At 44.4% G+C, this 144,179-nt stretch overlaps 3 protein-coding genes across 3 annotated transcripts in view; 1 reads left to right on the top strand and 2 right to left on the bottom strand.

Annotated features, from left to right (window-relative positions):
* CBLN4 (cerebellin 4 precursor) overlaps positions 1-4,171 on the bottom strand; it is a 7,335-nt gene extending 3,164 nt beyond the window's left edge. Inside the window, exons 1-2 of the mRNA XM_075571591.1 lie at positions 3,408-4,171; positions 1,422-1,538 (exon numbers count right to left, since the gene is read on the bottom strand). Of these exons, the coding sequence (XP_075427706.1) occupies positions 1,422-1,538; positions 3,408-3,707 (417 nt within the window). The 5' untranslated portion in view covers positions 3,708-4,171. The remainder of the gene's footprint in view (positions 1-1,421; positions 1,539-3,407) is intronic.
* An 11,447-nt stretch (positions 4,172-15,618) lies between these two features.
* LOC142466513 (uncharacterized) lies at positions 15,619-95,811 on the bottom strand. Its single transcript, XM_075571592.1, has 17 exons — positions 95,612-95,811; positions 77,265-77,408; positions 71,078-71,161; positions 66,786-66,959; positions 60,644-60,789; positions 54,292-54,456; positions 50,222-50,660; positions 49,724-49,892; positions 47,236-47,347; positions 42,534-42,624; positions 36,684-36,770; positions 35,247-35,399; positions 31,346-31,475; positions 31,223-31,255; positions 22,603-22,706; positions 22,423-22,506; positions 15,619-16,044 (listed from the first exon to the last, which is right to left on the bottom strand). Exons 1-17 carry the CDS (start codon positions 95,630-95,632, stop codon positions 15,937-15,939), a joined length of 2,244 nt encoding a protein of 747 aa, XP_075427707.1. The 5' UTR covers positions 95,633-95,811; the 3' UTR covers positions 15,619-15,936.
* Positions 95,812-131,802: 35,991 nt separating this feature from the next.
* LOC142466961 (uncharacterized) overlaps positions 131,803-144,179 on the top strand; it is a 23,853-nt gene continuing 11,476 nt past the window's right edge. The window contains exons 1-2 of the mRNA XM_075572615.1: positions 131,803-131,883; positions 132,247-133,035. Coding sequence (XP_075428730.1) covers positions 131,835-131,883; positions 132,247-133,035 — 838 coding nt within the window. The 5' untranslated portion in view covers positions 131,803-131,834. The remainder of the gene's footprint in view (positions 131,884-132,246; positions 133,036-144,179) is intronic.

Genomic DNA, 144,179 nt, shown 5'->3' on the forward strand with positions numbered 1-144,179 from the left:
AGACCTAAGCCTTCTGAGGCTTGGCAAAGCGTTTAGCAAGGAATCAAATCTTGGGGGGGAAATTACTGGATCTTTGCGAATGCATTTTGGACACTTTTTCAAATCTCTCATCACTAACTACAATATGGGGGCACAAAAATAGAATAATCTCTGATTAATGAAAGGTGTACAGTATATATAATTACCAATTGTAACTACCAATACTAGGATCCATTTTCAGACCAAAAATCAATGGGTTGTTTCCATTTAGGCTGCAGCTTCAGTATGACACAAAGAAGGCAGTTCATTTTTCTTTCTTAATGCCATTGGTCCTTTGAACTGAATGAGTTACATGAGGAGGAGCCTAGCATTTATTATATTAGGTATTCACTGCACTGCTGCAAGTACAAAGTATCTTTATAGAGGGCAGCAGGCATCTGCTGCATTTCTAGCAAAAACTCAATATATGTCACTTGCAAGACCTACAGTATCGTTACCAAATTTCTTAAATGGGCCAGCCAATAACTTCTCTCTCTCATATTCAGGTCTTAAGCCTTAAAAAAAATTTAAATTCTGTACTACTAACACTTTAAACCAAATATGTTACAATAAAGTGTTTCGCTTATAATATGCGAATACATCTCATTATGAAAATAGCCTCACATACTTTTACATATAATAATGAAAAATCTTCTATAGCATAAAACTTTTAAGTACTTGGAGGCTAACCTATTAATTATGTTGTATGGGTAAAGCATGACCAGGGAACAAAAATTCTGCAGTATGGGATTTCTGTCTACCAATAAGATAAAGATTAGGACAATTATACCTATAGTCCACTTGGAACATTTTGAAGAACATGAAATGTAGTTTGGGTGAAGTATAACGTATCCTATCTCAGACTACTCTTGAACTCAAAATAGAGGAGTGCAGCCAATATAATGCTATTATTGCAACATCTACTACAGGCAACTAGCATGACACACACACACACACACACATACACACACAATGTTTGTTTATTAGGGTTATTAGGGTTACAGGTACTATTATAAGAAATACAGCTTATGTGTTATAATTACACTATATTTTAACAAGAATGTATCCCAACCAAGAATAAGGTCTACTAAGGTATGGTTTGAGTAGAGTTACCCAAATAATGCCATAGTGTATTCTAAGATGAATAGCTGTTACCAAATTCTTAAGCCAAATTGAAATTAGTACCAATACAGTGCTACAATCAGTGGTTGAGAAATCATTTTTGTTATAGAATTTTTTATACCAAGGCTTTTAAACAGTGTGTGTGTGTGTGTGTGTGTGTGTGTGTGTGTGTGTGTGTGTGTGTGTGTGTGTGTGTGTGTGTGTGTGTGTGTGTGTGTGTGTGTGTGTGTGTGTGTGTGTGTGTGTGTGTGTGTGTGTGGAAAAATGACTATATACTGTACCTGTATAGTTTGACTTTGGTACACCTTAATGACGTGAAAGTTGAAGCTATAAATGCCTTTTCTTGGTGCTACGAAAACAGATTCCAATGTGAAAAAGTTGCCAACATTGACTAAGATCTAGAAAACAAAGAAAAACAGGGTTATAAAGTACTGAAAGGTACTTTGAAATATGTATAGTATATCCCCCCCCCCCCCACCCCTTAACCTACAGAGGGGCTTCCTATATGGGAACATTGGTATGACCTATATCTCTTATCCATAACTAACCTACAAAATAAACCTAGTGCATACAGTAGGGTCTGCAAAGTTCATGCACATACTGTGAATATTTTGTCTGTGTTGATCCAATAAAAGGCATCACATCTTAAAAAAACTATTTTGGTTTCTGACATACTAGAATTTGCTGAGATCTTTCTTCTTTGTATCAATGTAATTCACACTGCAAAATCTAGTAAACAAAGCTGAGAATATGAAACATAACTGTTACTTTATAGATGTTGATGTATAACATCTACTTTCAATGTGGTAACCAAAAGTAGCAAAATCATTGAAATTGTGAGTCATACTGTAGAAAACCCAATGAACTCGTATCAATGGAAGCAGTAACACATATACAATTGAATTTCAAGGTAATGTAAAAATTAGAAATTCAGTGCACATACATATATCGAACACATTTAAAATGTACAGTTATAAAATCCACACCCTATTACATAAAGTAAATGTTAAAGTCTTAAGTGAACTTTTAATTGATTAAATAGAATTTGTCAAAAAGGAAGAGAGACACAACTGCCAATTTGGAAACCCATATAGCAGCCGATAAATTCGATTTTAAAATGCATCTCAGTATGTATTTGCTTATCAATGAGTTAGTCTACATAATGAGGGCAGCATACTGTGTTTCCACTAATACATTCTTTGCCAGCTCTTTTTCACCTTTCAGAAAATTATATAGCACTCAGTGGGAAATTAATTAATTACTTAATTTGCTTAGTTTATCTTTGAGTGCTTTGCTCTTTTCAAACTGAAAAGTCACACATTCTTTGTGCTATCCGATGGCAAGAGTCATTGAAGTCTACCATTGCTATTGTTCCACTAACGATTCTCATGTTTATATATTATCATGTGTATTTATATTGGTTAATATTTTATTGTTATTTGTTTGTATCAATACTTAAAGGAGCATCTTGCAGAAGAACATCAGTAAGAAATAATGTACCTCTAATCATTTAAAATAGTAAATCTTTAATCCACTGGGTGGAGGGGGGGGAATCAGGGAATTGTTGTCCTTCTATATGAATAATTTTTGGTGTGTGCTACAAGTTAAGTTTTAGGCTATACTATGTATCTAAAAATAAAAACACCATAAAAATCACATATACTGTAACATTTAGAGTAAAGCACGATTTTAGGATTGTAGTGAGTAACTTTTCCAAAGTGCCTTATCAATGTAACAACATGTTTTGTAGCAGCTAATAAAGCTGCCCCATTAAATACTCTGCTTGTCATAGTCATAATCACGATCCATTTAATGAAAGCCAATAAGGATTATGCTACTGTAATATATTGACATGTTTACAGGATCTTAATTACAGCAGTCAAAAATAAAATGTATGAAATATTTATCAGCCTGCATTAAGTGCGATGCCAAGGGGTGTGTGGAGGAAAAGCTTTTGTGGAAACTAGTTTCTGCAGTGCAATATCCAGCCTTCTTTACCAGGACCCCTTAATATGCCCCATCTGCAGAGGGTTTTCAATGGTAAAGAACTGACAACTTGGCACCTGTTGATATCTCCCCCGCTTAATTTTCTGAAAGGCATCACTTTGCTTAAAAGTCAAATAATTGTGACGCGCAAAAACAACAACTATTTTCTATTTCAACACTTCCCTTCCACCTATGCCTGGAGTTGTGTGGTCATTGGGTTCTTGTGATATGCTGATGCATGGGTATATAGTGCTAGTCACACAAACCGCTGGTGTGGTTACCTGGTCAAAGTAGATAATCCTAGTTTTGTTGCTCATCTCTGACGGTTCATGGTTGGTGCTCCGGACAGCTGAAAAGGCAACCTTGGAGTTAGCAGCCCGGACCGAGATCCCAAGAGGAGACGAGGAAGATGCTTTGGAATCAGTGGTAGGGTTGGAATCACAAACAACCAGGCATTTACCCTCCAAAACTATTGGCTCGGTATCGTTTTGTGCCCGGGCAGGAAGAGTGTGGTGGAGCAGCGCCATCAGCATCAGGACCAAGGAGAGCTCCCTCTTAGAGACCGTCATCTTCAGCACCATGCTAGTGACTCACAGCAACTCCTCTCTCTAACCCACTGCCAACTGTGCAGTGAACACAGCTTCTCCGTTCCCCAAAATTCACCCCCTCTCTCCAAGTAAAAGTCTTCTTTACCCTTTGTCCTAGCCACTTCCAAAAGATTCAACACTTACCCTGATCCTCTCTTTCTTTTTGTTTCCCCCACAACTCTGCATCCAAAAGCCCTACAGTGAATTATTGATGAGGGAGATCATGAAGAAACAAAACATTTGACGTTGCCATGATTTCCTCTATCAGATCATCCTCTCTATCTGCTGGAGTCTGGGTGCAGTGTTGTATTGATTACAGAGGTAGCTTCTCAAGCCTGCCAAGAGCTGAGATCCTGTGTCTGATTTCATTGCCAGGGTGGCTGCAAATCCTACTTCTTGCCACAATTCCCCAAAGCGTTATATCATCATAAAATAGCACTGCCCCCAGCCATCTGAACTCTCTCAGACTATATAGTGCAGCATATTATTATTATTAGCATAAAACTATATTAGGGGGGGGGGAGGGGGGCGTGTGCTTTTCTATGTACTAATTCCAACAAGGTACCAATTACTATGCTAACTATTTCTTTTCCTGTAGCACATGCCAAACTAAATGTATCCAGGCTGCAATACAGGGAGAATTTAAAGCAACAACATGATATAAATAATAATATTTTAGGGTACTTCACAAGCACTGTATACCTCATTCGTAGGTTGAATAACATGCTAAGTAATGATATTCTGCTTGCAATTCTATTAAAATAATATGTACAATAAATATACATACATGCTATATTATGAATATAACTTGTCACATTCTTTGCATGCAGACGTGTTACATATAGCATTCTAACACACACACACACACACACACACACACACACACACACACACACACACACTATATACATATCAAATTCATAGCTACACACACACACTATATATATATAGTGTGTGTGTGTAGCTATGAATTTGATATATATAGCAATTCATTTGATATGTATAAATGTATACTGTGAGACGTCTGCATTAAAGATACAGTGCTGCAGTATATTGAGATAGCAATTCTGCTAAATCATTAAGACTGATTATCTTAATGAAATCTGAAATGACCCAGCACGGAGAGCTGAAATGTAAAACAATTATCAGTTGTCTCACTAAAACACTATTGACAAACTATCTATGAAGATTAATGCTTCTCTTCCTTATTTTGTGGCGCTGCCAAGTGGATGCTTCAGGTAATTTCGTTGCATCTTATCTAAGATCCCATATGTGCAATGTTGCAATCTTTTAGGTATTTTGCATTGATGCCAATGTCTTGGAATGCCTACAAACGCACATTTGGGATGTATTGTAGACAACAGTCTTCATCTCTACACCGTTTATAAACAATGCAACTACTTAGAGTAGACTGAACTATTGTATTTACCTAGCATAGTCAATATAACTCCAAGTCCTAAATGCAACATTGTGACTGTTTTAAGAGAAGTGGGAATATCCATGCATATTAATAGGGTTACAGTTCTGAAAATGTGTTATTCCATTTTTTTCTACTGCTAAGAACATGTAGCAAATTCCATGTTCTACAACAGCCTGTTTTACAGAGCAGCTAATCAGTATTTATACGATAGTGGGCACCTAATAAATAAAACATTTGAAGCCAGTGTTTTCCACTCTATGTCAGTGTAATGTCGTTAGGATACTTGCAAAGTAAGTCAACTAAAGCTAAATTAGCTGTTTGTGGTGGTCAATAAGTCATTTGTTCAGTTCTTCAATTAAATGGTTATAATTAATTTGATACATTATGTTGAAAGTAACTAATTGTGTACACCACAAAACAATTTGTTCTGTTTGATTGCAGTCAGGGTCTTACAGATTTTCGATGCAATTTCCAAATGAAGGTTTATGCGATTTAATTACAATTTCAGCATACTGTATCTATATGAATACACTTTGATACAATCATTATCATTAAACATACTGCATTCTCTGAATGTCAAGATACTAAGGCTGCGGCCATGGTCTGGCAGACGACGCGGAGGTGTCCGTGCGTGGCGTGATCACATTGCCTTAAGGAATTAATCGTGCCCATAGACCGTGCAGGCGACAGCAGGAGGGGGCGCGCGTTGCATGAGGAATCAGTTGATACTGATTTCTCGGCGCGATGGGCAGGTCACGTGAGGGGTTCACCTAATGAGGGCGAAACAGCTATGTGACGTCACAGACACGCCCCTTGACATGCCCCCTGATGGCACATCTAGCAAGTCCGAAAAACGCAACTGCTTCACGCGTGTGATGTCACGGACGTTCATGCCTCTGAGCGGATGAAGGCTGTATGAACGCAGTCTAAGACCAATGCTTGTTAAACCAGCAGTGCGGAAACTGGGGGGTGCAAGATTTGCTAGGGGGGGGGGGGGGCGCTGCGGTTATAGAGGCCCTTCCCCAAGGCATTTAAATTAAATGCAGGGGGAGGCGTGAGGTCTCTGTAACATCCCTTACCTGCTGTCAGCCAGGTCTTCAGTGACGACATAATTTGCCGCCGGCTTCTAACCGAGGGGAGGCATGAACGCTGGGGCTCCCAGGCAGGGGGGTGCACGCCAAAACCTTTGTGCACCCCTGTGTTAAACCATTTGTAATTTTGATTGTGAAGTAAATATAAAATGAATTGTGTGCAATATAAAATAATTGCTTTATTGCAGAATTGGCAATCCTGGGGCCAGAACATTAGGATTTGTTTACCAGATCAATCAATAAATCCTCTTTTTTTTGCATTACCCCCAGTGTTGTGCTGGTACTGTGAACACACACACACACACACACACACACACACACACACACACACACACACACACACACACACACACACACACACACACACACACACACACACACACACACACAATATATAAATATCTACAGTATGTGATCTAATAAATTACTATGGAAGTCCAGAAAATAGCTGCCTTGTAAAGTCCACTAATTATTCTCCAAAATCAGAAAAGTAAATGTCCCAAACATTGACTAAGTCGGCGCTATTAGTGATCAATATATAATAAATAATAATAAAAAAGAAAAAGTAGAAATGTGCAATAATAATAGAATGAAAGTGAAGAAGTATATAGGCTTAAACCGCTAAGTGATCATTGCAATCAGGGCCGCCGACAGGGGGAAGAGCTGAGGTCAGACCCAAATTCTGTGCCTGGCAGCTGAGCCTCTGTTTGCTGCCAGGCATCAGTTGGTGCTTCCCCTGCCGGTTCTCGGTGAGCCTACCTCCCCTGCCGGAAGTCTGGTCCAACTTCCGCATCCGTGCAGCACCGGTGTGTGGCAAGGAATTTCTTCCACCCTCCCCAAGGTAGATTTGTGTCTGTGTATATTGGGGAGGGGATTGTGGTGTGTATGTGTATTGTGGCTGGGCTTCATTATGTGGGCGGTGGGAATTATGTATGTGGTGGGTGCAATTGTGGTGAGGTGTGGAAATGTATATGTGGGGAGGGTGGAATTGTGTGTGTGTGTTGGGGGGGTGGAACTGTGTGTGTGTGGGGGTGGAATTGTGTGTGTGTGGGGGTGGAATTGTGTGAGTGGGGGGTGGAATTGTGTGTGTGTGGGGGGTGAAATTGTGTGTGGGGGGGTGGAATTGTATGTGTTGGGGTGAAATTGTTTGTGTGGGGTGGTGTAATTGTGTGAGTGGGGGTGTAATTGTGTGTGTGTGTGTGTGGGGGGTGAAATTGTGTGTGGGGGGGTGGAATTGTATGTGTTGGGGTGTAATTGTTTGTGTGGGGTGGTGTAATTGTGTGGGGTGGTGTAATTGTGTGTGGGGGGGAGCTGGAATTGTGTGTGTGGGGGGGAGTGAATTTGTGTGTGGGGGAGTGTAATTCTGTGTGTGGGGTGGAATTGTGTGTATGTGGAGGTAGTATTATTGTGTGTATGTGTCTGGGGGTGGAATTATGTGTGAGTGGTGGAATTATGTGTATGTATTTGTGGGTGGGAAATTGTGTGTGGGGAGTGGAGGGTGGAATAGTGTGTGGGGTCAGTGGGTGATTGAGCAAGAGGAGTGAGGGTGTGAAAGCAGGGTGAGAGAGAGGAAGAGTAAAAGATGGAGAGAGGTTAGAATGAGGGGGGGGGGGGCTTTGCAGAGCCATCAACAGTTGGGGGCCCCAATGTAAACTGTAGTCCTGGGCCCTGGTAAAGCCGTCTGCGGTCCTGGTTGCAATTCCATGTGGATGTTAATCTTCGGTTCTAGGTGATACACCGGAAGGATCACATGGAAGGTATAATATGAAAAAACAAATACATAGTGTAACACCTCAAAGTAAAATATGAAATGTCTATATAGGCCAACCACACTCTTCTGGGGTAATAGCTGGCAAGGGACGATATCCCTAGGTGTGTATCGCGGTAACTAGTATAATGGTTAAGCAGCCAGCCTAAACTGCTTAATGTAGGGTAAAAAAAATAAACATACAATTTATTGTCAAGATCTTCTGGACATCGCGGTTTAACATTGAAATCCCACTCGGAAGACACTTCTCAAAATTAAAAGCATGATTGTTTTATGGAGATCCGATATTCCAGCCAGTCTGCTCAGGGTGCGGCGGCTCTGCAGCTCAATGTCTCCGTGAGCCCTCACAGTCGCATCTTTGACTCTGCCCCCTCTTATGGTGTCACGGCGTGTGTAGTACGGAACCTCCAGACAAGTCTCTAAAGCTAACCCTACGCATTTCACAACCGGTGTCGCTTCCCCAGGGGTTTCAATTTAAATGGTTATAATTAATTTGATACATTATGTTGAAAGTTACTAATTGTGTACACCACAAATCAATTTGTTCTGTTTGATTGCAGAGTAAGGCTCTCAAACACACAAAATCCAAGCCAGCTCAAGAAACCGCAAAACCCACCACATAAAACTATATATATTTATATATTAGTGTATGCTCATTTACATGTCTTAGATAGGTCAGCCACCCTGCCTTTCACCATTATCACCCAGCACATAGTGCTTCCATTGCAGCAAGGGATTCTGGGAAATGACATGCAAATGAGCACACAGTGCCACCTTTTGCTTTAAAACCATATAACATGGTTATATATATATATATATATATACACATATATATATATATATAAATATATATATATATATATATATATAATAATCAAAAAATAAATAGATGATACCGTTCTGTGGCTAACGAAATGCTTTTATTTGTGCGAGCTTTCGAGATACACTGATCTCTTCTTCCGGCGATGTTACAATGAATGAAGCAAGGATAACTTAAAAACAGTGTCTCTTGGAATGTTATCTGTGCTTGTCCTTCCCCCGGTGTGGATGTGTTTTATGGCTGGAGGTGTCAAAGGGTAACTGAAAGCAAGTGAAGAAAGAGTGTGTATGTGTGTCAGTGTGAATAAAAATGAATGGAGAGCCCACAGTATAAACAGTGCTCTACACAAGGTGTGTGTGGAGTGAGAGGGATATAAATGGTGTGGGTGGGTGTGGAAATGTGAGAGTTTGTAGCACAACTAAAAGTTTGTGTGGATACTATGTGGTCCCTATTGGTGTATATGGATGGAAAAATAAGGAGTATTAGTATGTGTGAGAGACAGCTGTGTGTGCATACATATAGCACAGTATGTACAGACATGGCCTTTAGCGCTCATGGGAAGAGAGTTCGCTAGTGTCAGTAATGACTCATAAAATTTCGATCTCTGTTTAGGCCACTGCTAAGTGTCCCGAACAGTTGCATAAATTTGTATTCATGCAACCGTCTCTCTTTCGGGGTTTTAAGATTACCTTTGAGTATGGCAACCCTCAGATCGTTCATCTTATGGCCAGAGTCAGAGAAATGTTCGCCAACAGGACTGTCTCTTGTTCCGCGTGTGATGCTGTGGCGATGCAGGTTTATTCTCTTGTTTAGCCCCTGTCCTGTCTCACCTATGTAGTAGCAGCCCCCTGGGCATTTCATGCACATGATGAGGTACACGACATTGCTGGAGGAACAGGTGAACCCTCCTCTGATTTTGTATTCCCGATTCTTGAGTGGTATTTGTATTGTGTCCGCTGTGTAGAGCATTGCGCAGGTTTTGCATCTTGGGTCCTGGCATGGTTTTGTCCCGCATTCAGTTGTACTGCTGAATACTTTACTCCTCACCATAATATTCTTGAGAATATATATATAACCATGTTATATGGTTTTACTAATATATATATTAGTATTAAAAGGAGTTCTACTGAGCGTGACCAAATGTATACAACAAAAGACAGAAAAGCCCAATGCTACATCCAATGGGACAAAAATACACAGTGAAATACTGTACTTCCATATTCTCTTGAAAAAAAGAACCATTTAGTTAAACCCTTTGGCCAAAGCGTTTTAAGCCTGCAAGCCACATCAAGGCATGACCATGAGTAAGGCTCTTACAGATTTTCTTTGCAATTACCAAATAAAGGTTTATGCTATTTAATTACAATTTCAACATACGGTATCCATAGGAATGCATTTATTGATACAATCATTAAACATACTTCATTCCCTGAATGTCAAGCTACTAAGATCAATGGTCTGTTAAACCCTGTGTAATGTTGCTTGTGAAGTAAATATAACATTCATTTTATGCAATGTAAAATAATTATTTTACTTCAGAAGTCAGTCCCTAAATTAAAGAACGATACAAAAATATATAAGGTTGCATATATGTAGCCTCCTTAGTATTTTTGTACTTTTGGAACTTTGTATGGTGATAGGATTCAGGGCACTTTTTTCACCCATCATGACTTTATTGGGCTTTGGTAACAATCCTCCCAAAATGATGTGATTAAGATACACTAAGCCCTACAGTATGTTAGGAAAAGCACATACACTCACCGAATGATGACTGGCGTACTGGAACCCCATTTGCAAAGAATTTACCATGTTCAACATATAAAATTAGGCTGAGAATTAAATTGCAGTTAATACATGTGATATCAACTGGATTAGGTGAAGGTTGGTTAAACTTCCCATCAGATAAAGGAACATAAAGCAAAACAGCAAAATTGCTCAAAGAATATGCCACTTCCCGTTGCCCTACCCAATTCTCTGTAAGCAAAAAAACCCACTACTTACAGTAGCAGAATGATCCTCTTGTTTGTTACCACACACAGTTAGCATGGCAATCATGGTTTGGGTTACTCAGGAAACACTTCCTTTGAGAAGAGTGAGTTTTGGTATTCTGGAAATGGATACAGCTGCAGTACAGTACTAAGGGCTAATGTATGAGAGATGTGTGGCCAGAAGTAACCGAACCCATGACTGCCATGCTACAGTATAAACAGTAACATAATTAGTGTCAAAACAGATACATGGATCTACTCTTCTTTCAGTAAGCTTCATATACAACTTGGCTATGTACTGTACGTGAGTATCAATCAAGCAATTTCCAAATGGACACATATTTATATTACAAATATCACACCAAACATTCAAACATAGTTGCTATTGATGCAAACTATATTTATTGCTGCTGAAATAATAACTTTCCAGCTGGATTTGGTGGCCCATTCTTCACGAAAGAGTTTCCTGAACTCTGGTGCTAAAAGGGTGGTTGAACTGAATTGCAAGAAGATACAGACCACAAATCTTGTAAAAGTAGCAATAAAATGAGAAAGATCAAGAAGCAATGAGAATGTTTCAGAAGCCTTTTGCCTTCGTGGTTGTTTATGCTCTATTGGGAATGTAGCCCTTTCGAACTGTAATCTAAGAAATACTACATCTGCAAAGTAGTGATCTTCCCAAGGCACTACTAGACAGTACATAACACCACAGTCATTGGTTGAAGTGTATTAAAAAGTGATAATAGCTTGCCTAGTGCAGGGGAGCGGAATCCTTATAAATAAAGACACATTTCTTTATATCCATTTTTCAAAAGCTTTATGAAAAGGAAAGATATAGATAAAATACTGAAAGCCACTTTTTTCCCATGACAAGGTGATAAGGAAAGTAGTATGTGTGTGTGTGTGTGTGTGTGTGTGTGTGTGTGTGTGTGTGTGTGTGTGTGTGTGTGTGTGTGTGTGTGTGTGTGTGTTTATGTATATATATATATATATATATATATATATATAATCAAAAAATAAATAGATGATACCGTTCTGTGGCTAACGAAATGCTTTTATTTGTGCGAGCTTTCGAGATACACTGATCTCTTCTTCCGGCGATGTTACAATGAATGAAGCAAGCAAAAGCTAAACTATAAACAGTGTCTATTGGAATGTTATCTGTGCTGGTCCTTCCCCCGGTGTGGATGTGTTTCATGGCTGGAGGTGTCAAAAAGTTCCTGAAAGCAAGTGATGAAAGAGTGTGTATGTGTATCAGTGTGAATTAACATGAATGGAGAGCCCACAGTATATACAGTGCTTTACAAAAGGTGTGTGTGGAGTGGGAGCGGATATAAATGGTGTGGGTGGGTGTGGAAATGTGAGAGTTAGTAGCATAACTAAAAGTGTGTGTGGATACTATGTGGTCCCTATTGGTGTATAGGGATGGAAAAACAAGGAGTATAAGTATGTGTGAGAGACAGCTGTGTGTGCATACATATAGCACAGTATGTACAGACATGGCCTATAGCGCTCATGGGAAGAGAGTTCACTTGTGTCAGTAATGACTCATAAAATTTCGATCTCTGTTTAGGCCACTGCTAAGTGTCCCGAACAGTTGCATAAATTTGTATTCATGCAACCGTCTCTCTTTCGGTGTTTTAAGATTACCTTTGAGTATGGCAACCCTCAGATCGTTCACATATACACACACAATTATTAAGTTAAAAAGGAGTAGCAGCCAACATTTATTTAAAAAATTGCTGAGATTCTGTTCTTTAGAATTGGGTCACCGAGATAATCCCATGAGATATTCTTGTTCAATCCCTTAGTTCAGGGGTGCTCAACTCTAGTCCTCAAGATGCCACAACAGTCGAAGACTGAGCTACCGATTGAGCCACCTGTGCTACAGGTTGGATATTCTTAAACCCCAACCTGATGGGGGTTCTTGAGGACTGGAATTGAGCGCTCCTGCCTTAGCATCTGTTTGAAAACATATCTTCATGCCATCAGTATCACTGCTAGAGTGAGCCCAAATGTACATCAGAGCAAGCTACAAATGTAGTTCAATCAAATGGCTTGCTTCAAATTCATTTTCTTGTCAACAGAAAACCATGTCAAGATGTGACAATTATTGACTTGAACAAGACAGTGTGCATGGTATATTCATGAGTACAGGCACGCATGACAGGCCCAGCGTTATCTTGTATTGGTCTTTCAAAAAGAATACATAGCTCAAGCAGAGAAGGACGAAAGAAAGAAGTGTCCTCAAGAAACTGTTTCATTTTTGGATGTCATAGAACACCAATGCACAGTGTCTACATTTAAATTCCTACTTTGAGGTACATTTTATATACTCCGAAGCTGCTCTTCAGTCCACCATTTGTCTGAAAGTACCCATTTAAGGCTTGCGGATTTTCAGTTGAGAACAACGTCAACGGTTGCTTCGGAGTATATATAATTAACCCTTTGTTTCAATAGATCAAGGTATTTTGCATTCATTCCATCTGTTTATCTCTTAGGATGCTGGCCAGAAATGTCTTTGCCCAGGCAGTTTTTATATTGTCGCATGTTGGCAGAAGTTCGCGAACCAAGCACAATTTGGCAATAATTTTTTCACGAAAAACGTTGCGACTCAAATTTTAAAGGCGCCTTCACAACATTTGACGGTATTCTGGGCAAAGGGTTGCATGCCTAAGTAATATGAACTTTTACAACAATTTGATGACATCGCGAAATTAAGGCGAAAACTCTAGCGCCATTAGTTAAGCACATTTATAACCACTGTAGGTGAACCGTGCAATAAAATGACTGGCACATTTCTTAACTTTGATGCGTATTGAGTCATTTCAGCATCTCCTTTCTTTCAGCACACTTGATAATTTACTCCCAAATCATTTATATGTGTACATTTCCCGTAGTTAAACGATACTGTACTCTCTCTTTGTTCTGCTTCTCTTCAACATGATGCATTTGAAAATGCAAATGATACAGGCACCAACAACTTTACAACTCGGCGATACACGGAAGAGCAATTAACACCATGGTTAATTTAAACATCTTGTTGTTATTTTGTATCATGTTTAATAATATATTGAATGTGCAAATAGGCATCAACTGAGTATTTTTTGTTTTTTTAAAGAAACACAACATGATCTATGTCCGTGCAGAAGAACATGAGAACATTACTAAAAAAAATATAAGTGTACAATACAAAAAAAAACTTTGAGGTTTATCAGTATGGTATTCTGGATGTTGGATTTCAAAATGTTTCTTTTACAAAAATCATTTACACAAATGAAAGACTGATTGGTCCCATACATCGGTGAAGGATATATCAATATATACTGGTTGCAAAGCTGGAGCTAACCCAGTGCACGAAAAGCAGCATGAGATTTATCAATGGGAAAACCCCTGTTAGAATGTCTCCCATCCCACCTCTAGCATATTTCAATGGTAATCGTTATCTTTGGTAAATCTGGTTCTGGTTTTGGCCCACTTCTGACGCTGAAAGACCATGATAGACTACGTAATTAAACCGGACTGCACAGTGCTAGCGCTGTAAGCAGAAACTCTGTGTCCAGAGAAATCCAACAGATAGGTGCAGGTAATACTTGCTACAGTAAATCAAATGAATGCGTAGAAACATTCTGAGCTCTATGTATCAAAGGGCAAAGTCTTTATTATGTTGCAACCCCCGCAGAAATGTAACTGCGACAAACAGCGTCTGTGTATTAGTCTTGCTTGCGCCATTTTCGGCGACATCTGCGCCTGCCTGCGATGAGGGATTGATGGAGCATGTGGCAGTTAGGGCGGAGTTGCATTTGCGTAGCGGCGCAGGTCTGTGTATCAAATGCTAAAATAGCAGAAATACACTTCATAAATGCCGCGTTTCATTCCGGAAAAAAAAAACTATTTTTTTCACGCAACTGCATCCGCACACACGTTACGTCAATACATAGAGCGTCACAGCCCTATCGCAGGGGTGGGCAACTCCAGTCTTCAAGGGCCACCAACAGGTCAGGTTTTTAGGATATCCCTGCTTCAGCAAAAAAATTGGGAAAACGCCCCAACAGTGCATCTGGAAAAACTGCTTGCGAGTGGATATCACAATAAGCATCAGAAATGGCTGGGATTTCTGAAGCATAAGGATTCTCAATTGTTCTGGGTTTAAAGGGATATTCCTCCTGAGTAAGTACACTTGGTATTATTTGAGCCGTGCTGCACTGAATGCAATATGCCGTGTGAAGGGATAATGATCTGGTGAGGTGAGAATGCAACTCCACCTACCCCCCTCTAGCCCCCCCCCCCCCACGGCCCACTGTAATTCCACTGTATTGATTGCCCCAAACCTTTATAAGGTCTGTGCATGGCTCCCTCCTTCAATAATGTAGTGAGGTATAATGAAAAAATCACTTGACATATAGAAAAAAATGTAAGTGCTCACTCAGTCTCTGCTGTTTGGTGAATCTGTGGGCGTGCTCCAGCCGCATGTGTAGCAGCAAACGAAGAGATGAATGGCGGTGCACAGCGCAAAAAAAAAACTCCCGGACATCAGTGCAAGAACTGAGTACGAAAACGTCACTGGCACATAAAAACGAAGGTGAAAAAAACCAACGCGTTTCGCACCCACTGCAGTGCTCCAGCACCGGTGGCTCCGACAGTGGCTCAGTTGAAGACTGAAGCAGGGGATATTCTGAAAACCTGACCTCTTGGTGGCCCTTGGAGACTGGAGTGGCCCACCACTGCCCTACCTGATCTGAAGAAAGGACTTGAAAAGGCCATCAACACAACTCTCATCCTAACCCCCTGTAGCGTTTCTTTATACACATGCGTTGATTATTTTTTTCATTGTTTATTTCGCAAAGTGTTGCGCTACAAAGAAGTCCAAACAGTCATAACATACGTGTGGTATATACAATGGTTGTTATGTGACTTCTTACATATGCTGCATAGTTCGTTGTCTGCGTCTTGTTGCATACCCTATTGATACAATTTAAATTGAAACAGAATAATGTGTATTTAATCAATGTATAGCCATTATTACACTATAAACAATTATTATTAGCTTGATAAATACAGAAGATCCCAGTGTACTGTCGTTTGCTTGCACCAGCCCATCAAGTTGAATTGAGTAAATATTGGTCAATAGTCTCCCTATGCAGGTCTGATATCAGAGTAGGCACGTTGGAAACCTTTGATGAATACGGAAATCCATTCAAACAGCTCCTGTGAGTCTTGATCTTTAGATTCTCCAAACTTTTGCTAAGGGAAATAATAGCAGATATTAGTATAGCACAAATAAGGAAGCATTTTAATAGCCCAACAGTAATGCCAATGATTGGGCTACACTCCCTGATGCATGTCGTGCATTGGTTTGCCAAGTACCCCAATGCTTTTGTCTGCATGATAAATACATCGGTGAGAATCTTTACATAGATTTTGGAACAGATTACATTTAAGTGGGAAAGGACCAGGGAACTGGCAATAACTTCAAATTCTGCACTACACGTCAGAGGCTGGATATCTTGGGACTCGATGCTCTGCATTTGAAGATGGGTTTTGCCTTTCTGTCCCACAGATCTTTCCATTTCTCTTGTATTTTCATGCTTGAATGTCTAACCCTCTCTTTAACAAACTATTGTCCATCTCTTTTACACCATGTGCTTGAATTCTGGGGATCACTGTGGTGATTTGGGGATCATACTGTGATGTATCAGTTAAGTGTGTGTGTCCATCACTGCTTGCTATTGCCTACACATCAACAATCTCCTACAAACCTTAACTTAACTTGTTAGGCACTCCTCTGACTCATGATCTGTATCAACTATAAGACACATGATAAAGTGATTGATTGTTGTGCTTCTATATGCACTTTTCGGGAATGTAATACAATGACCCGGCTGTCCTTGTCTGACCTTAAATTCATATCTAGAGATCTTCTCTTTCATCTGAAACAGAATCCTCAAATATTGTGCGATTAGACTTTAGTTATACAGTGTATTTATGCATGTATGTATGTATGTATATATATATTTATATATATATGCAAATGCAAATACAACTGTATGCTCATCTGCATATCTTAGGCAGGTCTGCAACCCCGCCTTTCACCATTGTCACCCAGTACACAGCACTTCCACTGCAGCAAGGGATTCTGGGGAATGACATACAAATGAGCACACAGTGCCACTTTTTGCGGGGTTGCAGACCTGCCATAGACATGCAGATGAGCATACAGTTGTATTTGCACTTGCATATTTGCTTTGCTGTGGAGGGTTTTTGTCACTTTTTTTACTCACCATAACTTAACTCAGTTATATATATATATATATATATATATATATATATATATATATATATATATATATATATATATATATATATATATATATATATATATATATATATATATATATACAGTGTTCGACAAACCTATACATTTGCTCGCCCCGGGCGAGTGGATTTAACATTGTGGCGAGCTCCTATTGGCCCAAGCAGCACACGTTTGGTACTAGGTGGCGAGTAGATTTTTTTGTGTGGCGAGTAGATTTTTTGGTGATTTGTCGACCACTGTATATATATATATATATATATATATATATATATATATATATATATATATATATATATATATACAATTTATGTCACAGGACAAGCTTTCGAGAGTTATCCTCTCTTCTTCAGGTCAAGCAATACTGATATACAAAGGTTTCAATGGCTAAAACAGTGTAGAGAGAGGGGGGAAAAACAGCAGATATTTACTATAGATAAGGTAGGGTGTTAAATGTGTTTGAAGCCAGGGAACGGTGTCAAAGAAAGGTGGGGAGGGGTAGGGATACAGGGGTGGAGAGAGAAAGTGTGAATAAGAATAGAGGCAAGCAGGATAATTACAAGCAATTTTGATAGGGTATGAGAAAACCCATGTCCACATTAAGTCCTTTGGTTTTGGTGTCAAAGAGTCTTATCATTCTGAGTTCAAATGTTTTCCGTTCTTGGGTGCTTTTAAACATCCCATTGAGGATTCTGATTTTTAGATCATTTATGGAATGATCTGGTTGTGAGAAGTGATGTCCCACAGGTGAGCAGTATCTTCCTTCTTCGTGATGGAGTATGGAGTGTCTGTGCATATTCATTATTCCTTGTAGTTTTTGGCTGGTTTCCCCAATGTAGCAACCTTGGTCACATTTGTTGCACTGAATCATATACACTACATTCCTGGATGTGCAGCTGTATGATCCTTTAACATTGAATGTTCTATGGTTGTGACTGGCTGTGGGATCTTGGCAAATATGTTTGCAGAGTTTGCAGCGTGTGTTGCTGCACGGTTTTGTGCCATTATCCATGTCTTTAAAATCGTTGTGAAGTTTTCTGCTGACTAATTTCTGTTTGAGGTTTGGTGGTTGCCGGAACGCAAGAATGGGAGGTTTGGGAAAGATTTCTTTTAATGTCGCATCCTCTGTCAGCATGGGTTGCAGATCTTTGATTATTTTTCTTATGCCCTCTAGGGTAGGGTTGTATGTGGTCACTAGTGGTATGCGTGTGGTAGGTTCTTTCTGTCTGTATTGTAGCAGGTGTTCTCGTGGGGCTTTTATTGCAGATGTAATAGTTTTGGCAATGGTCTTTGGTTTGTATCCCTCTGTCTGAACGATTCGGTCAGGGTTGTGAGATGCCTGTTTCTGTCTTCAGTGTCAGAGCATATGCGGTGGTATCTTATAGCCTTGCTGTGTATGATACCTTGTTTTGTATGAGTGGGATGGAAGCTGGAGTTGTGGAGGTAACTGCATCTGTCAGTTGGTTTCTTGTATACAGATGTGTGTAGTTTGCCATCTTTCAGTGTTACTGTAGTATCTAGAAAGTTTACTAGGTTTGCCGAATAATCCATTTTGAGTTTAATAGATGGATGGAATGAGTTCAGGGACTTGTGGAATTAGATTTTCTTCACCCTCTGTCCATATTATAAACAGGTCATCAATGTATCTGTAGTATTTGTAGGGTTTGTGGAGGCATGTAGTTAGGAATCTTTGTTCAAGATTTGCCATGAAAAGATTGGCATATTGCGGTGCCATCTTGGTACCCATTGCAGTCCCCATCAGTTGTAGGTACATTTCCTTGTTGAAGCTGAAGTAGTTGTGTGTGAGGATGTATTCTATCAGTTTGGTAATTACATCAGCGCTGTATTTCTGATCCAGGGGAGATGTTGTAAGGAAATGCAGGCATGCCTCAATACCATCCTTGTGGAGGATGTTGCTGTAAAGGGATTCTACATCCATGGTAACTAGCAGTGTGTTGGATGGTAGTTGGTTGATGTTGTTAAGATTATTGAGAAAATCTGTGGTATCTTGTATGAAGCTGTTGGTGCTTCTGACTAAAGGTTTGAGGATATTCTCCACTAAGCTTGATATTTGTTCCGTGAGTGTATCCATACCTGTTATAATTGGTCTGCCAGGGTTTCCTGGTTTGTGGATTTTGGGAAGCATGTAGAAGATCCCAACTCCTGGGTTGTCAGGTATTAGTTGCTTCAATTGTGGTTGCAGGTGGTTAGGGAATGTTTGAATGAGATTCATGAGTTGCTTTGTATATTCCTGGGTTGGATCATGCGTTAGTTTCTTGTAGTAGGTGGTGTCTGTGAGTTGTCTATTGCCTTCTTCTATGTATTTGTTTGTGTTCATAAGCACCACTGCGTCTCATCCCTGGCTTCAAACACATTTAACACCCTACCTTATCTACAGTAAATATCTGCTGTTTTTTCCCCTCTCTCTATACTGTTTTAGCCATTGAAACCTTTGTATATCAGTATTGCTTGACCTGAAGAAGAGAGGATAACTCTCGAAAGCTTGTCCTGTGACATAAATTGTTAGTCCAATAAAAAAGGTATCACCTAATACTGAAGAACTCATTTATTCTGCACTATCGCAACTGGACTAACACGGCTATTTTCTGATATATATATATATATGTATATATATATATGTATATATATATATATGTATATATATACAGCTAAACCCCCTTATAACGCTGTGCTTGGGGTCCAAAGAATCACATCGCGCTATAAGCGGATCGCGTTAGAAATAATGTACAATTGTGTGCATTGCACAATAAAGTATTTAAGAAACCAATAATCGTGTTGTGAAGTATTCATAAATACAAAAAACGGTACTGCATTGGTCATAGCCATATAGCCGAGAGGCAAATTCTTGATCTTAACCAAAAGGCCGTTAAACTACCCACACTGTTTTGACCTTAATGGGTCTCCTCAGTGTGAGGGTGGTTATACTGGCTTTGCCATTTGAAGCTTTGGACAGGCATCCACCACACATATTATTTAAGTTATGGTGGGTAAAAAAAAAAATGACAAAAACCCCTCCACAGTAAAGCATATAGCAAATGGAAATATTACTGTATGCTCATTTGCATGTCCTAGACAGGTCTGCAACCTCGCCTTTCTCCATTATCACCCAGCACACAGCACTTCCACTGCAGCAAGGGATTCTGGGAAATGACATTCAAATGAGCACACAATGCCACCTTTTGCTTCAAAACCATATACATGGTCCTCTGCAAGCTTATGCTTGGTGCATTTCACAGCTTTGAGCACAGCCTGGGTTAAGATGCATAGCCAGTAAACCCACCCACAGACAGCCGTTTCGACCTTAATGGGTCTCATCAGTGTGGGGTTGGTTATACTGGCTTTGCAAAATGAAGCATGGGATAGGTTTCACCACACTTAGTTAAGTTATGGTGGGTAAAAAAAGTATATTATGTACAGTATATATATCTACTGGGTGGAATGCCAAGACACGTATTTTGGCTCTCTGGTCTGCACACATATGATTAACACATGAATTAACCAATGTAGGGCATTGGGGAGCAATGATTTGCTGGCCCTCGCTGGCCCTGAAGGGTTTCACCCCCCCCCCTACACTGCCCTGTAGAAGTAACAGTACTTTAACTCCAACGGCGCCACAATCAGCCCAAAGAAAAACCCCATTCAATGATTTCACCTGGCTGTGAAATGTCACTAATTACAATATACTGTGTATTCCAGGCAGAAGAATAGGGGTCCTTCATGTCAGACTCATGCATTCATTTGTATCATCGCTTCCATATCACAGGTGTATCATTAACCCCTTCTGTGTCGGAGGCCATGCTTTCATTTCTCTGCGATGCGCTGCTATTCCCTCTGGCACTAAAGAGTAGATATACGCGTCTATCCGCTCACCGGCGCTCACAAGGAAAGTTACATTACAGAGCCAAAAACCTAAAGACGGAGGAACCAGTCTTAGAAGCTGCAGGAATCTGCGGAATGTACATCCAGCGCAATCGGACAGTTGACCAAGTATCCGCCGGTGTTTGGTCGCCGAGGGACCCTTTTCCGCAGCTGCTCCTACGCTGAACACTCAACCACTGGCCATTTTGGCCAATAAGGTAAGTTCATTTAAGGGGCTTCAGCAGTTTGGGTAGGGGGTTAAGGATAGAAGTATTAGCATAAGGGGTTAGGTTTTTAGGGTCAGGGGTTAGGGTAAAAAGTAATGGATTTTAGGGCAAGGGGTTAGGTCAAGAGTTAGGGTAAAGGGTTTGGTTTTTAGGGTCAGGGTAAAGGTTTTGGTTCTTAGGGTCAGGGGTTAGGTTAAAGGGTTAGGTTTTAGGGCAAGGGGTTAGGGTCAGGGGTTAAGGTTTTTGTTAAAGGATTAGAGTAAGGGGTTAAGTTTGTAGGGTAAGGAGTTTAGGGTGAGGGGTTTAAGGTAAAGGGCTTAAGGTTTTTAGGGTAGGGGGCAGCACTATTATTAGGGGATTTTAGGGTAAGGGGTAAGGTTAGCGGCTTACCTTGATGGCGAAGTGGCTGGCGGTGAGAGCAAGCTAAACGCCGGCGGGGATTTGGTTGCGGCAAAACGGCCGCGACCAAATGTCCTACACCGACATCCAGCCCCCAAAATAGATCTTCTGCCAAAGAGGCGAGAAATGCGAGGCAGCGCAGAAGCGCGATATCTGGATCACTGATTGCGTCATTTGGTGAAAAGATAAAACGCTTGCAACATTTTCCGTGCAAAACCCAGAGTCCGTTTCGCACGTTGCGCACAGTGCTGCAAAAATGTTTCACTTCTCTTAATAAAAACCAGCCCCAAATCATAGAAAAAGAACCAGGGTGATATTCAGGGGAAACATCTATTGCCGCGACATTTAATAAGAAAAAAAGAAAAGCAAACTTCCATTTCTTGTCCCCCTTTGTGTATATTAAAAGTCCCAAATTTCATTATATTTACTGGGACATGCGGGGAAAAAAAACAAACACAGGCATACCCCGCATTAGCGTACGCAATAGGACCGGAGCATGTATGTAAAGCGAAAAATGTACTTAAAGTGAAGCACTCCCTTTTCCCCACTTATCGATGCATGTACTGTACTGCAATCGTCATATACGTGCATAACTGATGTAAATAACGCATGTGTAACAGGCTCTATAGTCTCCCCGCTTGCGCACAGCTTCGCTACAGATACGGAGCCGGTATTGCAGTTCAGGACGTGCTGACAGGCGCATGCGCGAGCTGCCGTTTGCCCAATGGGCGATATGTCCTTACTCGCGAGTGTACTTAAAGTGAGTGTCCTTATACCAGAGTATGCCTGTATTGAAATATTTACCAGCACTTCCGAGTACAGTTTCTTCATTTCATTGGCTCTTTTGGACAGCTCGGCTTGCTGGGCTCTGTAATGCTGCACAATATCCTGTGATGAGACGATGAGAAGCAAGGAGGACTATCAAAGACGGAGCTGTGCGTGAAGTATAAAATACGTTCTTACAGGATGCCGTTAGTAATATACCTTCAGATCTTTCACGAACTGGTTTTCGCGGCCTGTGGTCTTTTTATGCTGACTGGTGAAAGCCTGTGCGTACTGATCAATCTTTTGTAATTCCTTTCCTAAAACTGTAGGGAAAGAAAGGTGGTTATTATACAAAAATAAAATACCCCAAAACTAGTAACAGGTACTGGTATTACGTTTTCTCCTCTAAATAAAAATTGGTGGTTTTGCATCTAGTTTAGCACCCGGTGACATGGGGACACATGAAGGGCCCAGAGGAGGAACCTGTGACAAGGGGAGGCATAAAGGGCCCAGAGGAGGAACCTGTGACATGGGGACATGTGAAGGGCCCAGAGGAGGAACCTGTGACATGGGGACACGTGAAGGGCACAGAGGAGGAACCTGTGCCATGGGGAGGCGTGAAGGGCACCGAGGACGAACCTGTGACATGGGGACACGTGAAGGGCACAGAGGAGGAACCTGTGACATGGGGAGGCGTGAAGGGCCCACACGTGAAACTTGTGACATGGGGACACGTGAAGGGCCCAGAGGAGGAACCTGTGACAAGGGGAGGCATAAAGGGCCCAGAGGAGGAACCTGTGACATGGGGACATGTGAAGGGCCCAGAGGAGAAACCTGTGACCTGGGGACATGTGAAGGGCACAGAGGAGGAACCTGTGCCATGGGGAGGCGTGAAGGGCCCACACGTGAAACCTGTGACATGGGGACACGTGAAGGGCCCAGAGGAGGAACCTGTGACATGGGGACACGTGAAGGGCCCAGAGGAGGAACCTGTGACATGGGGAGGCATTAAGGTCTCAGAGGAGGAACCTGTGACATGCGGAGGCATGAAGGGCCCAGAGGAGAAATCTGTGACATGGTAAGGTGTGATGTGCCCAGACGCGGAACCGGTGACATAGGGACACGTGAAGGGCCCAGTGGAGGAACCTGTGACATGGGGAGGCTTGAAAGGCCCAGAGGAGGAACCTGTGATATAGGGGGGCGTGAAGGGCCCAGTGGAGGAACCTGTGACATGGGGAGGAGAGAATTATATAGTGGGGCACAGAGAGTCAAAATGGGAGAACCCTATGTCACTCTCTTCTCCCCCATGTTATATAACCCCCTCCATGTCACTCCCCTCCTCTCCACATCTCCCACTTTTACATTTACCTCCCACTCACTCCCCCTTCATGTCACTCTCTCCCCCATGTCACTTGTCCCCCTCCCCCTGAACCAAACCCCCGCTCCAACTCAAAATATATACAATAGTTCATTTGTTAACTTGATGAAAAGTTATTAATTAATATATTAATAATTCAATACATTGATATGCTTATCACCGAAGCCTTCAACAAACAAATGCTTCTTTATATAGGGACTGCTAAACTGCATTAATTGCAAAGAGCTGTGGGGACAAATAGATTAATGCCATAGTCTTACCCATAAATAAGAGAATAAATAAGATAAAATACGCCCTCCACCCCCAAACACACAAACATCCCCATAACAAACATTTCTAACTGTATAATAGAATAGAATTATATTGCAAGCAGAGCTCCCAGCACCCATGATATACCGAAAAATAAATGTTAGAAGCACGTAATTCTGTTTTTCATTTAAGTATCTGTGTTGCCTAATGTCACGATCAGGGTTGACGGAACTACTAGAGATCGCGCTTTCACTATAGAGCAGGGGTCACCAACTCCAGTCAGATAAAACCAATTCTAATTCACACGGACCCTGTTAACCCCTTCCTGGCATCGACTGGGTTAAACTGCCCATACGATGCCATAGAGCAGCGGTGACGGACTGCAGTCCTCAAGGGCCACCAACAGGTCAGGTTTTAAGGCTATACCTGCTTCAGCAGAGGCGACACAAATCGGTGGCTCGGCCAACGACTAAAACCTCTCAAGTTGGTGGCCCTTGAGGACTGGAGTTGTCCAGCCCTACTATAGAAGAAAGATAATCCACGTGAGCCCACCCCTGCTATAGAAGAAAGATAATCCACGTGAGCCCACCCCTGCTATAGAAGAAAGATAATCCACGTGAGCCCACCCCTGCTATAGAAGACAGATAATCCACGTGAGCCCACCCGTGCTACAGAAGAAAGATAATCCACGTGAGCCCACCCGTGCTACAGATTAAAGATAATCCACGTGAGCCCACCCGTGCTATAGAAGACAGATAATCCACGTGAGCCCACCCGTACTATAGAAGACAGATAATCCACGTGAGCCCACCCCTGCTACAGAAGAAAGATAATCCACGTGAGCCCACCCCTGCTACAGAAGAAAGATAATCCACGTGAGCCCACCCGTGCTACATCCACGTGAGCCCACCCGTGCTATAGAAGACAGATAATCCACGTGAGCCCACCCCTGCTACAGAAGAAAGATAATCCACATGAGCCCACCCCTGCTACAGAAGAAAGATAATCCACGTGAGCCCACCCGTGCTACAGAAGAAAGATAATCCACGTGAGCCCATCCCTTCTACAGAAGACAGATAATCCACGTGAGCCCAGCCGTCACACTTAATATTTCACATTTGTCACAGTCGTCACATTGCCGTCGGTGTGGCCGGCCACACATTGCCGTCTGTGTGGCCGGCCACACATTGCCTTTGGTTTTCTAATAGTTCTGCAAATCATTTGCAAAGACATTTACAAGATATATATTAACCTTATCCATGCTGATTAGTATTAGAATGCCACGCAGGTCCTGCCAGCAGAGAGGAGCTTTGTGCATTTATCGATTCGCCGCTAAACACAAAGCAATCAATAAGGGCATATTTTTCATGCCCGGAGTCAGCATATTATTCTCTGTCACGGTAATCGGCCGCGGAATATAAGCAAGAATGAAGATAAACAACCGCACTAACATCTCCTTGCATTACTCACACGGCACGATTTTCAGAGCTACATTTCTTACGCTCCTGTGGATTGGGTGTCAGTGTTTGGTTAATATGACTTTTTGCTGGTGCATCAGTCCACGTGACCTTTTTTATATTAAGGCCACCTACCTTGCTGAGACACGGATTCGTGAATGCGGACAATAATGTCATTGATTAAAGACCATCCAGCTGCCACTGAAATTAGCTCTAAATGAGTCACCGTGTTTCCTTCAGTTATTAAAGATGTTGGCTGAAAGATTTCAATCTGTGATATTTTATGGAGCAAATAAAATAATCACGTGTGAGCACAATCACACGTGTGACCCTGCTTTTCCACATTCCCTTAGCATACTGTGCTTGCACTGCAGCCGGGGAGTCTGGGTAATGACATGCAAATGAGCAAACAGGGTCACTTTTTCCTTCAATCCATATTAACTATAAATGTATGCCTGCCGCATTACACAGCTTTTCAGCACAGCCTGGGTTACAGAAGTGCAAAGCCCGTAAACCTATGCACAGACGATTGTTAACATTAGATTGAAGAACACATTTTTCTGAATAATGAATTTGAACAGCTCATGCTTCCCCCATGAGTACGTGCGAACTACAAGACTTCCAAGAAGAAATGTAGGTCTACTTCTCGAAGTCTCCCTGGTGTTAGGTAATCTCTTGTGGAATCGGACCCATTCCTCGCAGCCCTCCCTCGCTGGACACTCAGCCGCCGCCCATTTCACCAATAAAGTAAGTTAACTTAAAGGGCTTTAGCGGTTAGGGTTGGGGATTAAGCATAGGGGTTAGGTGTTTAGGGTAAGGGATTAGGATAAGGGGTTAGGTGTTTAGGGTAGGGGATTAGGATAAGGGGTTAGGTTTTTAGGGTAGGGGATTAGGGTAAAGGGTTAGGTGTTTAGGGTAGGGGATTAGGATAAGGGGTTAGGTGTTTAGGGTAGGGGATTAGGATAAGGGGTTAGGTTTTTAGGGTAGGGGATTAGGGTAAAGGGTTAGGTGTTTAGGGTAGGGGATTAGGGTAAGGGGTTAGGTGTTTAGGGTAGGGGATTAGGATAAGGGGTTAGGTGTTTAGGGTAGGGGATTAGGGTAAGGAGTTAGGTTTTTAGGGTAGGGGATTAGGATAAGGGGGTAGGTTTTTAGGGTAAAGGGATAGTTTTTAGGGTAGGGGATTAGGGTAAAGGGTTAGATTTTTAGGGTAGGGGATTAGGGTAAGGGTTAGGTTTTTAGGGTAGGGGATTAGGGTAAATGATAAAGGTTTTAGTAGCAAGGGGCTTTAGGGCAAGGAGTTTTAGGGCAAGGGGTTAAAGTTTTTAGAGTAGGGGGTAGCATTAGTATTACGGGTTAAGATTAGGGTTTTTTATGGTAAGGGGTAATGGTAGGGGTTTAGCTTCGCGGCGAGATGTGACTGCGACAAGGCGATTGGCGGCGGTGACTTGGTCGCGGCAAAACGTCCGCAGTCAAAGGTCCCAGACCGATCTCTAGAAGTCACATCGACCTGGCACTCAAGGGATTAGTTGGAGTGTCGGGCAAATATGGGCCAAGCAACCATCCTAGCACCAGAGTCTCAAAGGTAGTCACAAAGGATGGATAAATACCGCAGCAAGGGCAGGGAAGATGGATATGAACACGGCCAACAGATAAGCGGAAAGGCAATGCCACCCGTCAATCCAAAGGCAACACTAAAAATACCCCTTAGGTAATCAGGTCATCGGAACCTCATGGATAAGTAATGTGTTTGTATTCCCCACATGCAACGTGATCTCTTCCTTCTGCTCTACATCCCTGGGTTTACACAAAGTATTAAGATTACGACTATCCCAAGGGGATCTTAAATGGTTCCACTTTGGAAAGGGATTTGATTATTTACTGTACACTGTATACCTTGACTCCCTTGCTGCATTGCGAGGTGAAATCACGACCTACCATGCATTCCAAACCCGGTAAGATTTTCAGAACCAGAACCCCCAACATTATTTAGAACCAAAACCACAACGCCAGATTCATCTCTATAGTGGCTCATTGCTATATCTTTTTAAACTATTTTACGTTTTTCAGTTTTATTATTTTACTTTCTTACTGTAGTTCCTTTTTTTAATTTTAGCATTTGCCCGCGTCTTTTTTTCCCCACCATTTATTCAAAGTCCGAGGCCAAACAAATCAAAATTTGGCAAAACCAGAACCAAAACAAGATTATTTTTCTCCCCAAAACCAAAACACAAACAATTTTTAGAACCAAAAAAAAAACTAAAACCCAAAAGAAGATGCCCACCCTTAATATATAATATTCTTTTTCTCCCGTTCTAAATGATGTTATGTAAAGCTGCACAATTGTTCACTGTTTCCATTACTAAAGCACTTTAAAACCAATGGAAGTTTTTTTCTTTTCTTATTAAATCTGGTGCAGTATTTTTGACCCGGTTTGGTAACTAGGGGACTGATGACTAACTCCTGCTGTATGGTGAGATGATTCACAGTGGGTTGAGAAATTGGGCAGAGCAGGTAACCCATATGGTCCAGTTCTGACATCAAGTTCTATACCATGGGGAACATCTTTACTACCTGCAAATGATTGCACAGGATGTGACCTTATCTGATATTTACATGGTCAGAAAGGTAATAAATATTGAGGATTTCATTTTCTCAACAAAATAAAAGAAAGTGAGTGAGATAAAAAAAAAAAACCCCAGACATGAAATAATATTGGGTTAGGATTAAAATGAACGAATAATGCTTTAACCCCATTAGGCTCTTTAAGGTTTGTTTGCATCCAAATCTCTGCTTGATTATTGAACACTACAGGAAGCTAGAACATCTTATTTTGCTATAACTGTCTACTGGTAGAAATGTGCAAAACCTTTCGCCCGAGTTTGCGAACCAATGGGAAATTGGCGCTTTATTTCACGAAAAAAGTCAGAGTTTGCCAACGATTCTCCGAACGTTGCTGTGTCAGTGTGTATTTCAATGTTTAAGCTGAAGTGTTTTGTATTGTATTTCATTATCTCTAGAGGGATTTCTTTCTCTTCTCGTGTTCGTACTAATTATCCTATCCCATTGTGAGCGCCTCCCTCCATCCACCCAAACTTTACTGTAGCTGAGCAAGGGCCTCTGTGTGTGTGGCAATGTATTTCAGTGTTGTTTAATGTGCTGACTCTCACGCAGAATAGAAGCAAAATCTTGCCTGGGCAAGAACAGAGCCCCCTGTTGAACAGCACTCAAATCAAATTTCTGATGAATTGATGTAGTAATTAAAAGTTCACCTTTAATAAGACAGTGTGCATTAAAAATAATCAGACGAGCAATGACGTATAGAAGACAACACTAAAGAAAAATCAAATTAAACAAATCTCAGTAGAACCGCGTTGCAGGGGCGGTGGCAGCCACTCAAGAGTATGTCATTGCTCATCTGATTATTTTTAATGCATACTATCTTATTAAAGGTTACGTTTTAATTACTACATCAATTCATCACAAATTGGAGTGCTGTAATGTAGTAGAGGAGCTCTGTTCTTGCCTAGGTAAGATTGTGGTTGTATTGTCTATGTTTCGCACCTCCTAGCACCCCACTGCTAGACTGTAGCAAGAGCTTCCCATCCCCCTATATATATACTGTATATATAGGATTGTGTAATACGAGCTTGAGACAAAAGGTGGCACTATGTGCTCATTTGCATGTTATTTCCCAGAATCCCTTGCTGCAGTGGAAACGCTGTGTGCTGGGCGATAATGGGGAAAGATAGGGTTGCAGACCTGTCTAAGACATGCAAATTAACATACAGTAATATTTACACTTGCTTTATGCTTTACTGTGGAGGGTTTTTGTCACTTTTTTTTACCCACCATAACCTTATTAACCTAAATATATATATATATATTGACTCTCACGCAGACCCTGAAACAGAGCTTTTTGCTGGAGGGGGAAATACGCACGGACTTAATGCTCAGCCAATCGCTCGCAAACTTGGACCGAGCTGCGATTTACTGGTGGTAAAGTAATGGGGGGAATGTGGGATTTCTGAGAAACTTTTAGCCCCTAAGAGTTGTGAATGGGATCCCACGGAAATCGATTCTGGTATAAAAAAAAAAGGAACACAAAAAAAGTTTGCAAATGCATTATCAATAAAGAATCCCTGATAGGAGCATCTTTCTAATATTTGTTCTCATATTGGCTGACACCACACTGTACAGATTATTTTGCAGTCACAGGGAAGGCAATAAGTCACTGTCCCATAGAACTGACAATTGAATATGTGTGCCTGAGGCAAAGTGAGATAAAGTGACTTTGCGTAGGTCAGAAGGAGCACACGCATTGGATTGGAACCCGGTTCATCTACTTCAAAGATAGTGTTCCCACTAATCTACCCCCTGCCCACTAATCTACCCCCTGCCCACTAATCTACCCCCTGCCCACTAATCTACCCCCTGTCCACTAATCTACCCCCTGTCCACTAAACTACCCCCTGCCCACTAATCTACCCCTGCCCACTAAACTACCCCCTATCCACTAACCTACCCCGTCCACTAATCTACCCCCTGTCCACTAATCTACCCCCTGCCCACTAATCTACCCCCTGTCCACTAAACTACCCCCTGCCCACTAATCTACCCCCTATCTACTAACCTATCCCCTGCCCACTAAACTACCCCCTGCCCACTAATCTACCACATGCCCACTAATCTACCACATGCCCACTAATCTACCCCTGACCACTAAACTACACCCTGTCCACTAAACTAACCCCTGCCCACTAATCTACCCCATGCCCACTAATCTACCCCTGCCCACTAAACTACCCCCTATCCACTAACCTACCCCCTGCCCACTAAACTACCCCCATGCCCACTAATCTACCCCCTGCCCACTAAACTACCCCCTATCCACTAACCTACCCCCTGCCCACTAATCTACTCCTTGCCCACTAATCTACCCCCTGCCCACTAATCTACCCCCTGCCCACTAATCTACCCCCTGTCCACTAAACTACCCCTGCCCACTAAACTACCCCCTATCCACTAACCTACCCCCTGCCCACTAAACTACCCCCATGCCCACTAATCTACCCCCTGCCCAGTAAACTACCCCCTGCCCACTAAACTACCCCCTGCCCAGTAAACTACCCCCTGCCCACTAAACTACCCCCTGCCCAGTAAACTACCCCCTGCCCAGTAAACTACCCCCTGCCCACTAAACTACCCCCTGCCCAGTAAACTACCCCCATGCCCACTAATCTACCCCCTGCCCAGTAAACTACCCCCTGCCCAGTAAACTACCCCCTGCCCAGTAAACTACCCCTGCCCAGTAAACTACCCCCTGCCCACTAAACTACCCCCTGCCCACTAAACTACCCCCTGCCCACTAAACTACCCCCTGCCCACTAATCTACCCCTGCCCACTAAACTACCCCCTGCCCACTAAACTACCAACTGCCCAGTAAACTACCCCCTGCCCACTAAACTACCCCCTGCCCAGTAAACTACCCCCTGCCCACTAAACTACCCCCTGCCCACTAAACTACCCCCTGCCCACTAAACTACCCACTGCCCACTAAACTACCCCCATGCCCACTAATCTACCCCCTGCCCACTAAACTACCCCCTGCCCACTAAACTACCCCCATGCCCACTACACTAATCCCTGCCCACTAAACTACCCCCATGCCCACTAAACTACCCCCATGCCCACTAAACTACCCCCTGCTCACTATTAAGGATAATTGCCCAATAGAATGCACCCATATTTACATACCATCCACTTCAGCATTCAGACCTTTGACGGAAGCTGTAAAGAGAGAAATACAGAGATTTTATTTAATCAATGACTGGGCTTTTATGAATGCGATGGAATATTGTTTTGCTTTTATCTGCTCACCACTAGGAACGGCTTCAAATTCTGTCAACTCCTGAGAAAATGTAGCCAAATCAGGCTCGTGTAACTGGATCTGTTCCACAAGGGCATGAAGCAAGGTGAACTTCCTCTGTTTCCCCGTCAGCTGGGACATCTGCAGGCACAGTCCAGTAATAAGTGACAGGCAAACAACCCAAAAGTAATGCAAATATTAAACACGTTTGGGTTCCTCGGTTACTGCTGAGTATGTCAGAAAGATACCCCCCTCTCTGCTTCTTTCAATCCTTTTGCATCGTTTTGAAAAGCTAGACATCAAATCTTTAAACGGGTATTTGTACACTGATGGGTGTGGCCAACTCCAGTCCTCATGCCACCAACAGCCCAGGTTTTCAGGATATCCCAGCTCAATTGTTCCCTGCGTCAGCACAGGTGGCTCAATCGGACTCTGCTTCAGCACACGAGGCTCAATCAGTGGCTTGGTCAAAGACTGAGCAAAATGTGCTGAAGAAAGGATATCCTGAAAACCTGACCTGTTGGTGGCCCTTGATGACTGGAGTTGGCCCATCTAAAATGGCTGAGGCACTGGTATTATTCTCATCAAGAGTCAGGGTCCAACAATCTTTTGATTGGTGACATAATATACTGTACAGTATGACACTGGATGCATAAGTTGCTCTGCATTTAGATTCATTAATAATACTTCTGGCTTCTGCTTGTTCTGGAGCAGCACACACTTCTCCTTGCTAGATAAAGACGAGTCGGACGATGCACAGGGTTGGGCTGTATTAGAAGAAGCAGCTGAAAAGGATTGGGAACTTATTTTAATTAATGCCAGCCTCTCTGATACCCCACAGCTATTAATGGCAACAGAAAATGTCTCACTTGAACGCCATCCTGAAGACCGAATAAAGATATCCCAGTTATATGAATACATATTTTGTTTAACCAGAGGACAAAGTACATTTTAACTAGGTGAAACTATATTTGAATAAGGGTTCCTACAAGAGCAGTAGAGTCACTTATTCTGCCCTATGAGTTTGATGCAGAACCACAGTAGGCTACTAGTAGTGGAGATGGGTGAATTGTTTTGGTGAATTTGGATCCGCAGCGGATCGTCTGGTTCCTTTGGTCTGTGGATTTCAGCGGATCAATCGCAAAAAGGGCGATTCGCGTTTCGCGCGTTTTCCTTATTATTATTGCCAATAACACTCCGCGGATTCCGCAACCCATGGACGGATCTGTAGAATCCCATCCGCCAACGCGTCGCTGAATCCGCGGATTGGATTCTACAAATCCGTTCACGGGTTGTATCCAACGGCGGTTTTTTGACAAACCCGCGTGGATGAAACCGACCAAATCCGTTTGCGAAACTATTTTAGGGGGGGAATGCGAGAAAATCCGGGAAAAGGATGCGGGCGGATTCACCCGTCTCTAATGGTGAAAGTGACCAATCAGTTTGATGGCCCTCCGGCCATATCAGATATTCCAAAAAAGATCTTTCATTCCACCGGTTTTAACTATTTCTATGACTCATTCAGAAACGACTGGGACTTAAGCAAAGTGCTACAGTCAAAAGCCGATTTAGTAGGCATTCCTCTTTGTGATGGATGAACTATTACAGCTGATATAACGAAGATTCTAGCTGTGTTCCAGAATCATTGCACGAGTCATAAATCACTCATCGGCCCATAAATATTAGCCTCCCTAAAAAAAAAAAAAATCACCGTAACATTGCAGAATATCTCTGATGCAGCCGTAATAAGGAATTATTCCTGTGATTTGAAGGCTCCGTGTAGGAATTGATATGAAAGTGGGCGCCTGTGCTGCTGGACCATGAAGGCAGACTCTGCTTTAAACATTTCCCCCCCCCCCCCCCCGTGAACTTGTAGATGATAAATAAAGGAATGCGTATTTTCAAGTTAAATGGAAAATAGAAAAGGGTGATTTTTTTTTTTTTTTTTTTTAACAATTAAATATACTAAAAGGTTGGGAAATGCAATAACAGCTAAAGACTAAGCAAAGTCTAAAGTAGGGGTGTTCAACCCAAGCCCCCCCGTCCCCCACAACAGGTCAGGTGTTCAGGATATCCCTGCTTCAGCACAGGTGGCTCAATCAGTCCCTGCTTCAGCACAGGTGGCTCAATCAGAGGCTCAGTCGAAGACTGAGCCTCTGATTGAGCCACCTGTGCTGAAGCTGGGATATCCTAAAAACCTGACCTGTTGGAGGGGGTAAGGAGGGGGCTTGAGGACTGCAGTTGAGCACCCCTGGTCTAAGGTTTAACACGAAGTAAGGAAAATAGCCAAGACTTAGCGGGTCAATTGGTCCCATCCATTTATCTGTGTCTTTGTCCTACATAGTGTAGTTAGTATGTGATTGCTGAAGATGAATGGGTCTCATTGTGCTTGCTGCTGCAGTAGGGATGGGATTACATTAGGTGAATTGAATGAAACTGAATTCTCCCTTCGCAAACTTCAGAAGAACTCTGAAGATGACATCTTAGAATGACCCATTGCATTGAATTTATTAACCGAGGGGCCAGAGCATTATCAATCGTTACAAAGCCATACACTACAAGGGCCATCAATAATCAGCAATGCTTAGCACACTTCAGTGCAAGGATCCCCACGTTCAATCCTTAAGAGAAAACAACAGGCCAGGTTTTCAATACTTCTATAACACTCCATTAACTGATTAACCTAGTTCTAATTATCCCTACATTTAACTTGCTATGATCACAAGTATAAATTGGTGGCACTAACCCCTTAATCTGCTATATATGTTGGTAAATTGGTTGTCTGTTTGCTAGGCATTTGGACACCTCTTAAGATACAGACGAGACAACGAGTATTCTAAAGCTTGCCTTAAACTAGCCCGGTTATATGCTGGGTACATGCTGGGTGTAACCTGGCTAGTTTAAGGCAAGTTTAAGGCATTTCTGCATTGACTAATGACCCATCGGATTAACACAGCAGGGGTCCCTGGCAGTCTCATTCAGTTGAATGGGACTGCCAGGGACCCCCGCTGTTAATCTGATGGGCCATTAGTCAATGCTGAAATGCCTTAAACTTGCCTTAAACTAGACCCAGCATGTACCCAGCATGTACCCAGCATGTACCCAGCATGTACCCAGCATGTACCTGGGTCTTTTTGGCGATTGCCACTGGTTTGTGTTAGAATAACCGTTGGCACTACAGTAGCATAACCACACTTTGCATGATGGTTCCTGAGATCAAGGAGCAGGTTTTTGTCTGTGTTTAGATACAATTGGGTGCCACTTGGAATCAAGATGGCGGTCTGAACCTTTCAAACTGCACTGATTTTAACCAAATTCGCCAGGATTGTAAGTAGCTGGGCTCAATGGAGAAAATCCATGTTTTGCACATTGGTAACTTTATGTTGGATGCTAGAGAGTGGGAACTGGAAACAATATATATGTTTTTGCGCCTGATGGAAAAAACTAACATATAGTTTATCCAACAGCATTAGAATAAAAATACATAAAAAAATAATAATTAAGGAACTCAAAAATGTAATGATCCATTTATAAAATCTCAGTATTTTTGGGTTGCTTAGAATTCCCGAGCAACATGGGAAAGTAACAGTATAAATAATAATAATAATAATATGTTCTTGTATAGCGCTGCTAGTTTTACGCAGCGCTTTACAGAGACATTTTGCAGGCACAGTCCCTGCCCCGTGGAGCTTACAATCTATGTTTTTATGGTGCCTGAGGCACAGGGAGATAAAGTGACTTGCCCAAGATCACAAGGAGCTGACTCTGGGCATGGAACCAGGCTCCCCGGCTGCAAACTCAGTGCCAGTCAGTGTCTTTACTCACTGAGCCACTAAAGGTAGGAACAAATCCCTACACTAGTGTGTAGCTTTGCAGTTACTTCCATACAAACACTTTAAAAACAATACTTACTTTTAAAAGGGAGGATAGCCGGAAACCTTTCGCTCTCTCTTTCCCCGCGTTTTCATTCAAGTAGTTACCCATGGCCAATACGTACGTTAGCAGTGCTGTGAATTTCTGGCTTGTTAGCAGCTGATAACATGCTTTGATTTTCTGAGATATGAGCTGCGGACCGAATTTCCATGAAGTTGCATTAATCATAGGTAACGATTGTGTGTGGGTTAGGTTTCATACACCGCAGAGATTCCTTTGCCTTTTTACAGCATTCCTAATCAATGCCTATATAACAGTCATAATTACTGGGGCATGTGGTAATGCATCAGCAGTGAAGGTGTTAATTGCAGTGCAATTGAGTGGTAAAGGATAGAAGGTTTAATTACCACACACTGCGCAGATGTTCATTCTATGGAAAATCAAAGCATCCTGCAGTGTGCTTGCTTTGATAAACCCTAAGGAACATTGTGCATAAAGTATTGTTATTTAAAACTGGCATATACTGTTTACCTAAAACATGGTGAGTACTGTAGTGGTCTAGTATAACGTGATTAAAGGACGCTTATCTTGGGCCTCAGAGTTTCATATTTTAGGACATACGTACGTATCTATAATCTAGTAAAACAGTTAGGCATGCAGGAATAAATTTGCTTAAAAATAAGATTATAAGAAGGCTACAAACATTATTGTACATCGTTAAACCGATTTTCACTTCTGCAAAATGAAAACTTCCCTTAAGAGGACTCTCTGTGTGGCTCAGACTTGATAATTCCCCAATCCTCTTAGATGCGCCCCCCCCCCCCGTTCTTCCCTTATAATTAATTATCTAACCCTCTCCTCCCTCCCTGTGCGGTTGAAACATCAACTTCAAATTAAATAGCAAACTCATGCTGAAGTCTCAGGTTTAGAACATCGCAAAATAGGAAGCAAATGTGAAATGAAAACGAATTTTCCAATCAAGCACACAGACTTTACTTTGATGAGCATGAACACAAAATAAACTATATGTGAGCCTGAAGAAGGGACCACACTATACAACCAGGTATCCTGCAAAGGCATTGTTTCTACTCAATATTTTATGTATTTCTTAGTTCTTTTTTTATTTTTAAAATTATATGTGTTTATAACTTCAATTTAGAATGAATAAAATTTTATTATTTTTGGTTTCTCCGGTGATTTTGAGTCAATAGACCCGTTTTTCAGTAATTCACTGTCGGGCTATTATGTCCACCTACTGATGTCCGGCATGGAGTGGAAACAATAGGGGGATCTTTCTGATCCTTCTTGGATCAATTCTGATCAAATAACTATACTATCCTCCCAAGCACCTGCCTATTTGCTTCCTCATTTGGCGATTGCGGTCTCATCTCTCTGTATCTATTCTTTTTTTAACTAAATTGCCTATTCATTGTGGTATAGTATATACAATGTTATATTACATTTCTGACTACTTACAGGATGGAGATCTTTCATACACGCTGGCAGCTCTCGTACTGCCAGTAAGGCATCCAGTCTTGAGTTTAAGTCCGGAATTGTGCATAACTTTAGTAAAAAAAAAAAAAAACGTCATATAATGAGCCATTTAAATGATTAGAAACAAATGCTCTGCATGAGTGCGTGTCTTATGTACAAAAATTGTTGTGTCACTTTGTAAGTTGCGCTGGGCATTTCTGTTTTTGTTTGTATATCTTGCCACTGTCAGTATCACTGCTTTTTGACACAAATATATATGCTGTATATATGACTAGCTGAGAGACCCGGCGTTGCCCGGGATGTAATTTTGGGGGGGCGTACGACAGGGTTAGGTTTCCCCCCCCCCTTGACAGCTAGGTGGGTGACTGAGTTGACTGAGTGTGTGGGTGACTGTGTGGGTGGGTGACACTTGACTGAGTGGGTGGGTGGGTTGGTGACTGAGTGGGTGACTTTGGGTCGATGACTGGGTGGGTGACTTTGGGTCGGTTTGACTTTGGGTCGGTGGGTGGGTGACTTTGGGTCGGTGGGTGGGTGACTTTGGGTTGGTGGGTGGGTGACTTTGGGTCGGTGGGTTAGTGGGTGACTTTGGGTCGGTGGTTGGGTGTGTGAGTTGGGTCGGTGAGTTGGGTCGGGGGGTGGATGACTTTGGGTCGGTGGGTGGGTGACTTTGGGTCGGTGGGTGGGTGACTTTGGGTCGGTGGGTGGGTGGGTGACTCTGGGTTGGTGGGTGGGTGGGTGACTTTGGGTGGGTGGGTGACTTTGGGTCGGTGGGTGGGTCGGTGACTGGGTGACTTTTTCAGGGTCGGTGACTGGGTGGGTCAGTGACTGGGGTCGGTGACTGGGTGGGTCAGTGAGTGGGTAGGTGCGGTCGGTGAGTGGGTGGGTGGGGTCGGTGAGTGGGTGGGTGGGGTCGGTGAGTGGGCGGGTGGGGTCAGTGACTGGGTGGGTGGTTTTGGGTGAGACTGGGTGGGTGAGTGTGAGACCGAATGGGTGGGTGAGTGTGAGACTGAATGGGTGGGTGAGTGTGAGACTGAATGGGTGGGTGAGTGTGAGACTGAATGGGTGGGTGAGTGTGAGACTGATTGGGTGGGTGAGTGTGAGACTGAATGGGTGGGTGAGTGGGAGACTGAATGGGTGGGTCAGTGGGAGACTGAATGGGTGGGTGAGTGGTAGACTGAATGGGTGGGTGAGTGGGAAACTGAACGGGTGGATGAGTGGGAAACTGAACGGGTGGATGAGTGGGAAACTGAATGGGTGGGTGAGTGGGAAACTGAATGGGTGGGTGAGTGGGAAACTGAATGGGTAGGTGAGTGGGAAACTGAATGGGTGGGTGAGTGGGAAACTGAATGGGTGGGTGAGTGGGAGACTGAGTGGGAGACTGACTGGGTGGGAGACTTTGGGTGGGTGGGTGGGAGACTTTGGGTGGGTGGGTGACTTTGGGTGGGTGGGTGACTTTGGGTCGGTGGGTGGGTCGGTGACTGGGTGACTTTTTCAGGGTCGGTGACTGGGTGGGTCAGTGACTGGGGTCGGTGACTGGCTGGGTCAGTGAGTGGGTAGGTGGGGTCGGTGAGTGGGTGGGTGGGGTCGGTGAGTGGGTGGGTGGGGTCGGTGAGTGGGTGGGTGGGGTCGGTGACTGGGTGGGTGGTTTTGGGTGAGACTGGGTGTGTGAGTGTGAGACTGAATGGGTGGGTGAGTGTGAGACTGAATGGGTGGGTGAGTGTGAGACTGAATGGGTGGGTGAGTGGGAGACTGAATGGGTGGGCGAGTGGGAGACTGAACGGGTGGGCGAGTGGGAGACTGAACGGGTGGGCGAGTGGGAAACTGAACGGGTGGATGAGTGGGAAACTGTACGGGTGGGTGAGTGGGAAACTGAACGGGTGGGTGAGTGGGAAACTGAACGGGTGGGTGAGTGGGAAACTGAATGGGTGGGTGAGTGGGAAACTGAATGGGTGGGTGAGTGGGAGACTGAGTGGGAGACTGAGTGGGAGACTGAGTGGGAGACTGAGTGGGAGACTGAGTGGGAGACTGACTGGGAGACTGACTGGGAGACTGACTGGGAGACTGACTGGGAGACTGACTGGGTGGGAGACTGACTGGGTGGGAGACTGACTGGGTGGGAGACTGACTGGGTGGGAGACTGACTGGGTGGCAGACTGACTGGGTGGGTGAGTGGGAGACTGACTGGGTGGGTGAGTGGGAGACTGACTGGGTGGGTGAGTGGGAGACTGACTGGGTGGGTGAGTGGGAGACTGACTTGGTGGGTGAGTGGGAGACTGACTGGGTGGGTGAGTGGGAGACTGACTGGGTGGGTGAGTGGGTGACTGACTGGGTGGGTGAGTGGGTGACTGACTGGGTGGGTGAGTGGGTGACTGAATGGGTGGGTGAGTGGGTGACTGAATGGGTGGGTGAGTGGGAGACTGAATGGGTGGGTGAGTGGGAGACTGAATGGGTGGGCGAGTGGGAAACTGAACGGGTGGATGAGTGGGAAACTGAACGGGTGGGTGAGTGGGAAACTGAACGGGTGGGTGAGTGGGAAACTGAACGGGTGGGCGAGTGGGAAACTGAACGGGTGGACGAGTGGGAAACTGAACGGGTGGATGAGTGGGAAACTGAACGGGTGGGTGAGTGGGAAACTGAATGAGTGGGTGAGTGGGAAACTGAATGAGTGGGTGAGTGGGAAACTGAATGGGTGGGTGAGTGGGAAACTGAATGGGTGGGTGAGTGGGAAACTGAATGGGTGGGTGAGTGGGAGACTGAGTGGGAGACTGAGTGGGAGACTGAGTGGGAGAGTGGGTGGGAGACTGACTGGGTGGGAGACTGACTGGGTGGGAGACTGACTGGGTGGCAGACTGACTGGGTGGCAGACTGACTGGGTGGGTGAGTGGGAGACTGACTGGGTGGGTGAGTGGGAGACTGACTTGGTGGGTGAGTGGGAGACTGACTGGGTGGGTGAGTGGGAGACTGACTGGGTGGGTGAGTGGGAGACTGACTGGGTGGGTGAGTGGTTGACTGACTGGGTGGGTGAGTGGGTGACTGACTGGGTGGGTGAGTGAGTGGGTGACTGACTGGGTGGGTGACTTACTGACTGAATGGGTGGGTGACTGGGTGACTGACTGAATGGGTGACTGAATGGGTGGGTGACTGAGTGACTGGGTGGGTGACTGAGTGACTGGGTGGGTGACTGAGTGACTGGGTGGGTGACTGAGTGACTGGGTGGGTGACTGAGTGACTGGGTGGGTGACTGAGTGGGTGGGTGACTGAGTTGACTGAGTGGGTGGGTGGGTGGGTGACTGAGTTGACTGAGTGGGTGGGTGACTGGGTGGGTGGGTAGGTGACTGGGTGGGTGGGTGACTGGGTGGGTGACTGAGTGGGTGGGTGACTGGGTGAAAGTGACTGGGTGGGTGTGTGGGTGGGTGACTGGGTGGGTGACTGACTGGGTGGGTGGGTGACTGACTGACTGGGTGGGTGGGTGGGTGACTGACTGACTGACTGGGTGGGTGACTGACTGACTGACTGGGTGACTGGGTGGGTGACTGACTGGGTGAATGGGTGGGTGGCTGACTGGGTGGTTGGGTGGGTGACTGACTGACTGACTGGGTGGGTGGGTGACTGACTGACTGGGTGGGTGGGTGGGTGACTGACTGGGTGGGTGACTGACTGACTGGGTGGGTGACTGACTGACTGGGTGGGTGGGTGACTGACTGGGTGGGTGGGTGGGTGACTGACTGGGTGGGTGACTGACTGGGTGGGTGACTGGGTGGGTGGGTGACTGGGTGGGTGGGTGACTGGGTGGGTGACTGGGTGGGTGGGTGGGATTTACACTGGGTGGGTGACACTGGGTGGGTGACACTGGGTGGGTGGGTGACTGGGTGGGTGGGTGACTGGGTGGGTGACCCTGACTGGGTGGGTGACCTTGACTGGGTGGGTGGGTGACTGGGTGGGTGGGTGACTGGGTGGGTGGGTGACTTGACTGAGTGGGTGACTAAGTGAGTTTTTGGGTGACTAAGTGAGTGGGTGGGTGGGTTACTGAGTGGGTGGGTGACTGAGTGGGTGGGTGGGTGGGTGACTGGGTGAAAGTGACTGGGTGGGTGACTGGGTGGGTGGGTGACTGAGTGGGTGAGTGACTGAGTGAGTGGGTGGGTGACTGGGTGAAAGTGACTGGGTGGGTGTGTGGGTGACTGGGTGACAGTGCGTGGGTGGGAGACGGTGGGTGACTTACTTTGACCCCGTGGCATCTGGCTGGGGCAGGAGGTGAGTTCGGGAAGCTGGGGGGGGGTAAGAGTGGCAGGAGTCCCGCGCCGCGCTTCCCCTCCGTCCGGGAGCCGGCGCACGTGATGGGGAGTCCCGCGCCGCGCTTCCCCTCTCCGGTAGCGGCGCACGTGAGGGGGAGTCCCGCGCCGCGCTTCCCCTCTCCGGTAGCGGCGCACGTGAGGGGGAGTCCCGCGCCGCGCTTCCCCTCTCCGGTAGCGGCGCACGTGAGGGGGAGAGCAGGAGGCCCGGGCCGCGCCGCGAGGGGGGAGGAGCCTGGAGTTTGCTGCTGAGCAGGAGGGCCGCGGCGCACGGTGAGGGTGATGGTGCGGCTGGGGATGTTGCGGAGCATGGGGATTTGGGTGAGGTGGGGGGAGAGAGTGAGGGGCACCGGGAGAGGAGGGGGGGTGGTGTGTGTGGAAGGTGAGCTGCGGTCCAACTGACGGGGGAGAGTGAGGGTGTGTGTGTGTGTGTGAGGGGGGGTGTGTGTGTGTGTGTGTGTGAGGTGTGTGTGTGTGTGTGTGTGTGTGTGTGTGTGTGTGTGTGTGTGTGTGTGTGTGTGTGTGTGTGTGTGTGTGTGTGTGTGTGTGTGTGTGTGTGTGTGTGTGTGTGTGTGTGGTTTTTTTTGCCCGTCACTCTGCCTCAGGCCAATGAGAGGTGCGGGGGCAGGCAGGCCAAGGGACCAATGAGATTGCCGCTAGGGACGCAGACATACAGTGCTTTCAGAAATATATAGTAGATGTGAGGGTGGGTTTTGGGGTTCTGGAGCTTGCTGGGTTAAAGCTCATCCCGCCCCACTTTCCAATTAGCAGTTTTTATCATGTACCTGTGTATCACAGACCTAGCATGGTCTGTCCCCGCGCATGCGCTACCATGCGCGCATGCGTCAATTATAATTGCCGGGTATAAGCCTGCACTTGCTATACTTCAGACGCGCGCGGCCGTGAGCGGTGGCGCGGCAGACCAGGGAAAATACAATAAAATTGTATTTTCGCGCTGCTGCCACGCCGCGAACCAATCACAGCCTAACGCTGTGACGTCAGAGTCACGCCCCCCCTAACCGCGCGCGTTACTGCTTGCACCCTAGCAACTAAACGCGCATGCCACGTTGCACGCACAACACCGGGTGCGCACCCGCACGAACAGCAGCGAGGACTATATTACATGCCTAAGGCCACACCTATAGTGCCACCGACGAAAGTTATATCTCGCTGTGCTGCGACGGCGCGGGTTTCCGGCCATTTGATTGGTTCAAGGGCCGTCACATGAGGCGACAGCCATTGAAAAATCAAATTTTGCCAGCTACCAGTTTTCACGACACGAAAGTCGCTCTGTCTGTCGCCGTCGCGCGCACTACAAGCGCACGCGGCGGCACTGCATTTGTTTTTGGGCGACGTCGCGTCGCCGGCACTATAAACGCAGCCTAAAGTGTTTGTAGTATTTAAATGGGTCTATACAACCAGCGTTCTTGATACACTGTAAATGAGAAAGCTTGTCAGTGGAGATATGTTATCTACGATACGTGCGTCACACTGAAGGAAATAATGAGATCCGCAGGAATTTAACACAGATATGAATTCTTACCTCCAACATAAACTGATCCACAATGTGCAATTCCGAAGGATTACCTTTAAAAGCTAGGTACACATTTTTATCTTTCACTGTTGGCACATATCTGGAACACAAACAGCAATGAAGAACACTTAGCAGCTGCTAATGATTCAATGAAGTAGCCATCGGTATCTTTTGGCCAAGAGAACATGGATGATGTTTAACATTAGTTCCCTGCTCAAGAGAGATGACATTTCATGTTGGTGCCACAGATTCAAAAAACCAAGACCTCTGCCTTGGACCATCCCACTTCAAAGACCAGCACATTTGCTACTAGCCACTGATTTTCACATCTGTCAAGGTGGTATTTGGCATGGGGTGGGTTGTGTAGGCCTCCCGGGTGGGTCCAAGACACCCACCCTGGGGCAACTACAACCGCCACCCATCCCCTCTACCACCAACCAAGCAGTAACGGCTATTTAACCCCTTCATTAACTTAGCGGTTAGCCACTGAGGTAATGACTGTGCTGTCATTTTATTTGTGTTACATACAATTGAAGCCGGGGGTCTCCGGAGCTGATATTAATGCGGGTCAGCACCGCAGACCCCCGGGCTTCAATCCTATGTACATCGCGAATCTGGTCTCGCCACCCTTTAGGGGGCGGACACAAAATATGCGGGTTCAAGGTGCGACGTGCATATCGAAGCTCCCTGAATAGCAGATACTGGCAAAAAAAAGTGCGAGTTTTGGCCATTTTAGAGCTACAGCAACCGCTTGCGAGAGCAAGAGCGCCAACGCTCTTTAAAATGCAGTTTCTAAGCAATTTTGTCATGTTATTGAAACGTTCTGAATAGCTACACGTGCAAAATCGCTTTGAAAGTGCACTTAACAAGCGTTAAGACTCTTAGGCTAAGGCCCCGCTCCCTCAGTCAGCGCGCCCGCACTGCAGAGAGGCGGGGCGCTGACAGACACAGACCGCGATATGCGGTCTGTAGGGAGCGGGAGGTGGGCGGGAGGGGGGCGTGGCTTGAGCAGAGAGACCCGCTACTCCCCCCCCCTCTCTCCCTCCACGGGCTCGGGCTGCAGGAGGGAGCTGCTGCGGGCTGCTGTAAGGTAAGCAGCTCCCTCCCCCTTCTGCCACAAAACACACACACACTACCTTGAGTAGGAAGCTGCCTGATGACAGCTCCCGCTTCCGCCCCCACCTCTGATTGGCTCATCAGCGCACCACGTGACGCGTCACCACTCGGGATCACAATTTTCTTGAATCCCCTGCCGGCTGACGCGTCAGAGTGCGTAGTGAGCCGTCAGCGAGGGGGGACTGGGACCGGCTAGGGAGGATTCCCCTGCTGGTGGTGAACGATCGCGCGGCCGTCCGCGCCGCCGAGCGCAGCGGGTCCCAGCCCTTATCGAAGCTACCTGAGTAAACCCCTTGGCCGTTTCAGGGAAGGGAAGTATGAGTTAAAGTCATGTTGTAGTTTTGTCACTTCATATATTTAAATACAAAACCCCAGCAAGCTCTTTTTGGGGACCCCTGAGCCCCCACAAAATATATATATGTATATAAGTGTCAAAAAAGAATGCTATTGAGCGTGGCATATGTATACAACAGACGACAGAGAAGCCCAATGCTACATCCAACATGACAGAAATACACAGTAAAATACTTATATATTCTCTTGGAAAAGGGTCATTTAGTTTAACCCTTTGGCCAAAGCGTTGTAAGCTTGCGAGCCACGACAAGGCAGACACCTGTATGCAAGTCCTAACACTACCAGATAAAATACTAATATATCTCTTTTAGGATTACAATTCTCATTTACCTCTATTAGGAGGGAGAACCTTTTTCAAGAGAATATATAAGTATTTTACGGTGTATTTTTGTCATGTTGGATGTAGCATTGTGCTTCTCTGTCATCTGTTGTATATATTTAAATACCACTGCATTGACAGTCCTTGCATGATGTCCTAAGGCAGGGGTACGCAAAGTTTCTGAGCTGCACCCCCCTGTGTGCCAGCCCTCGAGCTCGTGGCCCCCCTCCCTTTCCTGTGACCCGCGAGTCATGTGATGCCACATCACATGACCACGCAGCGTCATTTGATGCTGCGTTGCCATGGCGACGTGTCCAGAAGCCTACTGAATTTGAAGCCTACTGAAAATAAGTTGAGGTTGCAGGTCATTTAATTTAAATGCCTCGGGGAAGTGCGCGGGGCATCTGCAACCACCCACGCCCACAACAAAATAATCCCCCCCAGTTGGCGCACCGCTGTCCTTAGGTATCTTTTTACAGATGTAGTAAAGCTTAATAACATCGGGGCCCCTGCCAGGCGCAGTCACGTGACCATGGTGCTCGCGACACCAAAGACGAGTGAGAGGAGGGTAGAGAGTGAGTGAGAGGGAGACAATGTAAGATGGGGAGAGAGAGAGGGGTGGAAGAGTGAGGGAGAGAGGGGGGAAGAGTGAGTGAGAGAGGGTGGAAGAGAGAAGGGAAAGAACAGAGAGGAAGGGAGTGAGAAAACGGAAGAGTGAGAGTAGTGGAAAAGGAGGGGCATGAGAGACAGGGGTGAGAGGGAGAAGAGAGAGAGGGGGAGTAAGAGATAGTGGGGGAGAAATACATGGGGTAGAGGGGGAGAATGAGGTAGTACGAGAAGGGGGAGAGAAATAGGGAGAGAGGGGGGGGGAAGTGTAAGAGAAAGAGAGAAGGCTCACAAGACCACCAACACAAGGGGTCCCTGGTGGAAACCCTAGTACTGAGCCCCCCGAATGCTGTCAACGGCCCTGCTGAGGCACACAAAGAAATTCTAGCATTGCACACAGCAAACAAATAACCCACACTGCTGGAATTCTTATAATAACGGAGGGTGCGGGAGCACTGGATGGTGCTATGAATTTTAAAATGACAATCTGAGTTTAAAATCTTTTTAATCTTTAAATTGTTCATTCTCTTTGCAGCTAATGTCATGAAGAATTTATGAGGCTGTAGTTTTTTATTAGAAGTAAGACAAGTGATTCAATAGTAATTGAATAGTGGCAATATTTAAGTACCGGGCCTTTCTTTGCTTCGGTTTAACACTATTTATCTTTTTCAGTGAATAGACTCAGGGATAATTGGCCCCTATTCAATATGATGTGAATCCATGTTCCCCATGTTTGGGAAGATAAAAGTCTTATACATTTCGGGGGGGGGGGGGGGCTAAAACCTTCCCCAGCATGGGGAAAACACCTTTTCTGCATATTGAATTGAGTCAGTTTAAAAGTTACAGAGATCTATTAGGTAAAGAAGGTTGGGGAGTCGTGTTGGTCGTTTCCTGTGGTAAAATAAGGGAAGGAGGGGAGCAGGTATTGATACCTTTTACTGAACCCACAAGTAGTTGATATGTTACAGGGCCCGTCATCAGGTTTGGCAGAAGTATAGAAACAGTGGATATTATATACAGTTATGTAGAGAGATATCTAGACACAATGGCTAAGGAGAAGACTTTATGTTAAGGTGGATGCTGGTGCTATTGATATACTAAGGCATTCCTGTCATTTTGCATGTAATTGATAAAGGCAGGGTTATTCTGCTGGGGGTCCTCATTATATGCATCTAAATTTGCTCCAGGAATGGACAGGTTACCCCCGCATCAGAGCTTATTGACTCTCCCCTTAGGTAATCTCTAATTGCTGTATAACTTGTTACTACCATCCTAGTTGAAGGAAGTATCACTGTACACATCAAAACAAAGTTTAATATATTTTTTTAGAACATTAAATATTTCATTTCCTTGGGTTATACATTTAGGTCTTCTTTGGGTAATGTAGGCACTTTACTTGAAAAAGTGGAATCTTACCCGTGCAACATAGTTACATACTTAAATAGTTACATAGTTACAAAGTAGATGAGGTTGAAAAAATATGTACGTCCATCAAGTTCACCCTATGCTACTTTTAGGCGACAGATACTTTATCCTATATTTGTACTTACGGTATATTGTGTTCAACATGATGTTCCATGCTCATATCCCAACAAATACTTTCATGTCCTGACATTACTATTCCCCACTGTGTGCGGGGACTCATCCTTCTACCAGTAACATAAATATTCAAACGAAGCTGTATTAAACGGTGATGTGATTCTCAGAAATTCCCAAGCTTGACCAATGTAGGACTGTGACGGCTAGCCAAAAAACTGCAAGGACGCTAGGCACTGCTCAAAACGGCCGACTGTTGGCAAATATCGGTCACCGTTGGTGAATAGCAGTGAAAATATGTGAATTCTGTCTATAGTGACATTGTAAAAACGAGAAGTGTGTATTTATGATCGTGCAAAGATTTGCACATCTGTAGTGTTAAGTAAACATAGCCCAGAGCCTAAGGACAGATGTGTTTTCTGTTTGCTTATACCTCTCACAGTATTGAATACATACAGTACTTCTTCTATATCTTTCTTCCTCCTTATATGTCGAATAAATGAAATCTCATGGATGATTACTTTTTTGAGTCCTACACATGCCCAGAATATTTCCCCTATTGATTTGCAATTGTCCCAAACCTCAAGCAATATCCATCGCCAACAAGATTTCAATGGTTTGCAAAGACACCGGGCCTTATTCAATCACACAGAAAGTCCCGGTGACATAAATGGTAGTTTTCAAGTGGTGGCGGCAGCGGCGGCAGCGGCGGTGGAGAATCGTCACTATCACAATTTACAGAGGAAGACCCAGTGATCCGCTAATAATTTGATCATTTACCTTCTTAGCTCTGTGAGATGTTCATCGGTTAATCCTTCCTTGTGTTCATACAGTATTAATAACTTCTCTTTTAGCTGGGCGGGCTCAATGTGGAAACTTTTCAGAACAATATCTAAAAACAAAATGATTACTTAATTACAAGAAAATTACAAAATAAAATGTAAAATTATTTCCACCAACAAGAAGAAATAACAGGTTTTGTGCTCTAGTGTGTGTGTGTGTGTGTGTGTGTGTGTGTGTGTGTATACACACACACACACACACACACACACACACATATATATATGTTATCTATTTAAATATATATATATATATTTATATATATATATATATATATATATATATATATATATATATATATATATATATATATATATATATATATATAAAAGTCCTTGCTGAATTTCCAATTTTTTTATGTTAATAATATTTTTATTTTTAGTGAGAGTTAATATATATTTGAACAATGAGCTAGGCGTTACCGTTTACGCCTGCATTTATTTTGACACAAATGCATCTGGACTAACGCATCTATCTCAATGTAACTCATTTTTGGTGAATTCAAAGCCAAGGTTATATTGAATATTCAGTATATTCAGCAACCTTTTTAAAAGTACAGTAGTTGTAGAGACAATTTTATTTATATATCTACCCTCCTGCAGGTTTTGTGTGTGTGTGTGTGTGTATGTATGTATGTATATATGTATGTATATATGTTATGCTGCAATCTCTCATATTTCCACACTTAACCACACCATTTATATTAACTCCCACTCCACACACACCTTTTGTAAAGCACTGTATACACTGTGGGCTCTCCATTCATTTATATTCAAACAGATACACACACACACTTACAGCACTAACTTTCAGGAACCATTTAACACCTCTAGCCATAAATCACATCCACACACAGGGGAGGGACAAGCACAGATAACATTCCAAGAGACACTGTTTTTAAGTATACCCTTTGCTTGCTTCATTCATTGTAACATCGCCGGAAGAAGAGATCAGTGTATCTCGAAAGCTCGCACAAATAAAAGCATTTCGTTAGCCACAGAACGGTATCATCAATTTATTTTTTGATTATTGAAACTCGGCTAACACGGTACTGATACCTCTACATATATATAAATATATATATATATATAAATATATATATATATATATATATATATATATATATATATATAGTGTGTGTTTGTGCATGTACAGTATGTATAATAAAGATAAGGGCCTCCTGCATGTCTTGTAAAAAAGTACACAGATTTATTGGTGTGACAGTGTATCAACATTTCGGTCCATACACGGACCTTTATAAAGACCTGCAGGTCTTTATTGCTTTTATTATATCCTCGTTATTGATGTTCCAGAGCACGAGGCAGAGATCCTTTTATTGCACGCGACGGCCCTACTCTCTCTCTCTCTCTCTCTCTCTCGCTCTCTCTAATTCCCGATTTTGAGGTTGGAGAACCTCACCTTCCTTGTTCTTTGCAATAATTTTTGCATGGTATGCAGTGGATAGAAACACCCTGGCGCATGGACCTAAAAACTAACAATAGTGGTTACGTTGGCAATAAAGGTTTACCGAGATTCCCGAGGACAGATCATACAAATCTTATATAAGCATGAAAATGGACATTTAATAAAATAGAAACAAAACAAAAAATGAAATAACAATAATATCACAATTGTGTAACCTGAACCTTGATTAAGCTTAATCAATATACCTAATGATAATTATATGATATACAACTAAAAAGTACAGTAAACTTATTGTCGTATTAAGTCCAAAAACGTAATACCGGTAGATGCTGAAATTGGACTACGATTTGCCCACATAGAATGTTCTCGCAATGTGTGGATAATATAGATTCCAGTATTGGTCAAAGGAATCCTCATATATTGGATTCCTATTGGTATGCACCCAAGTTACTACCACCAATTGTTTGGAGACACACACGGCACTCCGGAATTAGACAAATATAAAGAGACATTTATTTTACACGTCATGAGATGCAAACAATAAAATCTGAGCTATTTACGGTATATATCTGATATACAGCACTCCGCCGGTCCCAAGAGAGTAGTCTACAAAGTGAAACCCAACGTTTCGATCCACCATGGGACCTTCCTGATCCCTGATTAAGGTCCCATAGCAAACACGAAACATTGGTTTTCTCTCCTGGTCCTGAATGGGTGATATATATCGTCTCCTTTAGGATATGTGCACACGCTATTATTATTATTTTGATTGATAGATAGATATTTAGATAGATAATTAAGATAAACAACATTTACACAACTACAAGTGACAGTGTAGTTGACCAAGCTGCTCTTATTTTAGAGTTTCAGCTAAATAATTATATAGGATCTTATTTGAAATCAATAGGATTTCAGCCGAAAAACGTCCCGATCGTCCGATTTCCCCGATATAGAATAAGCTCATAGTCTCTAAATCAAAGACAAGAAGAGACAATAAACTTACTGAAATTATGTGCAATCTTCTTATCTAAAAGGATGTTTTGAGTCTTTAAGGGATCTGATGAGCTGCCAGTAACCCCTGCCATATCGTGCGATGGGAATTGATGAAGAATTCTGAGAGTATCAATTTTCTTGTGGTCCGAGATGTCCAGAGCCCACATGGATTTATTAATCTGTGAACAGAAACAGAATAAAAGTCTGATTTCCACCCAAAAAAAATTACGTCCCCATTTACATTAATTTAGATCACAATATGTGAGAAGAGGATGTAATAACGTTTTAATATACTTTCCCCCTGGGGCAAAAAGACGGCAGATTAATCAAGGAAAAAAAGCTGGGTATTCTTAATGTGAAACAAAGATTTAAAAAAACATGGATAGCTCTGTATATAAAGCAGGTGCCTGCCCCACAGAGCTTACCATCTAATTCACTTTTTGGTGCTTTCTTTAGTGTCATTTTTTTTTTCACTTCAGCAAAGTTATCAAGATGTGTTTCCGCTAACCTGTTCGTTGGGTACAATGTCCCAATGGAAAGCCTTTGTTGTTTTTGAAACATTCGGTACCGCTATGCGCAAAGGGGGCGGTACGGGCGGTGGTCTAGATGGCAGAGCCACCCCTGGTTGAGGAGGGCACGGCACTGGTTTTGAGGGTTCTTCCTTTGCCCTTGGATTAGGTAGAGGCCTTTTCGAGATGAAAGAATATGGATCTGTACCATTACAAGCTTCAGCAGCATCCTCCGTTTTGTTACGTGTCGGGCTGTCCTGCTTCTTTGCGGGGTGGGGCATTTCATCAAAAAACTTTCCATCGCCATGAGGTCCACATCCATGAGGAGAACTTAGTTGGTTATGTGTGGCATATTTCTGCAGGAGAGACACCCAGTCATCCCTCATCTTCATACTATTCACTTGGTTCTTGGTTTGCTCATTCATGGGTATGCGGAATCTAACAAAAGCAAAGAGGGTGGCAATTAACATGTAAGGTGTAGATCCTCCGAAACATGACATCTTAATGGTGCAAACTCATGTAGTCGGTCAGTTGAATTTCCCAGGGGCCTCTGAATGGGGAAGGGTTTGTTAATTAGGTGTTTTCTTTCCCGTTATCTCTTGCCCGGTTCTTATCAGAGAGCCGATAAAGATAAGGGGAGGTGGGGAAAGGGGACTCCGGCTGTACAAGCGCTTGCTGCTCACAGTGACATCACACAAAAGGGAGCAGCCAGAGGAAATCAAACCCCTTCCAAGCCTAACTGTCATAAAATACATCAAACATACTTATAGGTGTCAGATTAGGTTAAAATAGGTATCCATTACCTAGATGGGACCCCTTAAACATGTCACTGGAATTAGTTCCCTTTGAAAGGATTGCTCCTTGAAAAGTGAGATCAGCGTGATGTCCTTAAGGGCAGATTACCAACCTTATTTGAATTTGCTTTCCCTTGCTGTTTTGTTTATTTTAATGCAATTGTTATTTTTAACAAGTCCCACCATCTGCAGTCCCACCAGGAAGAACAGATCTGTTTTCCATGCAGACTACAAAGAGACTTATAAGAGAAATTGTCTTATTCCGAGCCTCTCAGATAAGGCTCTGTGAGGTCCAAGGATATCACAAAGTGGGATGGGGCTTCATAGTCACTGTCCTCTCTGGTTCTGGCTTATTATTCAGCAATCAAACACAGTTTTAAAATCAGTGAGTACAGAGAGGTGTAAACTGACACCTTATTGTACAGTGAACAGGGATAACCAAACGGGCAATGGATGGAAGGGAAGTAGATATAATTATGCCCCTTTACAAAGCATTAGTAAGACCACACCTTGAATATGGAGTACCATTTTGGGCACCAATCCTAAGAAAAGACATTATGGAACTAGAGGGAGTGCAGAGAAGAGCCACCAAATTAATAAAGGGGATGGACATTCTAACTTATGAGGAGAGGCTAGCTATATTGGATTTATTTACATTACAAAAGAGGCGTCTAAGAGGGGATATGATAACTATATACAAATATATGCAGGGATAATACAAGGAGCTTTCAAAAGAGCTATTCATCCCACGGGCAGTACAAAGGACTCAGGGGCCATCCCTTAAGGTTGGAGGAAAGGAAATTTCACCAGCAACAAAGGAAAGGGTTCTTTACAGTAAGGGCAGTTAAAATGTGGAATTCATTACCCATGGAGGCTGTGATGGCAGATACAATAGATTTGTTCAAAAAAAGGTTGGACATCTTTTTAGATGGGAAAGGTATACAGGGATATACCAAATAAGTATACATGGGAAGGATGTTGATCCAGGGATTAATCCGATTGCCAATTCTTGGAGTCAGGAAGGAATTAATTTTTCCCTTTAATGGGGTTTTTTGTTTGCCTTCCTCTGGATCAATAAGTAAGTATAGATATAGAATAAAGTATCTGTTGTGTAAATTTAGCATAGGTTGAACTTGATGGACGTACGGCTTTTTTCAACCTCATCTACTATGTAACTATGTAACTATGTAACTAATATTACTAATAATGCCACTCTAGAATCTATATCCAAACTGAGTTGAAAGTTTGGACAAGCTGCAGAAGCCTGACCAGCATAATTGGCTGCCGATGAGAGACAAGTGGGCCCTGGATTGCACTTCTTTATTTCATGCTACATTTGTAGACACTGCTTCTTCCTGTGCCGGAGAGTTCATTTGTTATACTGCATCTGCAGCTATTATAATTGAACACTGAGGGGCAGAGAAAGCCTTTGGCACAGTCTGTCAGCAACAAAAATGGTCATCGCTAGAAGCATGAATTTCTCAATGCCTGCCCTTTATTTTACTGTTTGGAAGGTGTTTTGGAAGAACGTGTTTCCCCCCCCCCCCAGCACATAAGCCATCAACACAGATTCAGATACTGGTACGTTCAGGTATTCCTTCCTAAAAACTAGGAGATAATACTGTGTTTGTGCCATCTCTTTGAAGATAGTAATGATCTACTGGGCCTCTTCTTTATTGCACCACTTTACCAGGTGACCTGTTCTGAAGACTCACAACAATGTAATACAAGAAGTGATTGCTTACATTTCCAGCAATAACAATACCTCTCAGAAACACATTCAAATAGATTTCTGTCTGGGCCAATTAGCGCCCAACCAGTGGCGAAAATGTAATGTGTGTGTGTGCATTTTGAACATCAATTTAATAGTGTTAGCAATACCTTACTGCCCTATCATAATGCGCTGTGAAAAAAAAACTCAAATTTTTTTGGCCACAAATTGATCTAGTTTAAACAAAATAATGTCAGATGGTTATACTACTCAAGAGGGATCCACACTGCTGATTCTGACCTTTTCAGGCAATGCTAATTGCTCAGGCATTTCAAGTGAGGGAGTTGAATTTTTGCCATGGTTTGACTCAGCAATGCATTCACTCTTCCTTTGGAACAAGAAAACTCTTTTTGCTTCCCAGTAGCACTGGATAAGTTTATTTGTGCACAAGTTAAGTATCATGACTTACAGTGTGCCTGTATTTAACCTAAAATAGCCCAATCATGTAGAAGGAGTACAGCCTCCGCACCCAAATGGCAAAAAATTGATAGGGCAACTCCAAATGAAGTAAAAAAAAAATGTATTTATTAATCAATCAGCTTGGCAATGGGGCAGGGAACGCACCAACGCGTTTCGCCCCAATAGGACTTTCTCAAGGTGAATAATTGAGCACATTTTTGTGAAGCACCAATTACCTACATAGCCCAAACATAAAGTTAGTATTTAGGAGCTAAGCCTGGTTGGTTTTATACACTGGTGGTAAAACAGTGGATTCAGACTTAAGTCTGTAAGACACAGGAGACTTTTGGCTTGCATCCTTTGATCAAATAATGCCAAGCCTGCTAACCAACGTCAAGGTAAGTCTCAGTAGCAGGTCCCTATGCTAAATGCATACAAATGTATGGTGAAATATACCCTGAGGGGGTTATTATACTAAACATAAGCTTATGTAACTTAGTGCAGTTTAAAAACTGGTACATACCAGTGAGGATACTTACCTGTAAGCAAGTAGAGTGAAAAGTGAATTTACAGGGACCTCACTGGGAGATTACATACATTGAAAAGAGAAAAAAAACACTGGGCGAATCACTTGAGAATTCGAGCTGCGATTCATTGGGGAAACAGGAAATTGATGGTGAAAATATGGGATTTCTGAGAAACTTTTAGCCTTTAAATGTTCTGTAAACTGGCTCACCAGAAATTGATTATGGTAAAGAACATCTTGAATAGTGCCCCATGTGACTCTCCCGAGCCAGAGTCCTCTCTCTGATCCTCCCCAAGGTGCAAGGTTGGGCAGAGAGGGCAAAATTGGAGCAAAATGATGTGATATATACTGTAGATGCAGGGTTAAAATGCCCTAGTTTTGCTCCAACATTGCCTTGATACATACACCACTTACAGTAGGATTAGGTCCCAGATGTTTGTTTAATGCTGTAGTGTCTTCTAGTACATTAAGGCCCATGTTTGCTAAATTGTGTTATTTTACAGGACATCTCTCTATGCCGGAGGACACTTCATGGTACATGGTTGTGAGATTAAAGAGTGTGCATATAACAGTACTTACAAATAATTATTTCCGTTGGTATGCACGGAGAAATAAGGAAAGCCTTCAGATACAGTGGCGTACACACTGCAGCCCGACAGATCGACAGTGTTTTCTACTGGCTCAAGGTTCTTCTGCTCAAAACAATACAAGATCAGTTCTTCTTCCTTCAGCTTCACCAGGTACCTGCAAAATTAGGGAAGACAAATACATTCTTCCGCTGCCAACTATCACATTCCCAAATACTGCACATCTGTACAGTAGTAGCATTTAGAGACATGCAAAACTGTCAAATAATTCTTCGCATGCACAGTTTTAGCAAGCCCAAAAAGCACTACTATGTGTGTATATACTGTATATATATTTCTGACTGGTAACAGTTGTATGGAGGTAGGTGGCACCTCCCCGCAGAGCTCACTCCTCACCTTTTTAACTTGGGAGGTCTTTTCACTTTGCTGCAAAGAACATGATATACTATGGTTCTTTCCCCTCATACAGAGGTAAAGGGAAGGGTTCACAGTGTAGTATAGGGCCTGCATTAATTTTGGTTATACCTTGATGTGGTATGCAGGCTTATGACGCTTTGGCCAAAGGGTTTAACTAAATAACCAAGTAAATATTATTATTATTATTATTATTGAAGTATTTAAACTTTATACTTATTACTTTATATGTTTTGTCAATTGGATGTAGCAAACAACTCTGAATGACATTTTTAATGTATTATAATGTAACAAGCATTTTTTGTTTCAATAGCAACCATTTACAAAGTCACATCCCCTTCCTCTCCTGAAACAGGCTCCGGCAAACCCCATTTTGAGCCATGCCCTCTCTCTAGCAGTGCACCAATTGTATCTAGTGACTGCCTGGTCACATGATCTTCCCCACAGAACTTTGCATCTTTGGTCCTCTTCTGCCGCCGATCGATTACAGGAGAACGGAACACTCAGCAACTTAGCTAATTTAAAAAATATATTAACAAAAATTTAAAAACAGCAGCTTGGACGGCTGCTGCTTTAAATCAAATTGCCGTTGACTTAATGTCAGTGAAACGCTTGCGAAATCTAACATCTAACATTTTGCATCGCTCGTGACCTCGTGAACATTACTCCCACCTCTAGAAGCATTGCTTTTTTGCTCCCTCCCCCCAAAACAAATTAAAAGAATATTCGATTTTATTAAAAATATATATTTGCACAGTTTCCCTACCTCTTTTATTAGGTTTGTTTGTGATGATGAATATGTATTGTATGTATTTAAAGTATATCTTTAATTATATAGTGCCATTAATGTACATAGCGTACATGTACATCGCGCCATTAATGTGCATATCTTTGAAATACTGTTGTTCACATAAAGAATAATAATTGGAAGATATAGTCGAACCCTTCATTCTAGATCATCCAGTAATTTTCCAGTATTTGTTTTTGATCTTTTTTTGGTGTGTGAGAGCCTGAATGTTCTGAAATTATTACAGATCTTGGTAGGCGACTACGGGCCATATTTAAGATGGACTACTCTAGAAGACACCTTCCAGCAATGGATGGCAACATATAGTCTATTAACTTGTTCGGTGCCAGAAGGTGTCATGCAGTAGCACTACTTGGTAGATATGGGCCTGTATGCTGCATACACAGATTAAACTGGAATACAAGAATGTGTGGTGGACCGAAGTTCATATGTACACACGTGGGGGGATAGAGGAACCTATTGAAGTGGAATTGGATATTGGCCCCACAGGGAACGAGGTACAGAAGTAAAAGGGTGTGTGATGTGGCATGGAAATACATCTTCATACTGTTTGGGTTTATATACACTTTCTTTATACAGCTCAACCCCGTTATAGCGCGGTCCGTTACAACGCGGATCCGCTTATAGCACGGTGCGAGGGTGGCTCCCAATTTATCGTATTTATGAATACTTTACCACATGATTATTGGTGTCTTAAATACTTTATTGTACAATGCACACAATAGTACATTATTTCTTTGGACCCCAAGCACAGCGTTATAAGGAGGTTATAAGGAGGTTGAGCTGTACTAACTGGAGAACCAGCATGGACATTGTCTCCTATTAACAAGAAACCAGTTGCTCGTACAGTATCAGCTTTTATCCATGTTTCTGTATGGCAATCATTGCCTTTGCTTCGTATATATCTTCAATTAAATAAATACCTCTGCTTTGCATGAAGAAGAAATGTATCTCGCCATACGAAAAGCAAAGCTCACTTAATTTTTAAAAGCAACATAGCACTGAGGGCTCTTGTTATCAATGCCCAAGTTATTAGATATTCTGCGTGCGGGATAAATAAATGTTACAACTGGATATGTTACCCTAGATCAGTGGTTTCCAAACTTTTTTTTAGTTAAGGAACCCAAAGTGAAATTCTGAGGGACCCCCAATGATGTTTAATAGCAAATCTGTGATCAGATGCATTGTAAAATCTTCTGTATTTTATACAATTTTCAAATGACCAGAAAATTGTAGGGAACCCTTTAGGCCGCGCTTATAGTGCTGGCGGCGGCGACGCGACCAATGACGTCGCCGTCGCCGCTGGCGAAAGTTGTAATTTGATTTTTAGCGACATCGCTGGCGACAAGGCTAGTGACGTCACTAAAAGGGGCGGGCCGCGCAATTTGATTGGTTTAGAGACAGTCACATGTGGCGACTGTTCCTAAAAAAAAAATCACATTTTCCCGGCTTCAAAATTTTTGGTCGCTCCGTCGCCATCGAGTTTACTATAAACGCTTGCGACGGAGTCAATGTATTTGATTCGGAGCGAAGTCGCGTCGCCGGCGCAAGGCACTACAAGCGCAGCCTTAGGGATGTCCGGGGAACCCAAGGGTTCCGAGGAATCCTGGTTAAAAAAAAAACTACCCTGGAGCATCTAATGACTATCATTATCAAATCTGAAATTCTGCATTAAAGCTCAAAGCAGAGATTCAAGTGGGAATTTGGTGTAGTGGGAATTTTGTATCTGGTACCTGAAAATGAACACCTGATATTTGTATGCACATCTATTTCACAAGCGACTTCTGCTTACAGAAATGTGACTTTCAAATTTTCCAGCAAACAGTATGTTACGGGTCTGACAAATTGATTTCCATGTTGCCTGCTTCACCTGCACTGTAGCTCATGTTAAAAAAAAAAAAGGTGCTATAGGACAAGAGAGGTGACCAATTGCCAATTTCACTCAACTCCAAAAATTCTTGGGTGCTTGATTCTGTAAGGAGGAGAATTGTGGAGGGTTATTCAGATGCAGCTCATGGCTGTCAATGCCAAGGACACACCAAGAGATATCTGAGGGTTATTGCAATTACTATGGATTTTTGTATGGATTTATTTTGTCTTGATTTTGAGATTACATTTATTCAATGTTAGAAATGAATGGACAACCATACAGTAGATTTCACTGTTTGTGGTTTGACAAGCCCGTGGGGACACCAAAAAGTTTCTACATACACAATTAATTCAGAAGGTCAAAGGAACTTCTGTACATATTTAAACAATTTGTCATGTCCCCAGTTTATTAACTCAATGATGCATTTCATTGAAAAATATACAACTTTTGTGAATTGTTGTACCTCATTAACTGAGAGACCATGTTATCCAGAGGGAAAAAAAAAAAACCCATAAATATTTTAAAGTCTTGTTTTCATCATAGGGACTAGATTTCTGTCTCCGACAAGTTGTTCTACCATGAGGTCTTGTTTTCCTTCTTGTAATAATTACGTGTTGTTAATGTCCAACCATCTTAAACTGAAGCTGACCGCGTAAGAGCTCGGAAAGTCGGAATGTGGACTCGTAATCAAGTCAAATACTAAAAAGTGTCTTGTGATGTATAATAGATTGCTATTTGTGGTATGCATGCAAACTCTTCAGTGCTGTAAATAAATATATTAATTAGAGTCACGTCTCTAGCTAGAAAAGTAGCTATTAGGAATTATGCTTGGGGGGGGGATTGCAAGGACGCAGAAATAACTTAAAGCAGCAATACCACATTCCCCCTTTTTTGTATATGTAAAGCATGTGGCAATGTATAATTCTACATTCTTACCTAAGCTGCCAATCCTTTGGTGCTCCTGTTATGAGTCTGTCAAAATGCAAATCGTATGCCTAATGAAATGGCCGTCTTCTGACTCTATGCTGCAGTAAGTGAAAGGCTGCAGCTGATATGTAAGATTATATTTCTAAGGCCGAGTCCATAGAAGGACAGGCCGCGCTGAGGCGTGCGGACGCTCCGCGCTGAGCCCCTGCATCCTCAATGAGGATGCCTTGAGAGGGGGCTCACGCGAGCGTCCGCAGGCGTGCTGACGAGTTGGAGGTTTCAGCCGAGCGCCAAGCTGTTTTTCAGCGCGCTGTCGGCTGAAAACCTCCAATCACAGCACAGCAGCGTCAACGTCACGGCGCCGTGACGTCGGCGCCGTGACATTGACGTCAGTGCGTCGCGGGCGATTGGCCCAGCGACGTCACTGCCCTGCCTCCAACCACCTCCCCCCGGCTCCCTTCGCGCACGCTGGCTCGCCTGTAAGTCCGTGCAATCGCGCTGACTGAAGCAGGCGAGCCTCAGCGTTAGCACGCCTCCGCTCTCCCCACCCCTCTATGGCCGGGGCCTAAGTGTAACACATCATTGTTAGAGCTTTCAGAGTAATAGAAAGCCTGTTTGTGATACTTTGTTGCCACAGTGCAGAGCTCAAAAAGGTGTGTGTGAAAGCCTGTTTCAAAAGAGGAAGTGGATATCACTTTCTAAATGGTTGGTGTAGCAACAAAAGGATGATTAGTACATTAAAAAATCATTACAAATAGCATTAGGAGGTTTACAAAATGCAGATATCTAATACTATAGGACTGGATTTGTTTTTGTTTTTTTAAACACAGGATTTATCATGTTTTGCATGCTTTGCATGCTTTAAGGGTTAGAAAATAGCTTACGGGTTAATATGCATGGCATGTGCTTATTACTGCGGAATTTCACTGTAATATATAAAGCAGAATTTACATTTTACCAGAAGTGTTGTTATTTATTATAAGCCATGTTAAAGACAAGTCAGCAATATTTTTTTGGCTTTTTTTTTACACTTACTGTACATTCGATTTCACCTGCTGCTGATGATGATGATGATGATGAATTAAGCAGAATAAGTTTTTTTTATCACCCTTAACATCTAATGGACAGAAGTACCAATAAACTGTGTATTATTTTTCCTTACTTCCAGTGCTGTCCTGATAAACCATACTTCTGATAAAGCGCACGATTCCTCAAAACTTACCCCGGAGACTCGTTATCGGAGATAGGTGAATGTTTTCCCAGCTGCTTTTTACAAATGTTTTTGTTAGTTTAAAAAAAATAATCCCCAAGTGCTACATTTTTCATAGGCCGTACCAAGGTTATTTAGCTCAAACGCGGACAACTCTTCAAAGCGAAATATTTTGCAGATCTGGTTGTTAGAGATGTGGGAGACCTTTGCATGAAGATGCCAAATTAGCCCTTTTTAAGTCGCGGGAAAAAGTCACGGCGCCGTCGGAGCTCGCAAGTGATTCGCCGGCGTTAACATTGTCATTTTGTTTAATATGCGACGTTGCTAAATTCTCTAGCATCGTTAGGTTCCCTTAATGTGGAAACTGTGCATTTTGCTGAACGCCTAATAATTTGGGGACATATAATAATAATCATCAACAGGTCAGGTTTTCAGGATATCCTTTCTTCAGCACAGGTGGGATGAGCCACCTGTACTGAAGCAGGGATACCCTTGAAGCAGCAGTTCAAGCTGCCGTTTGGAAAAAAAAAAAAATCTATTCAATATGTGCATCAATACAATCTACACAATGATAAGTAATTAGCTAAGTTGCTGATCGATCCCTTCTCCTGTGATTGATCGGTGAAGATTTGGCTCGGGGGTTCACTAAATGGCTGTCAGTGCAGCAGAAGAGGACCCAAGATGCAAAGTTCTGTGGGGAAGATCATGTGACCAGGAAGTCACTAGATACAACTGGTGCACTGCTAGAGAGAGGGCAGGACTAAACAAGGGGTGTGCCATAGCCTGTTTTGGAAGAGGAAGGGGATGTGACTTTGTAAATTGTTGCTATAGGAATAAAAAATGCTTGTTGCATTATAATACATAAAAAATGTAATTCAGAGTAGTTTAAAAAAATATTTTCTCATAGTACAAAACTGATTTATTTAAAAATAAAAAAAACCCACACGTAGGATATTGCTTGCTCTGCAGCTTTAAGAGAACGACTTCTCATGAGTCATAGTCGCCACTGCACTTCAGCGAACATAACCGCACGTTTTTCAATAACATACTTTTGTTACCCCGCTTACGACACTCCAGGTGTGTTTGTTATTAAATAGGAGTGATAGATGGCTTACTTCACCCATTTTTCCGAGTCCGGTCCCTGCGTCTGTAGTTCCAACATCCCTTCGTATAGCACATTGGACTGGGACGGTCTTTTATACAACGTTTCAGCAGATGTCTGAACGCTGCACTTAATTACGTCATTCATAACCTTCAAGATCTAAATCAGTGACAACAAAGGAGGGGGGGGGGTTATTGTATTAGCCCACAGAATTAAAGTAAAAAAACAATCTAATAAGATAATAACAAGGCAGAATATGTTTTCAAATGAATTAGAAAGAGGGGGTTATTTACTGGCGCATCTTTGCTGCAAAACGGGGTCAACAATAGTGCTGATTTATCAAAGCAAAAATTCCAATTGCTGCAAATTAGACCGTGCTTTCGCGCTGCTTATTGCACTGGTTTTTTCCCAGGGGGGGCTAAAGGAAATAACCGTACTAATCTCTGCCGTTCTTGTGGACATTAGATAACATACAGTATGCTCTACGGAACATGCTTTGTCTGACGTCTATCAATCGTACCGTATGTGATTGTGGTTTTAGAGTATGATTATGTTGGCGGACACTTGTTCCTGATTTTACCAACCACGTTCCTGGAATATGTTTTTGTAGCTAATATTTACTTGTTCTCTTTGAAATAATATTATTACGGATGACAGTGTCCATGCATCGGAAAAGAAAAGCGAGTCGTTGGAGGTGTTTCAAGGTGAACGCCATTGTTTAACAATAATCTACAGTTATTTTGTGCCGAAAATCTGCAATCCTACATCGGGCGATCGCGGTTGCGCCGGTTTTACGACGGCTCCTGCGGCTCCTCATCTTCCTAGTCTCCGTCCAACTCTCGGTCAGCTACATGTGACCTTCCTCAGGGATCATCCCTGAAGAAGGTCACATGTAGCTGACCGAAACGTCGGATGTAGAGCCTTGGTTTTGTTACCTCAATATATTGACATTTCAACTTGGCTGTGTGCTGTCTCTTCTTTCCGGATCAAGATCTGGTAATATCTGCTGTATTTATTACGCATATGGGATAAGCATCAGTGTTTCAGTGTTTACAGAGTGCCTGCTGCCTTGTTTCATATATATATATATATACTTATATACTTATACAGAAAAATATTTTACCAGATGGGGATCCAGGAAAAACGAGACAGCACACAGTCAGGGAAATCCAAAGTAGATGTATTCAAGACAAATACATAGGCACTGCATCCAACGTTTCGGGCATCATACAGTGACCTTCCTCATATATATTGCTTAACCCCATTATAATGCGATCCGTTACAACGCGAATCCGCTTATAACGCGATGCAAGCGTGACTCCCAATTTTTGTATTATGAAAATTTTACAACACGGTTATTGGTGTCTTAAATACTTTATTGTACAATACATACAATTGTACATTATTTCTAACGCGATCCGCTTATAACGCGGTATGATACTTTGAACCCCAAGCACAGCGTTATAAGGGGGTTGAGCTGTATATATATATATACAGTATATATATATATATATATATATATATATTTGCATATATATATATATATATATATATATATATATATATATATATACTGTATATATATATACAGTATATATATATATATATATATATATATATATATATATATCTTATACTATATTAGTGAAAGCACTGTATGTTTGCCTGCCTGCATGCATGCCTGCCTGCTGGATGTCCGGTGTCCCTAGGGGAAATCTCATTGGTCCCTTGGGCCGCCCCCGCACACCTCTCATTGGCCTGAGGCGGAGTGATGGCCCAAAGGACACACAGGGACACAAACACACACACAGGGACACACACAGGGACACACACACACACACACACACACACACACACACACACACACACACACACACACGGACACACACAGGGACACACACAGGGACACACACAGGGACACACACACACACACACACACACACACACACACACACACACACACACACACACACACACACACAGTAGGGGGGGGTGTACATTAGCAGCATGTATAACCCGGGGAGGGGGGGGCTCACATACCCGCGCGCACCTCCTCCTCTCCCCGTGTCTCCCGCGCTTTCAACCCCCCCCCCCCCGGCGCCGCTACAGTCAGCGGAGGAACGAGCGCCCGGGACACAGCGGGGGAGCGGCAACAACAAGCTGCCTCCCGCCTCAGTTCCACGTGGGAGCGGCCGGACGGGTGAGTGAGCGGCCTTCACCCACCCCTCACCCCCCTTCAAATCACCTCCCCTCCACCCCCACCCCCCCCCCCCCCGGCGCCGCTACAGTCAGCGGAGCGAGCGAGCGCCCGGGACACAGCGGGGGAGCGGCCACAACAAGCTGCCTCCCGCCTCAGATACACGTGGGAGCGACCGGACGGGTGAGGGAGCTGCCGGACGGGTGAGTGAGCGGCCGGACGGGTGAGGGAGCGGCCTTCACCTCCCCTCACCCCCCCTTCACCTCCCCTCACCCCCCTTCACCTCCCCTCACCCCCCTTCACCTCCCCTCACCCACCCCTCACCTCCCCTCACTCCACTTCCCTTCCACCTCCCTCCACCCCCCCTTCACCTCCCCTCCACCCCCCCTTCACCTCCCCTCCACCCCCCCCCTTCACCTCCCCTCCACCCCCCCCCCCCTTCACCTCCCCTCCACCCCCCCCCTTCACCTCCCCTCCACCCCCCTTCACCTCCCCTCCACCCCCCCTTCACCTCCCCTCCACCCCCACCCTTCACCTCCCCTCCACCCCCCCCTTCACCTCCCCTCCACCCCCACCCTTCACCTCCCCTCCACCCCCACCTTCACCCCCCCTTCACCTTCCCTTCACTCCCCCCTTACAACCTCCCACCACCTCCACCCCCCTTCCCACCTCCCCCCCCTCCCCCCCACCCCCCCTTCCCACCACCTCCCCCCCACCTCCCCTTCCCCCCCACCTCCCCTTCCCCCCCACCCCCTCCTTCCCACCACCTCCCCCCCACCCCCCTCCTTCCCACCACCTCCCCCCCCCACCCCCCCCTTCCCACCACCTCCCCCCCCTTCCCTGAGGCGGAGTCACGGGCCAAAGGACACACAGGGACACAGACACACACACACACGTAGACACACACACACACACAGACGTAGACACACACACACGTATACACACACAGACACACACGTATACACACACACACGTATACACAAACACACACACGTAGACACAAACACACACACGTATACACAAACACACACACGTAGACACACACACACATAGACACACACGTACACACACACGTACACACACACACACACGTACACACACGCACGTACACACACACACATGTACACGTAGACACACACACACATGTACACGTAGACACGTACACACACACACACACATGTACACGTACACACACACACACATGTACACGTAGACACGTACACACACACACATGTACACGTATACTCACACACATGTACACGTACACACACACATGGAGACATACACACACACACATGGAGACATACACACACACACATGGAGACATACACACACACACATGTACACATACACACACACGTATACACACAGGTATACATACACATAATGTATACACACACACACACGTATACACACACATGTATACACACACACACATGTATACACACACACACATGTATACACACACACACATGTATACACACACATACACGTGTATACACACACACGTGTATACACACACATGTGTACACACACATGTGTACACACACACACGTGTACACACACACACGTGTATACACACACACGTATACACACACACACGTATACACAAACACACACACGTAGACACAAACACACACACGTAGACACAAACACACACACATATACACAAACACACACACGTAGACACACACACACATACACACACACGTAGACACACACGTACACACACACACACACACACGTACACACACGCACGTAGACACACACACGTACACGTAGACACACACACATGTACACGTAGACACACACACACATGTACACGTAGACACGTACACACACACACATGTACACGTAGACACGTACACACACACACACATGTACACGTATACTCACACACATGTACACGTATACTCACACACATGTACACGTACACACACACATGGAGACATACACACACACATGGAGACATACACACACACACATGTACACACACACACACACACACGTATACACTCACACACGTATACACACAGGTATACATACACATAATGTATACACACACACACACATGTATACACACACATGTATACACACACACACATGTATACACACACACACATGTATACACACACACATGTATACACACACACATGTGTATACACACACACACACACGTGTATACACACACACATGTGTATACACACACATGTGTACACACACACACACACACATGTGTATACACACACATGTGTATACACACACATGTATATACACACACATGTATATACACACACATGTATATACACACATGTATACACACACACATCTATACACACATACACATGTATACACACACACACACACATGTATACACACACACACGTATACACACACACACACACATGTGTATACACACACATGTGTATACACACACATGTATATACACACACATGTATATACACACACATGTATACACACACATGTATACACACATACACATGTATACACACACACACACATGTATACACACGTACACACACACACACACGTACACACACACACACGTACACACACGCACGTAGACACACACACGTACACGTAGACACACACACATGTACACGTAGACACGTACACACACACACATGTACACGTACACACACACACACATGTACACGTAGACACGTACACACACACACACACATGTACACGTATACTCACACACATGTACACGTACACACACACATGGAGACATACACACACACACATGGAGACATACACACACACACATGGAGACATACACACACACACATGGAGACATACACACACACATGTACACACACACACACGTATACACTCACACACGTATACACACAGGTATACATACACATAATGTATACACACACACACATGTATACACACACATGTATACACACATGTATACACACACACACATGTATACACACACACATGTATACACACACACACATGTGTATACACACACACATGTGTATACACACACACATGTGTACACACACACATGTGTACACACACACACATGTGTACACACACATGTGTACACACACATGTGTACACACACACACATGTGTACACACACATGTGTATACACACACATGTATATACACACACATGTATATACACACACATGTATACACACACACACATGTATACACACACACACACATGTATACACACACACACACGTATACACACACACACACATGTGTATACACACACATGTGTATACACACACAAACATCTGTACACACACACAAATGTACACACACACACACACACACACACACACACATACAATGTATACACATAAACATGTATACACACACACAAACATGTATACACGTGTATACACACATGTGTATACACACACACACGTACACATACACACACACACACGTATACACACACACACATACAATGTATACACACAAACATGTATACACACACACACCCCAGCACCACCACATCAGCACACTGGCATTCTCGGCTCCCCACCATTCCCAGCCCCCATCAACACCATCAGCACCCACACATCGCCACCTTTGCACCTCCCCCATCGGCACACCCACATCCGCACCCCCACATCAGCACCAAACCCTCCCAAATCAGCACACCAATACAATCACCATCAGTACAGCCACAGCAGCACTACCACCGCACATGGGCCGCGTGGACCACTCCCCACCCAAATGCCACACCCACACCACAAACATCCCGGGCAAAGCCGGGGCTCTCAGCTAGTATATATATATATACACATCCACACACATACTTTACTGAGGATAGATAGATTGATAGATAGATAGATCGATAGATAGAGCGAATATTTACAGCACTTACAGACTCAAATTAAATATCTCTCTCCTCTCTCCGTAGTTTCTTGTTACATTCAAATAGTTTCCTGATTGGGGTAACTTACATTTTCTTTATCTTCTAGAGAAGCCGCTTCGAGTTCATAATCCTGGTGCCCATAGAATGTAATGAGGAACTTCAGCCCCTCATTGTCTTTGATAGATTTAATTTGGGTGAATGGGAATTGTTTCTTTAGAATTCCTTTCTCTATGTTGAAAACCATCTTGGCATAGAAATCAATCTGGAAATGAAAGAAGAAAAAGTATTGTACTCTGACATAACCGGGATTGGGAGACGCTTCTGTAATAACCATTGTCCTCAGTCCTGTGAGTACTGTAGGCATATCTTATTAGACATTCACTGTACAGTAGCACAAGAAGTGGTCATATCCCTCAATCAGGACACCAGGTTTCTGCATACCTAAACACAGGTAACAGACATATTATCATCTCAAAACACAGCCTAGTGCAATGCCCTCCTGTCATCTAACTCAGGGTACTCAACTCCTCGTGCCCCACCCCACACCCCCAAACATGTAAGGTTTTCAGGATATCCCAGATTCAGCACAGGTGGCTCAATCAAGACTGAGCCACTGATTGAGCCACCTGTGCTGAAGCAGAGACTCATTGAGCCACGTGTGCTGATGCAGAGACTGATTGAGCCACCTGTGTTGAAGCAGGGACTGATTGCGCCACCTGTGCTGAAGCAGGGACTGATTGAGCCACCTGTGCTGAAGCAGGGACTGATTGAGCCACCTGTGCTGAAGCAGGGACTGATTGAGCCACCTGTGTGGAAGCTGGGACTGATTGAGCCACCTGTGTTGAAGCAGAGATATCCTAAAACCTGACCTGGTGAGGGGTCTTGAGGACTGGAGTTAAGCCCCTCTGAGAAGGTCAACAGTGTGATAATGATCCATTTGTGACAGATCCCGTGTGATGATTCTCATTCTTCCTCGTCATACTGGGGACCAGAAATCAGTTAGCAGACTGTGATTTCTTTATCTTTTGCTGCACCGGTTCATTTTGGGGACATTTATTTCTTGCCCTTGAAAAAAAATGGCTGCCCGCAGCTTCCTGTCACTCAGTGGTGATGTCTTGGGTACATACTGTACTGTAAGTAATCATGCATCTAAATTCCACTGAGGTGCACTTTCCAACTTCTAACACTGGGAATCAGGCTGACAGAGACTCATAACAGCAGCAGCCCACGCTGCCGTTTTAAAAAAAATCCCTTTAATCTGTGCATCAATGCAATCCACACAATTATAAGTAATTAGCTAAATTGCCGATCGATCGGTGAAGATTCGGCTCGGGGGTTCACTAAATGGCCGTCAGTGCAGCAGAAGAGGACCAAAGATGCAAAGTTATGTGGGGAAGATCATGTGACCAGGCAGTCACTCGATACAATTGGTGCACTGCTTTTGAGAGGGCTGGGCTCAAAAAAGGGGTGTGCCAAAGCCTGTCTCAGAAGAGGAAGGGGATGGGACTTTGTAAATGGTTGCTATAGAAACAAAAAAATGTTTGTTACATTATAATACATTAAAAATGTCAATCAGGGTTGTTTAAAAAAAAAATTAAAACCAGAGACAGAACATGAAACACAGACAGAGCTCAGTGCTACATCCAATAACCCTAATACACGGTACAGTGCCTAAATATATATATAGATATCTTTTGAATAAAATTGTTATTTTGAGGGTTCAATATGAGCTTATAGGGGTCCTGTGTGTTTTGCAATTCTTGTTCAGCTGGTCCTAGCTGATTTGGAGGGTGGCTCCTCCTTCCCTAGTTTGAAGCTCACCCCCTCCCACTTTTAAATGGTTAAAGCTCACTTCATTGCACCTTCCACACCCATGGGAACTTGCATGCAGTTTGAGTGCGACAAATCTAATACAGAGTGCTTTTCCTGGTATTATACAGGTTAATAAGAGCTTCAATCAGACTTAGAACTATGCAACTAATTTTGACAGATTTATTATAAATCATTCTTCCAGGTAATGTACAGGTTATTAAGAATCTATTTTAGTGTTAGGACCCTTGAGACGTGGTCTGCCTTGGAGGGGCTCAAGGGCTTACAACACTTTGGCCAAAGAGTTAAACTAAAAGACCATTTTATTCAAAAGATATCTATATATATATCTACGATATATATATATATGTATATTTAGGCACTGTACCGTGTATTAGTGTCATTGGATATAGCACTGAGCTCTGTCTGTGTTTCATGTTCTGTCTCTGGTTTTAAATATATATTGCCATGCTCAGTAGCACTCCTCTTTGATACTTACACGCATATATATATATATATATATATATATATATATATATATATATATATGTTGTGGTTATTTTGGGGGTTCAATATGAGCTTATAGGGGTCCTGTATGTTTTGTTTAAAAAAATGCTACAAGTATTTTCACATAGTATAGAACTGATTTATTAAAAAAACACACATGTAGGTTATTGCTAGATCTGCAGCTTTAATGTACGTTTTAAAGTAAATGTAGTTATCACTCCAACCTCTAATTCATTCACTGCTAAAGACCTTTTATTTCTCACCCCAAAATTACAGAACCAACAGAGGAAGTTATGTCTCAGTTTCAACCACCTTGATACGTACAGTGGGTCCCTGTATATCGCAGCTCTTCAACCAGTTCCCGACTCAGAAAATACATAGTAGGACAGAAGAGCCACAAACGCATTGCCATATAATTTAAGATATATTTAAAAACGTATACAGTAGGTCAAAGATGTGTGCAGGCGCGTCATAAATAAAACACCAACACTGAACTTGTACCAAGAAAAATGGAAGGCATTTAATACGTAGAATCAGACTTTTGATAAAGGGCGATTTTCCCAGCCCTAGACATCGAGTCCCTTACTAGGTCAGGGCTGGGCAACTCCAGTCCTAAAGGGCCACCAACAGGTCAGGTTTTCAGGATATCCCTGCTTCAGCACAAGTGACTCAATCAGTGGCTCAGTATAAGTCCTGTAATAGAGAGCGCGCTGGTGCGCGTGCACGGCGTTGCGCATGCACGTGGCGCGCGTTTCGGTTATGTGTTGTAAGCAGTGGCGTGCGCGGCTAGGGGGGGCGTGTCTATAGACGTCACAGCGATAGCCGCGCTGTGATTGGCTGGCAGCGTCACGTGATGCGGCAGCAGCGCGAAAATACAAATGTTCTTGTATTTGCTGTGATTTGCCGCGCCACCGCTCACTGTCGTGCGCGCGCACACATCTCGACTGTATCAACGTCAGCCTCCCACAGTCAATTGTAATTGGCGCACACGGTAGCGCACCAGCGTGCACTATATTACGGGCCTAAGACCAAGCCACTGATTGGGCCACCTGTGCTGAAGCAGGGACCGATTGAGCCACCTGTGCTGAAGCAGGGATATCCAGAAAACCTGACTTGTTGGTGGCCCTTGAGGACTGGCGTTGCTCACTCCTGTGCTAGGGTGTCAGCCCGCTATATTACTGCTTTCTCCGGTAAGGTCATTATACTGTATTATCTTTTTCTTTACACTTGTCGTGTTCTGTAGTTGTTTGTTCACACTGTGTATAGAATGTATGAGCAGTTCAGTACTAATGACTACGATCTCTACACAATGCGACATGTATTGTATATACAGTATTCTATTTTCTTTGTACTGTACATCAGTGTTGCCGTTTTGACGTTATTGCTCATTTCTTTCACCACATTGTACGTTGATGGCACTGAGAGATACCATTTGAGCATTCAGTCCCACTTGATATATTACAGCCATACATTTTCTTCTAAATTGGGCGATACCCCCCTTATCTCCAGTGGACATGTTTTGGTTATCTTTTTACTCGACATATTTAAATACTTAGAAATGCACGTACAATGTTAAAGCATTCTCATTTTTAACACCTGTACCATATACAGCATATGGACATTACCTTTCAAGTGATTGCTAGTATGAACAAAGTTGCACTTACAATTAAATCACAAGAAGCAGGCAGTGAGGGTCACATTTAAAGACCCTTTGCCGGACCACGTTTGGCGGATGTCCACCAGTTGTAGAGCCCTGTTGTACAATATACACCAGGCTGCTTCACCTGTAATTTGTATCAGGCAAGACAAGCTGAGCTATATTAATGCCTTAAGCACAGGGAGTATTGTTATTTTCATCCAAGCTGGTCTGTTTCCAGTGTTACTGTTTATTAAGGTGAAGGAAATATTCTAACCAAGGCATCTGTTCCCTATCACTGAGAAAGGCCAGAGGCTTTCTATTATTTATTTGGTTTCCCTTGTTAATCCTTCCAGGACCACAGGGCAGGTACAGTGGAACCACCAGATCACATTTCACATATACAGCAGGAAGTGTTGATGCGTTACCTGTAATATCCGCTTCTGCCATCTGTATCTGTATTTGTAGACGCTGAAGTTGTATTGCAAGGAAGGCAGTGGATCCTGGGAATTCTGTAACACATCATATGGAAGACTGAGCATGTCTGGTCTTACGATGCATTATTACAGAGGAATTCTTTATCAATGAAAACAGAGCAAAGTATTATTTGAGACTAAAAAGAGATGACACTTTCTGGTGGCTAAAGACAGGAAATCTACTCTGTACAATTCCTTAGTGTAAAACGTTAGAGAGCAGTTACACAGTTACATACAGTAGAAGTTAAGGTTGAAAAATACATACTTTACCTGTATTTCCATCAAGTTTAACCTTTGTTAAATTTAGTTGACAGATACTTGTCCTATATTTGCCACACATTACCCATGCCTAGATCTTCAGCATCCATATGTTCAGATTAGTTTTTTCATCTTTCTCTGCTTTATTGTAATAAATATAAATACAAAGATAAAAACATTCACAGCCCCAGAACTGGGAAACAAGAATAAACAGTTGACTTACAATTTAAATGGGGACAAAAGGGAGGTAAATCCTTCATAACTACAGTACATACAAATATATTCGAGATCAATACAAGGTGATTTCAAAAGAACTATTGATCCCAAGGGCAGTACAAACGCCACAGGGGCATCCCTTAAGGTCGGAGGAAAGGAGATTTCCCCAGCAACAAAGGAAAGGGTTCTTTACAGTAAGGGCAGTTACAATGTGGGATTCATTACCCATGGAGACTGTGATGGCAGATACAATAGATTTGTTTAAAACAAGGTTGGACATTTTTTTTTTTATAAAGGAAAGGTATACAGGGATATACCAAATAAGTAAACACGGGAACAATGTCGATCCAGGGAGTAATCTGATTGCCAATTCTTGGAGTCAGGAAGGAATTTATTTTTCCCTGCATGAGATATCATTAGATGATGTGTCAAATATATTGTATGTAATATATGTCGTCTAAATTTAGCAGAGGTTGAACTTGATGGATGGATGTCTTTTTTCAACTCCATCTACTATGTAACTATGTAACTATGTAACGATGTAACTACTATATAACTATGTAACATTGGAAAACCATCAAAACACTTTTTTTTCTATAAGACACAAAAATGAAATAAAAAAACAGTTCTTTCTACAAAGAAAAAAAAAGTTTGTTGCAACAGAATTATACAGAGGACCGTTCGTCTAGCAGATAAATATAAAGAAAGATGCAATCATGATTTCAGTATTAAAAAGAAAAATCTTTCATAGCATAGCCTTATCTCAGAAGAAGATTGATTGCGCAAAAGTAATTTATCAGATATTTGCTTCAAGTTTGAGCTGTGCTGGGCCTGTTGTTCTGTGTGATTTGTTTCGCTTTATTGCTTTGTTGATATATTGGATGCCACAAAACCGGGAGGTTTATGGGCTCCATGAATTAACCCACTTCCACTTTCACAGTGTGAAAAGTTCAAGTAGTCATATGGGTCCCAGAGTCATCTGTAGTTTCCACAGCTGGGAGACATGTTGCAATATTGTTGTTGTTGTTGTTTCAAAAATAATTAATTAAAGCATTAATTTTTACCGTTAATTGAAGCATTTAAAAAAGGAATTACATAAGCGTATCGTTTATATTGTGCCCAACTGTATCTAACTTTTCATAAAAATAAAATATTAAATTTTTTTGTGCTGTTATATCACCTGTGAATTATTTCACTTGTTCCTGCTGTTAACATGTCAACATCTGTTCTCTCAGTGAGGGGGAATGGCAGCGGCCATTTTGATCTCCTCGGGAAGAAAATTGTAGCAGCGGATTTTGCCAGAATCCAACTACAGAGTTTGAAACGGGTAGGGTTTGCTAAAAAACAGTAGCAACACAATTTTGCAATGTGGAAAAAAGTGGACATTTCTTTTTTTCTTTTTTTATGGTGAGTGGAGTGGATTGCTACTTTAAACTATTCACTGCCAGAATAGTATTGTATTTTTTTTTCTCTCTAAGGCCCAGATTCCTGTTAAATTAGGGCTCATAATGACCTAAAAATGTGTCTTGGCGTTACTCCGATCCAGACCCTGAAATAGGGACAGAAAGGAGAGGAAAGAGAAATAAATTTATTTTGTCTAACTTTGGCGTTCCAGCCATCCAGATAAAATCCCTTTATCCATGGCCAGATGGGAGAAACGCCAAGTTTAGGTAAAATTTAAGTAACGTAATGTTTAGTCTCTGCATGAAGCTTAATGGACTTTAGTGGATATGTGATGTTATGATAACGCGTCATTTGCATGTCCTAATCATTAAGGTCCGTTATAGGTAACGCTATGCTCTTTACTAGAGACGGGCGAAACTCTCAAAATCCGTTTCATGGAATTTCCCGAGCTTCCTATTCAAAAGCCGTTCCGCTGTGTAAAATCCGGCGATGGATAGTTTCAGTTTCAATCTGTGCAAATCAAAAACCGCCATTGGATACAATCCGCTGGTTGATTTTACCAATCAAATCCGCGGATTTCACAATAGGATTGTCGGTGATAAAAAAAAAAGTCTGTAAAAGATGGATATCCCTTTTTGAGATTGGATTGCGTAAACCTCTGGTCCAAAGGAAAGGGTTCTTTACAGTTAGGGCAAATGATAAACAATACAGACCGGCGCCAATTAGTCCAAGGTGATATTAATGTCCAGCACTGAAAGAGTCTCAGAATAGTAGATAGCTGCAGTAGTATCTTCACAGCTTGTCTTCAATGTTTGGACTCCATAATTATATGCATGGGAGAAAAAATAGACAAAGAAAACATATCATAGTGCAGTATGCAAATAACCAAACATGCAGGACAAACAGGACAAGACAAACACTACATAAAACAGGCAAGGCTGACTAATCCTACAATAAAGTATTTATTAACACAGTAAAATGAAAATATGAGGTAGCACACGTGGGATCCGGTGGGTAAAAACCGGAATCCTACTTACAGGACTGCCACAGGACATAAGCAGGGGTGCAAGGATAGATGGTAACCGGCAGCAGCTCCGTTTTTTCAGTCCTCAGACCTCCAGGGATCTCTCTCCGTGACCGGAAGCGCGTCACACCACGCGGCTTGACGGATCTCGTGGAGCTCCTGGTGCTGTCTGTCAAGCTGAATCCGGAAATCTGCTGCTAGGAGGCGGGTGCAATCGCCGAATTTCCTTTCACTTGGCTGCAAGGCTCCCGCAGTCACTACCAGTCCTCTGCCACACTCAAAATACAAATCTGCCCTTGATTTGTATTTTGAGTGTGGCAGAGGACTGGTAGTGACTGCGGGAGCCTTGCAGCCAAGTGAAAAGAAATTCGGCGATTGCACCCGCCTCCTAGCAGCAGATTTCCGGATTCAGCTTGACAGACAGCACCAGGAGCTCCACGAGATCCGTCAAGCCGCGTGGTGTGACGCGCTTCCGGTCACGGAGAGAGAGAGATCCCTGGAGGTCTGAAAAAACGGAGCTGCTGCCGGTTACCATCTATCCTTGCACCCCTGCTTATGTCCTGTGGCAGTCCTGTAAGTAGGATTCCGGTTTTTACCCACCGGATCCCACGTGTGCTACCTCATATTTTCATTTTACTGTGTTAATAAATACTTTATTGTAGGATTAGTCAGCCTTGCCTGTTTTATGTAGTGTTTGTCTTGTCCTGTTGGTCCTGCATGTTTGGTTATTTGCATACTGCACTATGATATGTTTTCTTTGTCTATTTTTTCTCCCATGCATATAATTATGGAGTCCAAACATTGAAGACAAGCTGTGAAGATACTACTGCAGCTATCTACTATTCTGAGACTCTTTCAGTGCTGGACATTAATATCACCTTGGACTAATTGGCGCCGGTCTGTATTGTTTATCATTTGTCTTGTTTTTCCAACCTGTCTTGGAGTTGGTATCACCTGGCAGCCTAATTATATATTTGTGTGCACTATCACATTATAATATTATTGTCACTGCACAAGATTTTTTTTAGCGCTATATACACCCATTTTTTTCCTTACAGTTAGGGCAGTTACAATGTGGAATTCATTACCCATGGAGACTGGGATGGCAGATACAATAGATATGTTCAAAAAAAGTTGGACATCTTTTTAGAAAGGAAAGGTATACAGGGATATACCAAATAAGTAAACAGAGGAAGGATGTTGATCCAGGGAGTAATCTGATTGCCAATATTTGGAGTCCGGAAGGAATTTATTTTTCACCTTATGAGATATCATTGGATGATATTGCATCAGGGGTTTTTGTTTGCCTTCCTTTGAATCAAAATACTGTAAATACAAATATAGGATAATCATCGGTCATCTAAATTTAGCATAGGTTGAACTTAATGGACATGTGTCTTTTTTCAACCTCATCTACTATGTTACTATGTAACTACGTAACTACGAAACTGTTAGCCTGAACATGATATTAAGTGGCTTCTCAGAGCTTTGTAGATCTCGGCCTAACTGCTTATACCACATCCCTACTTACACATATTCACTCTAAACCATGGCAATCAGAGAAAACTGGACATGTGTGATTTGGTTACGAGGAAGAACAACTCTCACCCTGATAACTAGAATGGGAAATGTTGTACATTTCAGTGCAGTTACACATGGACATCAGTTTTAGATTCACTGCCTAGAAACACATTCAAATTGACAAGCGAGTTCATTTGATAACTCAATAATATGTTGCAGAAAACTGAAATATAATGTATTCGCACTAGTTACCATTCAATGGGTTTGAGCAATATGCTTGGGTTTGAAGTGTTTGCAATGAAATAGAGCACAGTGACAGGATGAAAAACTCAAGTGTCTCTTGAGGTACATGTAGCAAGGTCATTTTTGATACATAACGAGTTCTTTTCACCCTGTGTCTCAAGGTTCTTTGCATCTCTCTCTCATGTCTGGTGTGCACCTGAGAGACAATAGGAGTTATGTCGGGAGGAATTTACTGATGCACCTAACCATGGAATGTATGAAATTCTGCTTCTTTGTGCATCACATTTCTCCTCCACGTGGCATTAAAGATAACCTTAAGAAAACTAATCTACAGGAATCTTACATTTCACAGAGATACAGGCAGGACATTTTTGTAAGACTATCCATGAGCCAAAGTAAACGTTTCTGCTCCCGTTAAGATATATGTCATCCAATAAAATCAATCTAACCCTCCCTGCCCGGCTCCCTAGGGAGCTAACATCGGTGTAGTGGTGTGTTACACATCCGCATTGCTTTGCCTTGTCTCAGGGTCGGCTGTGGTCGGCTGTGGTCGGCTGGCCGATGGAAAATATGGGCGCCAGGAATTTTTATAGCACAAGGTGCATCTTTATTCATGTTCCCAGTCTTGGGGACGCTGCAGTCACAGTACATGTAGATTGACACAGTTGCACCTTCTTTCGTCCATTCTGTTATCACTCTTGATACAGGTCTTCCCCGAGTGCCCGATCTTAACACACATGGGAGGTACTTTTACTTGTTACTATACCGACTTCATATTGGGGACCGGGCCATCCTTAGTAATATCCTTAGTGTCCCTGTTACTGCGGGCCCGTACTGAGATCATGTTCGGTGCAAAGATGCGGTGGCTTTCCAACCCCTGCTTTGGAATTGCCACTCCTTCAGGGGGGACTGAATACTCCGGGTAGGGCTGATCCCCAGACATCCTGGGGGGCACTTCTGCCGAGAGTGATTGACCTGTTCTCCATGCTGTCGCCACAGTAATAAAGGTGTTTTTAAATATAGATTTTGGTGTGTAGCCCCACATTTTTGCTATAGCTGTGCTCTGTTTTTTTATCTCCTGGATCACTTCTGCTGGGCCCTCTTAGGCATGTCTGCCTTCCCGTGTCTGGGACACGCTCTTCTCTCTTTTGGCCATACTGTTGGATCCTATCTGATGGAGCACTGACCCTATCTGAAACACAATAAAAAGGGGGCCCTGATCTATGCTATACTTTTGGGGAACATATCTGCTACCTCTACTCCCTGGAGCTCCTCCCTTGATACCATGCTCGAACTCCCTCCCAGAATCCTCTGCTTCTATCCTTTATGCCTCCCGTGACAGTACTCTTGTGTTACCACTGGGTGGAGCTTATCATCCACACCATTAACTCCTTAGTTTATCTAGGTAACCAGCACCAGGAAGGGGGGTGGGTGGGGGAGGGTAACAACAAGAAACAAAAAATGTAGTCTTACCATGTTTGTGAATTTAATTTTCTCCTGTTCTGCTGTCACCTTTTTCTTAATAGATTTGCCCATTGATATGGCTACAGCCTCGTCAACACTTATCCTGTTCATCTTTACCTGGTTCATGATTTCCAAGATCTCTTCTTGGCTCAGCTGAAAGGCAGAGATAAAGAAAGGGGGACATATTTCACCAAAGTTCAAATCTATTCAAATTCAAAGAGGCTTTCCAAGCGGCACTTTAAAATATATATATATATATTTAATATATGCAGCCTTTGATTACCTATATTGAAAAAGAATTACCAATTGATTCGTTCTCCTATGATCAATCTGTAAAGATTCTGCTTCCCGGGGCTTCTGTAATGTATGTACTGTATATCTTTATTTATATATATCGCCTGCAGCTGTACTTTGTGCTTTACAAGAGAGACACTACAGTACAGGTAATTATAGTACAATAAGATCAGACAATAGGAAAGGAAATCGAAGTGGTATGATGAGAGACTTAGGCTGCGCTTATAGTGCCGGCGACGCGATGTCGTGGCAAAACAAATGTATTGCCGCCGTCGGGTGCGCTTATAGTAAGCGCGACGCGACGGGAGCGACGCGAAATTTGGAAGCCGGTCAAATTTTGATTTTTCAGATGCTGCCGCCACACGTGACAACCTCTGAACCAATGAAAGACCTGGTCGCCCGCGACTTTGCTGGAAAGCGAAATACAACTTTCGCTATCGTGACCGGTGATGTCATCCGTCATGTCACCGTCGCGTGCATAATAAGCGCGACCTTAGGCTGCGTTTATAGTACTGGCTACAGCGATGGCGATGGTGTGCAGACTACTTAATGTAGTCCATAGCGACCGTCCATAGTGGGCGCGACGGCGACGTGGGACATCACAGTGACCAAAATCGCTGTAGTCAAAAGAATTTGAGGTTTACACACACAGCCGCACCACGTGCTTGGCAGCAGCCAATCACATGGCCCCCTGCTGCCAGCAACATCGCACACTAGTGTGCAACTTTCGAGACGGCGCCGTGTGACATCACGGGTAGCCTCGCCGTCGCTGTAGCCAGTACTATAAATGCAGTCTTACAGAGACAGCAGGTGAGGGAATAAGCACAGTAGATGGCAGTCATTGGTAGGCGTGACTGTGGGTGTGGGACAGTAGCCATGAGTCTAGGCTGTTGTAGTGCTTCATTTAAGAGGTGTGTTTTAAGTCTAGTCTTAAAGGTGGGGAGAGAGGGTGCTTGGAGTAAACTGAGTGTGAGGGAGTTCCACAGGTAAGGGAAACTGAGGGAGAAAGGTTTCAGGCGAGAGAGAGAACAGTAAAGGTTAAAAGGAGACAGTTGTGGGTAGAACGTAGGGGCATAGCGAGAGATCAGAGCCGATATGTAGCAAGGAGCAGATGAGCGGAGAGCCTTGAAGGTAAAGAGGAGAACTTTGTGGGTGATCTGAAACTTGATGGGGAGCCGGGAGAGGGATTTAAGGAGGAGATGAGCAGAGACGGTTTTAGGAGAAAGTGAAATTATTCTAGCAGCAGAATTGTGGATAGATGGCAAAGGGGAAAGTTGTAGGACAGGGAGGCCTGTTAGTAGTACGTTACAATAATCCAGACGGGAGAGGATAAGGACATACAGTAGAGTTTTAGCAGTAGCGTGAGAGAGGAAAGAGCGGATCTTAGCAATATTACGGAGGATGAAGCGACACGTTTTAGCCAAGCCGTGAATGGAGAAGGAAAGAGAAGAGTCGAATGTCACTCCTAGCCACGTGCGTTGGCGACTGGATAGATGGTAGAACCATTTACGATGATAAAAAAATATGTTTTTGGGACAGGTTTAGGGGGAAATATGAGGAGCTCTGCTTCAGCCACATTTAGTTTAGTGCCATCCATGAGCATATATCCAGGAGGCAATCAAAGACTTTGGACTGGATAGCAGGAGTGAGGTTAGGGGTGGTGTAGACGGACGTTCACAGAGGTATGCAAGAGAGACTGATTATTGTTAAATTAAAGAATAAACCATCCAAACAAGGGGTAAACAAAGCTTCTATTCATTTGGGAGTTTTTCTAGTGAAACACTATGCAGTTCACAACTCCCCTAGATAAGCATGTCTCCCAGCCCAAAAACATATAGCATGAAATAAGCAGATATACGAAGTCTCTTAAGAATGAAAGTCTTATCTGTTCCTTGGAGGGAAAATCTTCTCTGTTCCTGGTTCAGCTCCCTTCCCTCAGGGTGTGTCAGCATTCAGGTTTAGAAGTTTTTCCTGTGTCTTGAAAGCAGCTATGCTGTGTCTTCTGGCAGAGCTCAAGACAGGTTGTGAGAGTAAAGACAATCTCTCCTCTCTCTCCAAAGTTCAGCTCAGGTATGAGCTAAGGAGATACACTTCCTGTCTCAACAGACAGGCTTTTTTAAGCAATCTAAATCAGGCAGGTGGTGTTTATTAATTGACTACCAGCAGTTAACCACCACACTGCTAGATTACAGGCACATTACTTGAACAGGGATTACTCCCCTGTTACAGGTGGATATATATATCTGGGTATCATCTGCATGGAAATGATATCTAAAACCAAAATAAGTTGATGAGGTCACCAAGTGATAGTATGTAGAGAGAGAAAAGGAGAGGGGTCTCAGAACAGAGACTGGAGGTAAAACCAACAGACAGATCAACAGAAGACTAAGACATGTTAGCAACAGAGATTGAGAATGGCAGCCTTTCAGTTTCAAATCAATCCTTCGTTAAGTGCCACTCAGCAGCTACAATGTATCCTAATATCACTAAGGTGACATTGTCTATTGTTACAGTTTGCAGCTCAAATATCTTGCACCGCTGGGGAAGTGGGCTCAACCCTGCCATAGAAATCAAAGGATGCTCAGTATATTAAAACTAATTAAAAATGGCATTAAGAGTTGAATTTTAAAAAATGCAGTAAGTACGGTCTAATACTGCAGGACTGATTTAATTTATTTATTATAAACACTTAGGATATTGCTTGGATTGTTCCTTTAAAAAAAATGTTAAAAAAACCAGCCTGCAATTCCGCCTATAGCCACTATGGTTCGCTTACTCCAGGAGCTGGAAAATTATTTTGCTACATTCCCAAGTGAGTTATATACAGTAGCTTTAGGCCTGGGACATAGTGGTTTAATCAGTGTGGAGGCGCGCTGGGGCTCAGGGAAAGCGGTGCTTTCCCTGGCCTTACACAGCGCGCCGTCCGTGGGCGTGTCGGGGGCGGGTCTGGGGCCGGGCCAGTGACGTCACGGAGCTGGTTCGCCCTCATTGGGCGAACTGCTCACGTGACCGGCCCTGTGCCAAATTTGAAACCTTCGTGAGACACATGCTTCCCCAAGTGTGCGGACGCGTGCGCGAGCCCCTGCTAAAGCCGCTCTCATTGCGGCTGCAGGGGCTCAGCGCCGAGCGTGAGCGCAGCTCAGCACGGCTCAGCCTTGCTCACACCACTATGTCCCAGGCCTTATACAAAACGTGTAGAGACACCTGTACAAATGAGGGAGAACACCTAAGATACCCGAGAAATATACTAATTGAAGTAACTAGATATACAAAAGTATAGATAAATGGTGACGATCATGATAACAGTTAATCCAAATGACTGGAAGTTGTTGATCGTCAACTGCATGGTTCATCATTTCCACGCAATTAAATGTGGGATCTCTAAAGAAACCGAGGCGCAAAGAGGCTTGGATTAGCGCTGGGATTAATGTTAATTATTTCTGTGATTGTAGTGGTGATTCGGCAATGAGAAAAAGAGCAAAGCAAATTCAGGGGACACAAGACACAGGAATAATCTCAGTACACATTTTCAAACGTACGCTTTTATTTTCATTACTTATCCTTGTGTTTAGCGCACTCCGTGTTTAACTCTTTGGGTGCCGGAGGAGTCACAGCCCCAGAGTGCCACGGCTCCTCCGGCAAAAATCGCAACCCACGGCGACCGCGTCTCTGAACGATCCCCCATGGTTGAGAAACGGAAGGCAAAGAGCCCGGCAGGAGATCAGAACACGATCTTCACTACCGGACGAGCAGAAAGCCGATGGCGTAACCGCTACGTCAAGAATGGCCAACTCCAGTCCCCGAGGGCCGCCGACGGGTCAGGTTTTAAGGATATCCCTGCTTCCGCCGCACAGGTGGCTCAATCATTGGCTCAGCCAGAATGACTGAGCCAACTGGGCTGAAGCAGGGATATCCTTAAAACTGAACCTGTTGGTGACCTTTGAGGACTGGAGTTGCCCAACTCTGCACTACATCATAGTGGTTGCCCCTGGACTGCAAGGCCCCATGACGTGGGGCGCTCGAAGGGTTAATGTAAACCTATAAACAAAGGAATTGTTATTGTATTGTATGTCTTTATTTATGTAGCGCCATAAATGTACATAGCGCTTCACAGTAGTAATACATGGGGTAATCATATAAATAACAAATAATATAAATCAGGGCATGGGAATAAGTGCTGCAGACATAAAAGTAACATTAAGGAAGAGGAGTCCCTGCTCCGAGGAGCTTACAATCTAATTGGTAGGTAGGGAGAACGTACAGAGACAGTAGGAGGGAGTTCTAGTAAGTGCATCTGCAGGGGGCCAAGCTTTATGTATCATGTGTCCAGGATTATCCATTGCTTATTGTGACACATTGCTATTTTATTAGTGATGGAGAGACTTGAGATACAGAGTGTGCAAGGGTTGTAGACTGTTCATATGTTACTGGTTTGTATGACCTGCTGTTTGTCCAGTTTTCTAACCTCTCCCGCAGCTGATGGACCTGCATCACCTAATGATACGTGGAGGGGAGATTCGAGCATTTTCCATGGCATGCCCGCTACAAAATGACAGCTTTATTCATAATTGATGTTGTATCGACCACATGTCCTGTAAAAAAAATCATTCCACCTATAAAAACCTTTAGAGACATTCAAGTTCTCAAGTAGAAGACTGTTTGTGCTGGCGTGGAGAGCTGGGTCTACTGACTGCTCGATGTACAAACTGCAATTGGCAGGAGAAGATTTTCTTTCTACCTTCTCTAAGCCAAGTATGAGATGAGAATATCAATCGTTGTTTGACTTACTTTTTGTGAGTTTGTGCCAAAGACGGTTCAAAAAAAAAATATTGCATGCTTGGATTGGAAAGAAATGAGAGACAGAGAAAATCAATATTAAAAAAAAAACAAAAAAAGCGCATAACTTGTCATGGAATAAGGTTTTTTTTTTGTAATAAGGATAGTGCTGATGGGGGAACTTTCATTTAAGACAAAGTGAGTTAGCAGCACTATCGCAGTTTAATGAGTAACCCCCTAATGAGAGGTATCACCCGTTGGGGCCTATGCTAGTAGCCTTTATAAAGCGTCTCGCTGGGCCTGTTCCGCCGCCAGTTTTCTCAGTGTAGTTATCACAGTATTCGGAAAGACTGAAGACCTGCGATAGCTAAATGGACAAAACTGGCAAGGAGCAGCGACGTGATGTTTGCCTCTCTCAAAAGGTCTCACCCGTGGATCTCCAGCGATATGGGCGGGCCAGCGACACGCAGAGAGCCGCTTCTCCCTGCGCATATCTCGCCAGCGATCGCAGGGTTTTAATAACAATTTTAATACTAGTGTACGTGAGCAGGGGGTCTCCGGAGCAGAACCGAGTTGATGTCAGGTCCGGGGACCCCCAGCTTCCCGGGATATAGGCCCCGTTATAGGGTGCCGGTATCTCCTATGTATTTAAATGTCCCTGTCACGTGACGGGAGACATTTAAATGCATAGGAGATACCGGCACCCAATAACGGGCCCTGTATCTCGGGAAGCAGGGGGTCCCCAGACCTGAAATCAACGTTGTTCTGCTCCGGAGACCCCCTGCTCACATCCACTAGTATTAAAATTGTTATTAAAACAGCTTCATTACCTTAGCAGCTTACTGCTAAGGCAATGAAGCGCTTCAACTTCTATAGCCTGTTTATTGGGGGAAGAAGGGGCGGATGAAGGGGTTATTAGCCCCAGGGTGGGTGGTTAGGCCTGCCGGGAAGGTTGCCGGAGGATTTAACCCCTTCACTACCACAGCGGTTGGAACCGCTATGGCAATGAAGGGATTAACCGGTCCAGCTACAACCCCGGTATGCCTAAACATCCATCCTTAGGGCAACAACCCCTTTCACCCAATCCCTCTACCCCCAATAAAAAAAAAAAAACAACCCTACTACCCACCTCATCTACCCCCAACAACACCCCCCCCCCCCACACACACACACACACACATACAGTAATGGGAAAAATTACTATTATCCAGATATGGATAATAACTCATTTGCCCATTCAAAATCAAACATTAGCCGGCCAGCATAAATAAAATAAATAAAACTTCTACTTACCCCTGCCATGATGAAGGGCATCCTCATCACCATACTCAAGGTCCATGTCCTCCGTTGGCAGCAAGAGTATAATCAAAAATACAATTTAAGTGCCCCTAATCACTTAATCCCGTTAGCGATTAATAACCGCTTTAGTAATTAAGGGGTTAACCCACCCTCCCCCGCAACCCACCAGGAGGCCTAACCACCAACTCAAGGGCCACTATACCCTCTATCCATTGATTGGCACAGTGGTACAACCTAATCTAGAATTGCACGAATCTCAAAACCTGCCGATAAGAGGCTTATCATGGCTCACCTGGTGATGTGTTTTGGGCAAGAGCCAAAAATGGCGATTAAGGCTTTCGCCGCCCGCTTATCGAGGCTATCTGAATCGCTGTAGCTATTTTGTCCGATAACCGCAAAAAATGGTCGATAAGGGTGTTATCAAGGATACTAGCATAGACCCCTTAGTCTCAACACAACGGCCGCAACCAAATGTAATAAACTGTTACAACTCCGAGCAGCATGGCCATACTCGCATTTCTAGCAAATTAATGATAATGGCTCCGAATAGTGCAAAAGGCCAAACCGCTTCGAACCAGTTTCTTACTCTCGCCACCTCAAGGAAAGAGAAATAGGAAGAATAGATGGTTCCCCGAATGGAGTCGCTTCAGTGAAGAACTGGAAAGGTTGTAAGTTGAAGAGACCAGGTTCAATAAAAAGGATACTTTATTCCAACAACAGCACGTCTAACATGGAGACCTCCGACGCGTTTCTTATCCATCGGTGCTCTGCCCGAACCTGAACTAAGGCTTTCGGGTGGTTGTGGTGCAGGAGGAGGAAGAGGAGGAGTGTGGTTTTACCAGTACAAACTCACAGCTACTACAATATCTCCCCTTGGACTGTTAGAAGTTCATTTTCTTTCCTTTCAATAATAAATGAAGACAAATGTTTAAACTAAAGTAGCCCGCTGATTCAATGATTTTGATTTCTCTCCATACAATGCAAGGTAGGGAAATCTGTTACTGGAATTCCAATCAGTCCCCAGCTAGCACAATGTGCAATGTTAAAGGCAAGTAAACAGATAAAAGCTTGTGGAACGTTCTCCCATGTACTGTATCTGGCAAAACAAAGGATACAACTTATCTGAGTAAACAGCATCCTCAGACCAATTCAATCAAAAAGGGAAAGGTTTAACCAGTTAATTCCCATGAAAAAATGTGTATGATTTTCCGTGTGGGGAGTCTCTGTGTTTAGAATCTTATCTGGGGAAGAAAATTACTTTGTAGATAATTTACAGGATCTCTGCTATTCACAAATAGTCCTCATGGAACAGATTGGATACATATTGTCTTCGTTTACAATATATTGTATGGATACAGTGGAGACACTGCAAGCTAAAATAGCTACACGTATTTCTTTTTAAGGTGTTAGGCTGCGTCCAGGGTTGCAGCAGCCGTACGGAGGTGTGCTGAGGCTGAGGGAAAGCAGGTGCCCCCGCGGCCAGGCCGGGAATCCAGGTGGCACCAGCAGTTATCACCACCCACAACCCCCCCCCCCCCCCGCAGCTGAGGTGGCGCCAGCAGATATCAACACCCCCCCCCCCCCCCCCGGACCAGCAGCCAGGCTGGGAAGTCGGGAGCGCGAGCAGCTATCAACAACCACCCCCCACCCCCCCTTCGCGGCAGGACAGAGGAAAAAGCAGAGGGGGGTGGGGGGCACACAACAACAAACTGACTGACACATGAACTGCAACACGAACTGCCTGTCTGAAACACACACACAAACACAGACTGACTGACAAACACACACACTGACTGCCGCACACACACACACACAGCCGTACGCGCGCGCACACACACAAACACATCGACTGACGCGCGCACACACACACACTGACTGACACGCACACACACACTGACGCGCACACAGACTGACGCACACACACACTGACGCGCACACACAGACTGTTGCGCGCGCGCACACACACCCACTGACTGACGCGCACACACACCCACTGACTGCCGCACACACACATTGACGTGCACACACACACACTGACGCGCACACACAGACTGTTGCGCGCGCACACACACACCCACTGACTGACGCGCACACACACCCACTGACTGACGCACACACACACACACACTGACTGACGCACACACACTGACTGACGCACACACACACACTGACTGACGCACACACACACTGACTGACGCACACACACACTGACTGACGCACACACACACTGACTGACGCGCACACACACACACTGCATGAAGCTGTAAAGGAGGGGGGAACGGAGCTGGAAAGGTGGGGCAGGCGGCCGGACCTGTAAAGGGGGGGAGCTGGATTGATGGGAACGGGGGACAAACAGAGAAGGGGGAGACAGGGAAAGAGAGAGAGAGGGGGAGGGGAGAAGAGAGAGAGAGGGGGAAGAGAGAGAGAGGAGGGGGAAGAGAGAGAGAGGGGGAAGAGAGAGAGTGAGGGGGGACGAGAGAGAGAGGGGAGAGGGAGAGGGAGAGGGGGGAAGAGAGGGGGAAGAGAGGGAGGGGGGAGACAGGGGAAGAGAGAGATGGGGGAGGAGAGAGAGGAGCAGGAACATTACATCCCGGGCAACGCCGGGTCTCTCAGCTAGTGTATATATATATATGTAGTGTGTATATATATATATATATATAAATATATATATATATATATATATATATATATATGTATATATGTATGTATATATATATATATATGCAGTATATATACATACATACATACATACATACATACATACATACATAAATATGTATACATACATCTCACACAAACAATAACTCAGGTATACCAAAAAATATATAGTAACATGTATTCAATACACATATTAAAAACGATCACTTTATAATCTCTCTCCCTCCCAAAAAACTCCCACAATGCACTGCAATAAGCATATAGATTACAATAGAAAACTCACAATACAGAATCTGCCTCACACCGAAACAAGGAAACATGTTTTTCTAAAAAGGGGAGAATAAAAGGGGGAAAAAAAAACACAACCACCCAGTATAAAAAAAATAATCCCCAAATAAAGCTACCTGCAGAACCTACGCAATACAAAGCCCCTGGGTCAGGAATCTAACCTTTCAGGCTTGTAATGTTTCACACGCAAAGCCAGATACAACATTTTGCTCCGGGAAACTGACATAAACACATATAGTTTTGTAATGTGGAGAATGTTTCACCTTTTTTTTTTGTACTTGGAACAAATGTACAGTATTCATCTTTAAACAGGTATTTAATACCATAGCCCACCATTCTAATTTCTCTTCCAAAAAAAACACCTATGTATTTACATATTCCCCCACAATCAAATGCTTCTTGACCAAGTATTCGGTCAATGAACAATACAGCTGTACAACGCTCCATAGGAATTTACGTTCTAGTCTTGGGAGACTCTTGTGCTTATCACTTGAGAGGGGGCGGCTCTTTTGGTCTACGGATTTCCACGGATCAATCTGAGAAATGGCGATTCGCCTTTTCCTGATTTTTAAAAAAAATATTTTAACACCGACAATCCAAACCTGATTTAAAAAATCCACGGATTCAGCAATCAGTCTATGTCGGATTGCGGAATCTGCAGGATGGGTTGTATCCAATGGCGGTTTTGGATACATCCGTGCAAATTGAAACTGTAACAATCCGTCGGCAGGTTTGACGTGGTGGAACGGATTTGGAATGGCACATTCGGGGTAATCCGGGAAACTAATTTGGACGGGTTAATTCGTTCTACAGATAACCAAAATAATAGTCTATGCAAATATCTCTTTCAGTATATAACAGCACAAAAGAAATAGGACGACTTCTTCCTTCTCTGCGTTACAAAGAACATGGAAAGTTAATGTTGACCTAAACTAAAGCAAACATTAAAGAAAATTAAACAAGACACCTTGCTACTGTATTTTTGTAGGATACTTGTAGGAAAAGGAGTGGCTCAGTGAGTAACGACACAGGCTGGCACTGAGTTTGAAGCAGGAGAACCTGGTTCTATTCCCTGTGTCAGCTCCTTGTGGCTTATCTCCCTGTGCCTCCGATACCAAAAACATAGATTATAAGCTCCAAGGGGCAGAGACCTGTGCTGCAAAATGTCTCTGTAAAGCGCTATGTAAAACTGGCAGTGCTATACAAGAACATGCATTTATTATACTAGAAAGTGAGTTGCTGAAAAATATTTTATGATTACTATATTAATAAAGGTTCATTTTAATTAATTCATCATTACTATACTTGGGAGAGCTATACTAGGGGTCTTCTTTCAACTCCTAAGTTCTTTCACAGGGGTCTCTCTGATCACTAACTAACCAGTCCCAGCACCCCAATCTCTGTAGACAGTAGCGAGTGTGTTCCATGTCCCCTATTCCCCTTAAAATGTACTGAAAATTTGGCCACATGTACAATATGTTTTTCCTTGTCTGCAGAGCACTGAGTTTTAGGGCTCAACCGCAAACGTTTTGGTAATGCATTTTTTAAAATGTATTTAAAAATGTACTTCTGTTGTATTTTGACACCTGTACCATGTCATCTCCGACGTCAGAATCCAGAGCACATCCCCAGGGCTGACACGCAGCCACATTTTAGGGGCTGTCACGAACGGCACACCTGTGAACACGTTACCTGCATACGGGACAAGGGTTAACACACAGCACTCTAGCTGGCCCACTTTTCACCTTCGCAAAGGTCTCTCACATGAACAAGATCTCCCCTCAATCTGTCCCCATATGTCGTCTGTCACGAACAGCACACAATTGAGCACGTGACTTAGATATGCAACCAGGGTTAATACACAAGGATACTCTTGCCAACTTACCAATTCTCTACCTCTACACCACAGGGAACATGTGATGTCACAGACTCTAAAAACAAACTTAACATATACATTGTACACAGTGCAGTCCATTGCACTGTACTGTAGAGGTTAGGTATATTTATAGAGTGTGTTTTGTTACACCAAGCCTGTGGTGTAGAGGTAGAAAATTGGGACCAGTATATGAAAGGTCCTGGGTTCGATTCCTGTATGTTTATTTTATAAAATGTATTAATTAATGTTCAATTCCCACATGGTGTAGGTGTGTGTATGTGTCCGTTAGCAATAAAGCATTGAATGGAATGTTTGGAAAAAAAACCTCTGCATTTCAAGTCTACGTATGAGCCATGAACTGGACACAGCCCTATGAAGCAGGGAGAGGAAAGAAGAAAGAGGAGACAGCTGTAGATGCCGGTAGTCCTATTGCGGCAAATTTTTATAAAGCGATCCTGGTTATAACACAGTCTCATTCTTTGGACCCCAAGGACCACGTTATATCAGGGTTCAACTGTATATTGTATTTTTAAATACAAACTGTTGCTACATTAACCCCAAAAGCACCAGATAGATTAAAATTCATATCTCATGATATTATGAGGACGGGGACAATTCTCATTGCTCTTAAGTGTGACAAACCACTTCTAAAGAGCCCTTTCTGTTCAGACTGGCATGCTTTGCTATTCTGGGAGCCTATTTTATCAGCCCTTCTCGCATGTACAATCCGTGGCATTTTTTGGCTACAACTGCTATTCTCGTAGCTCCGTTATGCAAACAGCTTCTAGAAACCTCGCATTATTTTCACGCCACCTCAAGGCTGGTGAGATTGGAATTGCGAGTTATATCTAGAACCTGAAATATGGGATTAGCTGAGAACAAAACCCATACAGTAAGTAAGACTGATTAGCACCACCTCAGGTCATTACGCTTCTAAAGCAAGCACAATCTGGGTGTTTTGGGTGTTAAACCGTGTTGTTTGTCATTTTGTTTTTTAGAAGCAGTTTAGAAGAAGTGGTTTGCAATAGAGATTAGGGTTTTTTCTCACACATCATACTGCAACTTCTGGCACACTGACAACTTTGGAGCTACTAGAATTGGCCACTTAGAATGTATTCCATTCAGTCATTGAAGAGCCTTGAATAAAAGTATTGTTACAATGTCTAATATTAAGATCTTCGGAACAGTGTATCAAGAAAGTGGAAATGGTAGTAGGTGTTTGTTTTTTTAATTAAGAAGTTCTGCTCTGATTTCTAAATACAAAACGAGTGATACTCGAATACCACCTGTGTCATCAGATTACATTTAACCTCTTTCTACGGGTTAATAGAAGTTGTTGCATAACATGCTGTGTCCCTCCCACCCCAAAATTACACTCGGTGAAGTCCTTGGACTTCAACGGTGCAGCACAATGTGAGACCATAAGAAAACCACTGGCAGTAATAAGTGTAATGATTTATATTGGGGTGACCGTTGTCTTTTTCAATAAAACGTCAGATAAACAGAAGAATTTGAAATTACTTTTATAAGCTGCTTTGAAATGTTGCCAAATCTTGTAAATTGCCTTCAGATTAAATGCCCAAGCACTCACCTTCCCCTTTATTAATCCGATAACATTATCAGGTGGTAAGAGAGAACCACCGTAAGCCTCTGAATCACTGGTTCAAATGATGAGATACAGTTCAAAGTTCTAATGTTCGTGTTGGTCCTGGCAAAGTCCATATATATTATGGTTTGCGATACATTTTAATCAGACCAACATGAAAAGTGTACAGAGCCAGGGTCACTGAGCACCAGGAGAACTGTCCTGGCGGTAGGGAAGGACCCGCCCTGGTGGTCCGAACCCAGAAGTTAGGCCCCTGACAGAAGTTGGGTCCAACTTCCGTTGTTGGTCGGCCAGGTAGGGCCTAGACTCTCCACCCCAAGGCACGGGGGGGAACGTGGGGGAGGGGGGAAGAGGAGAGAAACAGAGTGGGGAGGAGAGTGAGAGTAGGTGGAGTGAGAGAGATGAGAGTGAACGGAAGAGAGGGAGAAATAGAGAGTTGGAGATTCTATTCCTGCAGCCATATACAGAGCTTTAGAAACCTCTCAAACCTGTTCTTCAACTTCACTCAGCACACATGAAGAGAACCCTCGGGTCACCTGTGAAGTACACTCATGTTTGTTCATTAACCCCTTTGCAGGCAGCCTGAGAAAAGACTAATGGCCCCAATAGCCTGTTTTTAACGAATTAAATCTGTCACCGCCATTAATTTGACCCAAAGTGGGAACTGCACCTATTAGGGCAGATTCAGGGGGAAAATAAAGTGAGAACAAAGTATATTTAATCCGTAAACTGTTTACATACAAGTGCCCTCTGGTGGCAAATAGTTCTTCTTTCATCTATGTATTTGTAGGTAGAGATGTGTGAATCTTTTCCCCAGGTTTGTGCACCATGCTAAAATGTGTCCTTTTTTCACTAAATCAATTCTGCACAGTTTTAAAAGTTTGCAAGCAATTCGCCCAGTAATAGATAAACTGCATCCCTGTGTCTGAAATATTGTTTTTGTCAGTGAGAGACGACAGAGTGACACAGACAGAGACACAGAGACACGGAGAGAGAGAGAGAGAGACACGGAGAGAGAGAGAGACACGGAGAGAGAGAGAGAGACACGGAGAGAGAGAGAGAGAGACACGGAGAGAGAGAGACACGGAGAGAGAGAGAGACAGAGAGAGAGAGACACAGAGAGAGAGAGAGAGAGACAGAGCGAGAGACACAGAGAGAGAGAGAGTGAGAGAGTGAGAGAGAGAGTGAGGCAGCGAGAGAGAGTGAGGCAGCGAGAGAGTGTGAGACAGCGAGAGAGAGAGACAGCGAGAGAGAGACAGAAATAGAGGGAGACACAGAGAGAGGGAGAGACAGTGAGTGAGAGAGAGAGAGAGAGACAATGAGAGAGAGAGAGAGAGAGAGAGAGACCTATTTCAATGTCTGGATGTTGGTTGAATATAGATGAAATTCACTAGTCTCGCTGGGTCTTAGATAAGGGAAATGATTAGAACTTTGTTGGCAAAATGTTTGCAGAAACGTTGCGCAAATGTTTTAACTTTTTTTCCAAACCTTTGCCCAAAACATTGGCCCAGCTTCATCCATAGAGGGCAGAGGTGGGGGACCAGATTTTACCTTCTATACACAATCCCATGGGCATGACAGTTAATCAGTGACACACTAATTGTCCTCATTCCCTGTAACGGGGGTAGACAGGGGTGACCCTATTTTTATGTTACATATGTCACATACATCTTAGGCTGCGCTCATACTCTCATACTGCAGCACAAGCGATCCCTGCTCATAGCGCTGGCAGCGATGAGGGGGCATGGCGGGGGGGGGGGGCGCGTCACGAAGCTGGTGCGCCCTCATTGGCAGAACCAGCTCACGTGATGCTGACGTCACGCGGCAGCCACCTGAGTAGACAAAATGTATTGCCTCCTCAAAACGCCGCCGCGTCAACGCGCCTCTTCGCCTGCAGACGCGCAGGCACTTGGCTAACTGCTATAGCCAATTACTGAAGTGTGCTTGACGCGCACGCACGCAGCAACTCCGACACTATAAGCTCGGCCTTAAAGGTACGGCCATTCACTTCATATGGGAAGGTTATACCAAACCACTAATACAGTTCTTAGAAACGTAGAATTTGACGCCATATATGACCCCCGTGGCATACCCTGCCGGCCCATTTAATATCTGCTGTAAAACCTCAGGCAATAAGAATCCTTAAGTCCTGCACGGGAATTCCCTCATGTGTTCTGTAAAAGCGCGTGTACATTCTGCACAGTCACGCAAGATTTGCACAGTTGTAATAGGGAGATGTTCCAATGCAAACGTGAAAGTGTTGATCCGATACTGTAAATCAGTGCGCATCTCGCACTTTAACAGGGAATCAACAATCCACTGGGGTTTATTAAGGGGACAATGGCGTGAAGCGTTCCCTTAAGCTTGCGAGCCAGGCAAAAGGTGCTGATGTAGTGACTGCTATCCAGGAGGTTTTGCCAGGACCACTGTTCTGGGCTGAGTGGGGTCAGCCTGCCACCCCCCTTTCCCCCCCTGGTAGGGCTCCTATCTGATCTCTATGCTCCCCCTTTAACCTCCTTCAACAGCCTGCGGACCCCAACCCGTGCCCGGGGTGTGGGGGGCAGGGGGGGTGAAAGACTCAAGTCCCAGACTCAGCCGATCTAGTATTGGGCCTTAAAAGTACTATGAAACATTGTGTTGTGTGTTTCATTTGTGGTGCATATATTTAGTAACCACATTGGCAGCGGGGGTGAGGGATTGGCGCGACGCGTTTGATGGTATTGCGTTGGTAGTATTTAGAAATCCCTCAAACACAAAGCACATTGGCTTCATGAACAGGAAAAATAGGCCAAACCGAATCCTGTGTGTGTTTAGGCGACTGCTTTCAGATCAACAAAGCGTCTCCTAGGGATTAAAAAACTGTCAGAGAGGCTGGGAGTTAGCAAACAGAAAACACAGCTCTCTCCCCCGTTATATCTCCCTCTCTCCCCCTTTATATTTCCCTCCCCTTTTATATCTCCCACCTCCCCCTTTATATCTCCCCCCTCCCCCTTTATATCTCCCCCCTCCCCCTTTATATCTCCCTCCCCCTTTATATCTCCCTCCCCCTTTATATCTCCCTCCCCCCTCCCTCTTTATATCTTCCTCCCCCTTTATATCTCCCTCCCCCTTTATATCTCCCTCCCCCTCCCCCTTTATATCTCCCTCCCCCTTTATATCTCCCTCCCCCTTTATATCTTCCTCCCCCTTTATATCTCCCTCCCCCTTTATATCTCCCTCCCTCCCCTTTTATATCTCCCTCCCCCCTCCCCCTTTATATCTCCCTCACCCTTTACATCTCCCATCCCCTTTATATCTCCCTCCCTCCCCCTTTAAATCTCCCTCCCCCCTTTATATCTCCCTCCCCCCCTTTATATTTCCCTCTCACTCTCCCCCTTCATCTCTCCCCCTTTATCTATCCCCCCTCTCCTTTATCTCTCCCCTCTCCTCCTTTATCTCTCCCTCTCTCCTCCTTTATCTCTCCCTCTCTCTCCCCCTTTATCTCTCCCCCTCTCTCCTCCTTTATCTCTGCATCTCTCCCTCCCCCTTTATATCTCCATCTCTCCCCCTTTATATCTCCCTCTCACTCTCCCCCTTTATCTCTCCCCCTCTTCTCCTTTATCTCTCCCTCTCTCCCCCTTTATCTCTCCCCCCTCTCCTCCTTTATCTCTGCATCTCTCCCTCTCCCTTATATCTCCCTCTCTCCCCCTTTATATCTCCCTCTCACTCTCCCCCTTTATCTCTCCCCCTCTCCTCCTTTATCTCTCCCTCTCCCCTTTATCTCTCCCCCTCTCCTCCTTTATCTCTGCCTCTCTCCCTCCCTCTTTAGATCTCCCTCTCTCTCTCCCCTTTTATCTCCCTCTCTCACTTTCTCTCCCCCTCTCCTCCTTTATATCTCCCTCTCCTTTAGATCTCCCTATCTCCCCCTTTAATTCTTCCTCTCCCCCTTTATCTCCCCCCCCCCCTTCACCCCCTTTATCTCTGCCTCCCTCCCTCTCAAGTCTGGTGCAATTCTGCGAATGTTGGCTAAACAGAAAAATGTCTCACATTTTTCAGATGGAACCTAGGGTCAATGTGGCATATCTTTACTGCTTAGCATGTGTTCAGTGTTACTGTATATTTACAGAATACTAATACTGAGATCCAACAGGTGCGAATATGGTATAAGTGGTACAGTACAAAGTCCTAATCATCCTATTTAAATAACAAGAGGACATCTATCATATGTGCAGAATCAGATTACTGATTCATGCTGCAGTGTAGGTACGTACAGGTTTAATAGGCTTATTGCTTGAGCGTGAAATCAGCGTGCATAGACTTAGAGCGTGTACAGGTGCTGCGCCGACGAGTATTCTAAAACTGGCCTGGGAAAATCTGGGGCAATCACCAACAAGACCCAGGTACATGCTGGGTACATGCTGGGTACATGCTGGGTACATGCTGCAACATTTCAGTGACGTTTCTGCAGAAAGACTAATAGCCCATCGGATTAACACAGCAGGGGTCCCTGGCAGTCCCATTCAGTTTGAATGGGACTTCCAGGGACCCCCGCTGTGTTAATCCGATGGGCCATTATTCAGTTTGAATGGGACTGCCAGGGACCCCCGCTGTGTTAATCCGATGGGCCATTAGTCTATCTGCAGAAAAGTCACTGAAATGTTGCAGCATGTACCCAGCATGTACCCAGCATGTACCCAGCATGTACCCAGCATGTACTCAGCATGTTCCTGGGTCTTGTTGGTGATAGCCCCAGATTTTCCCAGGCAAGTTTTAGAATACTCGTCGGCACACCTGTACATGTGTTTAAAAGGAAAATAGAAATATTGTATCATTTGCATGAGAAAAACTTGAGAGGCCATACAAACTGCTTAAAAAAAAAATCTTTTTCGTTTTAATATATGCATCATTTGATTACCTTTATTGAAAATTAATTACCTAAGCTGCCGTTCGATCTGTTCTCCCATAATCAATCAGCAAAATCTGGCTTTCCAGGGTTCACTAAATGGCCGTCTTTCAGTTTCAAATCAATCCTTGGCAGTGTAACTCAGCAGCTACAATGTAGTCTTATGTTACTAAAGTAACATTATCTATTGTTACAGTTTGCAGCTCAAACAAGCTGGGAACACTGGCAACAAACGATCACAAACAGGAAAGCGTAACAAAGATCTTGCACTGCTGGGGAGGTGGGCTAAAAACTGCTATAGAAATCAAAGCACGCTCAGTTTATTAAAACAAATTACAAATGGCATTAAGAGCTGAATTTAAGAAAAAAAGGATAAAGGTAAATAAATAATAGCAATAAATATATAATAAATCAACACAGCATTAAATCCACGTTTACGCTGCTCAAAGAGATCATATAGGGACATATATCTAAGTAGTGCTAGGTCATAATCTCTTGACAACGTAAGACACGTTAATGCGGGTTTAGGGGAACAGGTCATAAGATACGAGGTGTTACAGTTCAGCAGCCCTTAGCAAATATGTCCCACTGTGTTTTAACGCAATGCGCCCACCGCACTGCATGCTCAGAGACACATCCCAGCAGATCCTTAGAGGGAGAAAGTGCCCGTTCCTTACCTGCTTCACTATGCCAGCCATGGCCACTTTATCTGCCAGCCTCCGCCCGCTGCAGCGACTTGATTTCCAGACACCCGAGACACTTGTGTACAGTGTGTGTCAGTGACACAACACCTGCAGCAGGTCCTCTTACGTATAGGCTCACTTCCGTGTAAAGTGCGGAGACAGGACTTCCTTGTTATTGTAGACCTTTTTTGTCCAATTCCTTTCCATCCGCTCTTATTAGAGAATAACAGGCATTAGAAACCCCAAGGCATATCTGGCACGCATTTGACAGGTATATCAATGAGTAATTTTACCTGCGTGCGTGCCAGCTACACTGGAGGAAAATAGGGAACCTTTGTCAGGTGTGTAAACTGAGGAAACTTTGGTGTATGCATCAAGCTCTGCAACAGGTGCACTGAACCGAGACTAACTTGAATGTGTTATATACAATACTTTGAATCAATGCCTTCAGCTATTTGGCTTCACTTAACAAGAGAGCAGGGGGAACAATAGGAGGAATTAGGAGCAGGTATACATTACTTTGCACATATAATAAGGGGGTACATTAATTTCTTCCCCTTTTTTCTCATGGCTGGATGTTCCTTTTTAACGGACCAATGAAAGAGTTATAAATAGATGTGATGTTATGTACAGAGATTTTCCAACCATCACAGGTGTGTGCTTTGCATGTTCTCACATGGACCCTGTATGACTACAGCAACACATCTGTAAACATAGGGGACCATCTTTGCTTAGCAGTCTTCTGCAATAAGACACCTGTTTTCCAGCTACAGAAGGTGCATTGTGGCACAAGGATGCATATTGAACTTGGGCCATGCTGCTGTTTCTAGCTCTGCTGTGCTTAGTATCATCAGTGAAAACATGGTTCAATAATTCCAAAGCTACAGTGATCATGTCAAGGAGGACAGTGAATATAAACTTGTATGTTCCTTTTCAAAACAATGAAGAATAAAAACAAATGTAAAGGCCAATATAAGGATATTTTGCAGCGCAGGGATAACATGTTACAGGTATCTTTGCTCACATACACACAGACAAGGTGTCTGACATATTAATAACCCGAATCAAAAACTAAAGTGTAGAAAGAACTGTGGAAGAATCCTAGTGACCTCCAGTGGTGATTCGGAGGAACCACAATGCCCCTTTTAACATTACTTGAAACAGCTTCTGAGTTGTAGTTATACCCATTTCTGGATTAACCCTTTGAGCATAGGCGTTGCTGGGGTAGGACGAGGCCTACCAAATCTATTGTATCTGCTATCACGGTCTCCATGGGTAATGAATTCCACATTGTAACTGCCCTTACTGTAAAGAACCCTTTCCTATGTTGCTGGTGAAATCGCCTTTCCTACAACCTTAAGGGATGGCCCGAGTCCTTTGTACTGTCCTTGGGATGAATAGTTCTTTTGAAAGCTCCTCTTTTCTAAAGTAAATAAATCTAATTTAGCTAGCCTCTCCTCATAAGTTAGATTGTCCATCCCCTTTATTAATTTGGAGGCTCTTCTCTGCACTCTCTCTAGTTCCAAAATGTATTTTCCAAGGAGTGCTGCCCAAAATTGTACTCCATATTCAAGGTATGGTCTTACTAATGCTTTGTAAAGGGGCATAATTATGTTTTCTTCCCTTCCATCCATTCCCCGTTCAATGCAAGATAAGATCTTGTTTGCCTTTGCAGCTACTGCATGACTTTGGGCACTATTGCTAAGCCTGCTGTCTACAAGCACTCATCAAGATCCTTCTCCATCAAGGAATCCACCAATTTATCCTCATTTAATTTGTAAGTCACCTGTTTATTCTTTCTTCCCAAATGCATAACCTTATTTTATCTGTATTAAACCTCATCTGCCATTTACCTGCCCAAGTTTCCAGTCTCTCCAAGTCCTTCTGGAGAGAAATTACATCCTGCTCTGATTCTACTACCTTACACAATTTAGTATCATCAGCAAAGATGGAGACTTTGCTCTCGATGCCAACCTCGTTATTAATAAACAAGTTAAAAAGCAGGGGTCCCAGTACCGATCCCTGAGGTACCCCACTCATGACCTTAGCCCAACCTGAAAAAGTTCCATCTATGACAACTCTCTGTTGTCTATCCTTCAACCAGATTTCAATCCAGGTAAATATATTTTTACTGAGTCCAATTTGCTTTATTTTGTACACTTACCTCTTGTGTGGAACCGTATCAAAAGACTTTGCAAAATCTAAGTAGACCACATCAACTGCATTACCCTGGTCTAAATTCATACTTACTACTCAAAAAAACAAATAAGGTTAGTTTGGCATGATCAATCCTTCATAAATCCATGCTATTACTAATAATTTTGTTTTCCATTAGGTATTCTTGAATATTATCCCGTATTAAACTTTCAAGTAGTTTCCCCGCTATTGAAGTCAGGCTTACAGATCTGTAATTCCCTGGTTGTGGTCTAGCTCCCTTTTTAAATATAGGCACCACATCTGGTTTACACCAATCTTGTGGTACTGAGCCTGTGGAAATGGAGTCCTTGAATATTAAATGTAATGGTTTGGCTATTACTGAACTTAACTCCTTGAGGACTCTTGGATGTTTGCCATCGGGGCCAGGTGCCTTATTTACTTACATTTTTTCAAGTCACCTATGAACTTCTTCCTCAGTTAACCAATTGTTCATTAAAATAGAGGTTGTGGCTTCCTCCTGCGGCACTACTATTCAAATTGATTCTTCCCTGGTAAACACAAAGGCAAAGAATTTGTTTAATACCTCTGCTTTTTCCTTATCTCCAATAATCTGCCTACCCATTCACACCCGAAAGGGTCCTATATTTTCTTTTCTCATTTTTTTGTTATTAAGGTACTTAAAGAATTTTTTTAGGGTTGACCTTACTTTCTATTGCAATCCTTTTATCATTATCCATTTTTGCTAATTTGATTGCCCTTTTGCAACTTTTGTTACATTCCTTATAATTCTGATACGATGTCTCCGTCCCTTCTGACTTAAAGAATCTAAACGCCTTCCTCTTCTTGTCCATTTCCTCCCCTACCTGTTTATTTAGCCACATTGGTTTTGACTTATTTCTTTTATACTTGTAGCACCTTTTCCCCCACCCTAAGTGAGATCATATAGCTACCGGTGTATTCTGGTGCACACCTGTGAGGTTGAACAGAAGGCCCTGAGAACTCCGCGATGGTATGGGGAGACATCAGGACAGGCTCTCAGTGATGATGCTTATAGCGCAGCGCTTGCAGGGGGTGAGGGTCCTGGTGCAGCCAGGATGGTCCTTACTGGCAACTCATATAGTGTTCCATTGATACAGGCCACAACAGATGTATACAACAGGATCTTTATTGGCATCATTCTGGTTACAGCATAGATGTTCCCTGGAGCAGACCCACCGGGCTTGAGGCCCTGCAAGCGCCTCCTCGGCTCCCTTACCCCCTGATGGGATAAGGGGTAAACGCATCCACTCCACTGGGGGAGGGAAGGAACCTCCTGACTTCTGAGAGTGTGTCAGCTTATGTACCCCAGGGGAGGGGCTTGTAACCCTGCCCCATAACAGGGCAGGTCCGATACTGACAGGCATCACATCCTGGGCATGTGACCCAGCCAGTATCCTCCCCAGGGATGACACTCTCTGGTTGTTGTTAAGCCAGCCTCTGGATACAGCAACAGTGTATCCAGGCTGCAACAACAAGCTAGGCCTGCATGAGAGTTTATCCCTAGGTTTGTCAGTTGTCCAGTATTGAACAGGACTGACAGAAACACACAGTAAAATACTTATATATTCTCCTGAAAAAGGGTCATTTAGTTTAACCCTTTGGCCAAAGCATCGTACGCCTGTGAGCCACGACAAGGCAGACCCTGTTCACAGGTCCTAACACTACCAGATAAAATACTAATATACCTCTATTAGGATTAAAATTCTCATGTACCTCTATTAGGAAAGACCAACATTGGATCTATATCCAGTAGAATGAAAAAGACCTGCAGAACGTCTGGTTCCTTTGGTCAGCGGATTTCAACCGATCAATCTCAAAAAGGGCAATTCACGTTTGGCGGATTTGTTTTTATTATTATTGCCAGTACACGCCGCGGATGCCGTAATCAGTTGCCGGATCTGTCCAATCCAAGACGCGGATCGAGCAATCTGTTGGCGGAACCTTCAGAAATCCGTCAACGGATTGTATCCAGTGGCGGGTTTTGATGGATCGGCACAGATTAAAACCCACCAAACTCCCTTTGCGGATTTTACGCCACGGAAACAGATTTTGTGGGGAAAATGCAAGAAATTCCGGGAAACGGATTTGAGCGGATTCGCCCGTCTCTAATTAACAGACCTTTTTGAATCTTGTTGCAAATGTTAACAATTCACTCCGTATTTAGGTATTAGTTACAGGACGTGTATAGCAAGGTCGGTATATCTGTGATGGGTTTTACGTGAAAACAAGATCTTCCTGGAACCTTTCCTGGTAAAAGCATCTGAAAGCTAAACTACCTGTAACTACAGATGCAGCGGCCGTTATTCGAACACTTCTCCGTTGTATACCTGGGAATACCCATGTCATGGCGTGTCATTACCGCGTGTTGCATACCACGGAATACCCATGTCATGGCGCGCCATTACCGCGTGTTGTATACCTGGGAATACCCATATCATGGCGCGTCATTACCGCGTGTTGTATACCTCGGAATACCCATGTCATGGCGTGTCATTACCGCGTGTTGTATACCTGGGAATACCCATGTCATGGCACGTCATTACCGCGTGTTGTATACCTGGGAATACCCATGTCATGGCGCGTCATTAAGGCGTGTTGTATACCTGGGAATACCCATGTCATGGCGCGTCATTACCGCGTGTTGTATACCTGGGAATACCCATGTCATGGCGCGTCATTAAGGCGTGTTGTATACCTGGGAATACCCATGTCATGGCGCGCCATTACCGCGTGTTGTATACCTGGGAATACCCATGTCATGGCGCGTCATTACCGCGTGTTGTATACCTCGGAATACCCATGTCATGGCGCGTCATTACCGCGTGTTGTATACCTGGGAATACCCATGTCATGGCACGTTATTACCGCGTGTTGTATACCTGGGAATACCCATGTTGTGGCACGTTATTACCGCGTGTTGTATACCTGGGAATACCCATGTCATGGCGCGTCATTACCGCGTGTTGTATAGCTGGGAATACCCATGTCATGGCGCGTCATTACCGCACGTTGTATACCTGGGAATACCCATGTCATGGCGCATCATTACCGCGTGTTGTATACCACGGAATACCCATGTCATGGCGCGTCATTACCGCGTGTTGTATACCTCGGAATACCCATGTCATGGCACATCATTACCGCGTGTTGTATACCACGGAATACCCATGTCATGGCGCGTCATTACTGCACGTTGTATACCTGGGAATACCCATGTCATGGCGCGTCATTACCGCGTGTTGTATACCACGGAATACCCATGTCATGGCGCGTCATTACCGCGTGTTGTATACCTCGGAATACCCATGTCATGGCGCGTCGTTACCGCGTGTTGTATACCTCGGAATACCCATGTCATGGCGCATCATTACCGCGTGTTGTATACCTGGGAATACCCATGTCGTGGCGCGTCATTACCGCGTGTTGTATACCTCGGAATACCCATGTCTTGGCGCGTCATTACCGCGTGTTGTATACCACGGAATACCCATGTCGTGGCGCGTCATTACCGCGTGTTGTATACCTCGGAATACCCATGTCGTGGCGCGTCATTACCGCGTGTTGTATACCTGGGAATACCCATGTCATGGCACGTCATTACCGCGTGTTGTATACCTGGGAATACCCATGACATGGCGCGTCATTACCGCGTGTTGTATACCTGGGAATACCCATGTCATGGCGCATCATTACCGCGTGCTGTATATCTCGGAATACCCATGTCATGGCGCATCATTACCGCGTGCTGTATACCTGGGAATACCCATGTCATGGCGCGTCATTACCGCGTGTTGTATACCTGGGAATACCCATGTCATGGCGCGTCATTACCGCGTGTTGTATACCTCGGAATACCCATGTCATGGCGCGTCATTACCGCGTGTTGTATACCTGGGAATACCCATGTCATGGCGCGTCATTACCGCGTGTTGTATACCACGGAATACCCATGTCGTGGCACGTCATTACCGTGTTTTGTATACCTCGGAATACCCATGTCATGGTGCGTCATTACCGCGTGTTGTATACCTGGGAATACCCATGTCATGGCACGTTATTACCGCGTGTTGTATACCTGGGAATACCCATGTCATGGCGTGTCATTACCGCATGTTGTATACCTCGGAATACCCATGTCATGGCGCGTTATTACCGCGTGTTGTATACCTGGGAATACCCATGTCGTGGAGCGTCATTACCGCGTGTTGTATACCTGGGAATACCCATGTCATGGCGCGTCATTACCGCGTGCTTTTACCCAGCCAATCAATAAGCTGCTTACTTTCAAAGGAATCAATCAGGAAGCAATTCAGCAGCAAGGGATAGTGTACTATTGGACTCTCTGCCCCCACATATACTGATCCGGCCACCGGAGTAGAACTCTGACGTGACGCGACGCGAGTTGGAGTGACGTCATCACCCGGAAGTGCCAGTGAGGTGGGGAGAAGGAGAGAGACCAGCCGTCGCGAGGACCGCGGGATACGGCCGTTCCCCAGTGAGCCACTTGTGGCTGGACACTGTTCACCTTCACCGGGGACACTTAAAGGACTCCTTATCTACCCATTCTAAATCTGGGACTTACTCACGGACTCCAGTAACAGTAGATGACTGCTGATCCGGTCCACAGTGTGATGCAAGATCTCTGCTAAAGACATCTGATCCGGGTCGCATTGCTGGTGGATGGGTAACATATCCCATAAATGTCTAACTGAATTTTTATTGATGTACGCACAATAATTACCCTATTTATTTGTTGTTTTAATATATCTTTAATGCACTATGAGCGTTGTGCGCTGTGTCTTTTGTGTTTTTGTCTAACGTTCTAGGGGGTGCCCTGAGCCATCCCTGGTACCACAGCTGCAGACGCTCCAATCTGAGTATTAGGTCACGTAATATACCTTTAATATCACTGTATTATCACTTCACGTGTGTGGTATTGTTTAATAGTTGCGCACTTTCTGTTCACTTTTGTCACCGCGTGTTGTATACCTGGGAATACCCATGTCGTGGCGCGTCATTACCGCGTGTTGTATACCTGGGAATACCCATGTCGTGGCGCGTCATTACCGCGTGTTGTATACCTGGGAATACCCATGTCATGGCACGTTATTACCGCGTGTTGTATACCTGGGAATACCCATGTCGTGGCGCGTCATTACCGCGTGTTGTATACCTGGGAATACCCATGTCGTGGCGCGTCATTACCGCGTGTTGTATACATGGGAATACCCATGTCATGGCACGTTATTACCGCGTGTTGTATACCTGGGAATACCCATGTCGTGGCGCGTCATTACCGCGTGTTGTATACCTGGGATTACCCATGTCATGGCGTGTCATTACCGTGTGTTGTATACCTGGGAATACCCATGTCATGGCACGTTATTACCGCGTGTTGTATACCTGGGAATACCCATGTCATGGCACGTTATTACCGCGTGTTGTATACCTGGGAATACCCATGTCATGGCGCGTCATTACCGCGTGTTGTATACCTCGGAATACCCATGTCATGGCGCGTCATTACCGCGTGTTGTATACCTCGGAATACCCATGTCATGGCGCGTCATTACCGCGTGTTGTATACCTGGGAATACCCATGTCATGGCACGTTATTACCGCGTGTTGTATACCTGGGAATACCCATGTCATGGCGCGTCATTACCGCGTGTTGTATACCTCGGAATACCCATGTCATGGCGCGTCATTACCGCGTGTTGTATACCTCGGAATACCCATGTCATGGCGCATCATTACCGCGTGTTGTATACCTGGGAATACCCATGTCGTGGCGCATCATTACCGCGTGTTGTATACCTCGGAATACCCATGTCGTGGCACGTCATTACCGCGTGTTGTATACCTGGGAATACCCATGTCGTAGCGCGTCATTACCGCGTGTTGTATACCTGGGAATACCCATGTCGTGGCGCATCATTACCGCGTGTTGTATACCTGGGAATACCCATGTCGTGGCGCGCCATTACCGCGTGTTGTATACCTCGGATTACCCATGTCATGGCGCGTCATTACCGCGTGTTGTATACCTGGGAATACCCATGTCATGGCACGTTATTACCGCGTGATGTATACCTGGGAATACCCATGTCATGGCACGCTATTACCGCGTGTTGTATACCTCGGAATAGCCATGTCGTGGCACGTCATTACCGCGTGTTGTATACCTCGGAATACCCATGTCGTGGCGCGTCATTACCGCGTGTTGTATACCTCGGAATACCCATGTCGTGGCGCGTCATTACCGCGTGTTGTATACCTGGGAATACCCATGTCATGGCGCGTCATTACCGCGTGTTGTATACCTCGGAATACCCATGTCATGGCGCGTCATTACCGCGTTTTGTATACCTCGGAATACCCATGTCACGGCGCGTCATTACCACGTGTTGTATACCTGGGAATTCCCATGTCGTGGCGCATCATTACCGCGTGTTGTATACCTCGGAATACCCATGTCATGGCGCGTCATTACCGCGTGTTGTATACCTGGGAATACCCATGTCATGGCGCATCATTACCGCGTGCTGTATATCTCGGAATACCCATGTCATGGCGCATCATTACCGCGTGCTGTATACCTGGGAATACCCATGTCATGGCGCGTCATTACCGCGTGTTGTATACCTGGGAATACCCATGTCATGGCGCGTCATTACCGCGTGTTGTATACCTCGGAATACCCATGTCATGGCGCGTCATTACCGCGTGTTGTATACCTGGGAATACCCATGTCGTGGCGCGTCATTACCGCGTGTTGTATACCTCGGAATACCCATGTCTTGGCGCGTCATTACCGCGTGTTGTATACCACGGAATACCCATGTCGTGGCACGTCATTACCGCGTGTTGTATACCTCGGAATACCCATGTCGTGGCGCGTCATTACCGCGTGTTGTATACCTCGGAATACCCATGTCGTGGCGCGTCATTACCGCGTGTTGTATACCTGGGAATACCCATGTCATGGCACGTCATTACCGCGTGTTGTATACCTGGGAATACCCATGACATGGCGCGTCATTACCGCGTGTTGTATACCTGGGAATACCCATGTCATGGCGCATCATTACTGCGTGCTGTATATCTCGGAATACCCATGTCATGGCGCATCATTACCGCGTGCTGTATACCTGGGAATACCCATGTCATGGCGCGTCATTACCGCGTGTTGTATACCTGGGAATACCCATGTCATGGTGCGTCATTACTGCGTGTTGTATACCTGGGAATACCCATGTCATGGCACGTTATTACCGCGTGTTGTATACCTGGGAATACCCATGTAATGGCGTGTCATTACCGCGTGTTGTATACCTCGGAATACCCATGTCGTGGCGCGTCATTACCGCGTGTTGTATACCTCGGAATACCCATGTCGTGGCGCGTCATTACCGCGTGTTGTATACCTCGGAATACCCATGTCACGGCGCGTCATTACTGCGTGTTGTATACCTCGGAATAGCCATGTCGTGGCACGTCATTACCGCGTGTTGTATACCTCGGAATACCCATGTCGTGGCGCGTCATTACCGCGTGTTGTATACCTCGGAATACCCATGTCGTGGCACGTCATTACCGCGTGTTGTATACCTGGGAATACCCATGTCATGGTGCGTCATTACCGCGTGTTGTATACCTCGGAATACCCATGTCATGGCGCGTCATTACCGCGTTTTGTATACCTCGGAATACCCATGTCACGGCGCGTCATTACCGCGTGTTGTATACCTCGGAATACCCATGTCGTGGCGCGTCATTACCGCGTGTTGTATACCTCGGAATACCCATGTCGTGGCGCGCCATTACCGCGTGTTGTATACCTCGGATTACCCATGTCATGGCGCGTCATTACCGCGTGTTGTATACCTGGGAATACCCATGTCGTGGCGCGTCATTACAGCGTGTTGTATACCTGGGAATACCCATGTCATGGCACGTTATTACCGCGTGTTGTATACCTGGGAATACCCTTGTCATGGCGCGTCATTACCGCGTGTTGTATACCTCGGAATACCCATGTCATGGCACGTTATTACCGCATGTTGTATACCTCGGAATACCCATGTCATGGCGCGTTATTACCGCGTGTTGTATACCTGGGAATACCCATGTCGTGGAGCGTCATTACCGCGTGTTGTATACCTGGGAATACCCATGTCATGGCGCGTCATTACCGCGTGCTTTTACCCAGCCAATCAATAAGCTGCTTACTTTCAAAGGAATCAATCAGGAAGCAATTCAGCAGCAAGGGATAGTGTACTATTGGACTCTCTGCCCCCACATATACTGATCCGGCCACCGGAGTAGAACTCTGACGTGACGCGACGCGAGTTGGAGTGACGTCATCACCCGGAAGTGCCAGTGAGGTGGGGAGAAGGAGAGAGACCAGCCGTCGCGAGGATCGCGGGATACGGCCGTTCCCCAGTGAGCCACTTGTGGCTGGACACTGTTCACCTTCACCGGGGACACTTAAAGGACTCCTTATCTACCCATTCTAAATCTGGGACTTACTCACGGACTCCAGTAACAGTAGATGACTGCTGATCCGGTCCACAGTGTGATGCAAGATCTCTGCTAAAGACATCTGATCCGGGTCGCATTGCTGGTGGATGGGTAACATATCCCATAAATGTCTAACTGATTTTTTATTGATGTACGCACAATAATTACCCTATTTATTTGTTGTTTTAATATATCTTTAATGCACTATGAGCGTTGTGCGCTGTGTCTTTTGTGTTTTTGTCTAACGTTTTAGGGGGTGCCCTGAGCCATCCCTGGTACCACAGCTGCAGACGCTCCAATCTGAGTATTAGGTCACGTAATATACCTTTAATATCACTGTATTATCACTTCACGTGTGTGGTATTGTTTAATAGTTGCACACTTTCTGTTCACTTTTGTCACCGCGTGTTGTATACCTGGGAATACCCATGTCGTGGCGCGTCATTACCGCGTGTTGTATACCTGGGAATACCCATGTCGTGGCGCGTCATTACCGCGTGTTGTATACCTGGGAATACCCATGTCATGGCACGTTATTACCGCGTGTTGTATACCTGGGAATACCCATGTCGTGGCGCGTCATTACCGCGTGTTGTATACCTGGGAATACCCATGTCGTGGCGCGTCATTACCGCGTGTTGTATACCTGGGAATACCCATGTCATGGCACGTTATTACCGCGTGTTGTATACCTGGGAATACCCATGTCGTGGCGCGTCATTACCGCGTGTTGTATACCTGGGAATACCCATGTCGTGGCGCGTCATTACCGCGTGTTGTATACCTGGGAATACCCATGTCATGGCACGTTATTACCGCGTGTTGTATACCTGGGAATACCCATGTCGTGGCGCGTCATTACCGCGTGTTGTATACCTGGGATTACCCATGTCATGGCGTGTCATTACCGTGTGTTGTATACCTGGGAATACCCATGTCATGGCACGTTATTACCGCGTGTTGTATACCTGGGAATACCCATGTCATGGCACGTTATTACCGCGTGTTGTATACCTGGGAATACCCATGTCATGGCGCGTCATTACCGCGTGTTGTATACCTCGGAATACCCATGTCATGGCGCGTCATTACCGCGTGTTGTATACCTCGGAATACCCATGTCATGGCGCGTCATTACCGCGTGTTGTATACCTGGGAATACCCATGTCATGGCACGTTATTACCGCGTGTTGTATACCTGGGAATACCCAAGTCATGGCGCGTGATTACCGCGTGTTGTATACCTCGGAATACCCATGTCATGGCGCGTCATTACCGCGTGTTGTATACCTCGGAATACCCATGTCATGGCGCATCATTACCGCGTGTTGTATACCTGGGAATACCCATGTCGTGGCGCATCATTACCGCGTGTTGTATACCTCGGAATACCCATGTCGTGGCACGTCATTACCGCGTGTTGTATACCTGGGAATACCCATGTCGTAGCGCGTCATTACCGCGTGTTGTATACCTGGGAATACCCATGTCGTGGCGCATCATTACCGCGTGTTGTATACCTGGGAATACCCATGTCGTGGCGCGCCATTACCGCGTGTTGTATACCTCGGATTACCCATGTCATGGCGCGCCATTACCGCGTGTTGTATACCTCGGATTACCCATGTCATGGCGCGTCATTACCGCGTGTTGTATACCTGGGAATACCCATGTCATGGCACGTTATTACCGCGTGATGTATACCTGGGAATACCCATGTCATGGCACGTTATTACCGCGTGTTGTATACCTCGGAATAGCCATGTCGTGGCACGTCATTACCGCGTGTTGTATACCTCGGAATACCCATGTCGTGGCGCGTCATTACCGCGTGTTGTATACCTCGGAATACCCATGTCGTGGCGCGTCATTACCGCGTGTTGTATACCTGGGAATACCCATGTCATGGCGCGTCATTACCGCGTGTTGTATACCTCGGAATACCCATGTCATGGCGCGTCATTACCGCGTTTTGTATACCTCGGAATACCCATGTCACGGCGCGTCATTACCACGTGTTGTATACCTGGGAATACCCATGTCGTGGCGCATCATTACCGCGTGTTGTATACCTCGGAATACCCATGTCATGGCGCGTCATTACCGCGTGTTGTATACCTGGGAATACCCATGTCATGGCGCATCATTACCGCGTGCTGTATATCTCGGAATACCCATGTCATGGCGCATCATTACCGCGTGCTGTATACCTGGGAATACCCATGTCATGGCGCGTCATTACCGCGTGTTGTATACCTGGGAATACCCATGTCATGGCGCGTCATTACCGCGTGTTGTATACCTCGGAATACCCATGTCATGGCGCGTCATTACCGCGTGTTGTATACCTGGGAATACCCATGTCGTGGCGCGTCATTACCGCGTGTTGTATACCTGGGAATACCCATGTCGTGGCGCGTCATTACCGCGTGTTGTATACCTGGGAATACCCATGTCATGGCACGTTATTACCGCGTGTTGTATACCTGGGAATACCCATGTCGTGGCGCGTCATTACCGCGTGTTGTATACCTGGGAATACCCATGTCGTGGCGCGTCATTACCGCGTGTTGTATACCTGGGAATACCCATGTCATGGCACGTTATTACCGCGTGTTGTATACCTGGGAATACCCATGTCGTGGCGCGTCATTACCGCGTGTTGTATACCTGGGAATACCCATGTCGTGGCGCGTCATTACCGCGTGTTGTATACCTGGGAATACCCATGTCATGGCACGTTATTACCGCGTGTTGTATACCTGGGAATACCCATGTCGTGGCGCGTCATTACCGCGTGTTGTATACCTGGGATTACCCATGTCATGGCGTGTCATTACCGTGTGTTGTATACCTGGGAATACCCATGTCATGGCACGTTATTACCGCGTGTTGTATACCTGGGAATACCCATGTCATGGCACGTTATTACCGCGTGTTGTATACCTGGGAATACCCATGTCATGGCGCGTCATTACCGCGTGTTGTATACCTCGGAATACCCATGTCATGGCGCGTCATTACCGCGTGTTGTATACCTCGGAATACCCATGTCATGGCGCGTCATTACCGCGTGTTGTATACCTGGGAATACCCATGTCATGGCACGTTATTACCGCGTGTTGTATACCTGGGAATACCCAAGTCATGGCGCGTGATTACCGCGTGTTGTATACCTCGGAATACCCATGTCATGGCGCGTCATTACCGCGTGTTGTATACCTCGGAATACCCATGTCATGGCGCATCATTACCGCGTGTTGTATACCTGGGAATACCCATGTCGTGGCGCATCATTACCGCGTGTTGTATACCTCGGAATACCCATGTCGTGGCACGTCATTACCGCGTGTTGTATACCTGGGAATACCCATGTCGTAGCGCGTCATTACCGCGTGTTGTATACCTGGGAATACCCATGTCGTGGCGCATCATTACCGCGTGTTGTATACCTGGGAATACCCATGTCGTGGCGCGCCATTACCGCGTGTTGTATACCTCGGATTACCCATGTCATGGCGCGCCATTACCGCGTGTTGTATACCTCGGATTACCCATGTCATGGCGCGTCATTACCGCGTGTTGTATACCTGGGAATACCCATGTCATGGCACGTTATTACCGCGTGATGTATACCTGGGAATACCCATGTCATGGCACGTTATTACCGCGTGTTGTATACCTCGGAATAGCCATGTCGTGGCACGTCATTACCGCGTGTTGTATACCTCGGAATACCCATGTCGTGGCGCGTCATTACCGCGTGTTGTATACCTCGGAATACCCATGTCGTGGCGCGTCATTACCGCGTGTTGTATACCTGGGAATACCCATGTCATGGCGCGTCATTACCGCGTGTTGTATACCTCGGAATACCCATGTCATGGCGCGTCATTACCGCGTTTTGTATACCTCGGAATACCCATGTCACGGCGCGTCATTACCACGTGTTGTATACCTGGGAATACCCATGTCGTGGCGCATCATTACCGCGTGTTGTATACCTCGGAATACCCATGTCATGGCGCGTCATTACCGCGTGTTGTATACCTGGGAATACCCATGTCATGGCGCATCATTACCGCGTGCTGTATATCTCGGAATACCCATGTCATGGCGCATCATTACCGCGTGCTGTATACCTGGGAATACCCATGTCATGGCGCGTCATTACCGCGTGTTGTATACCTGGGAATACCCATGTCATGGCGCGTCATTACCGCGTGTTGTATACCTCGGAATACCCATGTCATGGCGCGTCATTACCGCGTGTTGTATACCTGGGAATACCCATGTCGTGGCGCGTCATTACCGCGTGTTGTATACCTCGGAATACCCATGTCTTGGCGCGTCATTACCGCGTGTTGTATACCACGGAATACCCATGTCGTGGCACGTCATTACCGCGTGTTGTATACCTCGGAATACCCATGTCGTGGCGCGTCATTACCGCGTGTTGTATACCTCGGAATACCCATGTCGTGGCGCGTCATTACCGCGTGTTGTATACCTGGGAATACCCATGTCATGGCACGTCATTACCGCGTGTTGTATACCTGGGAATACCCATGACATGGCGCGTCATTACCGCGTGTTGTATACCTGGGAATACCCATGTCATGGCGCATCATTACCGCGTGCTGTATATCTCGGAATACCCATGTCGTGGCGCATCATTACCGCGTGCTGTATACCTGGGAATACCCATGTCATGGCGCGTCATTACCGCGTGTTGTATACCTGGGAATACCCATGTCATGGCGCGTCATTACCGCGTGTTGTATACCTCGGAATACCCATGTCATGGCGCGTCATTACCGCGTGTTGTATACCTGGGAATACCCATATCATGGCGCGTCATTACCGCGTGTTGTATACCACGGAATACCCATGTCGTGGCACGTCATTACCGTGTTTTGTATACCTCGGAATACCCATGTCATGGTGCGTCATTACCGCGTGTTGTATACCTCGGAATACCCATGTCATGGCGCGTCATTACCGCGTGTTGTATACCTCGGAATACCCATGTCATGGCGCGTCATTACCGCGTGTTGTATACCTGGGAATACCCATGTCATGGCACGTTATTACCGCGTGTTGTATACCTGGGAATACCCATGTCATGGCGCGTCATTACCGCGTGTTGTATACCTCGGAATACCCATGTCATGGCGCGTCATTACCGCGTGTTGTATACCTCGGAATACCCATGTCATGGCGCATCATTACCGCGTGTTGTATACCTGGGAATACCCATGTCGTGGCGCATCATTACCGCGTGTTGTATACCTCGGAATACCCATGTCGTGGCACGTCATTACCGCGTGTTGTATATCTGGGAATACCCATGTCGTGGCGCATCATTACCGCGTGTTGTATACCTGGGAATACCCATGTCGTGGCGCGCCATTACCGCGTGTTGTATACCTCGGATTACCCATGTCATGGCGCGCCATTACCGCGTGTTGTATACCTCGGATTACCCATGTCATGGCGCGTCATTACCGCGTGTTGTATACCTGGGAATACCCATGTCATGGCACGTTATTACCGCGTGATGTATACCTGGGAATACCCATGTCATGGCACGTTATTACCGCGTGTTGTATACCTCGGAATAGCCATGTCGTGGCACGTCATTACCGCGTGTTGTATACCTCGGAATACCCATGTCGTGGCGCGTCATTACCGCGTGTTGTATACCTTGGAATACCCATGTCGTGGCGCGTCATTACCGCGTGTTGTATACCTGGGAATACCCATGTCATGGCGCGTCATTACCGCGTGTTGTATACCTCGGAATACCCATGTCATGGCGCGTCATTACCGCGTTTTGTATACCTCGGAATACCCATGTCACGGCGCGTCATTACCACGTGTTGTATACCTGGGAATACCCATGTCGTGGCGCATCATTACCGCGTGTTGTATACCTCGGAATACCCATGTCATGGCGCGTCATTACCGCGTGTTGTATACCTGGGAATACCCATGTCGTGGCGCGTCATTACCGCGTGTTGTATACCTGGGAATAGCCATGTCGTGGCGCGTCATTACCGCGTGTTGTATACCTCGGATTACCCATGTCATGGCGCGCCATTACCGGGTGTTGTATACCTGGGAATAACCATGTCATGGCGCGTCATTACCGCGTGTTGTATACCTGGGAATACCCATGTCGTGGCGCGCCATTACCGCGTGTTGTATACCACGGAATACCCATGTCGTGGCGCATCATTATCGCGTGTTGTATACCACGGAATACCCATGTCGTGGCGCGTCATTACCGCGTGTTGTATACCTGGGAATACCCATGTCATGGCACGTTATTACCGCGTGTTGTATACCTGGGAATACCCATGTCATGGCACGTTATTACCGCGTGTTGTATACCTCGGAATACCCATGTCATGGCACGTTATTACCGCGTGTTGTATACCTGGGAATACCCATGTCATGGCGCGTCATTACCGCGTGTTGTATACCTCGGAATACCCATGTCATGGCGCGTCATTACCGCGTGTTGTATACCTCGGAATACCCATGTCATGGCGCGTCATTACCGCGTGTTTGTATACCTCGGAATACCCATGTCATGGCGCATCATTACCGCGTGTTGTATACCCGGGAATACCCATGTCGTGGCGCATCATTACCGCGTGTTGTATACCTCGGAATACCCATGTCGTGGCACGTCATTACCGCGTGTTGTATACCTGGGAATACCCATGTCGTAGCGCGTCATTACCGCGTGTTGTATACCTGGGAATACCCATGTCGTGGCGCATCATTACCGCGTGTTGTATACCTGGGAATACCCATGTCGTGGCGCGCCATTACCGCGTGTTGTATACCTCGGATTACCCATGTCATGGCGCGCCATTACCGCGTGTTGTATACCTCGGATTACCCATGTCATGGCGCATCATTACCGCGTGTTGTATACCTGGGAATACCCATGTCATGGCGCGTCATTACCGCGTGTTGTATACCTGGGAATACCCATGTCATGGCGCGTCATTACCGCGTGTTGTATACCTGGGAATACCCATGTCATGGCGCGTCATTACCGCGTGTTGTATACCTGGGAATACCCATGTCATGGCACGTTATTACCGCGTGATGTATACCTGGGAATACCCATGTCATGGCACGTTATTACCGCGTGTTGTATACCTGGGAATACCCATGTCATGGCACGTTATTACCGCGTGTTGTATACCTGGGAATACCCATGTCGTGGCGCGTCATTACCGCGTGTTGTATACCTGGGATTACCCATGTCATGGCGTGTCATTACCGTGTGTTGTATACCTGGGAATACCCATGTCATGGCACGTTATTACCGCGTGTTGTATACCTGGGAATACCCATGTCATGGCACGTTATTACCGCGTGTTGTATACCACGGAATACCCATGTCGTGGCGCATCATTACCGCGTGTTGTATACCACGGAATAGCCATGTCGTGGCGCGTCATTACCGCGTGTTGTATACCACGGAATAGCCATGTCGTGGCGCGTCATTACCGCGTGTTGTATACCACGGAATAGCCATGTCGTGGCGCGTCATTACCGCGTGTTGTATACCACGGAATAGCCATGTCATGGCACGTCATTACCGCGTGTTGTATACCTGGGAATACCCATGTCGTGGCGCATCATTATCGCGTGTTGTATACCACGGAATACCCATGTCGTGGCGCGTCATTACCGCGTGTTGTATACCTGGGATTACCCATGTCATGGCGTGTCATTACCGTGTGTTGTATACCTGGGAATACCCATGTCATGGCACGTTATTACCGCGTGTTGTATACCTGGGAATACCCATGTCATGGCACGTTATTACCGCGTGTTGTATACCTGGGAATACCCATGTCATGGCACGTTATTACCGCGTGTTGTATACCTCGGAATACCCATGTCATGGCACGTTATTACCGCGTGTTGTATACCTGGGAATACCCATGTCATGGCGCGTCATTACCGCGTGTTGTATACCTCGGAATACCCATGTCATGGCGCGTCATTACCGCGTGTTGTATACCTCGGAATACCCATGTCATGGCGCGTCATTACCGCGTGTTGTATACCTCGGAATACCCATGTCATGGCGCATCATTACCGCGTGTTGTATACCTGGGAATACCCATGTCGTGGCGCATCATTACCGCGTGTTGTATACCTGGGAATACCCATGTCGTAGCGCGTCATTACCGCGTGTTGTATACCTGGGAATACCCATGTCGTGGCGCATCATTACCGCGTGTTGTATACCTGGGAATACCCATGTCGTGGCGCGCCATTACCGCGTGTTGTATACCTCGGATTACCCATGTCATGGCGCGCCATTACCGCGTGTTGTATACCTCGGATTACCCATGTCATGGCGCATCATTACCGCGTGTTGTATACCTGGGAATACCCATGTCATGGCGCGTCATTACCGCGTGTTGTATACCTGGGAATACCCATGTCATGGCGCGTCATTACCGCGTGTTGTATACCTGGGAATACCCATGTCATGGCGCGTCATTACCGCGTGTTGTATACCTGGGAATACCCATGTCATGGCACGTTATTACCGCGTGATGTATACCTGGGAATACCCATGTCATGGCACGTTATTACCGCGTGTTGTATACCTGGGAATACCCATGTCATGGCACGTTATTACCGCGTGTTGTATACCTGGGAATACCCATGTCGTGGTGCGTCATTACCGCGTGTTGTATACCTGGGATTACCCATGTCATGGCGTGTCATTACCGTGTGTTGTATACCTGGGAATACCCATGTCATGGCACGTTATTACCGCGTGTTGTATACCTGGGAATACCCATGTCATGGCACGTTATTACCGCGTGTTGTATACCTGGGAATACCCATGTCATGGCGCGTCATTACCGCGTGTTGTATACCTCGGAATACCCATGTCATGGCACGTCATTACCGCGTGTTGTATACCTCGGAATACCCATGTCATGGCGCGTCATTACCGCGTGTTATATACCTCGGAATACCCATGTCATGGTGCGTCATTACCGCGTGTTGTATACCTGGGAATACCCATGTCATGGCACGTTATTACCGCGTGTTGTATACCTGGGAATACCCATGTCATGGCGCGTTATTACCGCGTGTTGTATACCTCGGAATACCCATGTCATGGCGCATCATTACCGCGTGTTGTATACCTCGGAATACCCATGTCGTGGCGTGTCATTACCGCGTGTTGTATACCTCGGAATAGCCATGTCGTGGCGCGTCATTACCGCGTGTTGTATACCTCGGAATACCCATGTCGTGGCGCGTCATTACCGCGTGTTGTATACCTCGGAATACCCATGTCGTGGCGCGTCATTACCGCGTGTTGTATACCTGGGAATACCCATGTCATGGCGCGTCATTACCGCGTGTTGTATACCTCGGAATACCCATGTCATGGCGCGTCATTACCGCGTTTTGTATACCTCGGAATACCCATGTCATGGCGCGTCATTACCGCGTGTTGTATACCTCGGAATACCCATGTCATGGCGCGTCATTACCGCGTTTTGTATACCTCGGAATACCCATGTCATGGCGCGTCATTACCGCGTGTTGTATACCTCGGAATACCCATGTCGTGGCACGTCATTACCGCGTGTTGTATACCTCGGAATACCCATGTCACGGCGCGTCATTACCACGTGTTGTATACCTGGGAATACCCATGTCGTGGCGCGTCATTACCGCACGTTGTATACCTCGGAATACCCATGTCATAGTGCGTCATTACCGCGTTTTGTATACCTCGGAATACCCATGTCACGGCGCGTCATTACCACGTGTTGTATACCTGGGAATAGCCATGTCGTGGCGCGTCATTACCGCGTGTTGTATACCTGGGAATACCCATGTCATGGCGCGTCATTACAGCGTGTTGTATACCTCGGAATACCCATGTCTTGGCGCGTCATTACCGCGTGTTGTATACCACGGAATAGCCATGTCGTGGCGCGTCATTACCGCGTGTTGTATACCACGGAATAGCCATGTCATGGCACGTCATTACCGCGTGTTGTATACCTGGGAATACCCATGTTGTGGCGCGTCATTACCGCGTGTTGTATACCTGGGAATACCCATGTTGTGGCGCATCATTACCGCATGTTGTATACCTGGGAATACCCATGTCATGGCACGTCATTACCGCGTGTTGTATACCTGGGAATACCCATGTTGTGGCGCGTCATTACCGCGTGTTGTAAACCTGGGAATACCCATGTCGTGGCGCGTCATTACCGCGTGTTGTATACCTGGGAATACCCATGTTGTGGCGCGTCATTACCGCGTGTTGTATACCTGGGAATACCCATGTTGTGGCACGTTATTACCGCGTGTTGTATACCTGGGAATACCCATGTCGTGGCGCGTCATTACCGCGTGTTGTATACCTGGGAATACCCATGTCATGGTGCGTCATTACCGCGTGTTGTATACCTGGGAATACCCATGTCATGGCACGTTATTACCGCGTGTTGTATACCACGGAATACCCATGTCGTGGCGCATCATTACCGCGTGTTGTATACCACGGAATAGCCATGTCGTGGCGCGTCATTACCGCGTGTTGTATACCACGGAATAGCCATGTCGTGGCGCGTCATTACCGCGTGTTGTATACCACGGAATAGCCATGTCGTGGCGCGTCATTACCGCGTGTTGTATACCACGGAATAGCCATGTCATGGCACGTCATTACCGCGTGTTGTATACCTGGGAATACCCATGTCGTGGCGCATCATTATCGCGTGTTGTATACCACGGAATACCCATGTCGTGGCGCGTCATTACCGCGTGTTGTATACCTGGGATTACCCATGTCATGGCGTGTCATTACCGTGTGTTGTATACCTGGGAATACCCATGTCATGGCACGTTATTACCGCGTGTTGTATACCTGGGAATACCCATGTCATGGCACGTTATTACCGCGTGTTGTATACCTGGGAATACCCATGTCATGGCACGTTATTACCGCGTGTTGTATACCTCGGAATACCCATGTCATGGCACGTTATTACCGCGTGTTGTATACCTGGGAATACCCATGTCATGGCGCGTCATTACCGCGTGTTGTATACCTCGGAATACCCATGTCATGGCGCGTCATTACCGCGTGTTGTATACCTCGGAATACCCATGTCATGGCGCGTCATTACCGCGTGTTGTATACCTCGGAATACCCATGTCATGGCGCATCATTACCGCGTGTTGTATACCTGGGAATACCCATGTCGTGGCGCATCATTACCGCGTGTTGTATACCTCGGAATACCCATGTCGTGGCACGTCATTACCGCGTGTTGTATACCTGGGAATACCCATGTCGTAGCGCGTCATTACCGCGTGTTGTATACCTGGGAATACCCATGTCGTGGCGCATCATTACCGCGTGTTGTATACCTGGGAATACCCATGTCGTGGCGCGCCATTACCGCGTGTTGTATACCTCGGATTACCCATGTCATGGCGCGCCATTACCGCGTGTTGTATACCTCGGATTACCCATGTCATGGCGCATCATTACCGCGTGTTGTATACCTGGGAATACCCATGTCATGGCGCGTCATTACCGCGTGTTGTATACCTGGGAATACCCATGTCATGGCGCGTCATTACCGCGTGTTGTATACCTGGGAATACCCATGTCATGGCGCGTCATTACCGCGTGTTGTATACCTGGGAATACCCATGTCATGGCACGTTATTACCGCGTGATGTATACCTGGGAATACCCATGTCATGGCACGTTATTACCGCGTGTTGTATACCTGGGAATACCCATGTCATGGCACGTTATTACCGCGTGTTGTATACCTGGGAATACCCATGTCGTGGCGCGTCATTACCGCGTGTTGTATACCTGGGATTACCCATGTCATGGCGTGTCATTACCGTGTGTTGTATACCTGGGAATACCCATGTCATGGCACGTTATTACCGCGTGTTGTATACCTGGGAATACCCATGTCATGGCACGTTATTACCGCGTGTTGTATACCTGGGAATACCCATGTCATGGCGCGTCATTACCGCGTGTTGTATACCTCGGAATACCCATGTCATGGCACGTCATTACCGCGTGTTGTATACCTCGGAATACCCATGTCATGGCGCGTCATTACCGCGTGTTGTATACCTCGGAATACCCATGTCATGGTGCGTCATTACCGCGTGTTGTATACCTGGGAATACCCATGTCATGGCACGTTATTACCGCGTGTTGTATACCTGGGAATACCCATGTCATGGCGCGTTATTACCGCGTGTTGTATACCTCGGAATACCCATGTCATGGCGCATCATTACCGCGTGTTGTATACCTCGGAATACCCATGTCGTGGCGTGTCATTACCGCGTGTTGTATACCTCGGAATAGCCATGTCGTGGCGCGTCATTACCGCGTGTTGTATACCTCGGAATACCCATGTCGTGGCGCGTCATTACCGCGTGTTGTATACCTCGGAATACCCATGTCGTGGCGCGTCATTACCGCGTGTTGTATACCTGGGAATACCCATGTCATGGCGCGTCATTACCGCGTGTTGTATACCTCGGAATACCCATGTCATGGCGCGTCATTACCGCGTTTTGTATACCTCGGAATACCCATGTCATGGCGCGTCATTACCGCGTGTTGTATACCTCGGAATACCCATGTCATGGCGCGTCATTACCGCGTTTTGTATACCTCGGAATACCCATGTCATGGCGCGTCATTACCGCGTGTTGTATACCTCGGAATACCCATGTCGTGGCACGTCATTACCGCGTGTTGTATACCTCGGAATACCCATGTCACGGCGCGTCATTACCACGTGTTGTATACCTGGGAATACCCATGTCGTGGCGCGTCATTACCGCACGTTGTATACCTCGGAATACCCATGTCATAGTGCGTCATTACCGCGTTTTGTATACCTCGGAATACCCATGTCACGGCGCGTCATTACCACGTGTTGTATACCTGGGAATAGCCATGTCGTGGCGCGTCATTACCGCGTGTTGTATACCTGGGAATACCCATGTCATGGCGCGTCATTACAGCGTGTTGTATACCTCGGAATACCCATGTCTTGGCGCGTCATTACCGCGTGTTGTATACCACGGAATAGCCATGTCGTGGCGCGTCATTACCGCGTGTTGTATACCACGGAATAGCCATGTCATGGCACGTCATTACCGCGTGTTGTATACCTGGGAATACCCATGTTGTGGCGCGTCATTACCGCGTGTTGTATACCTGGGAATACCCATGTTGTGGCGCATCATTACCGCATGTTGTATACCTGGGAATACCCATGTCATGGCACGTCATTACCGCGTGTTGTATACCTGGGAATACCCATGTTGTGGCGCGTCATTACCGCGTGTTGTAAACCTGGGAATACCCATGTCGTGGCGCGTCATTACCGCGTGTTGTATACCTGGGAATACCCATGTTGTGGCGCGTCATTACCGCGTGTTGTATACCTGGGAATACCCATGTTGTGGCACGTTATTACCGCGTGTTGTATACCTGGGAATACCCATGTCGTGGCGCGTCATTACCGCGTGTTGTATACCTGGGAATACCCATGTCATGGTGCGTCATTACCGCGTGTTGTATACCTGGGAATACCCATGTCATGGCACGTTATTACCGCGTGATGTATACCTGGGAATACCCATGTCATGGCACGTTATTACCGCGTGTTGTATACCTGGGAATACCCATGTCATGGCACGTTATTACCGCGTGTTGTATACCTGGGAATACCCATGTCGTGGCGTGTCATTACCGCGTGTTGTATACCTCGGAATACCCATGTCGTGGCGCGTCATTACCGCGTGTTGTATACCACGGAATACCCATGTCGTGGCGCGTCATTACCGCACGTTGTATACCTCGGAATACCCATGTCATAGTGCGTCATTACCGCGTTTTGTATACCTCGGAATACCCATGTCACGGCGCGTCATTACCACGTGTTGTATACCTGGGAATAGCCATGTCGTGGCGCGTCATTACCGCGTGTTGTATACCTGGGAATACCCATGTCATGGCGCGTCATTACAGCGTGTTGTATACCTCGGAATACCCATGTCTTGGCGCGTCATTACCGCGTGTTGTATACCACGGAATAGCCATGTCGTGGCGCGTCATTACCGCGTGTTGTATACCACGGAATAGCCATGTCATGGCACGTCATTACCGCGTGTTGTATACCTGGGAATACCCATGTTGTGGCGCGTCATTACCGCGTGTTGTATACCTGGGAATACCCATGTTGTGGCGCATCATTACCGCATGTTGTATACCTGGGAATACCCATGTCATGGCACGTCATTACCGCGTGTTGTATACCTGGGAATACCCATGTTGTGGCGCGTCATTACCGCGTGTTGTAAACCTGGGAATACCCATGTCGTGGCGCGTCATTACCGCGTGTTGTATACCTGGGAATACCCATGTTGTGGCGCGTCATTACCGCGTGTTGTATACCTGGGAATACCCATGTTGTGGCACGTTATTACCGCGTGTTGTATACCTGGGAATACCCATGTCGTGGCGCGTCATTACCGCGTGTTGTATACCTGGGAATACCCATGTCATGGTGCGTCATTACCGCGTGTTGTATACCTGGGAATACCCATGTCATGGCACGTTATTACCGCGTGATGTATACCTGGGAATACCCATGTCATGGCACGTTATTACCGCGTGTTGTATACCTGGGAATACCCATGTCATGGCACGTTATTACCGCGTGTTGTATACCTGGGAATACCCATGTCGTGGCGTGTCATTACCGCGTGTTGTATACCTCGGAATACCCATGTCGTGGCGCGTCATTACCGCGTGTTGTATACCACGGAATACCCATGTCGTGGCGCGTCATTACCGCGTGTTGTATACCTCGGAATACCCATGTCACGGCGCGTCATTACCGCGTGTTGTATACCTCGGAATACCCATGTCATGGCGTGTCATTACCGCGTGTTGTATACCTGGGAATACCCATGTCATGGCACGTTATTACCGCGTGTTGTATACCTGGGAATACCCATGTCGTGGCGCGTCATTACCGCGTGTTGTATACCTGGGAATAGCCATGTCGTGGCGCGTCATTACCGCGTGTTGTATACCTGGGAATACCCATGTCGTGGCGCGTCATTACCGCGTGTTGTATACCTGGGAATAGCCATGTCGTGGCACGTCATTACCGCGTGTTGTATACCTGGGAATACCCATGTCGTGGCGCGTCATTACCGCATGTTGTATACCTGGGAATACCCATGTCATGGCGTGTCATTACCGCATGTTGTATACCTGGGAATACCCATGTCATGGCGTGTCATTACCGCGTGTTGTATACCTGGGAATACCCATGTCATGGCGTGTCATTACCGCGTGTTGTATACCTGGGAATACCCATGTCATGGCACGTTATTACCGCGTGTTGTATACCTGGGAATACCCATGTCATGGCGCGTCATTACCGCGTGTTGTATACCTGGGAATACCCATGTCGTAGCGCGTCATTACCGCGTGTTGTATACCTGGGAATACCCATGTCATGGCACGTTATTACCGCGTGTTGTATACCTGGGAATACCCATGTCATGGCACGTTATTACCGCGTGTTGTATACCTTTGAATACCCATGTCATGGCACGTTATTACCGCGTGTTGTATACCTGGGAATACCCATGTTGTGGCGCGTCATTACCGCATGTTGTATACCTGGGAATACCCATGTCATGGCGCGTCATTACCGCGTGTTGTATACCTGGGAATACCCATGTCATGGCGTGTCATTACCGCGTGTTGTATACCTGGGAATACCCATGTCATGGCACGTTATTACCGCGTGTTGTATACCTGGGAATACCCATGTCATGGCGCGTCATTACCGCATGTTGTATACCTGGGAATACCCATGTCATGGCGCGTCATTACCGCGTGTTGTATACCTGGGAATACCCATGTCGTGGCGCGTCATTACCGCGTGTTGTATACCTGGGAATACCCATGTCGTGGCGCGCCATTACCGCGTGTTGTATACCACGGAATACCCATGTCGTGGCGCATCATTACCGCGTGTTGTATACCACGGAATACCCATGTCGTGGCGCGTCATTACCGCGTGTTGTATACCTGGGAATACCCATGTCGTGGCGCGCCATTACCGCGTGTTGTATACCACGGAATACCCATGTCGTGGCGCATCATTACCGTGTGTTGTATACCACGGAATACCCATGTCGTGGCGCGTCATTACCGCGTGTTGTATACCTGGGAATACCCATGTCGTGGCGCGTCATTACCGCGTGTTGTATACCTGGGAATACCCATGTCGTGGCACGTTATTACCGCGTGTTGTATACCTGGGAATACCCATGTCGTGGCGCGTCATTACCGCGTGTTGTATACCTGGGAATAGCCATGTCTTGGCGCGTCATTACCGCGTGTTGTATACCTGGGAATACCCATGTCGTGGCGCGTCATTACCGCGTGTTGTATACCTGGGAATACCCATGTCATGGCACGTCATTACCGCGTGTTGTATACCTGGGAATACCCATGTCATGGCACGTTATTACCGCGTGTTGTATACCTGGGAATACCCATGTCGTGGCGCGTCATTACCGCGTGTTGTATACCTGGGAATACCCATGTCGTGGCGCGTCATTACCGCGTGTTGTATACCTGGGAATACCCATGTCATGGCACGTCATTACCGCGTGTTGTATACCTGGGAATACCCATGTCATGGCACGTTATTACCGCGTGTTGTATACCTGGGAATACCCATGTCGTGGCGCGTCATTACCGCGTGTTGTATACCTGGGAATACCCATGTCGTGGCGCGTCATTACCGCGTGTTGTATACCTGGGAATAGCCATGTCATGGCACGTTATTACCGCGTGATGTATACCTGGGAATAGCCATGTCGTGGCGCGTCATTACCGCGTGGTGACCCGTTTTTATCGAGTGCAGAAAATGGCATTTTAGTGTTTTGGTTTTTAAACACTGCAAATTGACACAATACTGTACTGTACACATTACAATTCATTCATTTCTGCCACGGACACGCGAAGAATTGCACCCGAAGAAATCGGGATCCATGAAATTCAAACAAAGCAACCGCGTGATTCGCCGCGGGGAGTACAGCAGCGCACACGAAAACGCCTCCGTGATATGTGCCAATAACGGCCGCTGCATCTGTACACAGACAAATAGTGTAATAATCTTCTGTGACCAGCAGGTGGCAGCTACAGTATGTGGAATGGACATGTTAAGCATTCAGTGAATCAGATGCTGAGAAGTTAGGATGGAGACTATTATATAAAGATGTGTCATCCTAACAGGGATCTTTGGCTAGAGCTACTGCATCTTCTTAAGGCTACGGTTCCAGTCATCACTGTGACACGCGCGCCCGGCGGGGGGGGAGGGCGGCGCGTGCACAGCGCTAACCGCTATCTGCGGTCTTCAGGAGAGAGGGAGAAGTTGCGACGGGAGGGGGCGTGGTCGGGTTTTTTCAGGGGCGTGGCCAGGACCTCACGCGGCTGGCTCACCCTCATTGGCTGAACCGCCGGCGGGGGGCGTGGCCACGGCTCCGTCGCAAGTTCCACACGCAATTTTTTTGAGTGCGTGGAATCTTGCAGCACAGCGCGTATGTGCGCCGACGCATGTACTCGGCCCTGAGTGACTGGGGGGCCGGTGCTTGTGCGCACAGTGCACGCCGAGGCGTGCGCTGTGGCAGTCACTGGGACCGCAGCCTAACGCAGGGGGAACCCACACTTGCATTGGCTGTACGCGTGTTTAATGTTCAATTGCCCTCCTAAACACGGAGGTACAATCCAGGTGTTTGTGTACAAGAGTATTAATCATTAAAGCAGCACTGCAGGTGGTGTTGATTTGCTTAATTTTCATTTTTTTATATTCTTAGATTGAAGCAGGGGGGCCCTGAGCGGAACCCCATTAATTTCAGCTCTGGGGCCCCCTTGCTTCCCAAGATACACTTACCTCCGTAAGGATGCGGGTTTCTCTCTGCAGTTTAAGCCCACTGTCACACAGGCCAATAAGAAGTCTTGAGGGTTTACGTCATGGCTTCCTCGTGGCGTGGAACATTTAAACGCCGCCATTTCATTAGGCCCACATGTTCCCTGGCTGCGGAGATACCGGCACCGCTACAAAGGTATCTCTGGAAGCAGAGAGCCCCTAGAGCGGAAATTGACGGAGGGCAGCTCCAGAGACGCCCCTGCTTCAATCCTACACCACAACAAACACAAAAAGCAGGCAGTGCAGTCTGCAGTGCTGCTATAAACATCCCTGCCAACAGAGGCATTATTGGTATTATAGGCCAGGATGCGTTTAGATAAGGGGTAGAAGATGCCACCACTGCACGCTTCAGCACAGGTGCCTCTTCACCACCTCGATGTCTTCCAGTGGACAAGTAGGGGTTGTTCAGAGAACGTTAAGCCTTAGAGTGCCAGACGGTCCAAGGCACCTGCCAGTGGTCTTACGGTTTTTAACCATGTGAGCAATTGATGTAGCGTGGTCACAGGTAGAGCACCCCCCCCTCCCCATCCCCCCTCCCCCCCCCCCACGATGTGAACGGAAGTGGGGAACACCACATAAATTCTGATCATTTTCACCGTGAACGCGATCTCAACCTACAAAACAAGTATTTATAGCATCATGAACCCTGCGCCTCATAAGGCCCCCAGAACGCCGGCCCTCAACTTGTTCAGGGTACATCTCGGGTCACTTCAAGGGTTAAACGGAGGAGGAGCAGAGATCCCCTATCTCTCAGACGCATATACAGTCAGAGGGATCTGATATACTTAATCTAGACCTTTTTTTTCTAATTCAGACAAACGCACTGTCAAAAGTATTTAAAATAAAAGGGCTTTTAAACTTTATACCATCTTTATCTAATTATTATAAGGTTCGTTTTGCGGAAACTCCTCTTCTTTTAGTGCCACTGGAGATGACATTGTAACACGATTAGCCCAAAAGCTAATGTTGGAGGGGAGAAGTGGCTGATAAGATTAAACAAGATAAAAACAGTTTTCCTATTGGTAATCAATTGGTCACAAAACCCAAACAGATACAGTATGCTCACCGTTAAGGTGGTAATCAAAGCCAGTTAGTTTGGTGTTCATTCATTTATTCTCTAGGCTTCTGGGACTGGAAGCCACAATTATTTATTAGGGCGTTCTGCTTATTTAATTATTTCTTATATTCCTACTTCAGAGCCTATGAAAAGACCCTAAGGGAATCTGTGAGCGAATGTTGTAGCACGGAAATAACCAAACCCCTCAGTAACATCATGGGATGTGAGCGCCTAATGCAGCAAAGAGTTACTCATCACAGGTTTCTCTTCTGTAATAGATGAATATCTGATCACCATAATGACATTAGGGCACCGCGCAACATGCAGAAGCCAGGAGCTCAAATCAGAAATCATTCATGTGCAAATCACAGTACTCATTAAACCAACAAAGAATGTCAAATCAATCCAGAATAAATACATACGTAGTCCAAGACAAGGGGATTGCTTGATTTAGAGTGTCTGCTTTTCTCCTAAAACAGAGGTGGCTTTGCACTATGCAAGACATCATTAACATCATGCAGAAAACGTGGCCAATAAGGACACACACCACGAGACAAGCAGATTCTCATCCCAATGAAAAGTCCTTAAAGCTTTGGGCAAACCTAAATATTTCCCAGGGCTTCATGTAATAAAAGAAAATGGTAAACTCCTTCAATTTGGAACTCCATAAAATAAGGAGCATTGTACTGTGTTGATGCATGTCAAATCACATGTTTTTATGACCCCCCCTACACAACCCTACATAGTACATAGGTGTTACAGATATGTATGAAATTGTAACTTCCTGAGATTGTGATCTAGATTCATCTGATGTCTGTAGAACTCAACATCTATCTTTTATGGGTGGGATTTAAATACTCTTGGAAGTTTCCATAGTCTGGTCTTCACATGTTCCTTTCCTTTCCCGGTTTTTTTATTGGGAAGTCTTTGCTAAGTCTTTACTCTACACCAAAATCTAGCAGTCTCACAACACTGTGGTATAATAATGTATGTTTCCATAGAACAAAGCTTTAGCAACATGAAGGACTTGGATAAAAAGGATACAACTGCAAAAGTGAAAAGATTTAAAAGATTACCAAGTGCAGTAAAATCAGTGTTTATAGTGTGTAAGGCATCTCGTTTACTGTACTGTGGGCCATATTTACTAAATGGTGCTCTGTCTGAAGACACCTTATGGCCCATGGTAAGATGTCTTCCAGCACCAGAAGATGTTCTATGACAGAGCTCTACTTCGTAAATATGGACCTGTGTCTTTGCTTATTGAACAAATGCAAAATTAAGCAAAATTAAGCAAAATTAAGCTTGAGACTTTCTTTCTTTCTACCTCAATTCAAGTGAATTCAAGCTGGTCAACAACATCAAAGGAACAACCCAGCTTCCACAAAATACAATATAATGGAAATTATTCATTTGAATTGAAGTTCAATTTCAGCCAGTAGAAGTTTTCACCTTGGAATCAAGTTAGGCCCATGTCATTGTATTGTGATTTTGTGGTTAAGGTTGCACCATTAGCATTGACCGTGCGGGGTACACAGAGTTCTCTATTTTCACTTAGACATGAGGGCAGGAAACCAGAACCGTATATATTCCAAAACCCTTAAGATTTTGAGAAACAAAGTATCCGGCCGTTCCTCCTTCTCTTACCGTGCACCCCAAAACTGGAACAATCTACCGGAGACTCTCACATCCGCCACCAGTCTAAGTTATTTCAAAACTAAGGCTGTCACACATTTTAATCTGGTCTGTAACTGTTACATATGCCTATAATATATATTATCTTTAACTGTGCATGCAATGTCTTGTATATAATGTATACCCTGTTCATTTATGTAACTGTATTTGTAACCATGTATTATTTGTCTTAACTCTGTGCCCAGGACATACTTGAAAACGAGAGGTAACTCTCAATGTATTACTCCCTGGTAAAACATTTTATAAATTAATAAATAAAAACCCCACATTATTTACTACCCAAATCAGAGCAGAAAAAAAGGTGATGTATAGATAGCGCTAATGAAAACAAGTGAATAGTGTTCCCGCTAACGGGATGAACCCCTAATGGGGTTCTAGGCTGCCTGGTGGAACCTGATTAGTATAAATCAGAAATGGACATGAAAACAAAAGAGATACCGGCGCCTTACAAGTCCAAAATGGTGATTGTCCTGGAAATCCAAAACATAGGAATAAACATCCAAAGGAGTGACGTTTCAGTTCCTAGGCCGTTGGATGATCAGACGCGACTTCCTCCGTGTGTTGCGTGATATGGAATGAAAGAAAGAAAAATATAGCGCAACACAGCAAACATATGATGGGTTACTCAATGACAAAACCTAACACACCTACATGACAATACAAAACAAACAGGACAAACATAGGACATACAAAAGCAAGGCTGAAAATAAAAGCTCATTTAATACAAATCTAAAACAATATAAAATTGTGAATAAGCGAACGACAGAGAGACCGCCATTCCGGTGGAGTAAAACCGGAGCCCTATTCACAGAATGACTGATGCAAACAGGCAGTGGATATCGGGTGTGGAGAGATGTAAGTCCTCCTCTGGCTTCACAGTGGCATTCACCGGCGTGATCCTGTGCTTTCCCGTGTTCCGTATTCCTTAGGCTGATGTGACATCACTGGCGGGCGGGCGGGCCTTGAGGAGAACTATCCTTCCTGCTGCTAATCCAAAACCGGAGCGTTCCTCTCGTGAGTTCGTCGAGACAAGCTTACAAAAACCCTACTCGTTTCGTGCGCTTGCGCACACTTCCTCAGTGGGTATGAGTCATGTTAGTGGTGCCTGGTATATCTCCTCGTGCTGAAAATCTGATTGGCCTATCAATTAATTCATTCATCTTTACAGCAAATGCCTACGTTGTTGACGTCAGTCAATGCCACTAACACTTAACAGCCTTACATACAACAAATCACAATAATGGAAAGAAAACATTCTACACAAAAATGAACAATGTACAAAAAACATATAAAATATTTGACATGCTAGGAATGCAGAGACATATTAAAAATTTAAAAAAAATGAAATGAAAATCACCATCTGATATTAGAGAAAAGCCCTCAAATCAAAGTCTATGTTCAGGCCAAATCAGAGCACTATGGGCCTCATGCAGTAAGCGACGATTATGTGAAATCGGCAAGCTTATCGATTAGTCATGTTATTGGCGTTTTTCCCTCTCCGTATGCAGTAAGTGCCGAATACATTCAAAATCAACCAGAAAACAAATCCGCCCACTCTCACGATGATGAGCCGATCACACACAGGTGTATCGGCGTGCGTGGCGGGGTGCTGTTAGGTTGCACAATCACAAATCTTGCTGAATCAGGCGAAACAAGCATGTTTTTGATTGCGCGCCATATTTAAAGGCAACGTGTACTGCTAATCATTCTCTGTGTTGTTGGGAGTGAGAGAGAGAGAGAGACGCACAGAGCTGGACGATTGAAGATTTGCATATTGACTGAGAGACTTGTTGTGTATTGGGTGAGCTTTGTCCTTTGTTGTTTTGTTTACATCTTTGTCTTGTTTTATATGTGGAAGTGGGTCGTGTGATTGCCTGTACATTTCTTGTCTGTTTTTTGTGAGTGCTGGAAGTATGCCCGCAAAGCGTGGGAAGAGTGATGCTGGTGGGAGTGGGAGTGCTACTCGTGCGAGTACGCGTCGGAGTGAACGTTCTGTTCAGGGGAGTGATGTTGCTGGTGCACCGAGTGGTGTTGCTGGGAGTGGGAGTGCTGGTGCTGGGAGTGGGAGTGCTGTTGTTGGGAGTGGGAGTGCTGGTGCTGCGAGTGGTGTTGCTGGGAGTGGGAGTGCTGTTGTTGGGAGTGGGAGTGCTGTTGCTGTGAGTGGGAGTGCTGGTGCTGGGAGTGGGAGTGCTGTTGCTGTGAGTGGGAGTGCTGGTGCTGGGAGTGCTGGTGCTAGGAGTGTGAGTGCTGGTGCTAGGAGTGTGAGTGCTGGTGCTAGGAGTGGGAGTGCTGGTGCTAGGAGTGGGAGTGCTGGTGCTGGGAGTGCTGCTGGTGGCGCAGTTGCTGATGGGGTGTCTGGTGGTGGCGTGCTTGCTGGTGGCCAGCTTTTGGAGGCTCTTCCATTGGAAGAAGGAGAGTCCAGTCAGCACCAGCCAAGCTCTGACCCTAAACCTGCTCGGAAAAAACGTGTGGAGAAGCCACGTAATCCTCGCTTCAATGACCAGGAAAATAGGGCTCTTGTCACTGGCATTCTGGAGCACTATGACAGTCTCTATGGACATTTAGTAGGTAAGTGTAACTTTACATTTATTATTCAAATACATGTGATCCTAGGTCATCTGAGTTTTGTTCATATGCAAATATGGGTACACAATATCTTTCTATGTTCATTAGTGTGGAAACACAGCTTTTTATCATGCCTTACAAGGACAAATAAACACAGGCGGTCAATTTGCCAGAACTGCATACAATATGAATGCAACCTTGCTTACATGTATAGGTTTAGTAGTGAATGCTCATGTGCTGCACATATTACACATAAAACAGCATGTTTGCTATCTCTTGGAACAGCTAGCAGTGTAGGAAACTGGTGCTTATATTATTATTAATTTACCTCATATCTTTTATATGTTTTTCAAGGGCGGACAAGTGCAGCAAGCAAAAAAGAAATGTGGGACACAATAGTCATTGGTGTCAATGCCTGTGGGAATAGTGTCAGGGACAAGTATCATTGTCGGAAAAGATTTGATGATATTAGGTCCAAATTGAAAAAGAAAATACAAGACCAACGCGTGCATGCTACTGGCACTGGAGGTGGGCCCACACCACAACGTCTCATATTGACTCCATTGGAGGAGCTGCTTCGGCCAAAATTACTTACCGTCGTCGTGGAAGGCTTGGCTGGTGACCGTGACATTGGAATTTATCCGTCACAATTTCCAGCAGGTGATAAATATTACTGTACTAGGCGTGTCGTTGCTTACAGTTATTTTGCATATTTACACTGCTTTTTATACTGTCTTCACAATATAAGCATACCTGCATCTATATATGTATATGTCTGATTCTGTATATATATATCTCAAAATAGACATATATGTAGTAGTCCTACTAAAAGCAGTAACTAATATAGCACGTGCCATTGCGTGCTCATTTACATGTGAATTCCCAAAATGCATAGCTGCAGTGGAAGCAATTGATGGTGGGCGAAGATGGGGAACAACAGGGTAGTACACATGTGTAACACATGTTCATGAGAAATTATTAGTAGCTACAGGTACAGAACAGAAATATGTATCATATTATTGTGTATTTTATTGATTTTACTCCAACAAACATGACATTACTGCCTATTTTAAGCATGCATCAAAGAAATTGCATGTAACGGCCTACAAACATCACTGGCACTAACACATCTATAGTTGCTTATGAAAAGGTCCATTTTTGCTTTATGTCATATACAGACAGCATAATGAGGCACACGTATCATATGTTATGTCATTGTTTTCATAACTTAAACACTGCAGATGACTACTTAGCTCATCTACCATTGTGTTAAAGCAGCTGCAATTAATATCTCATCACAGCATACACTTCAACAGAGGGGGTGGGGTTCAGCACACACACTAATTACAGCCTCATTTCACGGTCAACTTAGTTCACACCATTTGCACCTGTTTCAAGTCATTGAAAGGTGTGGCTGATTAGGCTTTTTGGGGAAGGGAATACCTTTCTTACAACCTGAATAGCACAACTGAAGTTAATCACACTCATTTGAAAGCTTAACTCTAGCTACTAAATGCCCCAACAACTCATTACTTATCAAAGCGTACGTCACACATTAGTTCACTCATATCTATAGTTGAACTACTATGAAAGACACATTATCACACACTGCATGTGTTGTCTTGTTGAGTCACAGCCACATTCAGGTGTGCCACATCTTCGATTAATGTACCACACATATCCTCTACCAAAAACAACACTTTTTGCAATATGACCACCTTCATGATAACCATTGTGAATGGTCATCTCATGATAGTTATGTACATTATGATACTGATATCACTACACAACATATGATTTTTATGTACTCATTTAATCTATTTATCCTCACGCATTACTGCAGAAACATAGTATGTTGTATGTTAGGGAACTCAAAAATTCTAAGTACACAGGCATGTACAGTGTTATTACAACTATTTATGTTCACTTTCACACACATTTTCGGTTAAGGAACTGATGTTGTTAGTTAATCATAAATACAGAACATACAATAAGTGTTTGTTCAATATTTACACATGTAAATGTAAAACTTATGTTATTGTTATATATAGTTGCCCCTGGAGGACATGTGTCACCTGAGATGGAACAAGTGTCTTCACCTGGGTCAGCCAGCTCAACACTACTAGAAGGTGAGTGTATCATTTGCTGGCCATATAATATGTGCTCTTCTATATGTTATGTTGTCATGTGCATTATTTGTTTTGCACATCTTCTTTAAATAGGATTACTTAGTGTCAGTGAAAATTAAGTGTAAGGCAACATGTATTGTGTTAGTGATGTTAATTATCATGTAGGACTTCTGAGTTTAGAGCAACTTTTCATTCATTCATATTTCATACTGAGTCCAAACATTATTCGTAAGTCAAGGTAGTTTTTAATGAGGTTATAAAACGTATGCTAACATGTTAGGTGTTACTTAGGACACAGTACAATTACATAGTAACACAGCATACATTAACATGCCATTTAATAATGTGTACATTTCTTTTTAGAACATCATGGTGATGAGGATGATGAGTATGATGAGGATGACGCCACAGAAGAGACTGAAATACAATCATGTGACCATGAAGAGGTGCCAATAGAAACTGTTGTACCGCCAAATCGTCCATCAACTTCCACATACGATGCAATTGTAGCTTCAGAGGGAAAAATAGTGGACGCAGAAAATCGTCGCCATTCAGACATGATGACAGTGCTGGAAAGGATGATTGGACTGCAGGAAGAAACAGTATCACAATTGGCACATCTCCACAGAGTCTTCATTGAAGTGCCTAAACAGTTGCAAAAAATCAACACCTCATTCGAAGCATTAGTTGTTCAGCAAACACAAGCTAATTACTGGAGAATGACTAATGTACCACAATTCAACACCTCCAAGCCAGGATCTGTTCATGCAGGTCAGTTTTCACCACATTCATCTGATATTCATTCACCAGGCCCAAATGTTACCGGTCAAGTAGCAGACATTGCTGTGCAGGTTCCTGATGACATCCTACCGCTGCCATCTGTACAAATTCAGCAGCAGACACCTACAAAGGAGGCGACAAAAACAAAACAAGACACACATGAAACAGACCAACCATCACTTGTGCAGTGTCTACCAACTTGCTCACATGTGTCACTGGGCACAAGCCCTGTCCGTGAACAGTCACTACCCAAAAGCCCTGTAGGTGAGTCGCTGCCCAAAAGCCCTGTAGGTGAATCGCTGCCCAAAAGCCCTGTAGGTGAATCGCTGCCCAAAAGCCCTGTAGGTGAATCACTGCCCAAAAGCCCTGTAGGTGAGTCACTGGCCACAAGCCCTGTAGGTGAGTCACTGGCCACAAGCCCCGTAGGTGAACAGTCACTGGCCACAAGCCCTGCCCGTGAAGTGCCAGAGGCCACTCAAAGTGGCTCTGTTGTGCCTAAAGTTGGTGGCAAAAGAAAAAGGAAAATTCAAGAGACAACAAGCAGGCCTGTTACTCGCTCGCAAAAGGAACAAAAAAAATAAATGTTATAATTCAGAAAATATGTCTTTGGCCTTGTTTTGTTGACTTCAGATTATCTAATTACTATTGTATGTATGCTGAAGACTGTGTTGTTTCCAAACTTTCAACTATGTTCTTGTACACGTGAAGTTTTGGAAATGTTAACACTCATAATTAATTGTGTTATAAATATTTATGTTGTAATCGTCTGTTCAGTAATGGTCCACCAGGAGCCAGTTGCTAAGTTTAGAGAAGCTGCCATTGACTTTGCAGCAAAACATTGCATTTGGGTGTGTTAATTGATGTAAGAATTGCATATGCATATTAGTCACATGCAATTATTAAAACACCTAAGTAAGTGCAAACATCTTTCTTGTACGTGTACAGCAGGATTATGTGTAAATTATTACTTACCTTTGCCTTGCTTGGCCATTGTAATTTTGTCCTTTAATCAGTTGTGTGTTCGTTTCTATAACATCTCAGAATGTATAATAATATATATATACACACACACACACACACACACACACTGAGTGAGTGTGAGTGTGAGTGTGTGAGTGTGTATATATATATGTATATGTGTGTATATATATATATGTATATGTGTGTATATATATATATGTATATGTGTGTATATATATATATGTATATGTGTGTATATATATATATGTATATGTGTGTATATATATATATGTATATGTGTGTATATATATATGTATATATATATATATATATATATATATATATATATATATATATATATATATATATATATATATATATATATATATATATATAGTACTATATAAACTGGTATACACAAACTAATACACTTCATGCTTCCTTGTGAAAACACTATTTTAATAATACAGGCCTAATGTTTGAGAAATATCCTAAGTATGAGACTCTAACAGTATTGTGCTTAAACAAATGTTTATTACTTAATTCAATCATGTTTCTCACCATTTAAATAGGTTTCATACAAGGTATACTTAATGCCATCAATGTTGTGTGTACTCCTGCAATATAAAAAAAAAAAAAATATTATATATAAATATATATATATTTTTATAAGAGATATATTTATATATATATATATATATATATATATATATATATATATATATATATATATATATATATATATATATATATATATACACACGTATTTAAACTCATGCAGACAGGGAGTTAACCAGACTTTCACATACACACAGAAATGTAAGCGGGGAAAAAACATTTCTTTTTGCAGGTGTGTTTTTACTGATATGCCTGGCTAAGAAATATTTTCACACACTGGTCTTTGTTAGTTTTCAAAAAAACACTATGTGAACGCATTCACAGTCTAGGGATGTTTTTCACAAACGAGATAAAAGAAGGAGAAATGTTTCTCCCACAGTCCCATATCACGAACCACAACTGTTAACCCAATTAGACAAACAAATCCAATTGGTGTTTGAAATAAGGAGTCAAAGTAGTTACTTTTGTTGACCTTGACAAGGAAAAACAGGAGTTTGTTAGCCATTCAGCACATTCATTTTGATGAGCAAATAACACAGACCTGCACACAGCTTTTGTGCTACTCAGACATGGCTGATGAATTCGTTAACAATATTAATCCCCTTTTAGGGTATAAGTACATGATCTGTGAAGCCATCTTGAACAGTCGCGGACAGAAAGCAAGCACACGCCAAATCGATGATTTAATTCGAGCAAAATATCCTTATTACCAAGACCGTAAGCATGCACGGAATTTTAATTCCTCAATAAGATTCACTTTATCAAGTAATGACTTTTTTGAACGTGACCAGGATAAGCTACAACACACCTATGGTTTCTGGAAGATTGCCCCGGAAAAACAATTTATCCTGAAAGACGGCACTTATATTGTCGTGAAAGGCATATTTATTCCTAATGGCAATAGCAATGTATCCGCTACTACTGATCCGTTTGAATCGATACGTGCTGCAATATCTGCAGCCTCCATTCCTGAAACCCACATTGTACAAGAACAAAAGTACTATGATTATGTACCAAGCCTTTCAGCTGAAAATGCATTGGAATGGGAACCGGAAGAAATGAACCTACCTCCCGACCAATTATTTGAAGAAAGCAGTGGCGATTCCTATAAGCGCATCCTGGAGGAGATATGTGCCATACTGGATTCAGCGGTTGGGTTAAGCGTGGATGAAAATGGCTTGCATTTCTGGAGCGACCAGTTGCAGCCAGGCGAAGAGTTAATTCTAGAAGAATGGTAAATATAACAATCGTTATGCGTTGACTCTGCGTTTAAATTTTTTTTTTTTTTGTAACCACCATTTTCACTTTCAATGCGTGGATACAGCGTAACATTGCAGACTGCATAACATGTAGCGATCACAAACAAATTGTTTCCTAATACAATATAGTAGGACCTGAAAGAGTAGTACACATTGCTGACGGAATAAATATACGTACTTTCCTATCCCTTTAAACATATTAGCAACATTTTACCATTACTCTAACACATACCTGTTTTGTTATCATGCAACATCTACAACATTGAAAACTGGGTCCACCACGTATGACGTGGGACCCTTGTCATGGGCCAAGGCGTCCTTAAAAAGGATTAGTGATGTAAGTCCCGCCCCCAAGCGACGTGCGCGCCTCAAAGCCTATTGGCTGTCATGTTTTGTTATAGTAACGGTAACTGCAGTGTGTCATGTGTGCGGCTCAGTGTTTGTAGGCGTCAACTGGGCGTTAGCCGAATGTTAATTGAGTGGGAGGAGTGTTAGCGTGCGTTTCACGGTGGTTTAACATGACGTCACACGTATTGCATTTGCGCATTGTGTTATCGGCCGTCCTTTCTGTCCAAACACGTCTGTTTAAAAAGAATACAGATGTACTCGTTTAGAACGAATGTAGTTTCGTCTTCATTGTATTTGAAATAAAGATGTTATGTTTACTGGTATTTTCAACATGTATTGAACGCACAACGTACGCTTTGTTTTGCGCATGCGCTAACAGTTAGTGGAGCCAAGCGTTAAGTGCGTGCGCACACAAAGATGTGCGCGCACATCTTTCAGTATACAGGCAACGTTCACTTCTTATACATAGTTATGCCTGCTACAAATTTAAAGAAACATTACATACTGATGAACAGTTTTACTTCTAACATATAAGTGAGTGACGTGTGTATCTACACAATCATATAGAGCTGCGTAACGCGTTGTCACGGATGCATATCTAGTAAGGTGCCATCTTTGACCATCATGTGTTTGCTGTATTTCAGAGATGTCGGGGAAGATACAATCGGATCAATGTATGATTTCAGAAGAGTCTACCTTTATATGAGATGATTGTGAGGAGGAGCCACCGACTACTATACTACATATGGAACTAATTTTATATTGCTTGCAGCGCTTATTAACAAACAATTAAAAATGTGATACCCTTATGCCTATATTGCATAAGCACTTAATTAACATAATGATGTTGCAAAAGAGTGCCTCATGAATTTTTATTGAGTGTTCTTTAATGACTACTAACATTTTATGACATGGTGTGTTTTATATATAACAACCATTCCCACTCTGCTAACACATTTGTGTATTCTAATATGTAATGGAACGTATGACTGTCGAAACTATGTAACAATAATAATAATAATATGAGCATGTTCATGTATAGGGCTGCTAGTTGTACGCAGCGATTTACAGACACATGTTTCAGCCTGAGGTCCCTGGCCCGTGGAACGTACAAATGTTTTTTTGCCGCATGAGGCACAGGGAGATAAAGTGACTTGGCCAAGGTCACAAGGAGCCCACACCGGGAATTGAACCAGACTCCCCTGCTTCAAACTATCAGTGCCAGTGTGTGTCTTTACTCACTGAGCCACTCCTTCTCCCAATGTAAAGGACACTTACAACCAAGTAGCCATTTATTTTTAAAATCTCTTGTTACATGGGTATGTAGATAAAATGGTTTGGGACTGTAGCAAATAATGTTACTGGCCAGATGTTATGGTCCCCTCCAATGCATGATGTTCTGAATATGACATCACCATCATGTTATGAAGTACGTTTCTGTGTATATTTCATTAACCTAACTAACTATAGTTTACTGTGTTTATTAATCGTTTAGAAATACATAGTATAGTCAATATGATGATATAAGCTACCATAATAAAGCTGGTGTTATCATTTGTCGGTGTTATACATGGATCCTACACCAATTGATAGAGACACAAACAGTTGTCTTAAAAAGTGTGTCTATGCTAGTGATGAATGTGCTCCCGTAAGTAAACAAATAAGTACAGTTATCCCCTTTTCTCCAACCACCTCTATATTACATCAATGGAAATTATAAGGAAACATACATAAAATGTGATGAAATGTGAGTAATCATTTTGTAATACAATGCACATGAAAGCTCAAGAGTAGCTAAATGCATATACATGATACAGAAAGTACATATATGTAACATTTGTGTTTAAACCAATATGTTGGGTTTTTAGTTCCAATAATTATAGGAAGATTGAGGTAGCCACATCTTATGAGAGATGTCAGCAAATATACATACCATGATCAGTCATACTGGAGATATACCTATAATGCAAAGGAACAATATATAAATTGCAAACATTGACATGCCATCTTCAGTACCGTAAACAACACAGCAAAGTGTGTATTTGGTGTTAAATGTACAACACCATGTATATTTCATGACATTCAAAATGTAAATCAGCCTGGTGTACACATCATATGGATGTACATGTTACACTGCACCAATAACATTGTATGTAAGCATACTAGAAGCATGAATGATTATGGGCATAATATGTGTTTTGTCTTAGCATAAGGAATAACACAATGCTAAAATATTATTGCTTTGTTACCCAAGTTGTATTCACATACACACAACTAAAGTACAATTGAAGAGGGATTATATAACCTGTGCAACAATAACATACCGGTGCCACATCCCTTTGTGCACACAGCAGAGAAAAGAAAGGTGTGCAACCCATATTCATCTGTGTCCTAACAGAAGGTTATATAAAGAAACATTATTGTTAATATAACATAATTAAACTATAAAAGTAGTACTAGGAACATATGAGTTTGTACTTACAAGAAAAAAATGAATTGATGAGATTCTGTCGTGTCTGGCCACCACTGGCTGTTTGTTCATTTTCAGCAGCTACATGGGTGGGATGCTCGTCTACCAAAGCCTCAGCTAGGTCTGACTGTACATTGTGCCTGAGTGCAACATTGTGCAAAATGCAACAGGCAAGGATAATATCAGACACTTTTTGAGGCTTGTATAGAAGAGCCCCACCAGTTCTGTCCAGACACCTAAACCTGGTCTTGAGTAGGCCAAATGTCCTCTCTATAACAGATCTTGTAGATATATGGGCTGCATTGTACCTGTCCTCTGCTTCAGTTTGAGGGTTTAGCACCGGAGTCAAGAGCCACGGCCTAATTCCGTATCCTGAGTCACCTATAATGAATGGAGCACACATAAGCTGACATTAGTGATCAAATTGTACAATGCCAACATTCCTAAATCAACATGTGTTTTGTGTTAGAACATGTAAATATGTACTCACCCAGCAGCCAACCAGGTTCAAAATGTCCCTCTTCGAACGCATGGAAGACTGAAGAGTTCCTCAGGATAGAGGAATCGTGACTGGAACCAGGGAACTTGGGTACCACATGCATTATCCTCATCGTGGCATCACATACCACCTGTACATTGAGTGAATGGTAGTGCTTCCGATTGCGGTACACATGCTCACTCTGACTAGGTGCAATCAAAGCAACATGTGTGCAATCGATTGCACCCAGCACACATGGTATCCCTGCTATATTATAAAAGCCAGTCCTGACTTCCAGCCACTCTGTCGCCTCTGTAGGAAAATGAATATAATTCCTAGCGCGTCTATTGAGTGCATAGAGAAACTGGGTCAAGGCCCGCGAGAATGTAGATTGCGAGACCCCGCCCACTATGCCCACAGTTGTCTGGTATGACGCGGAAGCAAGATAATGTAATGAGCACAGCATTTTAACAAGCCCAGGGACTGCACGACCTCTGGCTGTGAAAAAATCTAAATCCCCCCTTATCTCCTCATAAAGAGCTAAGATTGCTGCTGAACTCAAACGATAGCGACTTACAATCTCCTCCTCACTCATCCCATCTAACAGGGTTCTCTCCCTGTACAGACGCGGACGAGGCACAAGTTGTCTCCTCTGTCTTCTCCTCTGATCTCCTGTCCCTCTACCTGTCCCTCGGCCTGTCCCTCTCCCTGTCCCTGTCGTATCCGCGTCACTGTCACTGTCCCTCGGTGTGTCCCTCCCTTGCCCTATATGATTGTCTTCATCATCAAGCATGTCATAGAAAAGAATGTTCCTCCGTCTCCTAAACATTCGCAACATTTTGAAATGAGTAGCTGTGAATGAGCAGGTAATGTGCGTCCTTTAAATAGGTATGTGATGATGTCAGGTGACATAGTAAAATGCAAGGTGTTACATTAACATAATAAAGTACTTCTGTGGCAAGCTGTGTGCACTTGTTGTTCTAAGTATTTGTTGTGTGTATTCTGCAGGGAATGATGATATTTGGCAATGATGTGACGTGAAGCTTTGTACAAAGATTGCTTGCAAATAAATAGTTGCATGTGCAATGCATGTAACACTTGTGAACGCAAGAGTCAGTCATGTAATGAGACAAAAAGGCTGAGATTGACGTGGGAAAAGTTTTGTGTAACATGTGTAATTATCCATGTTATTGTGACATGTTGGCAACAATGAATAGTCGTGTGCATATGCATGCATTTGTGTAAGGAGGATAGTTGGTATAGAATGAGTTTACAAGGTGTCCCAATGATGAATTACTGTACATGTGTGTATAAGTTAGGTTGAAGTGCTTGTAATGCAACGGTTACAATGTAAACATGCAATGTGATTGAGCGTCCAATAAGTGACGTCATGAAAATAGGGAGGACCCAAAAGTATATGTAAACATGAGAAGACAGATGTACATGAACGTTTAAAGATGCGTGTCACATTACAAGCATTGTGTAATGTAAAGGAAGATGAATATACTGTGTATGAGTGACATGTGTGACATGTGTGACATCATGTAAATAATTGTCGCTGAGTTGAGTAAAATGTGTGATATGATGTGAGGTTCTCCTTTAAGAGTGTAGTATAGTATTTTCCCTTGCCACATCATCACATGATGAGTAATGTGACCCGCAAATGCTGAAAACATGTAAAAGTCGAATGTTATGCAAATAAGACACATCAGCTGTGACACAATGCAGGGAATGCCCCCACACTGTAATGCAAATCCCCCTTGTATTGTGAGCAATGAAACGTAAACAGTACTATACTGTTATACGTCCCCGCTCCATTGACTTCCATTGATGTACAGAAGATTTTTTTTTTCTAAGTGCCGTTCCGGCAGCCTTAGCGATCGTTCTCCCGTCCAAAATGCCAACTTTAGTTGGCGGGAGAAATCGGCCATAACATCTCAATTTCGTAGTGCCGATCAGCCCCGATAAGCTGTTTTTTTTTGTTGAATCCAGCCGATTTAAAAAAGTGGCGATCAGTGTCGAAAACAGGCTTATCGGCAGGCGACTGGCCATAACCAAATTATCGGCTCCGAAACCTGGCGATATGAAGCACTTATCGGCGCTTACTGAATCTCAAACCCAATTTTGGCTATAACATGGCCATATTTCCCTTATCAACGCTTACTGCATGAGGCCCTATGTTACGTGCCCATCTCTACGGTAGAGTTGAAAACTTGGGGTGTTTTTATAACCAAATCTTTTGTCAAATATATTTTCGTTTTCCAACTGGTATACTGAATTTAGGCATTTTGTGTGGGTTATTATGCTATTTTAGCATCTCCTGCATATTTTGTTTGTTCCCCAAACTTGTTAAAAAAAACCATAACAAAACAAAACCATGAAAAACGGTTAGAACCAAAACACGTCCACAACCAAAACATAAGGGAAAGTGCCTATCCATAGTATATGTATCCCAAAAGTATCAAACTTAACGATTTTGTAAGACTCTATCTAAGTCTAACCTACTGTAACTCTACTTACTGTTATACACAGTGCTTAAAATAATAGCTCAATGTACATGGTCTGATGAATTGATTGCAATGATACTAAGTAACTAAGTCATCAAGCTCTTCATTGATTGAAGCACAGGGGAATAATGACATAATTGAATAATGTTCATTTCATGTTCGGTACTTGTGGTATAGTAAGTAGTTATTCCAGTGCTAAAAGAAAATATATCATGTCTGAGAGCATTTCTCCATTTTAAATCTATAATAAACAATGTGCCTTCTGTTGTATTTAGTTGCTATTTCGCCTTGTATAAATAAAATCGAATTAAATGCACTTTTTAATCATTAAAAATAATAAATAGCACAATCTAGGACACGAATGCATTATCAGAACGAAAATGTAGTCTTCCCACGCGATGACATAATGGTAACCTAACTGCTGAATCTCATCATTCAATCAAGGAGTGGGAGAAAATAAGTTGCAAGCTAAATTACATAATAGAGTTTAAGGAACGCAGCAGCCAAGGGTTATTTCTGCTGATAAAAAGGCCTGAGGCATCGGTCACTATTTCATTATTAATAACGATGAAAAAGATCATTTGAACAAGAACTGAACTACATACAGGATTCTTTCCTTCTCTTGAAGAGGTCTCTAACTCCACAGGGACACCCTCATCAGTCGCTCTGTCTTATATCACCACTTTACCACTCTCCTTTGAACAAAATGTCATTTATTTCATCATCTTAAAGGCATAGGAATGATTAGGTGTCACTGTCAAACAATGGAAGACATAAAATCTGCAGTACTGTATGTTTCGGGGGGTAGCTCCCTCTTCATCGGGTGCTTTTAGAGTGAAGATCTGCTCACTAACACAACTTTGTATAAGACCCTGAACTGGTCAGTGAAAATACACTGCATCTGGTGACATCATCGTTGACCTGTACATATTCATTTGCATGCGGATCGAATATAAAATAGTTGACAAGGATATTAAGTTGTTAGCTTATGCTTATTTAACATAGGCACAATAACAAAGGTACTTTATATGTGGACGGGGGGGGGGGGAGAGAGGGGTATTCATAAGGCAGATATTTAAACCAAAATTAAAAACAGAGGCATGAATACCATAGGATCTTTGTTGTGGGGAAAATAAAAGATCTCGACACAGGTTTCTTGCAGTTCCAATATATTTAGGAATTGTATAATACTAAGCTTCAGTTCTTGACAGGAATGAGATGTTACACGGGTTTTTGACCGCGAGCAGTGTATTTGGTTAGTTGTTTCTTTCTTTCCTCAAGCATGGCTTTTTCTAACTCTAAATTAACATTTAACCCTCCAAGATTAGAAGATCCTGCCTCACGTTGTAAAGATAAATGGTACATGGTGCTCAAAATCACATGTATGCTTTATGTAGAAATAATTTCATGAATGTCTAGGGTCCTGTATAAATGTCCATAATGAATAAGTCCATATACAAAATAGCCCAGGTAAGATAGAGACCTAATGGTGTCCACCTGACAACCACAAAATTGGCCCTTAATGATTTCTTCCCGGGGAATAAATGAATGTATAATGGAATACCAGCAAAGGGTGATATAATCAGGACTATTGCCCATTACCTGCCTGTATTGTATCAGAACAATCCAGTCACTCCAGGGCGTGCGGTCCTCAAAGGTAAGTAGAGAAGATTCAGCAAGAAGCAGGAGCACAGCCAGCTGAAAAAAAGCGCACCTATGCGTTTCGCCCGTAGGACTTGATCCTACGGACGAAATGCGTAGGTGCGCTTTTTTCACCTCCATTGTGAGCTTGACTCAATAAACTTTATTGATTTCTGGAGTTGCCTTGGCATTTCTCATTTTTGTTCTCTTCAACCTGGATCCTGGCTGTGCTCCTGCTTCTTGCTGAATCTCCTGTCTCACATTGCATTAATGGATACTTATGGAAGTTTAGCAAAAGAAAAAGACTAAAAACTACTGTGTCATTTGATTAGAAGCAATTTAATTAAGTAGCTGTCTAGCAGTAATCACTGATCTGTTGCATGCACTAAAAATAACTGGCAAGGTACTCGCATGAAAAATGATTTGATTTCTTATGTACTTGACATTATGGGGACGTGCCATTGTTATTCCTAGGGCATTTATTAGCGCCCTGTGATGTTTTATATAAAAATGCGAAATTAATTTATATGCAGTTTACAATTATTTTCTTGCATATAATACACATGACAAAAAAATATATAAATCTGCTCAACTCAAGCCGCCCACTGGGACTTAGAAAATATATACACAGTATATCTAAAATAAAAAATAGTCCATATACATACAACGATTAACTTTAGAACTAGGGTTTCTTGGCTCTTCCAGTTCCCCCCAAAGGGGATCCTTACATAAAATGAAAAAAGAGAGAGGGGGAGAAAAAAAAGAACAAGGACAACCAAATCTTAGTATAAAAGATGTAAAAGTCAATAATAGCACACAATCTCAGTTACATATATAATTGTAGCAATCAGTAGCTCCAATGTCAGGGGACAAAGCTATCGTTAGCGAAACGCGTGGGGGTTAAATGGTGGTAGTGCTCCGAGGAAACAAGGTGACTTTAGAACAGACCAGCACAACATACGGCGCGCGATGAGTCCGGCCGGGCGCCAGTTAATTAAATAAATACATTTTAAAAAAAGTTTTAAAAAATGGTGGCGATTTCACGAGGTCCCGGTGCGCATGTGCCGGGCCCGCGGACCCCCCCCCCTCCCTCTTTCCTCCCTCTCCCCCCCCCCCCCCACTCGCAACATGGGACAGAGGGGGAAGTAACAGCCAGCTGAGCTCTTCTGCGGCCGCTCCCCCCCCCTGCTCCCAACGTGGGGTGAGGTGAAGGGGAGTGAGGGGCAGGGGGGTGA

The sequence above is a fragment of the Ascaphus truei genome, chromosome 15, assembly GCF_040206685.1.
Source record: "Ascaphus truei isolate aAscTru1 chromosome 15, aAscTru1.hap1, whole genome shotgun sequence".
NCBI classification, from domain to species: Eukaryota; Metazoa; Chordata; class Amphibia; order Anura; family Ascaphidae; genus Ascaphus; species Ascaphus truei.

Coding starts and splice junctions, on each gene's coding strand:
- LOC142466513 (XM_075571592.1), bottom strand. CDS start 95,632: ATGGCTGGCATAGTGAAGCAG. Junction 35,400..36,683: donor GTATGAAAGATCTCCATCCT/GTAAGTAGTCAG, acceptor TTCGGTCCGCAG/CTCATATCTCAGAAAATCAA. Junction 31,256..31,345: donor ATTTGAAGCCGTTCCTAGTG/GTGAGCAGATAA, acceptor CTCTCTTTACAG/CTTCCGTCAAAGGTCTGAAT.